At 55.3% G+C, this 119,199-nt stretch overlaps 5 protein-coding genes across 10 annotated transcripts; 2 read left to right on the top strand and 3 right to left on the bottom strand.

Moving 5' to 3' along the window:
- Positions 1-4,061: 4,061 nt before the first annotated feature.
- ASMTL (acetylserotonin O-methyltransferase like) lies at positions 4,062-25,213 on the top strand. The gene is made up of 13 exons (XM_072955887.1): positions 4,062-4,280; positions 5,972-6,103; positions 7,363-7,410; positions 9,387-9,451; positions 10,176-10,237; positions 11,598-11,706; positions 13,176-13,572; positions 15,139-15,301; positions 17,197-17,381; positions 18,617-18,734; positions 19,521-19,664; positions 21,558-21,680; positions 24,125-25,213. Exons 1-13 carry the CDS (start codon positions 4,188-4,190, stop codon positions 24,358-24,360), a joined length of 1,875 nt encoding a protein of 624 aa, XP_072811988.1. The 5' UTR covers positions 4,062-4,187; the 3' UTR covers positions 24,361-25,213.
- A 4,001-nt stretch (positions 25,214-29,214) lies between these two features.
- Positions 29,215-32,396, top strand: SLC25A6 (solute carrier family 25 member 6). The gene is made up of 4 exons (XM_072955908.1): positions 29,215-29,459; positions 30,130-30,616; positions 31,265-31,405; positions 31,843-32,396. Exons 1-4 carry the CDS (start codon positions 29,349-29,351, stop codon positions 31,998-32,000), a joined length of 897 nt encoding a protein of 298 aa, XP_072812009.1. The 5' UTR covers positions 29,215-29,348; the 3' UTR covers positions 32,001-32,396.
- A 1,499-nt stretch (positions 32,397-33,895) lies between these two features.
- On the bottom strand, positions 33,896-53,628 carry IL3RA (interleukin 3 receptor subunit alpha). Its single transcript, XM_031671270.2, has 13 exons — positions 53,578-53,628; positions 53,249-53,372; positions 51,292-51,402; positions 45,405-45,523; positions 43,093-43,207; positions 42,524-42,656; positions 42,259-42,437; positions 40,495-40,613; positions 38,084-38,107; positions 36,743-36,860; positions 35,486-35,582; positions 34,368-34,449; positions 33,896-34,127 (listed from the first exon to the last, which is right to left on the bottom strand). The coding sequence occupies exons 3-13, from the start codon at positions 51,371-51,373 to the stop codon at positions 34,059-34,061; spliced, it is 1,137 nt and encodes a 378-aa protein (XP_031527130.1). The 5' UTR covers positions 51,374-51,402; positions 53,249-53,372; positions 53,578-53,628; the 3' UTR covers positions 33,896-34,058.
- A 7,675-nt stretch (positions 53,629-61,303) lies between these two features.
- LOC107034152 (granulocyte-macrophage colony-stimulating factor receptor subunit alpha-like) lies at positions 61,304-86,410 on the bottom strand. Of its 3 annotated transcripts, XM_072955893.1 has the most exons (13): positions 86,132-86,410; positions 81,583-81,673; positions 80,968-81,090; positions 79,736-79,878; positions 71,203-71,329; positions 70,955-71,084; positions 70,316-70,500; positions 68,605-68,738; positions 68,243-68,266; positions 66,350-66,485; positions 64,926-65,028; positions 64,004-64,085; positions 61,304-62,096 (listed from the first exon to the last, which is right to left on the bottom strand). In XM_072955893.1, the coding sequence occupies exons 2-13, from the start codon at positions 81,650-81,652 to the stop codon at positions 61,926-61,928; spliced, it is 1,428 nt and encodes a 475-aa protein (XP_072811994.1). In that variant the 5' UTR covers positions 81,653-81,673; positions 86,132-86,410; the 3' UTR covers positions 61,304-61,925. The 3 variants fall into 3 exon arrangements, with proteins under 3 accessions (XP_072811994.1, XP_072811995.1, XP_072811996.1); XM_072955894.1 differs by lacking the exon at positions 80,968-81,090; XM_072955895.1 differs by lacking the exons at positions 80,968-81,090; positions 81,583-81,673.
- A 5,697-nt stretch (positions 86,411-92,107) lies between these two features.
- CSF2RA (colony stimulating factor 2 receptor subunit alpha) lies at positions 92,108-107,334 on the bottom strand. 4 transcript variants are annotated; one of them, XM_031671260.2, is made up of 12 exons: positions 107,258-107,334; positions 103,614-103,715; positions 102,967-103,109; positions 102,173-102,290; positions 99,144-99,273; positions 98,879-99,051; positions 96,346-96,479; positions 95,450-95,479; positions 94,753-94,888; positions 93,541-93,637; positions 92,610-92,691; positions 92,108-92,238 (listed from the first exon to the last, which is right to left on the bottom strand). In XM_031671260.2, the coding sequence occupies exons 1-12, from the start codon at positions 107,292-107,294 to the stop codon at positions 92,143-92,145; spliced, it is 1,278 nt and encodes a 425-aa protein (XP_031527120.2). In that variant the 5' UTR covers positions 107,295-107,334; the 3' UTR covers positions 92,108-92,142. The 4 variants fall into 4 exon arrangements, with proteins under 4 accessions (XP_031527120.2, XP_072812003.1, XP_031527121.2 ...); XM_072955902.1 differs by having other exon boundaries at positions 107,131-107,263; XM_031671261.2 differs by lacking the exon at positions 107,258-107,334 and adding an exon at positions 105,593-105,717.
- Between the last annotated feature and the right edge of the window lie 11,865 nt (positions 107,335-119,199).

Here is a 119,199-nt window from a genome sequence, read left to right as displayed (position 1 = left end):
CCCTGCGGCCATCCGGTCACGGGCCGCACGGCCCCGCAGGCCAAGGTGCGAGTTTTGCCACCACTATCAGCATTATTTGGTTGTGTGGCCAATCGGCCAGCCATTAGGTCTGCGTCCCGGGGGCCCCCAGTTCTGCTGAAGTGACTGGAGGGGTCCAACAGCATCTTTCGATTGCTGGGAATTTCCATGCGGAAGCGGGGTGACCATTAGTCTGTCCGAGGGGTCTGTCTGATAACCTGAAGATTCCAGGGCTGGACTTTTTGCTCCTGTTTCCATTTTAATAATGGGGTATGCGTGTGTGTGTGTTTTCTCCCCACACACTTGCTCAATGTGTTGACCAGGTAACTCCTGTAAGGATATGTGTGTACTTAAATAGAGATTAGAAAAATAAAAAGATGTGGGTGGTGTGATTTGGCTCTTGGAAGGGTGTGGGGAGAGGGCGCCATGAAGAGAAACATGTCCATGAGTTATTCCAGTGCGGAGGGCAAACGCCCTTCTCTCTCCAATTTCTGAGACCCCCCTCCCTTCCAAAGATGCCCCCCATCTCACGCCAGAACCACCAGCCCCCTGGAGCTTCAGTGACTGTGGAATCTGGCTGCTCTGAGCACCGGGCCGCGGAACGCGGGCGGGGGCGTGCGGTGGAATTGAGGATTTGTGGGGTGGGCGCTGTTAAACAGTCATCCCCCAGATGCTGAGGATGTGTGTAAAAATAGTCCCATGACGGCAAACGCTAGCTTTAACATGCAAGAGCAAATACACTCACACATACACACATACCCGTACATGCTTGCACACGCCTGTGTGTGTGCACACACTCAGGCATGTTTCCCACGCGTGTGTTTCATCATATCACTCTCTTCACGTCAGCCTATTTGAAAACACCCAGGCTGAAAACATGTGGTTCCTTGCAAATTGCCACATGAAGACATCAGTGTAGACAAAACCCGTCCCCCAAAGCTGGAAACGGTCCAGAACTGCTAAGTACGGAGGAAGCCAGTGTTCCCACTACAGCTGTTCTTTTGGGTTTTTTTTTCCCCACCCTTCCCGATTTTTTTTTAATTGTGGTAAAATATCTGTAACATAAAATTGACCATCTCCACCATTGTTAACTGCACAGTTCAGGGGTATTAAGTACATTCACATTATCGTGCAACCATCACCACCGTCCTCTCCAGGACTTTCTCATCTTCCCAAACTGAGCCTCTGTCCCCGCGAAACACTCACTCCCCAGCCCCTCCCAGCCCCCACCCTCCACTTTCTGTCTCTGTGAGTTTGACTCCCCCAGGGACCTCCTGGAAGTGCAGTCACACGGGATTTGTCCTTCTGTGATGGGTTGGTTTCACTGAGCATCATGTCCCCAAGGCTCATCACGTCACAGTTCAATTACAGCATTTTTTACAAACCACCCATCTTAACCGTACTGTTCGGCGACTTTCAGCACGTTTGTGGAGGTCCCGGAGCCAGCAACGTGCAGTCTTAGAACGTTATCATTGCCCCAGAAAGATGCCCAGTGCCCGTCAGCCCCAGACAAGCCCTCTCTGCCCTCTGCCCCTGCAGCTTCGTGCTTTCTGTTCACGTGAGGCGTGAGGTGCTTTCTGGAGGAGGTGGCCCGGGAAAGGCGCCCGGGACGTATTAAGAGCCCGGAGGGTCCTAAGCATTCGACCAAAGTAGTATTCAACACCTTCAACTTTTAACCTGCGTCGGCTCTTTTCCTTTTTCTTTTTCTCTTTTTTCAATTTCTGATCTGTCTTTGGAAACCTGTGTGATTCTATGGGACCAGTGACATTGTTTAGTGCTGTTAAAGTACCTCTAGGGTATGAATAAAAGTAATTCAAGACGCAGCGAGGGGGTTCCTACGGAGAATGAGATGTATGAGGAATGAGCTCTGGGGTGCACGGATAAACCCCAAACAGTGGCCCCGAGCTGGCGAGTGTGGGATCGGGGGGTCGACACCAGCACCCGCCCCAGATCCCCACCCGTCACCCGTGAGAATTCAGGTCGTTTGGCAGGAATGACCTCCCCCAGAATAAAATAAAGGAAATCTAATTACCTCCCCCCTCAAAAATATCTTTTTTAAAAAGGAAAGAATAAAATAAGTAATAAGGCAGTTCCCATCAAAAGAAAAACTTTAAAAGAAAAAGGTGCTCCCTGATTGGTTGAAGATTATGTTTCCCTGAAATGCCTCGAATTAGAAATAATAATAATTATTATTACAATATAATAATTTCTAACTCTAAACGTTGGAGGAATTGTAAAGTTCAGCCAATCCGGAAATGACTTCCCCTAAACATGGGAGGTCTTGGGACAGGGTGAGTCCACACGGAGCTTCAGAGCCCACTGTGGAGGGACTTGCTGGTGGGCTGGCCAAGAAGGGGTCAGGGTGGGATCTGGAGGGCTGGGTGGATGGGGACACGGACAGTGGAGGAGGGGGCCAGAACACCCACGTCCTGCCCTCTGGGTTCCCAGCCCCTCCGTGGGGAAAGCAGCAAAAGCAGAGGGGCAACGGGCCTTTATGATCCGCTCTGTCCCCGAAAGCTCGGTGGACAGGGGCCCATGGCTGCTGGGCCCCTGGCCCTCAGCTCCACGGAGGAGCCAGTGAGACCCACTGCTGAGTCTGGGTCCCCATATAGGTATCACGGTGCCATCGCAGGCATCGACACCTGGTTTACACGACCATCGGATGCTATGTGGCGAATCACCCAGCACGGAAGGTGAAGGGGGGAAAAACGGGACATGATACACGTTGATATATTACATACATCATAATATTCCATATGTACGCAGACACATGTGCATATACATGCACATAGATGTGCATTAGTTCATATGTGTGTGTATTAGTCAGGGGTCATTTTGGTGCTCAGCACGAGTTCGGGTAGTGGGGGCGCTCCAGGCATTGGTGGGTGCAGACCAGGGACGCAGCTCCACACCGCACAGTGCACAGGACGCCCCCATCAGAGTCCTCCAGCCCTGGGGTCAGTCCTGTGAGGCTGAGAAACTCGGTCTAGCACGAGAGACAATATCTATCTGTCTATCCATCTACCATGTATCTATCTACTGTCTGTGTGTCTGTATCCATCCATCCATCTAACCATCCATCCATCCATCCAACCATCCATCCATCCAACCATCCATCCATCCATCCATCCAACCATCCATCCATCCATTCATCCATCCATCCATCAAGCATCCACCCACCCACCCATCCACCCATCCGTCCACCCATCCATCATATCTGTCCATCATCTTTTCACCTTATCAACCTAGCATCTACCTATGGCCGTGGCACTGGGCGATTCTGCCCCCAGCGGACAGTGTCTGTAGTGTTCTGTTCGCACAACTTGGCGGGCAGCTACTGCCATCTAGTGGACAGAAATCAGAGCTCTGCTAAATACCCTGCAACCGCCCGGGGCAGCCCCACAAAGATGAATGATCCCGCCCCAAGTGTCACTAGAGCTGAGGCTGCGAAGCGCCGCACCCCATCCAGGCCTGGGGGACCCCCATGTCTACAGTCCCCAGCGCGCTCTGGGGACCCTCCCATCTCCACATCCCAACACCGCGCCCGCGGGGACCCCCATCCCCCCTCCCCACCGCGCCCGCGAGGGGCCCCCGCCTCTCCGCCCAGCACCGCACCCCGGGAACCCCTGCACCGATTCTCAAGGACGCCCCCATCACCCCGCCCGGCTCCGTGCTCCCAAGGTGCCCTGCGGTCTCCGGGCTCTAGAGACCGCCCGCAGCCCAGGTCCCCCCGCCCGCGCCCAGCTTGGGTCCCAACAGCCGGGAGGGGGCGAGGCGAGCGTCGGGGGCGGGGCCTCGTGGGAGGGGCGGGGCTTCGTTCGGAGCCCGGCGGGAAGCGGTGCAGCAGCAGGACCTTCCTTCGAGGCGGGGCTGGGGCCGGGGTGGGGCGAAGCTTCTTTGGGGGCGGGGCTCCAGGAGGCGGGGCCGGGACTCCGTGGGGCGGGGGCGGGGCTTCCGGGCGGGGTGGGGCTCCGTGGGGCGGGGCCTAGGAGGGGTTCCGGGGGCGGGGTTCCGGGGGCTGTGCTCCGTCTCGGCGGGGCTCCGTCGGGGGCGGAGCCCGTTGGGGGCGGGGCCTGGCCGCGGCTCCGAGTGCGCAGGGCTCCGCGCGCGGCGTAGGGAGGCGGGTTCCTGGCGCGGCCGCGCGCGCGGGTCGGGGTCGCGGCGGCGCCATGGTGCTGTGTCCGGTGATCGGGAAGCTGCTGCACAAACATGTGGTGTTGGCCAGCGCCTCCCCGCGCCGCCAGGAGATCCTCAGCAACGCGGTGAGCCGCCTGGGCCGGGCCTGGGCCGGGGTCCGCGGGGCCGGGGGCCGGGGCGGGCCCGGTTCCGCGGGCCTAGGGACCAGGGGCCCAGTGGCTGGGAGCCAGAGTCTGCAGGGCCGGAGCCTAGCAGATGGGGGTGTCTAGTGCTAGGGGCGGGTGTCCAGGGTCTGGTGGCCGCAGCTTACCGACCCCGGCGCCTAGTGACCCAGCTTGGTGGGGAAGGGAAGGGGCGGGTTGGGAGGGTGGGGACTGCAGGGCCTGGTGACAGGGGTTGTCCTAAGGAGGGTGGCCAGGGTCTGTTGGGGACCTGGTGGCCCAGCTTGGTGGGGAAGGGAGGGGTCGGAGTGGGAGGGGTCTGCTGAGCCAGCCGGGTTCTAGTGACTGGGGGGCCCAGGGGCCTAGTGGGGGTGGGGCTTACTAATGGGGCCTAGCGAAAGGGGCTGAGGTCCAGGGTCTCAGCCTAGAGGCCTCTAGTGACCGGGACGGGGCTCTGCAGGGCTGAGGCCTGAGGGGATGAGCGGGCAGGACCCGAGTGGCCAGAGTCCAGGTATGTGGCTCAGATGAAGGAGGAGTCTCTGTGACCTGCGGCCCAGGGTCTTCCGGCCAGGGCTGGGGACTTAGTGACCTGCTGGCTGGGGTGTGTGGAGCTCCCAAGCCCCTGAGCTCCGTCCGTCCTGGAGCTGAGAGGGAGGGAGGGGGCAGCGCCAAAGTGAAGGGGATGTGGTCCTAACGGGGAGGCCCTGTCTGGGGGCGGGGGTATACTAGAGTTGGTGGGAGGGACAGAGCCCAGGTGGCCCTGCCTGGGTCTGGGGAGTGGGCTGGGGTGGGGGTAGGTACAGTGTGAAGGGTGCTGTCTGTACCTCCAGCGGGAAGGCTGGCAGTGGGGAGTTGTGTCTGGTGGGGGAAGGGTGAGGGACAGGGGAGTCGAAGAGGCCCTGCCTGGACGAGGTGGGGGAGAGAGGGGGGTACAGAGTGAAGAGTGCTATCCGTACCTCCAGTGCGAGGCTGGGGGGTTCAGAACCCAGAGGGGCTCACAGCGCGGTCCAGGGGGAATTTGGATGCGGGAGGACCGTGATGGAGGGAGATGGGGGAAGGGCTAGTGTGCAGGGAAGGTAAGAGCCAGCTGGGTGCCCTGTAGGGGTGCCAGCCATGGGGATGGGCAGTTTTACCCATTCTTGTCCCCACCCGACTTTGGATGTTACTGTCTGTGACCCGCCTCCCGCAGGGGCTGCCTGTTTACATGTGTGGGGGACCTTAAAGCAGCTACATCTCCCCTCATGCAGCCATCGTTTGTGGCACTTTGGTGGCATTTCCTGCAAGTGCTGTGAGTTCAGTAGTTTGACCCCTGTGGGGGCCAGGTGCCGGCCTCTGGGACTCCCTGGGAGCCCTTTGACCTTTGGGGCTGCAGATCCCAGCGTTCCAATCAATACCGCCCTGCTGGCCTCCGTGTGGCTGCCGCCTGCGCAGGGGTCTTCCCGCCAGGGACCCCGGCCCTGGTTAGTCCCGCTCCCCCGCAGACCGGTTGGCACTGACCAGCTGGCACCTGGTCAGTGTCCAGTGCATAGACGAGGTAGGCGAGGGAGGCGGCTGGGCGTGGGCAAGGCCCCAATGACTGCAGACCTTGCGCGTGCTGGTCAGCGTTCTTGGGGGTCCTCCGACAAGCCCTCAAGACCCCTTTTGTCTTGTTCCAGGGCCTCAGGTTCGAGGTGGTCCCTTCCAGGTTCAAAGAGAAGCTGTGTAAGGCCTCATTCCCCACCCCCTCCGCATACGCCGTGGAAACAGCCAAGCAGAAGGCCCTGGAGGTGGCCAGGAGGATGCACCAGGCAAGGCTTCCCGCTTCGGATTCTCTCAGGCTCTGCTGCTGGGAGCACGTGTGCCGATTTTCAGTGTCCACGTTCTAAAGAAACGCCGCTTACAGCAGGCGGATAACGCAGCTTACCTGTGGCTGTGGTCCCCCGTCATTCACGTGACGCTGCCATCCATAGAACACAGTTTGTCTGTTGCTTTGCCAAGATGTCATATACCGTTGTGATTCATGTAATAATACCACTTACCGTACAAACAATTGGTGTGCTTTATCTGTTACTCTGTTACTGTGTGATTTGTACAAGAGCATCATGTGTGATGTGGAAGTCATGTAGTTTATCGCTACGTTTTACTATGTAGATGCTACCGTAATTAACGTAATAGCTTCATTTATGGTATAGAATTCATGCAGCTTTTCTGTTACTGAGTGTTAGGATGTGATGTACTGTTGCATTTAACGTAACAGCATCGTTCATGATCCAGAACTGTGGCCTCTGCATTACTATATAATGTACTGTTACAATTAATGTAACTGTATCATTTATGATGTAGAATTAAGGGACCTTAGCTATTACCAGGTGTTACTGTATAATATGCTATTGCAATGAATGTAACAGTATTATTTTTGATACAGAATTAGGGCACTTATCTCTTAGTGGGTGTTACATATAACATACTCTTGTGGCTAATGTAAACCATCATGTGCGATATAGAATTAAGGTACCTTATCCAGGGCTGTGTGTTCCTATATAATACATTCTTGTAATGAACAGAGTAGTGTCGTTTATAACAGAGAAGTTCATATATAACGCATGTGTGATTGCTACGCAACACGTTGTTGTATTGTGTCACCATAGGACATACGTTTGTAATAACATGGTAGTGCTACTTAAGGCATAGAATTAAGGCGGCTTGTTTATTCCTACGTGTTATAGTGGTACCCTGTTGCCATTAGCATAACATAACAAACACATGGTAGTCAATGCTATGAGAAGTATTGCTATAGATAAATGAACATTGCTGGACTGACTTTCAGCTGGCAAGGTTAGTACTGAAGGGCAGTCAGAGTTGAGGGTTGTGCGCACATTTCGCGTGAGCGTCGCGTGCTGAGGTTCTTCCTCGCTTGCTGTGCTGACACACCCAGATCTTGCTCTCCGAGCTGAGACTGCATTCGTCAGCGAGCAGTGATGCTGTTCCACACGGCTCGTGGGACGAAAATGTTTGTGTGAGACACCCAGGGACTTCCTTTCTAATGCTGAGTCTGCATTTCTTGCAGAAAGACCTACGGGCCCCCGACGTTGTTATCGGAGCAGACACCATCGTGGTAAGTCTGCTTTCCGACCTCTGGTGTGGCTGGCGTGTCCTCGGTGACTGAAACGAAGGCGTTGGCAAGGCCGGTTCCTTCTGAAAGGTGTAGGAGTGAATCTTTCCCAGGCCTCTCTCCCTGCTTCGGGACGTTTGCCAGGAATCGGGGCGTCCCTGGGCTTGTGGCCACATCACCCTGACTCTGCCGCCGTCTTCATGTGGCGTCTCTGTGTCCCAGTTTCCTTCTTCTTGTAAGGACCGCAATCCTAATGGATTAGGGCCTACCTGCTCCAGCGCGACCTCATTTTACATCTGTTACATCTGCAAAGACCCTACTTCCAAATAATGTCTTGTTCGTTAGGCTCGGGGGTCAGGACTGGGTGCATCTTTGGAGAGGACAGAGTTCTGTCCTGGACATGGCCTCCGGCCACTGCGAGTTGTTTTTTGATGGGAGGTCACGCTGGTCGGCAGCTCTGGTGACCGCCCTCCATCTGAGCCCCCTCCTGGCCTGATGGTGACCACCTCCCGGGGATGGCGGGCTTGGTTGCTAAGGTACCACCACCGTGTCCAGGTGAGGGACCACTCATTTGGACACTGAAAGAGCCCAGGCTTCCTGTCGAGCACAGGAAACTGTATTCAATATCTTGTAATAACCTATAATGGAAAAGGATAGGAAAAATAATATATACATATGTATATATGTATAACTGAACCACTTTGCTGTCCACCTGAAACTAACACCACATGGTAAATCAACTATAAGTTCAAACAAAAAAGAAAACAGAAAGGAAGAGTCCAGGGTTGGCAAACAGCAGATGGGGTGAGCCCGGGGTCTGCCTTGCCCTCATGTGACACCCGTTGCCCGGGCAGCCCGGGTGCACGGGACGTGCACGTGTGCGGCTGAGAACACAGACGCCACTCCTGGGTCACGGTTAAGGGCGTCTCTACAGGGAAATAACAAGTGAGCAGTGCAGGTTCTCCAAAATGTTAAGCAAAGAATTATCATATGACCCAGCAGTTCTACTGTGGACTGAAGTGTGTCCCCCCCAATTCATATGTTGACCTGCTGATCCGCAGGATCTCAGAATGGGGCTGTGTTTGGAGACGGGGTCTTTAAGGAGGTGATGGAGGTAAAATGGGGTCACTAGAATGGGTCCCGATCCCATAGGACTGGGCTTATAAGAAGAGGAGATGAGGACCTAGACACACACAGCGGGATGCCCATGTGAGGACACAGGGAGGAGACGGCCGTCCACACACCAAGGGGAGAGGGCTCAGGAGACACCAGCCCTGCTCACACCTTGTCTCAGATCCCAGCCTCCAGGCCTGGGGGACATGAAAGTGTGTTCTTTACGCCTCCTGTCTGTACTACTATGGGAGCCTGACCTAAGACACTTACCATTAGGTATATGCCCAAAATAATTGAAAACAGGTGTTCAAACAAAAGTTTGTACGTGAATATTCATAGCATTATTCACAATAGCCAAAAGGTGGAAGCAACCCAAATATCCACCCGTGGATGGATGGAGAAACAGAATGGGGTGCATGCACACAGGGGAATATTACTCAGCCAGGAAAAGGAGTGCAGCTCTGACATGGGCTGCAGTGTGGATGGACCCTACACATAGGATGGTCCGTGAGAGAAGGAGACACAGAAGGACACACAGGGTGTGATTCCATTTGCAGGAAACGCCCAGAACAGGCAAATCCACAGACACAGAAAGTGGGTTCATGGTTACCAGGGACTGGGCAGGGGGACAGGGAGTGACCATGCGTGGGGACAAGGTGTTCCAGATGATGAGAAAGTTCAGGTACTAGATCATGGTCATAGCTCAGCTCTGGGGACCTGCCACACGGTTCACTGTAAAATGGTGAACTTTATGTTACACGGATCTCAGCTAAATTTTAAAATGCAGAATCTGTCACGCGGATGGTGCAGTTTTCACAGACAATCTTAGGGGAGAAGTGACGCCGCCCCTCCCGTTTCTCCTGTAGACAATCGGGGGGCTGATCCTGGAGAAGCCGGTGGACAAACAGGACGCCTACCGCATGCTCTCAAGGTGGGTGGGGTCAGCCGTCCTCCTGGGAAACAGCTGTGCGGCAGAGAGAGGCTGGGCATCGTTGGGTCAGGGGAGGACTGTGTGTGACCTCCCCCGTCCCTCCCGCAGCCCCTGCTAGTTCAGATCAGAGGGCGGGACTGGTGCCCTTGAACGCATGCAGTGTTGGCTGCACCCTAACGGGGCTCGTGCCGGGGTCCACGTGTCCACGACCCACCTTCTGTGGTTCCCCCCATCGTCGTGCCTGCCTCCACCTGACTGCTTTCCCCAGGGGCCCCGGGAGTGCCTCTGAGCCCCTGTGATACGGAGGCGGGTCCTGTCCCTCTCAGCATCCTGGAACCTTGCCCACTGGGTGGACCACCCCCTTCCCCAACCTCAGGGTCTCTTACGGGGTCAGCCACACCCAGGCCACCAAACACAGAGTCCAGTCGAGAGCTGCCTGCATCTGAGTCGTCCCAGCACGGCCAGCCGCTCCCCATATCCCAGCTGGACCTCAGGTCCTGCAATAAGGCCCCCGGGGGTCCCCCACCCCAGCCCTGCCCCAGCTTCGATAGCAGTGACTGCATTCCTGTGGGAACCTGCACTGGTCACTGTGGGAAGGTTTCCTCGGAGACCCGGTGGCCTGAGTGATGGGGGCTGAGGCTGCGTGCTCGGTGGGGGGATGGGGGGGGACATGCTGTGTCACCAGACCTCAGACAGCTGTGCGCTGGCCCTGTGTGTCTTGCAGGCTGAACGGGAAAGAGCACAGCGTCTTCACGGGCGTGGTCATCGTCCACTGCAGCGACAGAGGTACCACGGCCAGTGCCATCCCCCTGCTCCCTGGGGGTGGGGCCACCGCGGGAGGAGACCAGGGTCCTCGGTGACCCAGGCCTTCGGGGCAGCTCTGCTCCCACACGAGTCCTTCCTCTTGTCCTGCCTGGGAAAGCCAGGGTCCGACGTGGAAGACTTGGGGTTCGCCCTGAGCATCCCGTGGGGGCTGGGGTGGGGCGGTCATGAACCCCCGTCCAGTGCAGTCTGTCCAGATGCTTCCTCTGAGGTGCTTTGGTCTGGAAGGTGCAGGAACTGGGCCCACCTTGGCGTGAATCTACAAGGCCCTGATGAAAGGTGTTTAAAAAATGCACCAAAACCCTGAGGAATGATTTTCAAGGCTGCTGACAAGAGGTTTTAAGTCCAGAAAGGACCCTGAGGCTGAGTCTGAGCTCCTGGCCTCGGGGCCCCCGACCACGTCCCACGATGACCGACGGGCGGCTGAGCGTCTGTTTGCTGGCTGTCTGGTTACCTTTACCCTCTCGGTCCACCGTCCTGGACTTCAGCCTGGGCTCTTGGGGGAGGAAGCACTTGCTGGAGATTCTTTCCTCGGGTGGTGTAAAACCACAGGCATCTATCCTCCCCCGTCCTGGAGACCAGACGTCTGAGGTCAAGGTGTCCCAGGGCCGCGCTCCCTCCCGAGGCTCCAGGGGAGGGTCCCTCCTGCCTCTTCCAGCTTCTGGGGGCTCCAGGCGTCCATCCTGGGCTGGTGGCCGCCTCCCTCCCGTCTCTGCCTCCGTCTCCACGTGGCTTCTCCTTTATGTCTGTGTGTCTCCTTTTCTGAGGACACTGTCCTTGGATGCAGGGCCACCTCCTCCAGGAGGACCTCCTCTCCGGTCCTTCACGTCATCCCATCTGCAGAGACCCTGTTTCCAAAAAACTTCCCCGCCTGAGGTTTTGAGAGGACATGACGTTTGAGGGGTAGCCCTCACTGCAGGACAGCTGGGGTGGGGACCCCTCCCAGCGCGCCGTACGCGGAGCCACCGTGCCATGTGCTTGGGGCGTCTGCAGCCCCGCAGCTGCCCAGCGGAAAGCCTCGTGCAGACCCGGACTGGCTCTGTGATAGCTCCGCTCCACGAACTGTCGCACAAACCCAGCGGCCCTGTCTCGCCCGGGTCTGCAGGCTCCGAGTTCCTCTCCTGTTTGGCGACGTTGTGGGCTTGGTTCCTTTTTCTCTCTCTTTCTCCCTTGTCTAAAGTGAAAACCCTGCCCCTATGAACGTTCCGGGCCTGAATCACACGTAAAGCTCAGGCAGGTTCCCCCCAAATGCAGCGGCTCAGCCCCGGGGACCGGGGCCCCAGCGCCGGGCGTGGACCCTCACCCGCGGGCCCTGTCCTTGCAGACGGCCGGCTGCACACCGAGGTCCTGGACTTCTACGAGGAGACCACAGTGAAGTTCTCGGAGCTGTCGGAGGAGCTGCTGTGGGAATACATCGACAGCGGGGAGCCCATGTGAGTGTCCGTCGGCAGCTGCGGGCGGGGACGCGCCGGGGACGTGGCTCGGCCTGCGCCCCGGGGCTGTGCTCCCAACGCTGTGACCGGTGCCCCAACGCAGTAGTGAAGGATGCTTTCCGGGGGGCCCCCGTCCCGCAGGTGGCCCTCCCTGTGGGGTGTAGACAGGGCAGCCGGCCACTCTGGCGGGATGGCCGGCTCTCTCTCTAGAAGGCAGAGGTCATCATGAAATGTCACACTGACCACCCCAAGCGTGCCGGCTCCAGGCAGCAGTCTTGTCAAGGTCACCGTGTGGGGTGACCGGCTTTTTTGGGCTCGGCCCGTCCATTCTCCATCCTCACTGGGTCCACTCCCCACCCCCACTGGGGGCTGGCCCTTGGCTGGTGGCCTCGCCCACGGGTCTGACGGTGCCTCGGGGACCAGCCTCCTATGTGTCCTCGTGCAGGGCCCTCACGGGGGGCCGGGCACCCACAGCAGCGCGGAGGTGGGCACAGGTACCCCTGGGCTCCCGGGGCCGAGGGTCAGAGCGTGTGCTGTGCTGGTTGAAGCCCCCAGCTCCTAACGTCCTCCCACCAGGGGTTAGGACTCCACGTAGGAGTTGTGGGGGGCACAAGCACTCGGTCTGCCAGGCGGTGTCTTGTTCTATTTACCACGAGGGGGCCGGGCTCAGACGGGCGGTGCAGGGACCCAGGTCTCCGTGCTGGGGAAGGGCCAGCGGGGGCTGGGCTCTAGGCGGTGCCAGGAGGGTGGTGGGTCATGAACTGAGCTGAACTGTTGGGGGAATCTGATCGGGACAACAAACCAAAACAAGGGATGGGGTTGGCCCCAGCACCTCTGCCACCGTAGCAGGACCCAGGGCCAAACCAGGGGACACGCGGGCTCCCCCGTCCCGTCTTCCCCCAGGACACGGTGCAGGTGCAGACGTGGGGGCCGTGGGGGGTCTCACTGCCTGGGGACCCCAGGTACCAGCTGGGGAGAGGGAGAGGTGGGGGGCCGGGCTGGAGAAGTTCAGGGTGGTCAGTTGGGGTGCAGGGAGGGTGCAGGGAGGGTCCTCCCAGGCCGCTCCTCCCACTCTGTTCCTCAGCAGAGGTTCCCCGGGAAGACCTGGGCCAGGGCCTCCGTGAAGAGGCCTCTGAGTGGGGCTCGGAGCCAGGAATCCAGGTGGCAGGAGGGCACGGCTGGGGCCTGGGTCCTTGACGGCAGCCCCCTCACCCCAGAGAGACTACGGTGCGCCAGGCCTGCTGGGGATGGGGGTGGGCACCTTCCCCAAGGGGCCCCCAGTGCCCCTCCCTCGTGCTGGCCGGTGGTTGGGATCACATAGGATCTGGGCCTGGAGCCAGACTCGTCAGCCTGCAGCCACCCAGGTTGGAGGAGACTGGGGTCCCTGCAGGGGGCCTGTCGCCCCGGCTGTAGGTCCGGGGACCGAGGAATGCCGACATCCCCTGTCTTCTCCCCCACCTCCCCGGCAGGGACAAGGCGGGGGGCTACGGCATCCAGGCCCTGGGCGGCATGCTGGTGGAGCACGTCCGCGGGGACTTCCTCAACGTGGTGGGCTTCCCGCTGAACCACTTCTGCAAGAAGCTGGCGCAGCTGTACTGCCCGCCCTGCCCCGGGGACGCGTGGGGGGCCGAGCGCGACTCCATCCCCGCCGTTGACACCTTCGAAGACCTGAGTGACGTGGAGGGCGGCGGGGGCTCGGACCCAGCTTGGGGCGACCGGGGCAGCTGTGGGGGCGAGGAGGCGGGCGCAGCCCCACCCCCGGCCCCGGGCCCTCGGGACACGGATCTTAACGGGGCGGTGGAGGAGAAACGGCCCCCGTTCCCCACCGGCCTCCTGGAGCTGATGGAGGGCTTCAAAGCATCAAAGGTACGTGTAAGTGTCGGGGTGGGGAAAGGGGGCTGGAACACGGGACCCCAAGATGGGGGCTGAGAGCCACAGGAATTCATCGTCCCCCGTCCTGGAGACTGGACGTCTGAGGTCATTTGTCTGTCTGTCCCTCTGTCTGTCCGTCAGCTACTCACCTATCATGTCCTGCATCCATCACCTGCTTCTCTGTTATCATCACTCTGTGTCCATCCGTGCATCCATGTACCCGACATACACGTCTGTCGTTGGTCGGTATATACTGTTGCTACCTGTCTATGCACCTGTCACCTGTCCACCCATGAATCTGTAATCTGTGTCTTCCATCCCTCTTAATATCTGTCCCCTACCTGTATCTGTCTGCGGTCCATCCGTTCATGCCTCCATTTCTTTTATCTGTCTACAGATCTGTCAGTTGTTTGTCTGTCTGTCATCTCTTGGCTGTATCCAGCGTCTCTGTCATTATTGATCTGTCTTGTATCCATCTGTCTGCGTATTTAGCGATCGTGTATCTATCTGTATCTGTCTGTCAGCTGTGTGTGTTGTCAGCGTATGTACGTTGTTACCGTCAGTCTGCGTGGGTGTTATATGTCTACCCATCCGTCCGCCTACCCGTCTGTCGTCCGTACTAACCATGTCTATATCCGTCTGTTATTATTAGCACCTCTCTCGTCTCCATCCCTTCATCCATCCGTCTCTGTCATTTGTGTCTCCCTCTGTCTGTCTGTCATCCGTCTGTCCATCAGCCATTTGTCTGTCATCTCCTGAATCCGTCCCCTGTCCCTGCTTCTCTGTTACCATCACTGTGTCCATCTGTCTGTCCATCCATCCGTCATCTGCATCTCTGTGTGTCACCTGTGTCTCCATTTCTACGTGATCATTTATCTCTCATCTTCTGTCCATCCACCCTCTCACGCATTCATCTGTCTGTCTGTCCGTCACGTGTAGCTACATCTCCCTCTTTTATCATCTGTGTGGGCATCTGCTGTCCACGCATCTGTGCATCCACCCGGCTAGGACCGAGCTCTGCTTAGCAAGCTCTCCCAATGTCCGGGCGTGCCGCCCAGGCCGGGGGCTGTCGGGGGCCTAGGAGCACGTGTCACCCCCAGCAGGCCGGTCACGGTCGTTGTCGATGCAGCTCCGGTCGGGCCCTTTCCCAGACGGCCTCACCTGTCATGGCAGGTTCCTGCGTTACGAGGTTACAGGTGTCACGCGAGGGCAGCGTGGAGAATCCATGCCCCGGAAGAGGCCCTGTCCCCACACACGGTCTCATGCTGAGGTCCTGGCATTCGGGGCCTCAGCACAGGAATCCTGGGGACACAGACCCCACGCCGCCCGTGACAGCAGGGTTTGTGTTCCAGCCCTCAGCTCAGTAGTCATCACTTTGGTCCCACCTTGAGCCAACCCTGTGCAGGCCGCAGCCCGCACCACTGTGCTCTGCAGACGACGATTCGGTCCACGAGGGCCAGGCTGGGGACAGCGCTCACCGCCCGCTCCTGAGTCCGTGGCAGGGAAGCGTACCCGGTGAGTCACGCCACACATCTGACTGTAGTCCTTGCTCACGGACAGGCGCTGTTCACGGCATGCAAGCTCAACGTGTTTGACGTGTTGAGAGACCAGGGGCCCCTGAAGGCCGTGGATATCGCCCGCAAGATCAACGCCTCCGTGCGCGGGACCGGGCGGCTGCTGGAAGCCTGCGCGGCCCTGGGCTTACTGCACAAGACGGATGCAGGTGAGGGGACCTCCTGGAGGGGCCTGGCCAGGCATCTCTGCAGGTGGACCCAAGGCACCGAGGGGCGGTGGCCTCCGGGTGCAGGCCGGGAGGGCAGACTGTCTGTCCCTCTGCCCCAGGAGCGTGGCTTTCCCCTAGAAGGTGACAAGCAGAGGATGGACAGAAGGGAGGAGACAGACGGCTGTGTGTGTGTGCGTGTGCCTGTGTGTGTGTGTGTGTGTGGAGAGAGATTTCTCTACAGGCCCTGGGCTCAGGGGGCGGTGTCAGTCCGGGTTCTGCAAGGACACAACTGGTAGGTACATACGTGTGTGCAAAGGAGATAGCTGTGTCCTCTTCCTTATTTGTCTGGACAGACAGATGGGGCAAATGGATGGATAGATACAGACTGATAATAGGGATGGTAGATGATGGATGGATGAATAGATGGGTGGGTGGGTGGATGGATGGATGGATGGGTGGGTGGATGGATGGGTGAGTGGATGGGTTGATGGACGGTTAAGTGGGTGGGTGGATGGATGGGTGAGTGGATGGATGGATGGATGGGTGGGTGGGTGAGTGGATGGGTTGATGGACGGTTAAGTGGGTGGGTGGATGGATGGATAGATGGATACAAAGACAGACAGACAGAAGTAGAGGACAGGTGGGGAAAGCGGACAGATGGAGGGAGACACTGTGCGTTCCCTGAGTCGCACGGAACTCTTGAGCGGGCTCTCGGAGCTCTCGGGTGCTGTGGGTGGTCCCTGAGCAGATGGACAGGTTCACGGGCTCTGAAGACCCCAGAGCGGGAGAGACAGCTTTGCTTCTGTGCTAAGGAAAGCGGGGTGCTGGTAGAGGCCCCCCAAAGCTGCCCTTCATACAAGAAGCATATGTATACGTGCTTAGGGTTTGGGGTAAAGGGGCTTCCTCCCCGGCCAGCGCATTTTAGCAACATTCTCCTCGACTGAAAAATAATGACTGAACGTGCAGAGGGGCGCCCACGCCCAGACTTCCAGTCCCCGGGGCCTGGGGAACATCCCGGAGCTGGTTGTGGCCGATGCCCTCCCTCCCCGCACGGCCCCCGCCTGGCCTGGAAGCTGTCCCTGCTCGTCCTCACGGAGGGAGGTGGGGGTGCTGCTGCTGTCGGAGACCCCAGTGTCAGAAGGAAGGACACTTCATTGTTAGAATCGGCACCGTCCTGTGCTTTCCATCTTTTGTGGATGCAGAGGGGGTCCAGCGGGGTCCCCTTGACCTCCAGCCTCCGAGTCTGTAGGTGGTGGCCTCCCGGAAGGGCCCCCAGGGGTGCCAGCCCTAATGACGAGCCCCTGTGGGCGTGAAGTGCATGGAGGGGCACCCATCAGGGCTCTCCGGAGAAGCAGAACCTACCGGGTTTGGACTGGATTTGTTGCGAGAAATTGTCATCTGTGCCACTGCGGAGCTGGCGCGTCTGAAACCAGAGGCCGGAACCTCAGCCGGTGCCCCGGCGGCAGCCTTGACGCAGGACCCCGTCTCTGCTGTGAGGGCCTTCAACTGATCGGACGAGGCCCACCCACACTACCTGGGGTCACCTCCTTTACCCACAGTCTGCAGGTGCCAACCACGTTGACGAACCCTCACCCACACCCCCCGGTGGGGACACCTAGCCTGGTGTCTGACTGAACCCGTGGGGGCTGTAGCTGGGCCAACTGACCATCCCACAGGCCTTGGCCGGATTGCCTCTGGGAAGAGCGCCCTCTTTGTGTCATCGATGGGCCATCTCCCCAGGGAGCTGCCCCCGGGCGTATAGTTGGCACTAGTCAGATAGATGGTGTTCACGGTGATGTCCGGGTGACGCTGGGCAGTTGCTCCCCTCCCATTTCCGACGTCAGGTGAGCTCAGGCGTCCCCGTCAGGAGGCCACAGGACGCCCCGTCTTTTCAGGTTACAGCAACACGGAGGCGGCAGACCTGCACCTGGTCTCCGACGGCGCACACTCTCTCCACGGCCTCGCCGTGTACAATGACAGTCACGTCTGGGACCTCTTCACTCACTTGGACCTGGCCGCCCGGGACGGAGCGGAGCAGGCCCGCGGGGCTGCGGGGATGAAGGCGGATCGCCTGTTTCAGGTAGTGTAACCCTGGCGTCCCTGCTCACGGCCCGTCTGTCCTGCTGAAGGACTGGGGGTGAGGGGTCTCTGGCCGGGGATCGCGGGCACTGGTTTGGGAACAGCTGAGTGTCTGCCTCCTTGACGCCTGGGTGCTGCCTGGAGGCCGTGGACGGCCGGCTCGTGCAGGGGGTGGCGTGGGGGCGGCTGGCTGGTCCCAGCTCCTGACAGAGGCTTTTTCTGGGAAGGGATTGCCTTGAGTCGATGCACCGTTTCCCCTGCATCGTTACATGCAACAGACTCTCGCTTCTGAGCGCTGGGTTTGCAAAGGGCTTCGCTCCCCTCCCTCCAGCGAGAACCTTCCGGGTTGACCTGCAAGACTGTGTGTGTCCCGTCAGGCGCTGTTCAGGCGGCAGGGCGGGGTCTGCCAGGGTGGGCGCAACCCTCGGCCCCCTTGGTCCCTGGCAGGCCTTTGCTGCGGCCAGAGCACATGTGCAGCTGGAGTCAGGCTGTGTGTCTGATGCAGGAGGAAGCCTGACACGGCACGGGGCCCAGAGCATGTGTGGGGGACAGACAGACACAGGGAGACAGAGAGACAGGCAAAGAGAGACATATGAAACAGAGAGACAGAGACGAAAGGGGGAGACGGAGACACAGAGACAGAGACAGAGACGAAAGGGGGAGACGGAGACACAGAGACAGAGAGAGACTCTGTTCCGACGGACCAAATACCCTAAACTGGGGATTTAGAAACACCAGGTGCAACCCGTCCCCCAGCCCCTCAGCCCCCCCAGCAGCTGCGACACAGGGACCTGGTGGTCATGAATAGTCAGTGTAGACCCTCGGGCCACACACAACATACATCATTTTAAGACACACACACTTACACTTCTTCAAGAGGCTTTTTTTCCTTTTTCAAGTGGGTGATTGTGTATATACATATATATGTAAATAACATATATATAAGAGACACTTTTTTTTAATCAGCGTAAAATTCACGTAACTTAAAATTTACCATTGTGAACCCCTTTAAGGTGTACAGTTCAAGAGCACTGAGGACATTTTCACAGCGTTTTACAACCACCACGTCTGTCTGGTCCCACGTCATTCCCCTGCTCTGTTGCCACCCACCCCGCGACCCCTGCCGAGCCCCCACCCGCCGCGGCGCCGGGTGGCTCCTCACCCGGGGTGCAGGGCCGCCTGGGCCCCCCGTGGCTCTCCTCAGACCCTGTCCCGTTTTGGGAATCCCACCAGCAGAGCGCGGAGACGACACTGCTGTTCATGAGGGCCATGCACGGCCTCAGCAAGCTGACCGCACGTGACGTGGCCACGGCCTTCGACCTGTCCCGATTCACCTCCGCCTGCGACCTGGGAGGTGAGTTCAGCCCCGTCGGGAGTCAGCTAGAAGCACCTCCATGCGTGTCTTTTCCTGTTAAGCTGCCGGCACCTTACCTGCTGATAAGACTTGCACAATGGGTTTATCTCTGCAAACTGCCTGATGACCCGTATTTGTCTAGAGTGGGCTCAGGGGCTTGAGCAGGTGTTCCCAAGTGCTAGGAGGTCCTGGGAAGGCCAGGACCCCAGTAGAGGTTACAGGACCCGTTCTGGTGGCTGCCTGGTAGGGGACGGGCCCATGTGCCCCATCTCATCAGATCTGATTAGGCCACACACACCCTCTACCTCATCTCAGCCAGTCCTCACCCCAGGACAAAGGAGGAGCAGACGCCTGCCCAGGGTGTGTAGTGGCACTGGGGTCCTAGGATGACTGAGCTGCCAGCATGCATTTCCCCATCCTCTGCCCTCTGTTCCTCCTGGTGGTCCTGACTGGCTGCTGTGGCACCAGCCATCACGTCTGTATTCATGCAGCAGAAAGGAGAAGGGAAGAGTACAGCTCCCCCAGAGCTTTGCTGTAAGGATTCCTCGGGGAGTCTGCATCCACCCCACTCCTGTGCTCTGGGCCAGCACCAGCTCTGACACCAGCTCACGCGGCCCTGACTTGGAGACACCAGTGATCTCCCCACCAGCTGAGTTGACTTCACGGCACAGGCCTCGGGCCGTGTCCTGGAGCATCATTCTCGTTTAGCCAGAGCTGAACTTTGGAGACCCACCAAGGCTTTTGTACACACCGGCAGGGTCCAGAGTCCACGTTTGCTTCCCACAGGCTGCACGGGCGCCCTGGCCCACGAGCTTGCCCGGGAGTACCCGCGTCTGCAGGTGACCGTGTTCGACCTCCCGGACATCATTGAGCACGCCAGGGCCTTTCAGCCCGACGGACAGCGGACGGAGCACATCCGCTTCGTGCCAGGTCAGCACAGCTCTGCGTCGGCTGGGTGTCAGCGCTTGGGTGACCTTACTTATTGCTTGTTCAGAGCGTGTGTGTGTGCCTCTGTATCTGTATGTATCTGTTTGTGCGTGTGTCTGTGTGTCTGCGTGTCCGTGCACGTCTGCACACACACAGGTGCACATCTCCAAATCCCAAGAACAGGAGTTTGAGGTTATCTGGGTGGGGAGTGGCCGGGCGGGAGGGCAGGTGGGGATGGCACTGGCGTCGGCAGGTGTCTAACCACTGACTGAGGCCACAGCAGCCAGTGACAGGGGAGCTACAGCAGGAGGGCCTTGGGGTAGACGTGAGAAAGGACTTCCCGGCAGGACCGGATTGAAAGGAAACTTGGCTTCCTGTGACTCATGCGCACTGCAGCCTGGCCCGAGGAGGGATGTGCTCGTGGAACCTCTACCCCACGACTTCTTGATACTGGTCTAGTTTAGAAAAGAGCCAGTCAGCCTGCTGCGCACTGAATTGTGTCCCCAGATTCATATGTTGAAGCCCCACCCCCCTGCAGTGTGAGTCTATCTGGAGGTAATTAAGGGTGAAGGAAGTCATGAGGGTGGAGTCCTACGCCAGTAAGACTGTGTCCTTAGGAGACGAGACGTCAGGGACATCTGTCTAGCTGTCATTTATCTATTATCTGTCTATCTACCGATCTATCAATTACCTCAGTCATCTGTATCTACCATCTAATCATCTGTCTATCCGTCCACACATTTATCTGTTCTATCTATCTATGTATCTATCTTTCTATCCATCCATCCATCTAATCAATCTATCATCAGTCTATCAGTCCATCCATCCACTCATCCATCTTATCTATGTGTGTCTCTCTCTCTCTCTGTCTTTCTGTCCCCCTGCTGTGAGGACACCACAAGTCAGCCACCCTCTACAAGCCAGGAAGAGAGTTCTCACCACGAACTGACCCTTCTGACACCTTGATCTTGGACGTCCAGCCTCCAGACTGGGAGACACAGTTGAACCGCCACCTCCCCAAGTCTGTGGGATTTTCTTGCAGCCCCCCCGAGCTGACGGAGACACATCCTAAAGCTTCAAATCTAGGCGCGGCTTGATGGAAGCCACCGCGCTGTTGACTCACCGTATATAGGAAAACAGACACCGAAGCAGGAAACAAAGCCAGGGCACTGTGGCCCCGTTCTCCACGCAGTCAGGACCGCCGCCTGGGGACTTGTCTGCAACCCCGTGTAAACTCTCCCTTCACGCCAGTTTGCAACGCTGTCCTTCTTTGCTTTGTTCTGTGTGTGTGTCCGCGAGCTACGGCTCATCCTTTGTGGAATGAAGCATGGGGGTGGGAGTGACAAACAGCAGATGAGCATTTGGCAGATGTCTGAGTGTCCGGGGGTGAGGAGGGGGCGGCTGGAGCAACTGACCCCCCAAACGGGGGAGCTTAAAACCACAGGCATCCACCCTCCCCGGTCCTGGAGACCAGACGTCTGAGGTCAAGGTGTCCCAGGGCCACTCTCCCTCCCGAGGCTCCAGGGGAGGGTCCCTCCTGCCTCTTCCAGCTTCTGGGAGCTCCGGGCGTCCATCCCTGGGCTGGTGGCCGCCTCCCTCCCGTCTCTGCCTCCGTCTCCACGTGCCTTCTCCTCTGTGTCTGTCTCTCTCCTCTTCTGAGGACACTGTCCTTGGATGCAGGGCCACCTCCTCCCGGAGGACTGTCTCTCAGGTCCTTCACTTCATCCCATCTGCGGACACCCTGTTTGCAGATAAGGTCCTGTTCTGAGGTTTCAGGTGGGCGTGAGTTTTGGGGGACACGAGGTTCCCCACGGCAGGCAGTGTCTCTTTCTGGAGATGGAGGACCAGTGCTTCTGTCCCTGACGGTTGGTTCAATCCCGTTTCTTTTCGAACCAGGCGACTTTTTCACAGACGCCCTCCCGAGAGCACAGCTGTACGTCCTTTCCAGAGTCCTGCACGACTGGCCGGACGACAGGGTCCACCACCTACTGACCCGGATCTCCAGCTGCTGCGAACCAGGTGAGACCACGTCATTTACCTTTTTTTTTTTAATCACATAAAGAGAGTTTCTTGACTTTTAAGAAAAGAGTAAACTTTTCTCCGAAGACTAACCCACGCTGTCCACCCAGCCCGCCTCCGTGCATAGTTCCCCGTCGCCCAGGGGACGACTGCGTTCTGGGGTGGAGGAAAGTGTTTCTGAACTTTTCAGCGACCACATCTGGGGCCTCAGGCTCCACTGCGTCCTCCTGGAAGGGCCCCGCGGGGCCGTGTCCCTCCCCGCGTCCCCGCTGGGCTCAGGCTCTACCTCTCGGACAGTTTCCGTCTGCGCCGTGTCCCCTGGCCGTGTCCACGGCGCTCGGGGCTGATGTGGGTCACTGGGCCCCTCCCCAGGCTCCCGCGTCCCCGCAGCAGAACGCACGTGTGTCCTGCGGGCCACGCGTTTCCCAAGGCGCCCCCGCTGGCTCTTCTGGGCGGTTATGAACCTTGAGCCGAGTAGCGGTCCTGGGGTCATCTTCAGTGCCGCCCCCATTTTCTGTCTCTTGAGGAGACGACCCCCATCCTTGGCCTCCTATTTTGGACAAACACCAGAGCAAGGGTAAAGTCCATCCCAGGGGCTGGGAGGGGGGTCTTTCCAGGAACTGACCCTGCGGTGGATGTCCCGGGCTCCCGCCTCCCAGGACTTGTGTGGTTCAGCGTCATGGTGGCCCCTCCCCGGGGCTCTGGGCACCCACAGGCTGGACCAGGCATCTCCGTCCCGGGTGCCCACGGCTGCCAGCTCGGGCACAGGCCCGGGCGGGGGGCGCAGGGGGACGTTTCCTCTGCCGCCCCCTTTCCTGTGTCTTCGCCCACAGCATCCACGTGCCCCCTGTTCTGTGTCCTCCCAGCTCCCAGAGGAAAGCCCGTCCCCCTTGCCAACTCTCGGGGGCGTCCCCCCGCTCTCAGACTCCCGGATGGATTTGTGTGGTTTTAAGGTTTTGTTCTGGCCACCCCAGGTTTTCACGTGGTCATGGCAACGTCACCTGGACATCTGGGCTACCCTCCCCGAGAAGGTGGCCCCCGGAGGGCAGGTTCTGTTTGCTCCCTGCTGTGTCCGCAGCTCCAGAACAGAGCTCAGCACAGTGGACATAACACAGTTCAGGAGGGAGGAGTTACAGAACTGTTTTTCCTGGGGGTGGGGCAGGGTCCGGGGGAGATGTGTGAGAGCCGGACGCTCACCCACCTTTCTTCCTTCTTTGCTTCCTTCCTTCCTTCCTTCCTTGTTATTTTATTGAGTTGTAGTCAGTTTACGGGGACAGTTGGTTCTAAGTAGCATTTACACTGTGAAGGATTCAGGGGCGGGGCTGAGCACGGGGGTGTGGTAGCTCTGACCTGCCGGCAGGAACCTCTTGTGAAAGTTTCGGGAGTCCTGTCCGCCCACTCAGGCCAAGCTGGCCACTTGAAACTGGCCGTGGACGGACTACCTAGAGCTCAGAAATCGGCAGGCACTGGGAGCCATGGCTGGGACTTCAGGGAGCCATAGCTGGGACTTCAGGTTGCCTGCACCCTGGGGACAGTGGGGTCACAGATAAGTGACCTCCTTAATAGAAGTCTCTTGGAGCCAGTTGAGTTAACTCTGTGTACGTATTACTTTGAAAAACATAAAAATTGATAGAAACCAGAGCGCACACATGCCATGATCCCAGTTTTTTTTTTTTTTTTAGTTGAGGTGTAGTTGCTGTACAAGTTACAGGTGTACAACGTCGCGATTCACCATGTTTAAGGGTTATACCCTGCTGATAGTGATTATAAAATATTGGCTGTTTTCCCCGTGCTGGACACCACATCCTTGCAGCTTGTTTTATGCACCATAAGTTTTATAGCTATGATCTCAGTTTTGTTAACTGCATGTTCACTGAGATGCCTAGAACCCACATCAGATTTTGCACCAAAAGTCTCCGTGTTCGCCCAAACCAAGGGGAGAAGGCTGCCGTGAGCTACCTCGTCCTGCCGCTCCACTTTGTACCCTGGCTTAGCTTCTCCATCCTTCACAGACGTTTCTGAAAACAACTGTCATAGGGAGGTGGACAGGTACGGGTGTGCGTATACAGACGCACGCGTGCGCATGCTTGCTGCTTCTCAAAGCTGTTCACAGAGGTTTTCTGCACCAACAGCCCAGTTCTGGGCGCCAGCGTGACTGGTGCAAACTCGGATCCAAGAAGGTCTGGCCCTGATCATCCGGTTTCCAGACTTAACTGCGGGGTCCCTGCTGGCACCGCGGTCAGAACTCCTCCCAGATGTCCCGGCAGTGAGTGCCTTCACGGAGCCCTTGGGGCGCCCTGCCCCTCCCCCCCCCACCCCTTCTCTGTCTCCGGCTCGGTCTCTCTGGCCCCCAGGCTGCGCCCCTGTCTTCAGCCCCTCACCTGTAACTGGATCCCTGGGCCCCACGAGTGTTGGGCGCGACCCCAGCCGGCTTCTCCCCGCAGGCGGCGGCGTCCTGGTGGCGGAAGCGGCGGCGATGGAGGAGGAGGAGGCGGCGGCGGCGGCGGCGGCGCGGAGGCGAGGGCTGCAACCCCTGGGCGCGCTGCTGCTGGGCGCGGGGCGGCCCCGGAGCGCCCGCGAGCTCGGGCAGCTGCTGCGGCGACACGGCTTCCGGGACGTGCGGGTGGCGCCCGCGGGGGACCTGCTGCGCGTGGTCCTGGGCACCCGGGCCGCGCCCTGAGGCGGCGGGGTCGTCCCGGGAGCCCCGCGGACCCCGGTCCGGGCGGGAAGGCTCCCCGCAGCGCGGGCGTCCCGGACGGATTAAAGGGGGCCGCAAGGAAGCCCCGAGGTCTCCGCGCGTCCTCCGTGCGTCGCCGCGCGCGCAGCCTCGTTGGCACTGCGGGCCCGAGCGCCCGGGACCCCAGCTGCTGCCAGCGCCCCGCTGCTGCCCTCGCTCCGTCTCAGCCTGTGCGGACGCCTCGGTGCGTCTGGACCCCCCTTGCCCATCTTTCACCCCTATTCCTGTCCGCTTTGTGCCCGCGGCTGCCGCGTGGGCACGGTGCAGCGGGTCCCGCCGCTTACCCTCAGGAACCCTGGACCGCGGGGCCGCCGCCCCGGTCGACGGTTAAACCTTATCCACGAGCGCAGGCGAGTGGCGGTTTACGGGGTTGAGATGATTGTTCCCAGCGAATGTCCCCAACGTTCCCATCTGAGGCTAAGTCGGCTTTGTATTCAGTAACAGATCTGTTTCCGCAAAGAGGAGACCAGTACGAAACCTTTTTCCTATGTTAGGCAGTAGTAAGTTGGTTGCAACTTCTACACTGACAGCTTGTACGTTATTGTTAGGAAAAACATCCCGTCAATGGTGTGCCTTCGAATCGGCCCCCTTTGCGTGTGGACATACCCGGTGTCCTTTCAACTAAAACCACCAGAGACTGTTAGATACAGAGACAGACCCCTTCGAAGAACAGAGATGTTTATATGTTAATTTTCTCTGTATAGGAATGTATTTTATAAGCTATGTATGTGAATAGCTACATGTTTATAAGTTACACAGTACTACACACACACACAAATATATAATTTTGGATGGACTCCAATTTTTTTTTTTTTAATCACAAATTCTGTCTCCGTGGGAGGCAGGGATACGGGAGGAAAGAAAATTAGAGACGATTATATTGGGGGCCGTGCGGCCCCCCCGTTTGGTGTCCCGAGCGCTCCCGGTGAGACGGACAAAGGAGAAGGGTCGAGGCCCCTCCTATCCGTGTGACCCGGTGGGGACCTGCAGCCTCAGTGAGACAGCAGTCGGCGTCAGGGGACGGCAGAGCGCTCCGCCCGCCGCGGGTCCCTCCCCACCAGCTCCCCATCCCCCCGAAGTCCTGCCCCTCACGTGCCGGCAGGGCCACACCCTCCGCGCGCCAGACCCGGCCGGGCGCAGCTGGGGTGACGCCGACCGGGTCACCTTGGGCCACTCCCGTCAGTCAGCCTCCTTCCCATCCTGGGAGGAGAGCTGAGTTCCTGCGGGGGCCCCTGCCTCACCCAAGGGCACCTTGTCTCCACCGGCTGAGCGGTAGCGACCTGCAGTGTCCCCGATAACAAGTGACGGCATACGGCGCGCGCCCTCTAGCCCCTCGGCCCTCCAGATGCCAGGCTTGCGGGAAGAAACCGCGCTTCTTACCAGAGGGGCCCTGGCGCCCGTCCTGGGGCACCCGACCCCGTCGGTCCCGGCTTTGGGGAGCCCAGCGGGCTGGGGCCTAGGACCTCCCCCCTCACTGCCCCCGAGTTCCCACACCGCGCCCTTAATACAAGGGCCCGCCCAGGGGACACCCCCAGGCCACGTGTGGAAGCGGTGATGGCCCACGGGTTTCTTTATATGTCTTTCCCTTTTGTGTGTTGGAACTTTTTGATTAAAAGATTTTTAAGATGAGATGAAATAAGACTTACACAGAACCTCTCTCCCTTTATTAGAAATGTGTGCAAAACACAGTATCTTTAGGGGAGTTAGAGTAAGACTGTGCAGGTGTGGGTGCACACCCAGGCCCGTGTCCATTATTTGTGGATCAGTGGGGATTTCTAGGCTGGAATTCCGCACCTGAGCTGACCCCCGCCCTCCAGGTGGCATTCATTCATTCATTCTCCAGCACATGTCCGAGTGCCTACTGCCTTCCGGGACTGTTTGGACGCATCACTGGCTAACATCTTTCCTCTGCACAGGCCAGAGGTGGAGGGGGTAGGGAGAGGGACCATAAGCCACCAGCATGCGCTCCCCAACCTACATTCCCTTGCAGGGTCCCAACCCAGTCGCCCGATGGTGTCACGTAAGGGCAGGGCTGGGTGCCTGGTGGAATCTTGGGCTGAGTCCCAAGACTGACTCACACAGGGCCTAGCTGTGGGCACATGCCTGCACCCCCACCCTGTCCCCCGGATGCCAACCTCATCCCTTCCATGAGTTGCTTGGAGTCATCAGCTAAAACCTCGTATCTTTTAAAGCACCTCCTGTTTCTTTTAATGAATAAATCTGTTTTTCAGACACTCTAGGGGTACAGATTCAAAGTATCTTGCAGGCCAGCAGGGAGTTTATCTGTAACACCAAGTCCTCATTAAACCTTGGGATGGAGCTGAGGAAGGCAGGACAGGCCTCAGTCTCCCCAGCCCAGCCCTGGGGGTCTTGGAGTGTCACCTCTCCCTCCCCCCATGCCCATCCTCTCTCCCTTTCCAAAGCCAGCTGTGCCTTCTACCTGGACCCTCTTTTCCCAGGTACAAGGTATTCTGGGTTCTTGATGTGTGCGGTCCAAATGCTCTCCTGGGTCGGGGAGTATGGGGGCCATGCCAGCCCCCCAACACACACGCACACACAAGCGCGCGGGGCAGATGGATGGGTCTAAGACTCACCTGAAATGCTCTTTAGGAAAAAGCATGTTCTGAACCCCATTTAGTGATGGGGTCACAGTCATCCATTTGTTCCAGGCGCGTTTGCCCAGCAGTCTGGGTGCTGGGCCCAGGCAAAAGGGGACCATCAAAGGAACCAACAGATAGTGTAGTGCTGACCCCTGGGGTGGGGTGGAATACAGGTAGAGCACAGGGAGGGGCGTCCCCGGGGAAGGAGAGGGGTTAGCCGCCCCCATCGGCCAGAGAGGAAGGTTCTGCTCTCCCCAGCAGGCTGTCAGGCAGAGGCACCTACACCCGGGGCCTCACAGCCTGATCCTGACTGACCAGCTTTGGCTGGTTGGCCCCTGTGGACCCAGAGGGCAGTGATAACCATCACCAGGGTCCCTACTCGCCCAGACAGGTTGATCCTGTGAACAAATGAGGTCAGAGGCGAGATGCTTTCTGCATCTGGGAGTACCCAGAGATGGCCCCCTGAGCAAATGCCCAGTTCCTGCCCAGAATCCACGGCCGCCCTGTCCTCTACTCCAGAGCCCTCTGGCCGCCGCAGGACCAGCCCCCCAAGTCCGTTCTCTATTCCCCAGTCCTGATGCCTCAGAATGTGCCAGAGCATCAATGCCCTTACCCACAGTCATCTGTCACCCTGTAAGTGACTGGAGCTGCCCCCACGGCCCTGGAGCTGGTCCAACCTCAGTCTCCACCCCTTACCTGCCTCTCCGGGGAGGTCAAGAGGACAGAGGAAGATGGAGAAATGGCCGGTTCAGGGTGCCCCAGGCTTGAGCATTCTTGTTGGCATGCATCCATTCAGTGTCACCTGCTGGAGGGGATGCAGGGACCCCCCCCCCCAGTAAAAAACAGAGATAAAAAAAGAGGAAGGACACGAGAAAGAGAAAACGAGAAGAAATAGAGGCAGGGAACTAAGAAACAAAAAAAGAATCCTTGCGCCTGGGTTGTTACAGAGGCCCTCGTGGGTGTTGATACACCACCGTATTCAGTTTGTGAAAATCCAGTGATTCACTTGGGGCTTGGGCCACTGAGCTGCGGTTCAATAAAAAGTGCACATTTCAAAACATCTAGGTCTGATTTCCTTGGGGGGTGAGAAGTGCGCCTGTGTGTGCAGCTGTGTGCACATACGTGCGCATGTGCGAAGATGTGCATCTGTGAGCGTGTGTGCCTGATGCACGCGAGTCCGTGTGTGCATGTGTCTGTGCATGTGAGTCCCTGTGTGCAGGTGTGCGTTTCGGAGCGCCTGTGAGCATGGGAGTGAGCGTGCGATGACACACACGTGCTCCAGTCCCTCCTGGAGCCCCATGTCGCAGCGCGCGGCCCGGTGGGGGGACCCCGAGTCCAACGCCATCTGGGCCCTGGGAGTGGGAGCCCCGGGCCACCCCACCCGATGCCCTGCGCGCCGAGTGCACCCGGAGTCTCGGGGTCAGGGCTGGGGTACCCCATGGTGGGGCAGGGCGGTCGGAGGGCTGGGGGGCACTCTGGCGGGCGGACACTGGCCGAGCTGGGGTCTCCGGGGCAGGGGGCGAGCAAGCCCTTGAGAAGCCCGGCCTTGGGATAAGCAAGTGTAGGGACTTGGGCGCCCTGGCAAGTGTAGGGAACCGGTACGGCCTCCGGTTCCGGGCCTGAACCCGCGAAAGACGCTCCTCCCACGGGACTCACGGGTCTGCGGGACGCGACCGGGACTCGCCTGGGGGTCATCAGGGCGGGTTAGCGGGGGTCGCAGCTGGGACTCAGGGCTGCGGGGCGAATTCGTGAGTCAGCGGGGTGAACCTGGAGGCTCGCAGCGGGGCCTGGGGCGTCACCAGGGCGAGCCTAGGGATCCGAACGGCCGCGGCTGGAAGAAGAACGGGCGTGGGACTCGGCGATCCCCCGCCTTCCACCTCCGCCGCCGCCGCCGCCGCCCGTCGCTTCTGGGGCCCGCCCGCCGTGACCTTGACAAGGTCAAAGCTGCCGCCGCGCCCGCCGGTCCACTAGGCGCATGGGCGGGGCTCGGCTCCCTACATGCCCCGGGGCACGGCGCGCGGGAAGGGGCGGGACGTGGGCGGCGGCGCAGCCAATGGGCGCGGCGCTCGGGGGCGCGGGGCGCGGCGCGGCGCGGCTCCCGGCAGCCCGCGGGGGCGCGGCGCGCGGGAAGGGGCGTGGCGTGGGCGGTGGCGCAGCCAATGGGCGCGGCGAGCGGGGGCGCGGGGCGGGGCGTGGGCTCCTTAGCGGCTGCGCGCTGGCCGCCCCGTCCTTTTGGTCCCGGCGGCGGCAGGGCTGACCAGCGGCAACCACCTTTACGCTTTCCGCGCCTCCGTTCCGCTCTCCGCCCGCTGCGCTGCCCGCTTCGCCACCATGACGGAACAGGCCATCTCCTTCGCCAAGGACTTCCTGGCCGGAGGCATCGCCGCCGCCATCTCCAAGACGGCCGTGGCCCCGATCGAGCGGGTCAAGCTGCTGCTGCAGGTAGGAGCGGGCTGCGCTCGCGCGGGCGCCCGGGCGAGTGGCCAGCGGCCAGTGTGGGTGGTCAGCGGACTGGGAGAGCCGCGTGCAGCGGGGCCGGAAGCGGGAGCCCGCGCCGCTTTGTCCGCGCGCGGCGGGCTTCCGGCTGCGGCCCGGGCGCGCGTCACGTGTGCGCTGCCGCATGGGCAGAAGTGGGGCCGCGGGCGCGCACGCGCTGTCAGAGGACCGGCAGCGGCGTCGGCGCTTGCGCACTGAGCCCGGCGACGCCGGCCGGGGGCGGCGCATGCGCGGGGGCTGCCGCGTGGACAAACCCACGCAGCGCGCGGGCGGTGACCTTGGGCGGGTGGCAGTGGGCGAGCTAATACCCTTCGTCGGACTTGGGCGGTTTGACTCCTTTTGTACTTGTCTGTGTGGCTCTCAACCGGAATAAACTGCGTTACTTTCTTGCAGAAGTGTTACAAATGTAGTCGTAATAGGAACATTGTTGCCAGGTAGTTGCTTTAGAACACTTGCAGGGACAGTGGGTTCCCAAAAAGGAACGGGTTTCTACACATGATGTTTGGGCAGGTTTAAGGCCTGGTAGGCGAGTTACCCTATTTTAAGGCCAGGCTTTTCGTTGGAGGGGGCGATAATTGCGGGCGTCTCGGGTAAAGCCCTCCCCGTCCACCCTCAGGTGCAACATGCCAGTAAGCAAATCGCGGCCGACAAGCAGTACAAAGGCATCGTGGACTGCATCGTGCGCATCCCCAAGGAGCAGGGCGTGCTGTCCTTCTGGAGGGGCAACCTGGCCAACGTCATCCGCTACTTCCCCACGCAAGCCCTCAACTTCGCCTTTAAGGACAAGTACAAGCAGATCTTCCTGGGGGGCGTGGACAAGCACACGCAATTCTGGAGGTATTTCGCTGGCAATCTGGCCTCTGGAGGCGCGGCCGGAGCCACCTCCCTCTGCTTCGTCTACCCGCTGGATTTCGCCAGAACCCGCCTGGCAGCCGACGTGGGGAAGTCCGGCAAGGAGCGGGAATTCAAAGGCCTTGGAGACTGTCTGGTGAAGATCACCAAGTCTGATGGCGTCCGAGGCCTGTACCAGGGCTTCAACGTCTCCGTGCAGGGCATCATTATCTACCGGGCCGCCTACTTCGGCGTGTATGACACCGCCAAAGGTGAGTGCGCCCTCCTCCCGGGGCTGCGCATTAACCTGTCCAGCGGGTGGGGCTGGTGGAGGGGGCTTCGGGACCAGACACTTGGGGTCTCCCAGTCCTGGGGGCTGGAAGCCCGAGATCAGGGTGTCAGCACGGCTGGTTCCTTTTGCGGCCTCTCTCAGTGTGTAGACCGCTGCCTCCGTGTGTCCTCGAGGGGTGGTCACTGTGTGTCTTTGCCCTAATCTCTTAGGTGAAGGCACCAGTCCTTTTATTACAATCTTTTATGGTCTTTTATATTTGTCATCCTTTTTAAGATTTCATGCCTTATTGTAGTCGGTTTGAGGTCCTGGGCTTTAGGGCTTCATCGTGATTTGTGGGGGCACCCAGTTCAGACCCTGAAAGTAAGCCACTCCAGAGGTCACGGCGAACGCCTGCTGGCAACTCAGCTGCAGAATTGGTGTGGAAGTGTCCGCTCCCCGAGGCCCTCCTCCGTCCTGCCTTGGAGACCACTCCCAGGCAGTGGGGGCTTCCCCCTCTCCAGGCCCCTAGGGCCCCTGTCACCTCCCGAGCATCACTTGGTCCTGGGATCTCTACGTGGTGCTGGGGGTGGGGGGGTCCTGTTCCCGGGCAGCCATGTGTGGCGCTGGGCCTCATGCGATGGCTCCACAGGCATGCTCCCCGACCCCAAGAACACCCACATCGTGGTGAGCTGGATGATCGCGCAGACGGTGACGGCCGTGGCCGGCGTGGTCTCCTACCCCTTCGACACCGTGCGCCGGCGGATGATGATGCAGTCGGGCCGCAAAGGAGGTACCTGTCTCAGCTCTGCTCCACGGTTCATGCTGGGAGGGTGTGGGGGGTCCCCGACTGGGCACGGGGCCGTCACGAGAGGTGCTTCCCCGGGGCATTTGGGGCAGCGCTTTGGCCCAGGGTGAAGTGGTCTGGCTCGATGGGGGAGGCGGGGCAGTGGTCTCAGGGGCCCTGTGTGGGGGTCTCTCCACGCCGGTGCCCTTGACTCTGGGGTGTCCACGGGCCCTGGCAGCTGGGGGCTCAAGTTCTGGGTCTGATCCCTCTTCGCGGTGGGCCCGGCAGCGGCCAGCAGCTGGGGCTCTGTCAGTCCGTCCCGAGCTTCCTTTTCCCTGCAGTCAACTCTGAGTAGCTCGGGGGCGGCCGGGGCTCCGTGTCCTGGGACTTGGCTCTGTGCTGTGCCGCGGCCCCGCCCGTGACCCCCGCCCCTCTCCCCGCAGCCGACATCATGTACAGGGGCACCCTGGACTGCTGGCGCAAGATCTTCAGAGACGAAGGGGGCAAAGCCTTCTTCAAGGGCGCCTGGTCCAACGTCCTGCGCGGCATGGGCGGCGCCTTCGTGCTGGTCCTGTACGACGAACTGAAGAAGGTCATCTAGGCGCCGCGGGCCCGGGCCCGCAGGGCCCCGGAGAGTGATACTGACACCTAACTGTTACGGACCACTGACCTTCGAGAAATTCCAGGCCTTGCGGAGGGCCGGGCAGCTCCGGCCGAGGGCGCGTTGTCAGCGCGGCCGTCGGCACCGTGGGTCCATGCGTTGATTGGGGGGAGGGGAATCATGGTGTCTTCGTGGGTCCACAGGTGAGGCAGCTCCGCCAAGGCAGACCTAGACTCCAGGTGCTTGTAGGACCAACCCGTGTTTAAGTATTTATTTAAAACAAATCATGTCTCCCATTTGTACTTAAGCACTATTCTCTTTTGCACAGCCGAATACTTGCAATTACGTTGTACGTTGGGCATTCCGCTACAGAATAAAACCGGGACTCAAGACGCAGTTGTGTTTGTGATTTGCGCGGACTTGTACGAGGGGCGGGGTGGTCTCCAGCTGCCTCCAGGAGAGGTGGCTGTGGGGACAGCCAGGCATGTCATGGGGTCCGCCCTTGGGGGGTGAGGGGTACTTGGGATTTCCGAGCTTCCCTGCCGCTCACCATCCCAGCCCACACTGCAGCTGGAGTCGAACCACAGGAGCCCTGGAGCGGCAGGCACTGTTCACCTGATAGCCTCCCCCGTGTCGTGGGCCTGCCCCTCCACCTGGCGTGCCGGGGCCCCCAGCCCCAGGCATGTTGGCTTCCTTCATCCCCCAGAGCCGTTTCTGCACAAATTCTCAAGGTCACTGCAGGGACAGAACTTGTCGGCAGCTTCCACCAGGTGGACTCTGGATCCTGGTATCTCACGTTGGGGATCAGCTCCCCTGGTGCCCGTGGAAGTCAGGGAGCATCCCCGGTGTGTGCCCTGCACTCGGCCGCCCAGGCGAGAGCTGTCCCCTGGCTCCTAGGACCAGGCGACATTGAGGGGGTTAGTACAGGAGCTGGAGGCGGGGACAGTCCCAGAGGCCAGCTTAGTCCCCTGGAAGGCAGATCTCGCGCTACACCTCGAGACCACAGTGACGTCAGGTTAGAAACGTTAGCAGGCTTCCCCAAGGTCAGCTGCAGGTAACCAGGTCGGTTACCTGCAGGACAAGACCGGTCGGCACTCACACCTGCCCCGCGCTGGAGCCCTGCCTTCTGAGCCTCAGCACGGGCGGTGCAGTGACTTCAAACCCGGACACCATCTGGAACTGCTGAAGCGTGCTAAGTTCTGGATTCGGAGTTGTGCAGTTCAGCTCACTGGAGAACCGTCCGTTTAAGGGCTTGTTCAAGCAGCAACTTGAAACGGAGCCCCCGCAGGGCTTTGCGCTAAATCGGCAGCAGCAGTGACCTCAATCTGCGCAAGTCTGCATTTGTGATTCAGGGTGAATTCTTCATGCACAAACTGGCGATGCTGACACGTAACGGAGGTTGAGGGATGAGGTCACTCCTGGGAAGCCCTGCTGCGTGGAGACCTGCTTTCCCGTGGGGTGTCTCCTGGGCGCCTGCCTGTGGGTGTCCTTCAGGGTGGCAGACACCTGGGCTCCCCGGCTTCCCCCTCCCCCGCCCAATCTCTGGACGCAAGGCCGCCCCTCTGCGTCTGCCCCCCTCTACAGGAAACGCTGTCCTGACACCCCCTTGTCTGCTGCCCCAACCCGTGGTCTGTGTGCCGTCCCTGGGGTCGCCTCCCTTGCACGGGATCTAAGGGGCTTCAAAGGGGACTTGCTGCAAGAAAACAAAATACAGTTAAAGATGGAGAAACCAGACCAGCAAAGGCCGCTCAGGACTCAGGAAGGAGCCAGTCCAGTGGACGTGGAAGCAGATGCAGCCAGTTCCAGGAGGCTGGAAAGTGCGTCCTGGTGGCCTTGGGGTGACCCCCCACCTCCAGGACCAAGTAAGGGGATGAAAAAGCCCTTTGAGAAATAATCGCAACAGAAATTTTATTTTCTTCTGGGAGATAACCCTGTGTAAACTGCATTGGGCTCCCCACCACCCGCCCTCACAAACGCCCAATCGTCCAACCACCGCCAGGCTGTGCGCCTCCACCCAGCCCCCTCCTCCCTGCAGAGAGCGAGGGCTGTGCACCAGTTTCACTTTTCCCCCAAAATCTGCACCTCCGCCACTGGGCACTCCTGCTGCTTCTCTTCCTCCCAGGCCATCTGTGGGGTGAGGAAGTCGGGGTGAGCGGCGGGGCTGCGGGCGAGCAAGCGTGCCCTCGAATGCCTGGCCAGGGCAGGACCAGCCTTGGCACGAGGCTCCCAGGGCCCCACCTGCCCCAGGGAGCACCCCGGGGTAACCACCCCGTGTCACAGGCTGGGAGACAGATCACGGCACCTGGCAACCTTTCCTGGCCACCCCTCGTGGCCAACAGACCCACGCACCGCAGGACCACCACGTACCATCCTCTCGTTCTGAAGGTGGTCACTGATGGGGTCTTTCACATGAGGGATGGGCGGGAACAGCTGCTGCATCACCGCGTACCTGGCAGGAGAGAGAAATTCACCCGCTCGGAAACCCGCACCAACCGGCGTGTCACCGGGGAGACGCAAGTCCGCTAGAGGGCCTCGGCGAGGCCACGGTGGATCCGGACTCCAGTCTCCTTTGGGAGGGGTCTCTGTTCCCCGCCCCCAATCCGGAGACGAGCGGGAACGAGAAATCCGAGTCTTTGCAGAGGCGCACTTCCCCAGCTCACCCCGCCCCTGCACCTCACCAGAGACCTGTAAAGATGGAGGCGGCCCTAGGATCCTATCACCATGGCAACCTCCCTCACCCGACAGCTCCCGCCCGCAGCAGGTTGTCCCCTCCCTGCGACACTGGCCCATCCACTCCAAAACCGAGCCTCCGGGCAGGGCGGCTCAGCCTGAACCGCCTGGGGGGGGGGGGGTGAGAGGGACGCCAGGACAGAGACGGGACCGGAGCTAGAGGCTGGAGGAACAGCTCTCCCCGGACCAGGCAGGGCAGGTCCTGTGCCCGGGTCGCTAATTAGGCTGCACGCGCAGGTCTCCAAAAGGGACCTCCGTCGCGGGGAAAGGCGATGATAACCGGGCCGCCCACCTGCTGCTCGCTGGGTTGGGGAGCGGTCCCAGAACCACGTCCTGAGGTGGCTGGGGGCGGGGGGGCATGTGGGCATGGTGTGAGGGAGCAAACAGTGGGGGTATGTGGGGACAAGCGGGAGTGGGTCTGGCTGCAGACCCCTCCCCCACGTGTGCTGGGGGTCTCGGGAGGGACAGGCCCCAAGATGTTGCACTGGGGACCCAGCTCCTTGGGTTCTGCGGGCGGCAGGGACCAGATGGCGGAAACCAGGGTTCTGTTGGAGAAAGACCGTTGGGACGACTGGAGGAGGGGTGGTACGCCTGCGACGGGCGGGCGCGCGTTCCGCAGCCACGACGCGGGCGCACGGGTGGACGGGGTGGAGACGCGGGCGCGGCGGACCGGGCAGGGCCGGCTGCGTGGGAAGTGCGCTGCGCAGTCGGCTCCAGGAAACGACCCCGCAAAGCCCGGGGCGGCGGGCGCTCACCTTCTGCAAAGCAGGAGCACCAGCCCCAGCGCGAGCAGCGTCCCCAGCGCGATCAGCAAGGAGGTCAGCCACACAGGGAGGGGCGCGCGGCCACACACTAGGGAGAGGGGCGGAGGGGACGCGTCGGGCCGGTCCTGGGGGCTCCCGGGACGGTGCTTCCCCGGGGGATCCGGGAGGAGGTGGCCGGCACGTGTCCAGGAGCGCCGTCCACCTGGCGACCGCGGCCGCCTGCGCACCGGGCCGGTCCCCCCGCGGGAATCCCTCCCACGTCGCCAGAATCCCGTTGCCTCCCGACCACCGACGGACACTCGGAGTGGAGGGCTGGTAGCGCCGACCACTGGGGGGTCCCTCGGGGCTGCCCACTGCGCGGGACGCCCGGCCGCGCCAGGGTTTTCAGAGAGCTCGGCTTTCGCGGCTTCTCCGTGTGCCCTGGGCGCGTCCGCCGGCGCGGCCGAGGGGGCAACCACGCCCAGCCGGAGGGCCCGCGCCGGGGCCGGTTCTGCCGGGGGGGGGGGGGGGGGGAGGCGGTAATGCCATGTTCCTCCCTCCCGCACTGCGTCCTGGGTGCGCACTGCCTCAGTGCTTGACTTTGACATATGATCATCATGGATTTTTTTCGCGTCGATTTTCATTTAAAAAAAAACTGCATTAAAAGGTTTATCTTGTGACTGAGACAGGAGGGAGGCCGCGGCAAGCCCAGGGACCCTGGAGTCCCCAGAAGCTGGAAGAGACAGGAAAGGGTCTCCCCTGGAGCCTCCAAAGGGAGGCTCTGATCTCAGACATCTGGTCCCCAGGACTGGGAGAGGATGAATTTCTGTTGTGTAAGCCCCCTTTGTGGTCATCTGCTACAGCCGCCGCAGGGCTCAGGGGCACGGCCTCAGTTTCCTGCTATTCCAGGTTCTGAGTGCCAGGTTCTGGGGCCTGGGAGGAGGGTCTGGTTTCAAAACAGCTCTGGGAGAAACGCTTCCAATCAGACTGGGAAGCCAGTACCCAGGGCGACTTCGGATGGGACACGAAGGCCCCACTGCCGGCGACTGCTCCATTATTGCAAGACCCCAGGGGGAAGGGGAGAGGGACCGTCTGGTCCCCTCTCACCATCTGTGGGGTCACCTGTCATCCTCAGAGAGGCATGTGGAACGCCAGCCCCTTCTCTGGACACCTCCTCCTCTGCACAGGGTGTCCGTCAGGCTGGTCGCCAGCTGTCTGTGCCTCCTTGAGCCCCACCCCGCAGGGGAAGGGAGAGGGCGCCCTACTCACCAAAGCGCTCCTGGGCACTCCATTCGCCCCACGAGGGGGCCAGCATGGCCGTGTGCCTGGCTCTTATTCTCACGGTGTAGGTTCCAGGATTGCTCAGCTTCAGGAAGTTGTCCTCAGTCTGCAGGTGAAAGGAAAGTAAAGGAGAAAGTCTGTCCCTGGTCCATGGGGAGGGAATGGGGCCTCCACTCGGGTTGCGTGGGTCCTCCCCAAATTCACATGTTGAGGTCCTAACCCTCAGCATCTCAGACCTAATCTGGAAATAGGGTCCATGCAGATGTAATTAGCCAAGAGAAGGTCGGGGTGGAGCATGGGGGACCCCGTATGGATATGACTGGTGTCCTTATAAAAAGGGGGAATTTGGAGACAGGCACACCCAGATGGGGAGTCCGCCATGTGGAATCGGGAGGGACGCCTGGAGCCCCCAGATGTGGGAAGGACCCTCCCCTGGAGCCTCTGCAGGGAGCACGACCCTGACCCTGCCCACACCTGGATCTCACCATTCTGGGCTTCAGGACTGAGAGAGGGTGGTTTTAAGCCACCCACTTCATGGTCCTTTTCATGACCGACTCAGGGAACTAAGACAGGCCCCCACGAGAGAAACCGGCCAGACCCCTCAGGGAGACAGGAAGATGTCTGGTGCTCAGAGGGGCCCGGGGCCTGAGAGCCACTTTCCCATCTCAGCCCAGGTGCTTGGAGTCCAAACAAAATTGTTGATAATCATTAGAAGGTCAATAACCACGGCCACCACCAGTGAGGCCAAGACGAGCATTGCCGTCTGCAGGTGCCAGGTGGTGAGATGTGTCCCCTAAGAAGGACACATCCCCCCAGAACCTGGGACTGAGACCGGGGTCTCTGCAGATGGGATGACGTGAAGGACCTGAGAGGAGGTCCTCCTGGAGGAGGTGGCCCTGCATCCAAGGACAGTGACCTTAGAAGAGACAGAGGAGGAGAGACACAGACACTGAGGAGAAGCCACATGGAGACGGAGGCAGAGACGGGAGGGGAGGCAGAGACAGAGGGAGGAGAGATGGGGGGGTATGGGGTCTGCAGCCGGCAGTTACAGGATATTTGTCTAACGCAGGGGGCACCGGTATGGGAGCACCCACCTCTGCTCTTGAGAGGGAGTTAACTACGTTCGTTAATTACAGCGTGGTGGCTCTCCCACCACATCCTGAGTGACTCAGAGGTGAAGGGCAGGTGGGCCTCCTTGGACAACACCAGGCAGGCGACGGCGTCTGGTCTATGGGCCCGGGAGCTTCACCTCGGAGTCCCCGGGCAGTAATGGGAATACGGAGCTGGCACTTGGCGATGCCGGGCTTGGTGAGGGCAGGGAACACCCACCTGTTTGTGTTCGAGGTGCGCGCCCTGGAAGAGAGAAGCAGAGTGTGGGGGCCTGAGCCCGCCCCTAAGAAGGGCCCTCATTTCTTGCGGCAGAAAAATCGAGTATCAAATGCGCGGTCATTGGGGATGAATAATAGAAACAGCACTTCTTCACACACAGATAATTACTAGAGGGAACTAGTCTAACGTATCAATGGACTAAAACACTACCTGGTCTTTAAAGAAAATAAAAGTAAGGGACTTGATCTTTTCTTTGAGCAGTTTTGGGTTAACAGGAAAACTGGGCATAATCACTGAGTGTAAATAATAAATATACAATAATAGATAAATCAGGAAAGAAAAATCATGAATGCAAGAAAATCATGGAGGGTAACCTACCAACTACGTCCAAAATATTTGGTCTTTTTTTCTTTTTGCAATCAATAGAGTTGATGTTTTTTGAGTAGTTTACAGAGAAACTAAATCTAAGCAGGAATTGAGTATAAACAACCCTCATATAAATAAGTAGACATAATGAATAAATATACTAATTGAGTGTAAAAATACCAAAAGGATCTCTAAAGTGCTGTCATTTCCTTTTAGTTTATAGACTGATTTTTTGAGCAGTTTTAGGTTTCTAGAAATATTGAGTATGAAATAGTAATTAAGTGTAATAATGAACAAATAAGATATACAAATAGGTGAATCCAAATAATGGATAAATGTAAGTAAGTAATTGAGTATAAAACACTGATTTAATTGACTCGGAAACATTTTTTTCTTTAAATTAGCAGGTTTTTGGAGAGTTTTTAGAGTTATTGGACAATTAAATATAAGCAGTAATTGAATATAGATATTAAATAGACATAATAAATGTAAGTACGTAACTGAGTACAACATGCTGATTAACTCAAGATATTCAGTCTTTTTGTTTTCATTAGTAGATTCTTTTCAGTACCTTTGGGTTTACAGAAAAGTTAACTATAAATAAATACAGTAAATAAACAGCAACGAACTAGAAGTGAGCAATTAAGTGTAAAATACCACCTAGTTAAGAAATACTGGATGCTTTTAATCTATAGGCTTAAAAATTTTTTTGAGCAGTTTTAGGCTTATGAAAAATTCAGTCAGTGTCCCACAATGAAAGTGTTAAAAAAAAAAAAAACAAAGGAATCAGTAATCAGTAGACGTTAACATGGCACATAAGTAAATAAACATCAGACAAATAGATAGACTAAAAATGCCGGTAATTATAAACCAGGTCCTACTGTATCGCACAGGAAACTATATTCAACGTTTTGTAATAAAGCAACTGGAGAAGACTGTATACATATGCACACATTGTCACCGAACCATTCTGCTGTACACCAGAAACTAATGCAACATTGTAAATCCACTCTACTTCAGTTTAAAAAAATTAAAATTTAAAAAGACTACAGAGCACGGGGAACTATATTCCATTTCTTGTAATAACATATAATGGAAAAGAATTTAAAAAAATATATGTATAACTGAATCGCTTTGCTGTACACCTGAAATTAACACTGTCAACCAATGACACTTTAACAAATTTTTTTTTCAAATTAAAAAAGAAAAAAATGTCAGTAATTGAGTAGAGAATACTGGAAGCTCTGGCCATTTTCATGGAGGACTGTTTTCAAACATACCTGCACATTTTCTCTAATACTTTTTTCCGGCATGCTGTGCATGGAGCAGCCCACACCTTCAAAGCATAAAATCTGCTGGCCTTTGACAAACGTGTGCATGAAACCGGCACATCACTCAAGGTAGGGAGCATTTCCGTCACCCGCCCAATGCCCTCCAGCCCTCCCCAGACGCCTTCCTCCCCGCACCCCGTGCCCCAGACCTCAGGCCTGTCCCTGTAGCACATTCTCAATTTTCCTTCACAATTCTTTTCTTTTAGAACACGTTCAGGTGCACCCACGGGACCATCCAGGCTGGTCCTGGCTCACGAGGGGGAGGAGGGTGCCACTGCACGGCTATATTTTATTCCCCCCTCCCTGGGGTTGAAACTGGGGACCACTATTGTACACAGAGATGCTACAGATATTCACATGCCATCTTTGGGGGGCTGCTGATTTCATGTGACTGGGGTGCAGACCTCACAGGGACTTCATGTCACTGGGAATCCCCAGGTGGCCGGTGAAGCCCTTCGCGCTTTTTCTGTGGGGCTGTTCGTCTGGAGTGCTGACGCGCAAGCGTTCCACCTGCGACGCGCCTGCCGACGCGTCGGGAACCCACCCGAGGAATGTCCTTCCGAAGGCATTCTGACTTCCCGACCGGCGTCAGCCGACGCTTTTGGTTTGGGTGAAGCTAATTTACTGTTCTCTTTCGCACGTTTTCTGCCCCCGCGAAGCCCCAGAGCCCCGGGCATCAGAGCAGCAGCGATGCTCAGGGCGGACGCCGTTTACCTGCTGCATTTCCAGTTCATACTCGAAGTCCTCCCTGAAGTGGCTGCGCACCTGCCACTGGACGATGGAGTAGGTCTGGTTGCACCAGGCGCTCGTGATGGTGGGCGCGGTCAGTCTCTCTAGGGTGGGGCCGGGGGGGGGAGAAAAACACACACACACACACTTTTATGAGTGAAACACATCAAAGGGAAAAGAAAAGTTCTCCCTGGAGATACTTTTAAAATCGACCTACAAACTCAGGCTTCCAGAGGTGTCTTCAGGCCCTGCACCCGGCCTCCCTGAGAAAAGCCCTATTGTTTCTCCTCTTGGCCCGTCCAGTCCCCGGACGGAGAAGACTCTGGTCCAGCTGCCCTGTCCCTCCCTCCCTCCGTCCCTCCATCCTCCGTCCACCTCGACCAACTCTGCTCAGCCCCGACCCCCCGGCAGCCTGGCCTGCTCCCGCCCTGTCCAGGGCCAAGCCCTCTCCCACGACCTTGGCCGGCCAGCTCCGCTCCCAAAACGTCACGTGGCAGCTTCTGCCCCAGCCCCGGACTCGGACTGGGACACACCTGCCCCAGACCCCCCTCCAGGGGGGCCCAGCGCTACCCAGGACCCGCCTGCCCCTTCTGTGGGCTGTCCCAGCCCTGTGTCTGCTCAGCATCGCACCTGGACCCGGGCAGGAGGTCCAGGCTCACTGGGGGATGGTCCCCGGGTCTGCTTCCTCCACTCACGTGCGCTCACGTCTCCTGCCACCGCGTCCCCGCCTTCCTGCCGGGCTCTCAGACACCCTCTGCCCCCGCCCCAGGGGCTGCCTGCCGTCACCCCTCAGCCCCTACTGGGAACTGCTCCATGGATGCCCCACGTGGACGGCGGGGCTGGGCAGGGGACGCCCTGAGTCCCAGGCGGAGCCGGACCTGTGGGTCTGCACCTGCTGGGGACAGCTTCGTGTCGGAGAGGCCACAGCTTCAAAGGCACGTCACCTCAAGAGGTGGCAGAGCAGCAAGAGGCCCCCACCTCCTCCCCTTTTGCACCAGCCTCTCAATTTGTGGAGGTGGAGCCGGACCCTTCGCGGGCCTCCCTGCCTCGCGGGGACGGGCTGGTGGGGATGCCGGTTTGAGGTTGGGGGGGTTCTAGTTTCAGGAGAAGGACACCGACATAGCTTTGCTAAGATGGCCCTTGTGTCCCCAAAACCAGTTGGCGTCCTCACGCAGGGCCTGGAGAGGGGCTGTGAGCCTGAGCCCTCCCTTTCCCCCAGCCTCGCGGTGAATCCGGCCCACCCCCCCCACCCCCCCCCCCGGGTCCGGTCCGCAGAGCCATGTGTGCCGTGTGTTCTGGAAGTGCCTCCTCTGGCCCAGTGAACACGTCACAGCTGCTGTGGGCTGAATGTCCGCGCCTCCCCCTGCGCCAAGGCCCTGACCCCCAGGGGGATGGTCTGGGAGGCGGGAACTTCAGGAGGTGGGTAGGGTCAGGTGCGGTCGTGAGGGTGGGGCCCGCAGGGTGGGATTACTGCCCTCAGAAGAGGAGGAAGAGACACAGAGCCGTCCCTCCATCGTGTGAGGACGTGGGGAGGAGGCGGCCTCCGTGAGCCAGGAAGCGAGCCCCACCGGGACCTAACCTGCCCCACCCCGGATCTCGGCCCCCACCTCCAGCGCTGGGAGAAATGAGTGAGTTGTTGAAGCCCCCTCCGCCCCAGTTTGGGGTTTTTTGTCACAGCCACCCCAGCTGACACAGGAGCATCTCAAAGCCGAGGGCGGCCCGTGCAGGACGTGTCTCATCCTTACTCACCAATTTCGTGTAATGTTTTTGTGATTTCAGAGCAGGGGATCGGGGACTCTTGGCTGCTGCCATTGACCGAGAAACGGTTCAGCTCCGGGGACAATACAGAGAGGTCGTCGAACCGACACTCGACGTTTGTCCCCCACTCGTCCCGTCTGTACTGGGAGCACGGCCACTTCTGGAAGGAACTGGGGCGAGGAAGGCAGGGTCACTGCGGCCCTGCGACCGCCCCGGTGCCCGGGAGAGCCCGCGGGGCGCCCGGGCCACACCCTACTGTAGGTTCTCCAGGTACAGGTGGTACTGCGCGTCCCGCGGGGCCTCCCTGCCCACCGCCCAGCTGCACGTCAGCAAGTCCACGTCGTGAACCCAGCAGGTCAGGTTCTCTGCCGCCGCCCTGGCCTTCCCTTCTGGGCTTGCAAAGAAGAGAGGGGAGAAAAAACGGAGTCCCCTTTGAGATCCCTGTGAATTCTCACGCAGTCGTAAGAAACCAGACAGACACGTCTGCGTACTGATTTTACTGTGACGGTTGCATGTCCCCGTAAACATGCAGACGCTTGACACACAGGACCGCTCCATCCCAGCAAGCATTCCCCGCCTGGCCCTTCACACCTTCCTCCAAGCCCGCCGGCCCCCGCCACCAACACAGCCCCCGCCACCACTGCTCTGCTCTGCATTTCTGCACGTGGGCCCCTCTAAGCAGGGGCTGTCCCTGAAGTCACACTGCTACGTCCCAGGAGACCCATCCAAGTTACGAGCCGTCACTCTGATAGTCAGGACACCGAAGGAGGACGGAAAGCCAGCCCCCCGCCCTCCCCCCGCCACCAAACAGCGGTTTCCCCTCACCCAGCTTAGGGTACTGAATCCACCCGGAGAACGGTGGCCCCTGGGTCACACTCACGCTGTAGTTGGTCGCTTGGCACGGGATGTGAGCAAATTTGCAGTAAGTGTTGTTTTGTGCCTAAGACAGAAGGGGGCCATTTATTAAAAAGTGCAGGGGCGGGGCTGTAGGTCGGGGGTAGAGTGCGTGCTTAGCATGCACGGGGTCCTGGCTTCCGTCCCCAGCACCTTCATTTAAAATAACTAACTAAATAAATAATCCTAATTACCATCCCCCCAAAAAGTAGCATAGAGGTGATGTGGGCAATTAATAACTAAGAATATTTGTTGCTTTTAGGAAGAGGGCATAGCTCAGCGGTAGAGCGTGTGCTGAGCATGCACGAGGTCCTGGGTTCCATCCCCAGCACCTCCATTAAAAGAAAATTGATAATAAACAGATCTAATGACCTCCTCCTCCCCAAAAAATATTAAGGGAGGACTTAGAGTATGCAGTACTGAGTCTTCATGTTGTTTCCATTTTGTGAAATGGTATTTGATGCATGAATAATTTACGCAGTTGGAATTTGTGTGAATCGGCTTTTTCTTGAGTTGGCCTCTGCGGTTCAGTTCAGGGTGAATTTTTATGAGGATCATAACCCAGCCTCTTTCCACCTGGACTTCTCTCATACCCTTGGCTCTGACCTCAGGCACGACCTTTGTGGTTTTTGTTTTTTTCTTTCACCTTCTTTTCTGTTTGTTTGTTTTTTAATGTTAAATTTTTTTTTGGATTTTGTTGTTTGTTTGTTTGTGGGTTTTTTTTTGGTTTTTTTTTTTAGTTTTTTAAGGGGAGGTAATTAGGTTTATTTGTTCAGCTAGTTCTTTTAGACGGAGGTCCTGGGGCTGGAACCCAGGACCTCATGCGTGCTGGCCATGCATTCTACCACCTGGGCCAGCCCCTCCCCCTCGGTTCTCGTCCACTCTCACTGGCTTCTCCACGATTTTCTCTAAGAATCATCTGCACATAGATACAGTTTTACTTCTCTTTTCTGATAGGTGTTTTTGATAAAAACCGTCTACTTTTAAAAATGTTTCCCTAATTGGTCTGGCTAGACCCACCAGGACAGCGTTGAGTGTCAGTGGGAAGACAGACATCTTTCCCTTGTCCTTTTGTTTTAACTGAAGTCTGGTTGATTTACAGTGTGGTGCTAGTTTCGGGCATACAGCAGAGTGATTCAGGTACATATATATCTTTTTTCTCAGATCCTTTTCCATCATATGTTATTACAAGATACTGGCTATAATTCCCTGTGCTCTGTGGTAGGTCCCTGTTGTTTATCCACTTTATATAAAGTTGTGTGTCTCTGTTAATCCCAAACTCCCAATTTGTCCGTCAAGATTGGTTGCTGCAGGTACAATTAAGGGTTAATTTTCTAAGCTCCATTAAGATCCCACTGAGGTTTGTTATGAGTTCACTTTTGTCCCCCTGAAAACTCATATATTGAAATCCAACCCCCTACTGGGACTGTCTTTGGAGAAGGACCCTTGAAGGAGGTAATTAAGGCAGGTGAGGTCACAGGGCTTGGGTCCTGGTCCCAGAGGACTGGGGTCCTTGTAAGAAGAGGAGATGAGGACCCAGACACACGCAGAGACACGCCCACGGGAGGACGCAGGGAGGAGCTGGCCGTCCACATACCAAGGGGAGAGGGCGCAGGAGACACCAGCCCTGCTCACACCCTGACCTCAGACTCCAGCGTCCAGGACCGGGAGAGAGAAATTAGTCTACTCTTGAAGTCCCCACCCCATCCCTCCCTTGGTCTGTGGTTCTTTGTTACAACAGCCTGACCAGATGAACACAGGACTGTGGTTTGCACTGTATTTCACGAAGAGCAATTTGAAGATACCAAGGCTCTTGTCAGGGAAGCTGACAGGTGCTTCCTTCTCAGGAAACACTTTCAGTGGCCGGAATCCTCCCTGCGGCTCCTGTCCTGGTTCTCACACCCCGTGAAACCTCCGATACCCTAGGGGGCCTGAGTGGGGCAGGCGCTGGCGGGAGTGGTGGGGCCAGTGTTTGCCAGCGGGGCTGGGTTCTCTACCCCGATGTCTCAGGTCCTGTCACCCCTGCCCTCTCCAGTGGGTACCACCTCAGACATCTTCCAAATAAGGAGCCTTCAGCCATGGTGCGTATAAAAGACCCCACAAAAATTCCACAGCTGAGCCCGGTACTAGAACCCAGGTCTCTGTGACTCTGGACATGCACGTGGCCTTCAGGCTTTGCTGGTCTCAGGTCCCTGGAATTGGTGGCCGCGTCTGGTGTGCAAACTCCGGGGAAGATGATTTACCTTATGGACACGTCTTGAATTCACAAAGCACCAAATTTGGGAAACATTTCCGTGGAGGTCCCAGCTCATCCTTTTCCTCTCTGGATCCATCCTTAAGTTCTTAATCACTGGGTGTGGATCTGAAATGTTGATAAGGTTTGTGTTAGGAAAGATACACACGGTGCTTAAGGCAGGGTCCCCACGGGAACCTCTTTTCCCGCCGAGTTAGCCGGCGCCCGGGGCAAGTCCAGTTCTCCACGGACAAGTGGTTGCCAGCAGCTGCCGGAGGGCAGGAATCCATCGCAACTTCTTGATCACACCAGCTCTGCCTCCCAAGGATGGCAGCAATCAGAGGAGCCGCTCACTTGTACTGCCCCTGTCGGTGTGAGGTTTACCATTTTCACTGAGAACCAATTCAGGCTTAAAGAGGTGACTCAAAATCTCCTCCACAGTCTGAGATGTTGCCGTGGTTTGCCAGTCGCAACAGAACGTATGCATTTATACAATATATAAATATATATGAATCACTATCTATAATAGAATACGTATTTTCATAAATTATGAGGCACGCTCGTTACACGGCGATATTCATGTTCTAACATAGCTCACACATTATTTGGCCGGTTCTCAGATTGTCGGGGAAAAGTCACCGGAGGGCGTGCATCTAAATACATTGTGAAGCGTAACCCGAGCAGCTGTCGGTGGGGAAGGAGGTTGGCCTTCACGGACCAAAGGATTCAACGTCTTGGATCAGTGACTGTCCTCACGAAGGAGAAAGAGCTACTTAGTCATGTCGTGGCCAGTAACTTGAAGCTTTCAAGCTCTGTCAGACACTTCAGGTTTTATCTGTCAACCCTCATTTGGACGATTAAGGGAAATGACTGCTTATAAGCCATAAGCACTGTGATCCGTTAAGACCAACAAGGTTACTTTGATTAAGCAAGACCGAACCACAGGGTTGTCTTCATTCCCGGCATCACTTCCTCCCCACCTAGAAAGATAATTTTTTCCTCAAAAAGTAATTCAGCTAGGGAAACCTCTTAGAAGTGAAAATAGAATTTTTAATGGATGCTTATGCCTCAAAATGTATAGTCTCTTCTTCCAAAACAACAGTAAGTATCATTAAAACAGATCTGACAGATGCCGTAGGAAATATTAGCTTCAGCAGAGTTTTATTACATTTTACTTTATTTTTAATTTTTATAAATTTATAATTTTGTTTTAAATTCTTAATTGCTTTGAATGTTAACAAATTTTAAATAATTTGATCACTTAATATAAATTATAGATCATTATATACTACAGCTATATAGTATAATATATAATTATTGATTATGTATTATGATTATACGTGTAAATATGTATGCAGGTAAATGACAGAACAAGAGAGTTTTCTGTCACTAATTATTCCGTGAAGTCTACCTATGTTCTTTCAGATTGGTCACTTTCCAGCCAATTACAGTCATGCTCACAAATAAAAAACTTTACTGGAAAAAAAAAAGAAAAGAAAAGGCAAATCTGTAAAGACAAAATGCAACAAAATGAAAGCCAGTACACATAAGCGTGTTTACTGCGATGTACTCATGACCCACCCGTATTCTAACAGAATGTGGGGGTGGTGTTCTCAACCTGAGAGCTTTTAAAAGTCTACAGATGCTGGGACGTACTCTTGTAGTCATGATAAAGTCACGATTCTCAGATTTACCTCTCACCATAAGCACCTAAAAAACTGGGCAAAATACATAAATCAACTATTTCCAGACATTGGATAAGAGGCAACACAAGATTCCATAAAGAAGAAAAAAAAAAAAAGACTGGAAAGAAGCTACTTTGGAGCTGCAAACGGGGCAATTCTGAGGGTTTATCTGGAGGTGGGGGGACATTCAAGGTCCACACAGACAAGGTAGAGACTCAACACCCAGAGCAGGTAGCAAAGACCCCAGAAGGACCACAGCTTTGTCATCAGGGAGGAAAGACATAAAGGTGACTCAGCCTGCAAAACATCAAAACAAGATGACCCATCGATAAAGTAACGGCCTGCTGAAACAAAACTCACCGTCTTTAAAGAAGCCCTCAACGGCAGACACTCCGCAACACATCATTTACAATAATCAGCACCCAATAAAAAAAATCACCAGATACCCAGAGAAGCAGGAAGATACTGCCTGTGACCAGAAGACCTATCAGGGCACAGACATCATCCCCAAAATGACAGGTGATGAAATGAACAGAGACGTCTGTTCAAACAGCCATTATAAAATCTGTCCGAAGATTTAAAGGAAAACATGAAAACTATGCACTGAGGAATGGCAGCTCTAGCAGAAGAAGTGAACAGAACTTCCAGAGGTAGAACCTACAATGTCTGGATTGCAGAACCACACGGATAAACACACAGAAACTCTAAGCAACGTCATAGTCAAATGGCTAAAAAAAAAAAAAAAAAAAAAGTGGTATCAAGAAGATCTTAAGAACCAACGGAAAAAGATACAACTATCAGAGGACAAAGATAAGAATTTCTGTTGATTTCTCTTTGCAACCAGTGGGACCCAGAAGATAAGAGAATGAGTTCTCTAAATGCTGGAAGAAAACAAAAAACACCGCCGGCAACGTAGAATAGGAACAGGTAAATCTTAGCGATGAATGGACGGGGAACTCGAGACTCTTTATAGTCACAAAAAGTGAAAGAATTTTTTTTTTCCCCAGAAGACTGGGTCTACAAAAAAAGTTAAAGGAAGGGAAAACACACCAACGGAAACTCAGATCCACATGAAGGAATGTGGAGGCAGTTCTGGAGTCACACCATAAGCAGACCAGCACTAGTAAAAACTCAGGCAAAGATATGAATCAGTCTCGTTTTTAATGTCTTAAAAAGAAAATTGTTTAAAGCAACAATGGGAAAGGGTACAGCTCTAGTGGTAGATGCATGCCTGATGTGCACAAGGTCCTGGGTTCAATCCCCAGTACCTGCTGAAAAGAGTAAAATTTAAAAAAAGTTTAAAGTGAACAAATAGCAAAGCGGCAGAATGAAACTCAGTCGTATTAATAATTGCATCACATGCAAATGGTCTAAACGCTCCAAGGAAAAGGAGAGTTTGTCCGACTAGATTAACAGAACTACAAGAAAGATACTTTATCGTTTTTTTGGGGGGGGGAGTGGGAAATTAGGTTTATTTATTTACTTTTTTTAAATGGAGGGACTGGGGATGGAACCCAGGACCTCGTGCATGCTGAGCACATGCTCTGCCGCTGAGCTGCACCCTCCCTGGAAAGATACTTTATTTAAATAGGGTTTAAATGTTACTAATAGGAAAGCATGTTTTATGCAGACTCTGGTCTTACAAAATCTGAGATTGCTTATGTTAATAACATACAAACAATACTTCAGGACGAGGCATATTTCCAAGGGCAAGAAAGGACCGTTTTAAGTGACAAAGTGGCCAATTCGCCCTAATGATATGCTCCCCAAGATGAGTTTCAGAACACGGGACCCCAGCATCACCGCCACCCGCCTCCATCCCCGCTTACTGACAAAGCAAATACTTAGAAAACCTGCCAGCGCTGTAGGACCTGAACAAAAACATCCATGATTTGACCTAACTGACACTGTTGGGACGTTCTAACCAGTAACGGGAGGATGGGCATTTTTAGCAAGTACGAATGGATGGTTCACCAAAATAGACGGTGTCCTGGCGCGTGAAGGGTCAGTGCATTTAAGAAGAATTGCACCGAACTTCCCAAACCTAGAGAAGGAATCAGATCTCCAGGTACACGAAGCACAGAGGGTTCCCCAGCAAGATGAACCCAAACAGACCCACACCAAGACATGCTATCATTAAGATGGCCGAAGTTAAAGGTAAAGAGATGGTTCTAAAGGCAGCAAGGGAAGAGCAAAGCGTTAGTTACAGGGGAACCCCCTTTAAGGCCCTGGGACACCTTGATCTCAGACGTCTGGTCTCCACGATTCAGAGAGGATGACGGTCTTTGCTTTCAGCTCCCTGGTTTGTGGTCCTTCATTCCTGCCGCCCCCAGGAAACCACCTCAATTCCCAGGCCTTTAACGTGTGCATTTGGGGGACATCATTCAGCCCAGAACCTGCCAAGGGAACCTTATTGGAAACAGGGTCTCTGCAGATAGGATGACGTGAAGGGTCTGAGAGGAGGTCTTCCTGGAGGAGGTGGCCCTGCATCCAAGGACAGTGACCTCAGAAGAGACAGAAGAGGAGAGACACAGACACAGAGGAGACGCCACGTGGAGATGGAGGCCGAGACGGGAGGGAGGCGGCCACCAGCCCGGGGATGGACGCCTGGAGCCCCCAGAAGCTGGAAGAGGCAGGAGGGACCCTCTCCTGGAGACTCGGGAGGGAGCGCGGCCCTGGGACACCTTGACCTCAGGCGTCTGGTCTCCAGGGCTGGGGGAAATAAATAGCTTTCACGTCAGCCCCCAGACAATGCCATTTTGTTAACCAGCCCAAGGAACCTAAGCCAGCAATCCGAGGAGACTGACACCCCCCCCCGCCCCCGCCCACCGGCACCCCGTCTGAATTCCCCTGCCATTTGAGGAAGGAGCAGGCCTCTCACGGGTTATGCAACGCTGTGGCGGTTACTGCGGCTCATGTCGGCCCACCTGCTGTGGTCCCCAGACATCCGTGGTGACGGGGTGGGGGGACCAGTTCCGGTCCTGCTGCAGAACCAGGCAGCCCTGGTGCCCAGAGCCTGGCCCACATCGCACGGTCTGGCAATCGGAGGCGAGGCCGAGGTGGGCAGTGTTCAGGGGGCCCCTCTCCAGGGTCTGCTGGCCAGCCAGGGATCCCTGACGGCACTGGGCTTCCCTGTGGACCCTCCCCGGGGCCGCCCGCCCGCCCAGTGGGCGCCGTATCTCCCCTCAGCACCCGGGCCTTTCCGCCTGGTGGGGGGTCCGTTCACTGCTGGGCGCCGCGCAACGTGTGAGCTCTGTACCTGCAGAGCCGAGGGCGTGGCCTCCCCTCCAGGGTACCGGGGAGCAGCTGGCTGGTCTCCCAACCCCGTCCCTGCCTGGGATAGTCTCTGCCGGCCGCACCTGTCACCCGAGGTCGGCCGGACACTGACAGTCAGAGGTGGGCACAGTCCGCTGGGGAGTGTTCACTGGTACCCGTCTGCCTCCGTATCCGGCGATCTGTCACTTATGGAATCCTTTCCTGTCCACCATCATTATGACTGCGTATCGTGTGAACCTCCCAGACCCCAGGGAGGCCCTGGTGTGTCCCCTCCATAAAGCTCCGTCACTGAAGTGAGAAAAAACAGGATGTATGCTCCCACTGGAGAGCCTCTCCAGCTCCCGGGGGTCGCCCCACGCCCTAGGCACCCTCGACCTGTGGCTGCGTCGCCCCAGTCTCCCCTCTGTCATTACACGGCTTCTCCCTGTGCCCAGGTTTCTCCTCTTTAGAAGGACACTGTCATTCTGCTTTAGGACCCACCCGCATGACCTCATTCCAGCCCGAGGACGTATGCAAAGCACACTATTTCCAAAGAAGTCCCATTGGCAGCTTCTCGAGGTTAGGAGGTGAGCACGTGAGTCTGGTGGGGACCCAGCTCAGCCCCGTCACCCCGGTCTTCCCGCCGTCCTCCCCCGACCCAGGAACAGGATGGTGATAAAGCAAGATGAGTGAGGGCTCCCGGCACCCGGGCTCCCCCAGCAGCTCTTCACGTAGCCCCCCGGTTCTGGTGACCGACCCCCCGGCTCTGAGATTGCACCAGTATCGGAAGACCAGCCCGCCGGGTGGGGGCGGCAGAGCGAGGCGAGGGCCACAAGGGAAGCCTCTGCGTCGTCTGCGACGACGAGGCGCGGGATTCTACAGTGACCGCAAGGTGAGCAGTGTGACAGCCGAGGGGCCCACAGACCCCCACGTGGCTTTCCCTCCGGCTTTTCCTACCTTGGTCCGTCTGCAGCAGACAGGAGACGGGCGTCAGGCACACCGCCAGCCAGAGGAAGGCCATGGCGAAGGCAGCTCCCATGGGAGGGCCGGCGGGCAGGCGGGTGGGGTCTGGAAGAGAAGAGAGAGTTACCAGTGGGCGCGGCCATGGGGATGGACAGGGGAGGCGGGAAGGGGGCCGAGCCCTCCAGGGCACGTCGTGCTCGGAAGGCAGGGAGCTGCTTCCAGGAGGGGAGCCCCCTGTACATGTGTGTGCATGTGTACGTACACATGTGCACATATGACACGCATTTATGCCTGTACACTGCATGCATGTGTGTCCACATGCATGTATATGCAAATATTACAAATGCATTTCTGTGTCTGTGTGCACGTGCATGCCTGCCTGCGTGTGCATGCGTGTATCCGGGGGTGTGTGCACACATATGACACGTGTATTGTGTGTCTGTATGTGCACTGCATGTCTGTGTGCACCCGTGTGTGTGCACACGTCACACACGGTTGTGCCTGCATGTCTGTGAGTGCATGTGTGCACATATGTGTGCATGTGTGTGTCTGTGTGCACTTGTGTGTGTGTCAGCCTGTCTCTAAAGAGCCCCAACCCTGGGATCTGAGCACACCCTTGGCCTCAGTCCCATTGTGACCCGGAAAGCACGCTCCACGCAGGGCGCCAGGAAACGCTGGGGTCACAAAGCAGGGGAAGGAAGTCCAATTAGAACCATGAAATCAATGCAGACTGAGTTTCCTGAGTGGACAGGATACGGGAACTGAGCTCTGCTGTCTCAGCGTCCCGGCCAGTCTTTCCCCAGGGTCCCCATGGCGCCCCCTCCGCAGGCCAGCTGTCCGGGACCCTCACCTGGCGGGGGGCCACCTTCTGCACCCTCAGAGCTCCAGGCACGGGGTCTCCTGATGGACCCCACCTTTTCCTCCCCAGCCACCTGAGTGGTGTCATGCAAATGCCGTCCACACCTGGGGGCCAGCTCCGGGCTGCCACGCACACAGATCCCACCGCAGCGCCTCGGATGCTCACCTGCCTCGGGGGCCACCCTCTCTGTAGGACCCATGAAAATCGCCCCAAACTGCCCATGCTGGGCCATCTTGCCTGACGCTGGGGAGGGGACGGAGGCTCTCCCTGCCTCATTCAGGGCATTCCCAGCCCCCATCAGGAGTCCCCACCCAGATGGAGCCTCGCCTGCTCCCTCGTCCCATCCCAGAGCTCCCAGGAGATTTCCCAGGACTGACACGATCCCCAGTGAGTGCCAACTTTCCCACCAATCTGACACCAAAGGCTGACACCCAGGGTACTTCTGGCTGAACCGGGGGTCAGGCCCGAGAGACCCTTTTCCTAAAGTCCAGGACTGCCTACCCGTGCGAAGCGTCCAGGGACGGATGTCTTGTGGTCCATTTGTAATACAGGGATTGGAGAAAAAGATCAGAATCGTGCAAAGAGCGGATGAGAGCGGCCTAGCGCTTGTCCTTAATGCACGCAGACAGGCCGGGCGGGCGTCCCGGGGGGCGCGGCTGTGCGTTCCCGGCCCCGCAGGCACGGACGGCTCCAGCGTCCTGACTAGCGCTCACTGCACCCCTAAGGCACCGCTCCTCACGTGCGAGGCTCACGTCCTCTGAAGAACCGGAGCGCATCAGGGCCGTCGTGATATCACACTGCCCCCAGATTATGAAGGGACAGGGGGCGTCTGGACAGAGTCGAGCCCCCAGGGGCTGAGGCTGGGGCTGGGGTCAGCAGAGTAGGGGCGAGCCCAGGGGAATGCCTTCTTGGGCATGAGGACTTCGAGGTCGGCGTGTGTTGCCCCGGACGGCACGTCACAGCGGCCGTGAGCCGCGTTCAAATCCGGGGTGCCCCCCTCTCCGTCCTGGGGCTGGCGGTCAGTACCCCGTCTGCAGGGACAGCAGCCCCGGCCACCTGCCTTCTCCCCCTCCACCCGTCCCGGCTTCTTACCGGGGATGCAGGGCAAAGTCCAGCGGGACAGAGGTGGCCCCCTCCTGGCTCTGGTCCAGCTGGGCTGGGAGTGGACCCCGGGCTCCTCACCCCCTTGCTTGACTGGCTGAGCGGCAGGCAGGCTCTTGAAAGACAAAGAAGCTAGTTTTTCCCTATTAGTGTTTTTATAGCTCCAGCTGCAGCCCCACCCCTGAACTTCACACCCAATGAGGGTGGGACGCGGTGTGTGACCTGGTCAGGGAGTCCTCCACGCCCCCGCCCCCGACTTCGTCCTCGCAGCGCGGGACTAGAATGTGCGGCCACCAGCACGACAGCCACTCCGGGCTCACCCTGCAGGGAGCAGTTTCTCTCGAACGATTCCTCTCCTGTTCTCGCTTCTGTTTGCGGGCCGCTCTTTGCCCCGGTCTTAATGACTGCCCGCGTTTCAGGCAGGCTTGAGCAATTTCCTGGAAAGGTGTTGTGGGTTAATGGGTGGGGTGGCGGTAGGGGTGGGGTGAGCGTGAATGGCCGGGGCCCTGGCCGCCTTCTTCCGAGGTCGGGAAGACCCCCCTCGTGTCCTCGGGGACCGGCAGGTGACCCCGGGTCCCCAATTCGCTGGCTGCCCGGGGCTCACTCAGTCAAGTCCAACCCTCAGCCTTCCCAGCGGCTGTCTGTGACGTCCCCATGCCCGGCCCCTCCAGGGCTCCCTCTGCCCTCCCTCTGCACCCACCCCCTCCCATCCTGCCGCTGCCCACTCTCCCATAGGTACCCCCATCCTCTTCTCTCCTGCAATGTTTTGAGGGCTCCCTCTGCCCTCCCTCTGCACCCACCGCCCCCCGAAATGCATGTCCACCTGGAACCTCTGAACGCGAATTTCTTTACTAACGGGGCTGTCGCAGGTGTAAGGGATTGAGGCACAACTGAGCCCTGCTGGAACAGCCTGGCCCTGACGTCCCAGGGGACTGCTGTCCTTATGAGAAGGTGGCTAAGGACATACAGGGACACAGGGAGGAGACGCCACGTGGAGATGGAGGCAGAGATGGGCGGGAGGCGGCCACCAGCCCAGGGATGGATGCCTGGGGCCCCCAGAAGCTGGAAGAGGCAGGAGGGACCCTCCCCTGGAGCCTCGGGAGGGAGCGCGGCCCTGGGACGACTTGACCTCAGGCATCTGGTCTCCAGGACGCGGGGAGGGTAAGTTTCTGTGGTTTTAAGCCGCCCAGCTTCGGGTCGTTTGTTACGGTCACCCACCTGCCACGGACCACGTGTCTTGGTGGCCGACCAGCCCCACTGGGAGATTAACGCCGTCTCCCCCCACAGGAAGGACCAGACCCCCCTCCCCTCATCCGTCCTCAGGGGTGATGCGCCTGTTACAAAGAATGGACACCTGTCTCCTCCTGGTCCCTTTTAGTCTGGGACGGAAGCAGGGCATTGGTGGGGGGCATCTAGGCGGATCAGAGCCGGGGGCGTGGGGATGGATGACAGAGCTGAGCGATGACAGTCCAGAATGGACTTCGCCCGCGGGGCTGCAGACGGCTGTCCAGCTGGGCCCCAGAAAGCGGACCACTTTCCCCAGGCAATTTCCGCAGAAATGGGGCCTTTTGAGAGATAAGAAGGCTAAGCTGACCCCAGAGGTCGCCCCGCTGTTACAACATGCACCCGCTTTCCTGCAACTCAGGGCTCTAATTAGGAAGGTGTGGAGAAGTGAGTCAGATGGAGCCGCGGGTATAGACATGAGCTTGCCGGGGTTCCCCAACATTAGCTCCATGTGGGGAGGGGGCTTCTGGTTCCTCCCTCCATCCCTCCCTTCTTCCCTTCCTTCCTTCCTTCCTCTTTCTTTTTTCTCCTAAAAGCCCAAAATCCTAATAAAAAAGGAACAGACAACAGAAAAGCAGCAGGTAGCCCCCCTGCCCTGCCCCGCCGGCCACAGGACAGGTGCCGGTCAGCTCAGCAGGCCCAAGGAAGCTGAGCCCTGACTGTCACTGGGCAGAGGCAGCAGAAGTGCCCCAGTGGGTGCAGCACACTTCCCTGCTGACCAGGAGACCTCGGGTGTCTGCACGTGGGGTGACAGCAAGACAAAAGGGGGTCGCTGGTCACAGGGGCCTACTTCATGAAGGCTCTGCCCCCTCCTGCAGCCCCGCCAGCGTCCCTGAACCCCGGGGGGGAAGACGAGGTTTTGTGTCGGGGGTCTCTGGACGGTGGAGGGACCCCGATGAGGCAGAGGATGGTGGCATCGCCCAGAACAGGTGACTGAGGCCCCCGGGCACGTGAATGCTGAGGTCCCTCCCTCCACAGGGTGCAGGACCCTCTCCCTCCTGACCCGTCCCCGTCGCCGGGAGAACGGGCTCCATCCCCACCTGTTTCCTCCAAGCTTCCCCGTCACCTGTTTGGTGCTGGAACATGATCAGACAACCAGAGGACCAGGTTTCAGAAAACCAGGCAGACAACCGGGGAGCCGGGGTGGGACGGCTTCCGCGGTGCGCCCAGAACCCGGGCCCCCAAGGGCAGGGCGCGTACGTGCGGGGAGGGGGCCACGAGGAACAGAAAATGGGGAAACGGGAACGGGGAATGGGTGAGGCCTGCACACGTGCAGCTGAGCCCGGGGGGGGGGAACCGCAGTAACTGACCCTGGACCCGGCGCCCCCCGCACCTGTCGCACAGCCCCTGGGCGGCACGGCCAGCTCGGCCAGTGGGGCAGGCCGGCAGATCCTTCCCCCGCCCCCGGAAGCCCTGGGCCCCCCAGAGGGCAGGGGACAGCTGTTCTGTCACCTAACGGTGCTGCTGCCTGCGGTCAAACAACCTGAGTCCTGCCCCACAGCAGTCGAGGGCTGGGATTGGGACGAATCTTTACGGAACCCATCACACAGTCGTGGAGACCGGTCCCCTTTCCAGGGATGTGAGGGGGTCCCGGGTGCCAGGCGTGTTAGATGCAACCACCGCACGCATCCTCACCCGCAGCCCCCCTCCCCGCAGTCCTCCCTGCTGTGCCCGGCGGAGCACCCCCCGCCCCGCCGGCACGACTGCACTCCTGCCTCTACGCCAGACCCCAGTCTCACTGGGAGCTGGCGCCCCTGTGTCCCAGCCACCTCGGGGGTCCTCCCGGGCCTTGGGACCCCCGGGCTCTGTGACAGCAGTGAGAAGTTGCACCCCTGCTGCCAGCATATGCGGTCGGGCCCAGGCCTTGTGCGGGTCTTCTGGGGCGGCCCTAACAAACCCCATAGGCTGGGGGCTTCAAACCACAGGAACCCACCCTCCCCGAGTCCTGGAGACCAGACGTCGGAGGTCAAGGTGTCCCAGGGCCGCGCTCCCTCCCAAGGCCCCAGGGGAGGGTCCTCCCTGCCTCTTACAGCTTCTGGGGGCTCCAGGCGTCCGTCCCTGGGCTGGTGGCCGCCTCCCTCCCGTCTCTGCCTCCGCCTCCACGTGGCGTCTCCTCTGTGTCTGTGTGTCTCCTCTTCTGTCTCTTCTGAGGACGCTGTCCTTGGATGCAGGGCCCCCTCCTCCAGGAGGCCCTCCTCTCAGGTCCTTCACTTGTGCAGAGAACTTATTTCCAAATACGGTCCCCTTCTGGGGCTCCAAGGCACACAAATGTGGAGGACACCACTCAGAGAAGACAGTTACTGACAGCTGCAGGAAGGATGTCCACCCTCCAGTGACCTGGTGAAGAGTCAGTAAGTGCCTGGTGCCTGGAGGCAGCAGCTGTGTGGCCCAGTCTGCGGTTCCCGGAGGAGCCAGAGGGCTCGCCTCACCCGCAGCGCGGCCAGACTGCTGGGCATCTCAGAGCCAGCTCCCCCCGGGGGGACGCGGGTGGGCAGGACGCCCGGCCACCAGGGCCGGAAGCGTCTTTGCCGGGAAAGTTCGTCAGGGAAGCCCCTTATCTCCGGGGAACCCCGCGGGCGACTGTCAGGGTCACCAGGCCCACCTGACCCCGAGGGCAAGGGCAGTCGTGTGCCCGGGGCTGGCCCTGAAGGCCCCAGGGGTGCCTGGGGTCAGCACGGCTGCATCGCCGCTGACCTCAGAGCCCAGGGGCCATCTCGGCCCACGGATTTCACATCTTGCTTTTGCCTTGGGCTCTGGGATGGATGCGACTGTGGGTCCTTCCTACCAGCCCTGGGTCGGGGGAAAGAAAGGACCCCTGGGTGCTGGCTCCTGTGTCCACCGGTGCCTGCAGTCCCGAGGGCAGGGCTGTGGTACCCGGGACTTGCAGGTTGGACTTGCTTCCCTCTGAGATGCACAGATAGTAAACAAGGGGGCACATTTGCAGGGTGGGGTGGGGGCGCTGACTCCATCCCGTTTAATCCATCACAAGACGGCGAAGTCCAGCTGAGGAGTTGGGGGTGGGAGGGGCGGTGGTCAGCTCAGTAATGTTCCCCCACCTTGTCCAAAGCCTAGGAGAAAGGTACCTTCAGGACCAGGGGATGAAGTGAAGGATGAGACGAGGTCCTCCTGGAGGAGGTGGCCCTGCATCCAAGGACAGTGACCTCAGAAGAGACAGAGGAGGAGGGACACAGACACACAGGAGCAGCCACGTGGAGACGGAGGCAGAGACGGGAGGGAGGCGGCCACCAGCCCAGGGATGGACGCCTGGAGCCCCCAGAAGCTGGAAGAGGCAGGAGGGACCCTCCCCTGGAGCCTCTGGAGGGAGCGCGGCCCTGGGACACCTTGACCTCTGACGTCTGGTCTCCAGGACAGGGGAGAATGGATGCCTGTGGTTTTAAACCAGTGCTTTGTGGTTGGTTCAGCTGCCCGGGACTCTCATATAATGCTCTTACGAATACTCCTTCTCTTTCCCTCCTGACACTCCCCACTCACCCCTGCCCCCTCCCTCTGGCCGCCAGAGTCCTGCCCTGGGTCCCCGCCCCCATCCCAGGGAACGAGGCTCAGCCATCCCTCGGGGTCCCCACCCCCCTGGTGTACAGGTGACCCGTCCATCCTGGAACCTACCGGTGGCCGGCACGGGCTTCGGCTAAGCTCCCAGGTTCCGATTTGTAATTGAGACCCACGCATGTCGATCAGAGGACCCCGGGGCCAAGCACACCCAGAGGAGCCGGAGCTGCTGTTCGCAGAGAAGCCCGCCTTCCCGGGCCCAGGCTCTCCCTGGCCGAGCCGGACGCCTTCCCCGAATCTCGGCGGCATCCGCCCTTCCCAGTTATTGGTGGCACCACCCTGACGAGGAGGGGGTTACGACACGACACGGGGTCGCCTTGGGGACACAGGCCCCACAGGCACGGCCACAGCGGGTGTTTTCTTCCCTTTAACAAAATTGTCTTTCCCAATTTTCTCTAAACACCACAAGTCTTTCAAAAGAGGCTTAGCTCTGCCCCAGCCGCGAAAGCAGACGTTTTGAAACTAAGATCTCCCTTATCAGCAGCCACCGAGGCTTGTGAAACGCCCATTTTCTTGTTGTTCTGACGTGGATGGCGTCACGTCCCGGGTCACCACAGGGGCACCTCTCCACCGTGTCCGTGGGAGCGTCTCTTTCACCCCTTCCGGGCACAGCCCCAGGGAGCCTGGCCTGGGAGACCTCCCTCCTCTTGGCTGCAACATTAAGTCTGTGGTCATAGAGAAATGCAGAGAAACAGGCTCACCCTTGTGCGCTCTCTTTTCTCCTTGCATCCTTCTGTGCAGGACCGAAACGTGGGCGGGGAAAGCTGGCATCTGTCATTCCTATTGAGGTATGGGAGTGCCTGACGTCAGCCACCTTGGGAGGCAGATTGTGAATTTTCCTCAGTCCCTTTGCCCACCCTTAAATCTCTACGAGAGAGAGAGATGGTGTGAACAACCCAAACGTCCATCGAAGGATGGATGGACAGAGAAACAGAATGAGGTCCATGCACACAGCGGAATATTACTTGGCCAGGAAAAAGGAGTGTGGATGGACCTTGAACACAGGATGCTCCGTGAGAGAAGCAGACACAGAAGGACACACAGGGTGTGATTCTGTTTACAGGAAACGCCCAGAACAGGCAACTCCACAGACATAGAAAATGGGTTCCTGGTGCCAGGGGCTGGGGTCTGGAGGATGGGGAGTGACTGCTTATGGGGACTGGGTCTCCTTTTGGAGGGATGAAAATGTTCTAGAATTCTGGTTTTATTCTAGCACAAAACTAGAGGTAATGGTTGCACAACACTGTACGTGCTAAATGCCACCCATGGTAAATGTCATATTATATACATTTTGCCGAGAGAAGGAGAGAGAGAGTAAGGAAGAAAGGAAGGGAGAAAAAAACAAAGGAAAAAAGAAAGACCAGAATCATAAGCAAATCATTTTTTTCCTCACATTATTTTCCACACCCGGATCCTGTGGGTCTCATGGCGGGGGATAATGACTCTGTAAATACACGTATTAACTCCATCTCTGTCTCTCTCTGTCTGGAAAATGTAGAGAATGTCCCCAGGATGATCTGATGTCTTCAGAGCATCTGTATTGTGTTCTGATGACTCTGGAGTCACCTTCTACCCCTCCCTGCCGTCAACAAAGTTGGGGAGCCTCCGGCAAACCTCCTGGAAACAGAAGGCACGGTTTCTGAAAAACCTGTTCTCTGAGCTTCTGAGTTGTCTCAGAGGACACCTTTGAGAGGCTCGTGGGGCCAGCCTGAAGGAAGGGCATCTCCAGGGATTGGGGCTGGAACCCCTGCTCCATCCAACAACGACCTGCCCTTCCATGGCTTTTTTATAAATAGCTTTTCCTTTTTCAAGGCTGTGTAGTATTCCATCCTAGGGCTGTGTAGTTGTTTGTGGGGTTGACAATAAATATTGCACAATAAATGCAGCTCGGTGGCTGTTTTGTGGCTGGACTTTCCAAAAGACTCACTGAGTGTATTTGTCTCCTGGGAGCGGGTCCCAGTGTCCCAACACCCGCCCGGTAGGGATCAGGCTGGGTGTCCCAGCCTGGGCCACTCGGGGCAGTGGGAACAGGCTACACAGTCCAGCTATGTGCCAAGGGGACGCCAGTGTAGACGGCTGGTGTAGATGGCCAGATGGAGGGCTGGAAGGAAGGGCAGGCGGTCTGGGGAGGGGGCCTGACTGGAGACGTCCACTGGGCGTCCTCCTGCCCCTCCCCTAGGGCCTGCCTGGCCCCTGAGCCCTGAGAAGGAAGGGGGCGTGGGGGGTTCCGGCTGAGCTCACCCTCCTTGTCATCATCTGAGTGGATCCCTGGACGGTGGGGAAGCGCAGAGCTCCACGGGGATGGACACACCTGCTTCTCTGGGGCTCGGGTGTGCCCTCGGCTCCTGGGACCTCGCCTCCCAGCTACAAATTCAAGGTGGCTGAGGACACTGGCACGAAGGACCGGAGCCCCATCCGCTCCCTGGACCCCACCAGTCAGGCCTCTTCGTGGCCCAGGTAGGCCCACCCCCTCCCCACTTTCTCTTGCCTGCTTCTGACAATGACTTCCCTTCCCCTGGCTGAGAATTTCTCAGTGTGGACAGCAGGTGGTCCAGGATCTCTTCAAGGAGAACAACTCTTGGGATGACATTTACTTAACACCAGTAGGGTCCACCCCAAATCACCGAGAACGGGAGAATTTCACGTTGAGTCCAGAACATTCAGAAAAATCGGAGAAGCACGGAGCAGATGAGATATTCCCCCAAACACCCCAAACCAAGAGAAAATCGCACCTTTTCCTTCGAACACATGTTTGTTTTTCTTTTTCTCCCCCAAATGTACCAGTTTATTTTCATTGTAAAAGTGGGGTTTTTTGAGTCAAAAAAAAAAAAACATAAAAAAAGGATACAGACCCTCCTGAAGTTTGAAGATAGCCACGCGCAGCATCGGTGTTCCCACGAGGATGTGTGTGCGCACACGCACACGCGTGGACCCCAGCCCGCGTGCAGGATGGTCAATTCTGAATTTTACTGCAGACACACTGTGACTGTCTTTCCTGACCAGCAGAGACAAGCTCACATTGCCTCTTGCAACGTCGACGTAGCCCTGGCCACCGTGTTCAAACAAATCTAGGAATAAACACCCAGATTTTTTGTCTTCTTATTGCAAACGCTGCTGCATGAACAGGGCTGTGTGCACGCCTCTCCGCGGCCCGTGGGAGTCTATCGGATGGACCAATTCGTAGAGGCAAGTAGATGACGGTAGCATCTGATAATTAGGTTTATTTATTTTGATGGAGGTACAGGGGACTGAACCCAGGACCTCGTACATGCGAGGCGTGCACTCCACCACTGAGCTACGTCCTCCCCACCCCGAGCCAGGATTTTATAATCACAATGTGTGGAGTAGAACCTCTGGAAATTGTGAATCACTGCACCGAACACATGGAACTTCTAATATTGCATAGCAAGTATACTTCAATTTAAAAAAAAAAAAGTATGGTGGAAGAAAAACAAAAAAGCAAGGCAAATCCACAGAAATAACCCGGGCGGATGGGCTCTGCATAGCGCAGAGGCATTTCCGTCGGGAAAGACCTTCCTCATTTCCCCCGAAACTCTCCGCAGCGGCTGGTCCTCCGCGTGGCCGGCGCCCTTGGGAGGCAAACCTGCCTGGCGCATCTCCGCGCGGACAGCCCGGGCCGCGGCGCGCGCCGACTTCTGCGCGCACCCTCATCCGTCAGCGCAGCCGGCCGGGTCCCTCCTGCAGGCGGCACGCGGCGGGGACGCGCGGGGGTCGGCGGCCGGCGGGCTGGGCGCACCGGACAGGGGACAGCGCCGGACAGGGTGGGATGGAGAGCAGAAAGGCGCGGCCGGGGACGTTACTGCCCCAGCCGACCACGCACAGCAGTGATGTTTTCATAAGGGTTCAGGGCTGGGGCTGGACCCACCATCTCCGCTTCTCCGCCCACAAACAACTTCATTTCCTCCACCGTGAGGAAGTCCTCGGGTTCCTGGGAGCCCGCTGAGGGGTTGTCCCCGTCCCAGGCCATCTAGGAGAGAGGACAGAGAGCCCGCAGCTCAGACCAGCCACGTGAGTCTCTGGTTCTCCCATGGATAAGACATCGGTATTCACGGCAGACAGAAGGTGGAAACAGCCCAAGGGAACATCCGTGGATGCACGGATAACAGAATAGGGGCCGTGCATACAGGGGAATATTACTCAGCCAGGAAAAGGAGTGCAGCTCTGACACAGGCGACAGCATAGATGGACCTTGAACGCAGGTTGCTCCGTGAGAGAAGCCGACACAGAAGGATACACAGGGTGTGATTCCATTTACAGGAGATACCCAGAACAGGCAAATCCAGAGACACAGAAAGTGGGTTCAAGGTGCCAGGGGCTGGGGGACGGGGAGGGGATTGACGGGTCATGGGGACGGGGTCTCCTTTGGGGGGTGAGAAGGTTCTGGAACCAGACGGAAATGGCTGCACTGCATCGTGGATGTGCTCAGTGCCCCAGAATTGTACACTTTAATGGGCAAACTGTACGGCATGTGAATTATATTTCGATAAAGCTGTTTTTATATACAAGGAAAGGGCAAACGTGTCATTGGCATATTCAGCTCTGAGATGCCTGGAATCCAGGCGGAGGGATGGGCTGTCACGTCCCCCGGGGACAGACAGACGGGCCCCATCTTTCCTCTGACGCTGCCGTCTGGGGACCTCGGACTTGGCTGCTCCCAGTGTCCACACGAACGACCAGCCCGTCCGCCCCGGCCCCCGCCTCCGGGCCCCCCCGCAGGCCGCCAGCCGCCAGGCGCAGAGCTGACCAGCGCGAGCAGAGCCGGGCCGAGAGAAGTCTCTCTCGGAGGACGGCGGCTCTGCGCACCCTGCGTGGAGGCGGCCGGGGAGGTGGCCAGTGGGAGCAGTGGTCTGACCGTGGGGAGTCAACTGGGTGGCTGCCTCGAGACTCGGGAAGGCCCCCCCGCTGAAGTAGGGGGTGACCCCAGCCCGCCTGAGGCTGGGAGTCAGGGCTGCGTGGTGGGTCCACGTGTCCACCTGGGCGCGCACGGGGGCTCCGTTCAGTGCCCAGCGAGGACCCTGACACCCGCCCGCCGGCGCTTCCGAAAGGGCATGTCCTGGACCCCGCGTCTGACGGGCTGGGGGCTGCCTGTGCGATGCCCGGTGTGGCGTCTTGCGAAGTTCGCGTGGTTGGGCTGTGGCTTCATCTTTTTAACTCAGCGTTACTAAGCACCCCCCCTTGCACCCGCAGCAAGCCATAGCTGGGCCCCGCATTTACCCAGGAGCCCTAAACTCCGCTTGCAGGGTGCTGGACTCTGTGGCAGCCGCGGGGTCAGCTGAGGGAGGGGCGGTCAGAGACGGGGGGGGGCTTCCCGAAGAAGTGGCGTCCAGCTCAGAATGCAGCCCCTGCTTTGGGGGCACTTCTGCCCTGTCACAGGATGGGGGACACTTGCGGCTGATGGGAAGGTGAGGTTGGGGGGGCAGGGGCGACCGTGGCTGCCCCCAGGTAACCGGCTGCTGTGAGTCGAAAGGCCGCCCCCTCCCACCCCCCTAAAAAAGTTCACACTTGCCCTGAGCCACACAGAGGGGACCTCGTGTGCAAGCAGGGTCTTTACAGACGTGATCCGTGGAGGGGCCTGGGATGAAGTCTCCACAGAGACCCCGGAAAGAGAAAACCCAACTTGAGCCCCAGCCCGGGGTCCCCACCACGGAAGCAGGTCCCACTGGCGCCGATGCACCCTGAGGGCGGTTTCTCGGCTCTGCTGCCTGTTTCGGTGCACTTTTTCGGTGAGGGCCGGGATGCAAGGGATTTTACGGGGCTGCAGGCAGCCGGACAGCTGCCTCCCCTTCCCTCCCTCTGCCCCCCGCCCCCAGCCCTCTCCGCTTACCGCCACGCCAGGGGCCAGACCCCAGGAGGGGCCCGGGTGGGAGCACTCACCTCCTGGGTGGGCGTAAACGAGCCAGCCAGTTCCCGTTTCACCTGCGGGATGGGAGGGAACAGCTTTTGCTTCAGGGAGAACCTGGCCAGGAAAGACAAAATGCGGAAAAGAAAAAGGACGCTTGGAAACCCAGCGCCCACGTTCCTCGGCAAGGCCGGGGTTGCAAACGTTGAGGCCGGCGGCGGGGGTGTGTTTCCTGCTCGGGGTTGTCGGGGGAGGGACGGGGTTGCCGGAAGCAGGTTCCCCGCATCCGCATCGCCAGGTGTGCTGAGGACCCAGTGCGCGCAGGACGGCTTCTCCAGGGTTGATGAAACACCTGGGGTCTACCCCTTGGGTCAGGGACCACCCCTCTGTGCCTGAGAAACTGAGAAATTGGGGCCGGGAAACGGCCAGTGGCGCTCACTGCTGCCCCCGTGTGTTGGCTGTGACCATCTCCACCTCCATCACCATCCCTGCTGTACCCAGCCGATCCCACCCCCGGCTCCCGGGAAAAGTATCCAGATTGTTCCCCCAAAAGCCACTGCCTTTACCCCCGCGACGTCCTCAGAGCCCATCTCCCGGACACTCTTTGCATCTTCTTGGAAACCGCATATTAAAGTTCTTTCTTCCGGGCACAAAATCATGACTGCGTTTTGCAGTTAAGGGTGCAGCCCGCAAACACACAGGCAAGTCAGATTCTCCAGGAGAGTGACCCGGCCACCGGGAGAGAAGCAGTGTGGTTGTGTGGCCACGTGTGGGGCTCAGGCAGCAGAAACCCCGTCCCGCTAGTGGTCACCCCTGTTCCCCTGCCTCTGCCCTAAGCAACCTCGAATCTGCTTTCTGAGTCTGGGTTTCTGGTCGGTCCGGGTGGGTGGGGTCACATGCTGCGTGCCCTTGTGGGTGTGGCACGCGGTTTTTGAGTTTTTTTTCCAGGGGGCTTACCTCTTACAGAGGAACATCAGGCCCATGCTGGATAAAGCCACTGCCCCCACCACTAGCCCGATCAGGACCACAAGGAATCCAGTGAAATTCTTCTCCGGGAAACCTGGAAGGGTAAGATGAACAGAGTCAGGAGTGACTACGGGGTGGGGGCCGGGGTTGGGGAAGCAGGGCTGGAGCCGAGGAGGAGAGAACTTCCAGACACAGGGACTCCAGGGACAGGGGAACACTGGCTGTGAAGAATCTATTCTTCCTTGGGTCCTGTGCCCACCCACCTCAGCCCCTTCTCACTGTCCCCATCTTCCCCCTCCACCCCCCCAAGAGATAACCCACCAAATACATTTCCACGAGAGCACAACTGATACCGCACGATGTCTTCCTTCCCAATAGATATTTACTTTCAACACTGTACTACATAGCCAAAGGAATGAATGCGTAAGTGTGAAATGTCAAGGATGGAAGAGAGGTTGATTTATTTACTTTTAATTGCAGGGGACGCTTTTCTGCGGGAATTCTGATTTGACTTGTGTAACGAGAACCCCTTCTGTGAACCATGAACCCACTGCTTACAGGGAAGGAGGCTTATGCATGGATTTCATGGCTTGTCTGTGGGGTGGAGGTGGGGAACCCTGTATGGCTTTCAGGCATTCAGTAGGTGCCTACTTAGAGCTCATGCCCTGTTTGCCCCCAGTGGATCTTGAGGGACCCCGAGTGGGTTTTCTGCTGGTCCTACAGAGCAGACATTCAGGAAGGCTGCATAGCGGGTACTTGGGGGTCCACAAAACTTGAGTTCATGGAGCCAACCCTTGGCATATCCTGCCAGGGCCAAGCCAGCCCTTCTGGGTGATGGTAACCATCACGTTTTCAGGCCACTCAGTTTATGACAGCCCCCATGTCCCCATGAAGGTGGGGGGCACCCTGGAGGGCAGACAGAGCCCCCCTATGTGGGTAGAGAACTGGAAACACCCTGGCCGACCACCGAGGGGTGGGTGACATCCCTGGTTTGGGCACCCGGGGCCTTAGAGACACCCCAGTGAAGTTGAGGAGTCGAGGCAAGGGTGATTCAGAGTGTCTGGGAGGGCACCTTCCCACAGGGTGACCCCAGAAACACAGGAGGGGGTACAGGAAAGCAGGACACACTGTGGACAGTGTGTTGAATCAGAGAGCCTGCAGGAGCCGCCCGGGGACCCCAAAAAAGATATGTGTCCATCTTAAACCCTGGGAACGGGACCTCATTTGGAAGTAGGGTCTTTGCAGGTAGGATGAAGTGAAGGACCTGAGGGGAGGTCCTCCTGGAGGAGGTGGCCCTGCATCCAAGGACAGCACTCTTAGAAGAGACAGAAGAGGAAAGTCGGGCAGAATTCAGAGGAAGGGTCCCTCCGTCCCCGGTCACGTGTCAGCGTCCACGGGTCCTCCCGGGAGCTCACCGAAGGGCTGCGCGGGGCCCCAGTCACTCCAGGCGTCCCCGTACACGTGCCTCACTCGGACCCGGACGGTGTGCACGCCCGTCACGGCGGAACTCGGCATCAGGTACTCGTTTCTATTTTCCCCTCTTTGGAAAACCTTCAGAAGAAAAGAGGACCGTGTGACAGGTGTTGGTGACAAACACTGGACTGGGGATGGGGAGAAGGCGGGGGATGTGACGGTGTCAGAAAGAGGCCTGACACCGGGCAGGCGGGCCAGCGGGCGCTCTGGTCCCGCCTCCTGCGTTCCATCCCTGGGCCAGAAGGGGCTCTGCCATCTGCAGGGGGGCCCCCGCTCCGTGTCTGGGGCTCACACCTCTCCGTCTGCGTCCACATCCCGGGCAGGGTCCCCCACGCCCTTGGGAAGTGGGGTTGGGGTTCCTCTGATTCGACACAGAGGATGCCGGGGTGGGGGTCGGGGTGGGCAGGAACCCCGCCAGGCTGCACAGCTGGACGGTGAATGCAGTCCCGTGGACGCCCCTCGTTGCGGGTTGGGCCCCGGAGGGCTGCCTTCTGCTCCTGCTTTGGGCAGGTCAGAGGTGTCCTCTTAGACCGCGGCCACCGCTCCGTCCACAGCGGGGCCGTGCACCCCCGTGTCCCGGGACGTGCACGTCTGGAGAGGCCGGGAAGAGCGACACGGAGACAGGGACTGGAGGTTGGAGAGACATGGCCTGGGCGGGGAACTTCAGGGGAAGGACCCGGGTGCCTGCCAAGATCGGGGCTCTCTCCTGAGACAGTCCGGCCACCCTCACACAGCGTCTGCCTCGTGCAAACTCCCATCTCATGCACGCATGTCGCTGGATACCTGCTACGGGCCGGGCTCTCCTACAGGGACAGTCTCTCCCATGTGCATGGCTGAGGCCTCTTGCTTTTATCAGCTGTGTTTCTCCGTTGAGACTTCGTGGACCCCACGCTGCCTCCCACCCAAGCCACACCAGCCCTGGGTCCACAGCCGAAGAGCAGATGAAGACGGACACTAAGGATGATCCCAGAGGTCCCCGGCCCTGAAGGAGAACCCCCGGGCAGCGAGGAGCCACGCGTGCTGGCTGTATGATGGGTCCCAGACGTCATCTGAGTGACAGGTAAGGTCCGGAGAGGACATGTACGTCCCCAGTGTGGCCCCCACAATGCCTTCAGGATGTCGCTAATCCCTGCCCCACTTCTCTGGGCCATTGCGAGGGTGGTCCCTGGGGCAGCATCTCAGTAGTTCCACTGGCATCACCTGGAAGCAGGTGAGACCTGCAGGACCCCAGGAGATGGATGCACTTGGCCGCGCTCCCCCGGAGGCTCCAGGGGAGGGTCCCTCCTGCCTCTTCCAGCTTCTGGGGGCTCCAGGCGTCCATCCCTGAGCTGGTGGCCACCTCGCTCCCGTCTCTGCCTCCGTCTCCACGCGGCTTCTCCTCTGTGTCTGTGTCTCTCTTCCTTTGTCTCTTCTGAGGTCACTGTCCTTGGATGCAGGGCCACCTCCTCCAGGAGGACCTCCTCTCAGGTCCTTCTTGCATCCCATCTGCAAAGACTGTGTTTCCAAACAAGGTCCTGTCCTGAGGTCTCAGGTGGACATAAGTTTGGGGGGACGCTTTCAACTCACTCCCCCGTGCTCTGAGAAAGGTCCAAGGAGCTGCGTTTGGAAGAAGGGCGTTGCTTTGTCCACGAGGAGGGTGACAACCAGCTACTTGAGCTGCGTCAGAAGCGTTAGAGACATCACAGCTTCTCAGTCGGAGGCAAAGCCGGATGGCCGACCGCCGGGCGTGCGGCCGGGTGCACAGCGGCGCTGAGCCGGGCTGCACGTGGGGGGCTCGGACTCTGAGCAGCTATGACCCGAGCACGGGTGTTGGAGAGGAAGGAAGACGTACTTACGGGGTCTCTCTTGGAGAAGCTGCCCTGTACGGAGAGAGCAAAGGGTGAAACAAAGCGTCAATGACAAAAAAAGAAAGAAAGAAAGAAAGAAAGAAAGAAAGAAAGAAAGAAAGAAAGAAAGAAAGAAAGAAAGAAAGAAAGAAAGAAAGAAAGAAAGAAAGAAAGAAAGAAAGAAAGAGAACTTAATGGCAAAAAAGGAATCAGTGTTGCCTTTAGGACAGAGAGGAACTAACCCAGAACACATTTCTTCAGCAAAGGCTTAATCTTCTTGTTAGTGAGGATTCGACCCCAAAAGGGAGAAGACGGGGGGCGTGGGGGCAGGAGAAAGTGTGTGGCTCCTCACAGAGCTCTGGGGTCCTCACCTTCCTCTGGATGTCCAGCTCATAGTACAAGACGTGACTCGAAATGTTGAATCTGGTGACGGGGTTGTCCCACTGGATCACGTAATAGGACCCGTTGTTACGAGCCGTGAGGTTTGCTGGCGGGTTGTACTTTTCTGAGAAGAAACGCAAGCAGGCAATGGGTTAGGAGTCCATCAAGAGGGACTTAGCGGGAGCCTCTTTCTTTTTTCTTGCATGAAAGAGAGAGAGAGGAGAAAAAAAAAAGCCAGTAGCCTGGGACCTGAGACCTCAGGTCAGCAGAGCATGCATCTCAGGCTGTCCCCTCCGTGGTGCATGCAGCGGTCCCTCAGTTCTCAAAGACCCCAGGGTCACCCCATGAACAAAACCACTCCCTGGGCACCAGGACCCTCCCCCTCCTCATATAGGGTGGACCCGGCTCAGCTGGGAAGAGGTGCCTTTGCTCCCCAGGACGTGTTGTTTATTCACAGGTCCCAAATTTGCAAGTCCACCGCTCCCTAAAACTTATCAGGAACCCCCAGACCCACATCTGCTATGGTTTCCAAGTTATTTGCCAAAATGTGGCCAGAAATGTGAGTCACCCGACAGGTGTGTTCTAAGCTGAGGTTCAGCAACGCTCAGATTGCAAGCAGGTGCCTCTCTTGGGGGTCTACAGACTGCTGCGTGCTTTGCACTTTTACGCTCGGCGTGACCCACGCCACTGTTTAAACGGCCCCCCGGCACAGTGCTGGATGCTGTCTGGGGTTCCTGAAAGGGGTCAGAATGTCACCCCCAAATGTGACCCTGGCATGGACTCCTATTTAGACCCGAAGGCAACAAAGAATCAACAGATGCAGAAAGAAGTGATTCCATAGGTCGCCTTATCTGACCATCTCAGAATTGAGCACTTCTATGAATCCCTCTGGGGGGAAGTTTCATGGAAAATCAGCACTGAGAGGCTTCTGCATAAACCTTCCTGAAATAACCCTTATCTTTCGTTAGTCTCCACATATATTTACCACCTCAGCAAGATCAAACTCCGTTTCTTTGTATAGTCATGTCTCCACGATTTAACACTCTTTACGAAAATGGTATATGTGTTTCTCAGTCTAACCGCTTCTCTGGGTGGGGGGAGTTCATTTCTATGGCACTCCCTGGTGCATGTAAAAATTAAAATTAAATTGATATGCTTGTTTTCGGTTGATCAATTGCCCATTTAATTTGCACATCTCTGGAACAGGACCTAAGAGGGTGGAGGAAAAGGTTTTTTTTTTTTTTTTTAACTTTCCGCGCCCCTTGCAGGCCTAAGCATGAGAAAGACTGTGATGTGCCTTATGGAGAAAAATACATGTAAAAATATGAGCAGAGGCTAACCCTGTTTTTCCCCTAGGAGCCATAATTCAGTATTTGCTCATTTAGGGTTTGCAGAGAATTTCCAGACCACAAATGATGAGCATCCTCTGTCTTCGGCATATTTCATGCATGACTCAAATCTGTGAATCCCACCCCAAGGGAGAGTTATGACACCCCTGCCTCCGTCTCTGGGGAGATATTTCCCTGGCCTCGAATCTAGATCCAACATCTTGCTCAGACAAGTCTGGGACCCAATGCCTGGTCCCACACAGCCTTGGTACCACAAAAAAAAAAAAAAAAAAAAAGAAAGAAAAAAAAAGAAAAAAATAAGAAAAAGGAATGAATCGGATGGCTCACAGAGGAACAGAGAAAATGGTCTTACCGATTTCAGTGGCTACAAAGGGAGTGAAGTCCAAAAACTGGATGTCCGTTTCATTGCTGGTTCCGTTCACCAGGAAGAAGTAATTGTCCGTCGTCTGGGGTTCGCCGAGCTGATCAAAATGGCAGCCCACCCGTGTCCCCGTTGGGTCAAGGACGTACTGGGCACACTCGGACACATTCCCGTGCCTGCAGTTCCCAAGAGGGCAGCGAGGAAAGGCCGGAGGAGTGTGTAGCCTCCTGGGGAGGCATTATCAAAGACAAACTGTCCCTCCAGCCCAGAAAACCCTTCTGGAAAGGAGACAGTTTTATCCTTGACTCAGCGCAGAACCAGAGGGCAGTTGGAGAGACTGCAGATGGGGAGAAGTCGTGCTCTCAAGAGAGAATTGCTGTTTTCCCGACACTTTCGGGACGGGAGGCGGGTGTACCTTTTGGAGCCAGGAGCCAGCTGATGCAGACTGGGAGATGGGCGTTTTTTTTTTTTTTTTTTTTCCCCTGGATGTTTGGACATTTTACAAAGATTGCCCTCCACCAACCCCAAACCGGGTGCAGGAGGAAGCCTTTCTGGTCCCCAGGTTATTGAACACTGACCCCCATCAAGACCTCCCAGCTGGCTCCCAGGCCCCCGAGGCGACCAGCTTACAGGGAGGCCCACATGTAGAGGTGATACCGCACGTCTGCAGGGGCGGCCGGGCCCCGCGCCCAGCTGCAGTTCAGGAAGCGCACGTCGTAGATGAGGCAGGAGAAGTTCACGGCACCAGACCCTTCCTTGCCTGGGGAGACACGCACCCCCGTCCTCACCGTCTGCACCGCCGCCACCAGCGCCCCGCTGGCGACAAGGACGCCGCTCACTGTGCAGACACGGGAGGGAGCCGGCTGAGGCGGCATCACCTGAGTTACAGAAGGTCAGGGTGCCCTGGAACTCGCGGCCCTCGGAGGTGACGTTCACGGTCAGGGTGGCCCCCCGGTGCAGCACGGAGTTTGAAAACGTACAGAAGTAGGTGCCATCCTCAGCTACCTGAAAGAGACAGCGTCCAAAACAGCGTGCCGCGGGCCCCTGGGAACTGGCAACCCCCCGACGGTTCCACGAGGTGGAGGGAGGGGGCCCTGACCGCGACCCCCTTCTTTTTATTGAAGTAGAGTCAATGGACACTATTATGTAACTTATAGGTGCACAATACCACGATCCACAATTTTTAAAGGTTATTATAAAATATTGGCTGCATCCCCCGTGTTGTACAGTGCATCGTTATTTATTTTATACCTAATAATTTGTTCCTCTGACTCCCCCTCCCCCATCTTGCCCCTCCCCCCCCCGCACTGGTCACCCACTAGTCTGTTCTCTGTATCTATTGTAATTAGTGCTGCCATGAACACTGAGGGACATGTATCTTTTCAAATGACTGAGTTTTGTGGATATATACTCGAGAGTGGGATTGCGGGGGTCTGAGATCAAGATGCTGGCTGATTCAGTGCCTGGTGAGGGAGGGGCCACGTCCTGGTTCATAGACCCCCGTGTGTCCTCCCGTGGCTGTAGGAAGGGTTGTGGGAGCTCTCTGGGGTCTCCTTTCTAAGTAACTTAATCCCATTTACCTGTCAGTTGTCAGTTTAATTTGCATGCCCCCAGGACAAAACCTAAGAGTGTTCATGACTGCCGTCCTGATCCAGTCACCATCCCAGAGGCCCCATTCCCTAACACCGTCACATTGGAGGTTAGGTTTTCTTGATGAAAAATTGATCAGTCGATCTAAGAAAGAGGTGGAAAATTTCATTCGAGGCAGATTTGGGGATTATAACCCAGGAAAAGCATCTCACAAAGGTCTGAGATCTGTTCCACCCATTAGAAATCAAGGCTCAGTTATATAATTTTTTTTGACACAGAGGGCTGTGCTTCAAATGACGTATTATTGACAGTTTACAGAACCCAGGTCTAAGCGTCGTCCTGGTGGGTCCTGTGACCCCTTACAAGCTCCAGAAGGAACGCTCTCTTTAAGTAGCTGTCTTGTTGATGCTGGGAGAAGGTCGCTCTTGAGGGCTGAGCAGGGGTTCCTGCCTACGGGGGAGGTCTGGTTAATGCATAATTTTAAATTGTGTGGAAAATTTTGTTTAAATTATTTTTGTCTTGCCATAAAATATGAATTTTATCTCATAGTTTCAAGATAGGAATTTTGGGGGGACACAGACATTTGGGCGGAGAGCAGGTCCCATCTGTACCATGAGGGATGAACTAGACTCTGGTCACCTCTGCCTTCTCCCCAAAACGCCTCACAACAGCCCCAGATAGAAGCCCCGCTTGGCCCTGGGTGTCCTTAATCTCACCCTGGACCTCTCTCACCTCCAGGCTGCCTGGATGGACAGCTCTGCATGGTGTAAGACCAAATACTAAACGAACTGCTGACCAGTGCCACCACTCAGGCACGAGCCCTCCAGGACCTGGGGGCATTCCTGGTTCTCCAGGGCCTGGGGGCATCCCATGGAACCAGGGCCGGGAAGGAAGATGAGGCCTCATCTCCAACGGGGTGGTCCAGGAGGAGGTGTGCCTGACCTCAGCTGTACCCTGATTCATTGCAGATTGGACCTCCCATCGTGAAGATACAAGAAAGCTAACAGTGACTTTATCCTGGAACAGGAAAGCAAGGGTTGTGTTCACGTAGTTATAGAAAAGGGTACCAGTTTTTCTATCTGTGCAATCTCTTAGCCAAATGCCTGGGGTGGACGTCCTGTTGAACCTGAGCAGGACCCTGCTTGCTCCTTGTTCAAAAGCCTTTCTGCATCCCCGATTCTTGTTTGTAGGAAAAAGGTTTCAGCCTCCTGGACATTCCCTGAGTTCCAAAAGGACAGATTCAAACAGTGATTAACCAGGGAAGGGAGGGTACGCAGAAACAAAGGAAGGTCATTCAAGGAACAAGAGTGCAGCCTTGGGGAGGGTCCTGCTTCCCCTCAAGGCACATCCAGAACAATGCGGCCGAGTTCTCCTGCAGGAACTGAGGACGGCGCCTCCAGGCTGAGCCCAGGATTCCTGGAGCCCCGTCCTGGTGCCTCCCCACCGGCCCATCAGAAGACAGTCACATGCCTGCAGCCCCCACCCCACATTTTGCCTATTAGAAATGTCTCCCCCCAAACCATGGGGCGTCTGGGGCTTTTAAGCAAGAGCCACCCCTTCCCCAGGCGGGGTCCTGCCATAAACCTTTCTCTGCTCCAGACTCTGACGTTTCCATTTGTTTGGCCTCACTGTACCGTTTGGCACAGGAACTTGGGTTCAGTGACAAAAACAACCCCTTGTCGACAATAACCAGCCTAGAAGGTCAGCCTGCCCCAGACGCTCACAGGAAGCCAGGTTGCTATGACGACCCAGGAGGTTAACAGTAACTCCTGTAACAATCAGCCCCTAACGGGCAGGACTTAATTACCAACCGATATGGTCTCTAAATGTGTCCCGCCTTCAACTTGACAGAAGGATTACTCTTAGCTAGAAGCTACTGAGAATCAACCGATGCAGAAAGAAGCTTTTGGAGCTCCTATCATCTGAGTGAAAAGAGACTTCTGAGAAATCAAGACTGCCATGAATCCCCTCTCCGGGGAAGTGGTATGACCACAGAGAAGACAGAGTCAGCACCGAAATGGACCTCCACAGGCACCCTTGTCTTCCGTGACTTTCTCTCACATGTTTCCTTCCCACAATTTGTTGCCCTTGGAAGCAGAACAACCACCCCTCCCGACCCCAGCAAACAGCTGCTTCCTTTGCCTTAATCTCCCCATTTATTGCTCTTTCTTAAAAATTGTATATGAACTCTAAGGCCTTCCTGCTTCTCTGAGGGTATTTTCTTCTCTGTATGAAGCCCCCTATCCCATGCCATGTAAAATATCTAAACACATATAAAATTCGTCTGCCTTTTCTCCAGTTAGTCTGTCTTTTGTCAGTCTTAATTTGCAGGGCCCTGATGACTGTACCTTAGAGTATAGATGGAAAGTGTTTTACCTCTGCTGCACCACTAGGAGGCGTTCCTAGTCCTCCATCTGCCTAGGAGGCTCTGCCAAACACAAGCGATGGTGGCCAACCCATTGTGAGAGCAAGCTTTCAATAACCAGCCTCTGCCTCTCCTCATTTGGGTGGTCTTTGTTTATTTCCACAGGTTTAAGGCACCCTTAGTAACAACAGCTTCCTAGCTCTTGCAGCTTTGTGGAGGGATTTCGTGGCTTGGTAGGGCGTTCTATTTTGCCAACAATGCCGAAGACCAATGTGGGATGGGGACAGTGGGGGAGACAAGTTTTGTGGCGTCCAGCCCCGCCTGTACTCAGGAAACTGCCCTCCAGCGTCACTTCTGGAGGGGGATTCTGGAAGCTCCCAGTAATGAGGGGAAAATCACAGCTTCCCATAGTATCCCAGCCACTTGGAAATAATCCAGTTGTGGAAATGAATGGGGAATTTGTTTTTCCCTAGAGATAGATCACATTCTCTTTCCATTTCTATAGAAACATTCTTGTGAAAAAAGGATTTGCTCCAGGAAAAAAAAAACCCACACAAAAAACAAACTGTTGCTGGGAAATCCTGAAAGAAAAGAAAACTGCCATTTTGAAACAAGGATATTATGAAGCAGGAAACGGCGGAGTTAGCTGGAAGGAAGCTCTTGCTAAAAGGGAAACTTTGAGAGTTACACAGAAAACAACAAAGACTCCCTTAGATTCAGGCAGGAAAATCTGTGATTTACATAAAAATCGGGTTGATGGATGGCCCTAAAGCACGCAGCAGGAGCCAGCCCTGGGGCAACCCATGGAGGTTTTTTAGGGGAAACTTTCAAAACAGGGTCTAATGAAGCCCCAGCTGGGCGTGTTCCTGACCGAGACCTTGTGAGGCCAGCAAGGACTCACAGAAACATCCCACCTGTGCGTTAAAAGGGTGAAGACAAAACTTAAAAAAAAAATTTAAATTAAATTTTCCTAGGGAAAAAAAAAAAAACCCTCCCTGTTTCCTTTAGCATTTGCTTTAGAAAACTGACAAGCGTACAGCCTCCCTGGGGAGTGGCTGAATCTCTAAAAGCTGAAGGGACCCTCCCAGCACCTCCCCGGCCCCGTCAGTGCCTGTATCCCGAGAGGGTCCGCCTGAGGGGCCCCCAAGACCCTCTTCGCTAAATGTACGTGAGGAAGGGGGCGGGGAGGTCCAGCCTCCTGTCTCCGTGGGAGTTTGGCTCCACGATGTAACTTCCTGCTCCCTGAGAAGATGCTCGAATTTGTATTTGTCCTTTGGGTGCAGACAACCGACACGTGCGTGTGCTTGTGTGTGTGTGCGCGCGCGCACACTGGGTTCTGTCTGCCCGGCCCTACCAAGGAGGGTAGTCTCTGAAATCTCTTAGGCTGGTTCAGTGATACAACTGTCTGCTGGGTTGGCAGGTGATTTTATTTAATGAATGTATTTGCATATTTATCTGTATTTTGCTCTGTGCTTTAGTGCCCCCCCAAATTGTTTAATTTTTATTGTGTGTGTCCCTCTGTGTCTGCTTCTCTCTCACGGAGCATCCTGTGTTCAAGGTCCATCCACCTGTGCAGGGCTTCCCTGAAGGGCACATTTTATTTTACACTATATTATCTCTCCTGAAAATTCCTCCTTGGACTGGGATGAAATGAGGAACCAGAAAAGGGGGGTCCCGGCAGGGATGTGAGGAACACTGACAGCCCCCAATCCAACGCCACGTGCCAGATACTGACCGTGCACTTGGTAACACAGCCGGGGACAGACGTTCTGAAACGACTCAAGAGGAAAAATATGGAACCCCATTCTTATCGGGAAGACCAGGGTTGGAAGGGAGCTCCTGGGTGGAGACAGGGAGCTCTTCACTCCGAGGGCATCAACGGAGCCCCTTTGCAGGGGACCAAGGGAACTTCTCAGCCCCATGCCCCCTCCTCCCCTTCTCTGCCCTGTGATCCTGCTTCTGTATTTTCTGCAGCTCCCTGTCCACTCATGGTGACCAGAGGGGCACCTCTGAGACCACTCAGGGAAGCGGCCACTTCAAAAGTCTTGGCCAGCAAGACCACCTCTCCGCCATGTCAGCCATCTAGCAGGAAGGGGCCTCCCCGGGACGGACGCGGGGCTGAGGGGGGTCCCGGTGGGCGGGGACAGGAGAGGAGGCTGAACATCACTTAAGGGACAATGAGGTCACCTTGGGAATTTGGACATCTTTCTCTAAGAAGCTGATTTTAAGCAGATAAATAATATATTCATGTTTTTTTCATAAATACAATGGTTTTTTTTAATCTCATTTTTCTTTTAAAAGCACAGGTGCGTTGTGACCCACCGCTAAGTCTCCCAGAGCCCTCTCCCCGCACGTGATAGCGCTGATTCCTGCCTCTTCCTCTTTGGGGTCATAAAACACCACGTGGTTCTTGCATGGTTCCCCATATGGACCATGGGAGAGGCAGCAGGATTGTTTAGAGTTGAAGGCCATTAAGAAAACACACGGGGCAGGGGGAGGGTATAGCTTAGGGGTAGAGTGCGTGCTTAGCATGCACGAGGTCCTGGGTTCAATCCCCAGTCCTTCCACTAAATAAATAAACCTATTTGCCAGCCCCCCAAATAAAACCCTCAAAATTAAGTTCACCTTAAAAAAAATAAAAGAAAAGGAAAAATGCAAGAAATGCTCCCTGCCTTCCCCCATTTGCCTAGAAGGAGTGTGAAGGAAAAGCCCGGCTGGGCTAACAAGCTAACTCACAAATCTAAGTGTAACAAGTGTCGGATTACTGATCTGAGGTCTGCTGGGCTAACTTGTAAATCTGAGTTAATTATTGTTGGTTTGCTGATTCCCTGTTCATGTTTTTTTTTGCTAGCCAGCTGGACTTTCAAAGAGACATATCTGGCCTTGAAATGTTGGTTTCCTGCCTCCCTGCCTCCACTTTTGTGGTAATGATGTTGCTAAAGCTGTTCCATGCCTATTGGCCAAATACCCAAGCTTGTAATTAACCCTATAAAACCTCATGCACACGTCTTGGAGGTGCTCAGAACTTTGGAGCAGAAGCCCCTCTGAGCCCGCCGGCGTAATAAATCTGAGTACTCCAACCCTCCGAGTGGTGCTTGTTTCTTGGCTGGCCTGTCATTTCCGTAAAAGGAGGACACACATTTGCAAAGGGGATCCCCCCCTACATAAGTTCATCTCCAGAGAAAATCAGCCTAGACATTTCCCACCCCTAAAACCTCAAAGTCGTTTTCTTTCATCCTGACATCTCTCTACAGAGTCCTCGTCCTCCTGTTAGGATTTTAAACATGTCCGTGCTTAACCAGCCCTTTCCTTGGGGTGACTCACGTCTGAGTGCTCCTGCCCGTGCACCTGTTAACAAACATTCTTTTGGTTTTCCTTGTGTTACTCTGTCTTTTGTTAACGTGCAGGGCCCCAACCAGGAAACCCAAGATGTGTAGACGGTGGGGAGAAAAGGCTGTTTCCTTCCCCTACAGAGGCTTGTCTGCCAGAGCTGTTCTCGGGACCTCGAAGCGAGCAAAATCAGAAAAAATGCATCTGTGTGGGGGGTTCATGAACACAGCCCACAGTTTGATTCTGTCCTATGACCTTTTCCTAGGGATGTTTGAGTCTCCACATTGTGGCATTGACCAGTTTGAAGCACCACCCAATAGGGGTCTCTCAGAGTCCTCATTTCCACGGTGGGAACTGTGGGATGAGGGGCTAAAAGCGCCCCAGCGGGGGGAGGAGGGGCAGGATTCTTACCCGTGCTATTCTGCAGACACTGATGGATCCCCCTGCCCAGGGCATCACCCACCTCCTGTGCAGACCCACTGGGAACCCCAGAATTGGTGTCAAAATTATCTGAAGCTGGGACAGGATAGAGCTGAAGTGGTAGAGAGCATGCTTAGCATGCACGAGGTCCTGGGTTCGATCCCCAGTACCTCCTGTAAGAATAAATAAATAAATAAACCTAATTACCCCCCCCCAAAAAAGATTAAAATTATCTTAAACTGAAACTATTTGGATTCAACAGGTGCAGAAGGAAGCCTCCTGGACCTTTTCTTATCTGCCTAAAAGCAGAAACTTCTGGAAAATGAGACAGCCATAAATCTCTTTGGTGTGGCTTTTATCCCATGAAGGAGACTGAGGGTGAACCTACCATAAATCTCCTCTTGGGGGCACTTTGATGGCCATGAAGAAGAATGAAAGTCCACTCACATCTCCATGAACAAACATTCTCACAAGATTTCTTAGCTCCCGTTCATTTCAGTCTTCTAGAAACTCATTTTCTTCCCATGTAGACCTAGTCTCCCTCCTCCCTTTTCCCTCCTAGTTAGATTTAGAAGTCCCTAACTTCAACCATTTATCAAGCAACTTCTTTTGTAAGCTTCCAGATGCATAAGGACACACTTTTTGTGCCCCCTCCTCCTGTGAATCTTTGATTAGTTTAATTCGCAGGCCCCCAGGAGGAGAACACAACAGTATAGAGGACAAGTCTTTCCTCCTTGACATCCTCAAAACCAAACAAGAGAAGCAGAAGTATGTGAACTAGGTGATGAGTGAATGCATGGAGCCCAATGAGACAGGACGAATCCAGGAAACTGTTTTAAAGTTGAAGGAGGGGGAAGTCCATTTAATTTGGCAAATTCACATCCTTCCCCATCCTCCCTTCTGGAAGGCGAGAAATCAAAATAAAATCAGGTGCAGAAAAGACAGCCATTGTATTCGTTCTCATACAAAAGAGTTAATGTGCAAATTTTACCTGCCTTCCCTACCCCCCCCCAACCCGGGTCTACAGAAGTAGAATGAAGAGGACCACCCCATACTTGGATTTGTGACCCTAAAAGATGGCACTTTGCATAAGGATTATTTTGAGGTGAAGGCAGTTGAGGGGCAGAAAGAGTTCTTGCCCTCCCCTGACCTGCTCAAAAGCAGGCACTGATTCCCCTTTGTGAAGGTGGCACAAACACTCCCTCTCTCCTGTGTCAGATTGAGGAGAGTGACCTTTACCGCTGAGGTGGAGAACCGGTCCCGAGATGAGGCTGCCTACACAGAGCTTATAAAATAACCTTTATTTTCCATCAATTCCCCATATATTCCTAGTCGTGTCCCCACAAATCTATCAGCCTCCGAAGCCCAAATCTCCTCTCTTTTGTCTAATCACTTCTCCACAATTTGTTAAAAGGGCACATAAATTTCCCAGTCTGACCCCCTCTTTGGGTTTTTACTTCTTTCCTGTGAAGCTTTGTGTACATAAAAATTAAAAATATGAACAACACCAGATGCTTTTTCTCCTGTTAATCTGGCTTTTGCCTACTTAATTTGCATGTCCCTTCCACAGCACCTAAGAAGATGGAGGGAATTTTTTTTCCCTCTCCAACAGGAATAGTCAGAGAGGGAAACTCAGGAGGCATTTTGCAGGGAAATTCAAGAGTTACAAAGAGCAAAATCACAGGGCAGGAGCCGTGAGCACTCACCTGTGGGGTTTGGCTGATGGGAGGGTCAAGTGGGGCGTCTATTGTACATTCTTGCCAAGTCACGTTTCTCCTGGAATTCCAGGTTAACATTTTTTTCCTTGAATCTAGCTTCAGGTTTATAATAGGAGATACCTTCTCCTGTGCTGTAATTTAAAAAACAAGAAACAAAAACCAAACAGTTAGCAAGAATTGGAACACCTTCCCCCCACCGCCAGTGACATTATAGTTACAGTCGAGGGGAGACATTTTGCAGGCATCCGGGGTGGGTGGGTCGCTGTGGGGTTTTTTTGTTTGTTTTGTTTTTACTTTTTCTTTATCAAGGCCAGATTAGCATAACATAGAATTAGCCGTTTAATTTAATTTAGTTTAATTTTTAATTGAAGTATAGTTGTCCAATATCATGTAAGTCTCAGGTGTACAATACAGTGGCTCACAGGTTTTAAAGGTTATGCTCCATTTATGGTTATTGTAAAATGTGGGCTGCATTCCCCGTGTCGTACAATGCGTCCTTGTAGCTTATTTATTTTACACATTTAGTTTGTACCTCTTAGCCCCTTCCCCCAATCTTGCCCCTCCCCCTTCCCTCCCCCAACTGGTCACCATTTGTTTGTTCTCTGTATCTGTCAGTCTGTTTCTGGTTTGGAATATTCACTAGTTTGTTGGTTTTTTTTAGGTTCCACATGTAAGCGATATTATACAGTATTTGTCTTTCTCTGGAAGTAGCTATTTCCCCCTGAACAACTCAGTGGCATTTATGAGCCCGGGAAAAGATGGTCATTAGAAAAAGGCGAATCTAAACCTCGATGAGATGCCACTTCATCCCAGTGAGGCTACCTACAACAATAATTATATATAAAAAAAACAAAAACAGAAGATAATTGTTGGAGAGGATGTGGACAAACTGGAACCCTGTGTGTGTGGCTGGCGGGGAGGCAAGGCGGGGCATTCTGTGTTGGTTTAACTGAGCAGCTTCAGTTAATTGAGCATCTTTCCAGGCACTCAGGATGGGGGAGGGGACCGCTGAAGGGTCTCTGCCGAGGTGTCCCCTCTGAGCTGGGGTCGCTAGTGGTGGACGTGATTCAGGGCACCCACCTACGTGACCTACCTCGCCTGTCAGGACATGCCTGCCACCACCCACCTCACCTTTTCTCCTTTCTTTCATTTTCTCTCTGTGTCCTTTTCAAGTGTATACACATCCTTTAAATGCCTACTAAGCGTCTGGCCAGGCTCACCATCCAGAATGTTTCCTCCAGGACTTGGAGCATCTCTGAAGTGTGACCATCCAAGAAGGGAATGCCCGTCTCCCACTCTCCTGGGAGGAAAGGGCCCAGAGGCATCTGGACTCTGGCTCCGAACTGCAAACACACCAGAGGTAACGGGTTGGACCCACTTCGCTCCGTTACCAGGCGAGAGTGCTTTCTGTCTGTGCAACCTCTTTACCGGGCTGTGTGTGACGCACATCTCGCCTGTGCTCATTCCACACAGCTATTTTCTTTCTCTTCCACCATCACAGACAGGTTTCCTGGGTCATCGGGAGATTTTGTTCTCGATGACTTTCCCCTGATACAGGCTGCAGCTCTGACACCCACCCTAGCTGGGTTTGGGGTTTGGGGTTTGGGGTTTGGGGCTGGGGTGGGAGGACCTCTTCTCACCTTTGATCCCCTGATTCTGCTGGAGGAGAAACTCATCTGCTTCTGGTCTGATTTGCAAGGAGATCCCTTCCCCTTGCGGGGTGGGGGGGAGGGCGGTGCCCCAGGTCACAGGAGCTTTTGTCCCTTCAAGTGTTAGGGGAACAGCAGCCACACCATGTCATGGACCCCAGCGTTGGAGGACTTGCTGGCACTTACCTGGGTCTGTGAAGCATGCTGGGTTCAGAGGTACCAGGAGGAGGCTTATGAAAACTAACAGGACTGCCATGCTGCTGCCCCGCAGCTGGACCTAAACTTCCAAGGGGGAAACACCAGCTCAGAAGTCAGTCCAACCAAGGCAGGAGCACTTCTTTCTTAGCACAACCCCCAGGGAGTCACCAGGACTCAGGATCGACCTGCTGGGGCCTTTGTGAGTAGAGGAAAATGGCAGGCCTGAGGCACTTGCCTCAGGACTAGAGTTGTTGCCTCATATGTCAAAGTGGCTGCTGTGGACCAGCATCCTCACCACACATCCTTTCTTCTTTTCACTGAAAGCCTCACTTTTCTTCTAATAGCTTCATGACTCTATTACTTTTCAATTAAAATTTTTAAGTGAAGTACAGTTGATTTACAAACTTCTGCTAGTTTCAGATGTATAGCAAATTAATTCAGATATATATATATAAGAATATATATATATATTCTTATATATATATATATATTCTTATATATATATATATATATATATAAGAATATATATATACATATATATATATATGTTCTTTTTCAGATTCTTTTCCATCTTAGGTTATTACAAGATATTGAACATAGTTCCCTGTGCTGTATAGCAGGATCACCTTTTAAATTCTGCTTGAAACTCCCTCCAAAGCGTCCATCAACTTTACGCACATTTATAATGACAACTTTCACCAAACTGCAATTGAAGAAACAGTTTCTGGCTCCTCCCTGCGTGTTACTTCCACAGGCCATCAGTGGTCCACATTCTCAATGCTGAGAGGCGCATGTAGGGACCCACTTAGAACCCAGAGTTGGTATTAAGATTACTTAAAATTGGTCTTCTCCTAAGTGATCATTGAGGGCAGGAAAGGTGAGGCCCTCAATGAAAAGAAAAAGGGATGTGTGATGAGCACACTGGTCCACTGCAGCTACTTTGGAGTATGAGGCAACTCTGCCTGGCCATGAGCCAAGCACTTTGCTTCTGTCATTTTCTTCTACTCACAAATGCCCCTGCAGGTAGGGACACCCCCAGGCATCAACCTAGGGGAAGAACCACAGCTTAGGGAGGTCCTCTTTCTCAGTGCCCATGGAACAGAGTCCTGGGAACCATCTGAGAGCTGGAGAGCCAGCTGAGCTGCAGAAGCTGAGGGGAAGGGAGCCTTGTGAGGTGAGGCTTCCACCTGGATGAAGCCACTGGGAGGCCAGGTGCAGGAAGAGCTGGGAGGCTCCATGGAGGTCTGGACGGAGGTCATGTGTGACCTTGGCACAGAGACTTTTGGTGGACAGTGTGGCCAAGGACAGTCCGTAGTGTTTGGGGTGTAGACCACTGGATCTCAACATCAAGAACTGGCCATGGGACTAACTCCAATTCTCAGGGACCCAGGGAAGCCAGCATTCCCTCTGTCCTCCCAGCATGGAAGATGACTGCACTGCCCTGGACAGACCCTGCCCGGGGTTGAAGGTCAGGGGATCAGGTTCCTGCTGTTCACCCCTATCTGACTGGGCGGGAGTCCTGCCTTGCACGGAACAGAGGCTGCTGCTTCCAGATCTGGAGGCAGGACGTGCACCTCTCTCTCTCCCTGAGAAGTGGCCGAGGCCCCCACTCTGTTTCTGCCTGGTGTTTCATTGCAAGAAGCTGGATCCCAGAGTCAACTGACTCCCAGACCCTTTGAGAAAACTATTCCTCTAACCAGGGCAGCAAAAAAGAAAAAAAAAAGCATAAAAGAATCTGAAATATTCTAGTGGAATCTCTTTTTGTGTTTGGTGATTGGAGGGCAAGATTTTGTACATTTGAGCAGATTTTTTTTTTTCTAATAGCTTCATGACTCTTCAGATCAGCAAGGGCTGAACACAGAGAGAGGGGGACAAACTGGGCTGGCTGCACCGTCCCTGGAGGTGAGGCTGCAGGCAACCTGGATGAGGATGGAATCCCTTTTTTGGGAGGAGCTGACAGCACGCGGGGGCCACTGACAATGTGGGGTGCCAGGACCCTCAGCATTTCAGCCTTTGTGCTCCTTTTGGGAGACAATGGCCAACCTCTTGTGATCAGAATCAAATTGCTTCCTTCCTGGGGGGAACCAGGTAGCCTCCTTTTTGCTCTGTGTCTCATTAGTGAGCAGGAAGTCTTCCCTGGTGCGACAGGAGGCTGGGGAAAGGGAGAATTGGAGAGTAGAGCTTGTAGGGCAGGGGAAAAAAATCTTTCCATCTTCTACCCTCTTAGATTCGGTGCCTGGTGCATGCAAATTAAACTGATAACAAAGACAGATTAGCAGAAAAGCCAGCTTTAGTTACATATGGACGCATGGGCGTTTGCAAAGGAAAAATGTAGTTCAAGGAGGTGGCCAGATAGTTGAGGCTAATATTTCCTCTTAAGCTCAACAAAGGAAAAGGGGTTTGGGACTTCTGGGTGGGGGAAGCCACTTTTGGGAAGATGACTCCGGGATCCTTCTAGGATTCTCAAGCGTCAGAGCTCCCACAGATTGCTGAAACCTTTCCCAACCGTGTTGGGGCAACACAGGGAAGTCCTGAGCTCTGTTTTAAAGAAGTAAGTTCATAGCATGCAATGCAGCAAATACGGCCTGCCAGGCCGAGGACAGGGAACCCCGTGGGGCCCCAAAGGAAGCCCCAAAAGGTCACAAAAGGTTTGGAGAAAGATAGAGGGAACCAAGGCATGAATCCCTGCCCAGTGATGAAGTTTCTAACGAAATTTCTGAGGAACCAGCCCTGCTCACACCTTGACCTCAGATTCCTGCCTCCAGGACTGGGAGGGAATAAATGTGTGATGTTTAAGCACCCCCCCGCCGCCCCCCGTCTGGGGGCCTTTATTCTGTGCAGCATCTGATTCATGCAGCAGAGCAGTCAGGAAAACAACGGAAGATGCTGTGTGAGTGTCCAAGACCCCCCCCCACCTCCAAATCACCCCCATCCCCGTTATGAGTCCTGAGAGCGAATGACACACACTGGTATCCGGTGTCTGAGGGAACCAGGGTGCGGATTTCTGCCTGGTCCCTGGAGGTGGGAGCTGGCAGGGAGGGGAGGGAAACTCAGGACGGGGGTCAGATGGACCCCGGCTCTTGGGAGAGGCCAGAGTGTGGAACGCAGCCCAGCCGGGGGAGCACAGGACGCCCCCTCTCTTCCCCCCACTACCTCAGGGCAGTGTGGACAGAATCAGAGCTCCCCATCCTGCTGTCAAGACCCCAGGAGACATGCTGGAGATCCCCCGCCTCTTCTGCAAACCCTGTTTAACCCCTAACTGGCTGCGTTTTTTCAATTGCTTCATCTCGGACTGTTTGCCCACATCAGAGGGACAGATTGCTTGAGCCGTGGATGGACGGGGACGGAGTGCCGGCGTGGAAGTCAGGGGGCTTCTTGTGTGCTTCTCTAGGAGGGCTAGGGCTGTGCCCGTTTTAACAGATTCCATCTGACCGCCTTCTCAGGGTGCCTCCGACCGCACGACGTGTCCAGTGACCCTTCATTCTCTCTCCACCAGGGGTGCACGTCTTTTCCCTTGTGGTCCACGTGCCCACGGCCACTCGTTTCCGAGAAAGCGCTCGTCCCCGAATCCCGGGCAACGTCCCGGGGTCTGGCACCGTGTTGGTGGCCCTTTCAGGGGCATGTGGGGCGGTGGGTCTGCTGTATTCTCTCTGACCACCATCACCTCACCTGCAGTCTCTTCCCCGCATCCCCGCCCACTCTCCTCCATCCTCTGCCGTTTCAGCAAACCTGCCCCACCGATTCATCGGCACGTATCTCCGTCTGTATGTCTAAGCCACGACGGTGCTTTGAAACGTACCCTGCGTCCTCACTGCACCAAAAACAAGGACATCTCAAGGAGAGGGCTTCTGCTGATGGGCTCTTAATCTGACACCTGTGTCCTCTCCTTCTTACGGTCCCCAAAGACATGTCCCCACGCTTCCGGAATCTCCAACTGTCCGGCCGCCGGCCACGGACGGCACCCTGGCGCTGTCTAGCGAAGGCTGCGAACGTGTCCTGGGTTCTGAGCCCAAGTTTACATCCCTTGCCGCGTTCGCTGGTTTCTCCAGGATGGAGTGAAGGCGGCATCACGTCTGTCCTTCCCAGGGGAGACCCACACGCTTTCTGGGCGTCCCCCGGAGCCGAGGAAAAGGCCTGTGGGTCAGAGCCGTGTCCCCACCTGGCCCCAGGGCGGGGATGAGGGCTCTGTATGTGCATGTCGCTGTCTGAGCCCAACGCTCGATGGCTCTGCTGCTTAAAGACACCCCAAAGGAACCATTTCAGGCGTAGATGAGAGCGCACGGCGCCACGCACGCAATGTGGGCCTCGGCCAGACACCCCTTAACCACCTGGGCCTTCGCTGAGCAGCAGTGAAACCGCGACTTCCACTGATGCCACTTCCCCATCGTCCCCGGTCCCCCGGGCCGTGACTTCCCGTCCCTTCTGCTGCCGTCCCCGGAGCGATGCGCCCACCCGGTCCCGCTGCCCCTCCCACCGCAGGCCCACGTTGCCGCCGGATCCTGTGTCCTCCCTGAAGGTGGGGGGAAAGGCAACCTACCGGTCAGGCGACTTCGTGGGTCCTTCTGGACTCTTTCCGGGACCCCTTGAAGGCCGGTGCGTGGGGTGGGCGGCGGTCACCTCTGTAGGGCGATGGCAGGGAGCAGGGGTCCGCCGGGGGCCCACTGTCTCCCCGGAGGCCGGACTTCGGCAGCGAGAATGAGAAAGCCCGACAGTCTGTCCCTCCGCACTCTGTCGGTCTGCGTGTGCCCTTGTGTAAGCGGCGTCTCGAGAAATAATCTATCAGCGCGTCTCCCTCTGCACCGCGTGGCCAGCTGGCTGTTATCATCGCGGGGGACAGGAAGCGTTCCAACCCAGCCCGCTGGCCGTCTCGAGCACGGACCCTTCCCCTTGGGGTTTTCTTATCAACCTCCTGAGGTTCCTCTTTTTGTAGCAGGATCTCTCAGGCTATCTCCCCCTCCCTGCTCCCCATGGAGAGGCCTCGCTGCCATGTCCTGTGTCCCTGGGGGACAGGACGCCCGCTCAGGCGACCTGCTGACCCCAGAGCTCCCGGGCACCCTCTGGGGTGAGACTCCCTCAGAGTCCAGATGGAGAAGCATTTCTGGGACCCTGCGTGGAGCGGGGTCCTTGGGTCCCTCTGGCTGGGACCGCTGGCCCTGTCTCACCATGCGTCCTCCTGGGGCCAGAGCCCCCAGGTCGCCGGCCACAGCTGTCTGCTTTCCTGCAGGACCTGGCTTCCCCGGGAGGGTGGTGAGTGTGTGTCCCCAGCACGTCCAGGCGGGGGTCGGTCCTGACGTCGGGGCAGGACAGACACACCTTATTTTATTGCGCTCTGCAGAAACTGCCTTTTGGTTTTTTTGTTTTTAACTAATCGAAGGTTTGTGACAATCTTGCATCGAGCAAGTGTTTCGGAGCCATTTCTCCAATATTTTGTCACTTTGTGTCACTGTGTCACATGCTGGTCATTCTCGCCTGTTTCAAGCGTTCTCATTATTATCGTGGTTTTGAGGACGATCTGTGATCGGAGGTCTGTGATGTTATGAGTCACTGCAGCCTCAGAGGGCGGTTAGCACTTTTTTTTTAGCAACAAAGTATTTTTAAACTCAGGTTTGTACACTGTTTCTTTTTTTCCTTAAAATTTCTTTAATCATATTTTTGTATACAATTCGAAGCACAAATATATTCATTATGTTCTCCCTTCTGAAAATATTTTTTGAATGGCTGCTGTAGAAAACAGAGTAACAATCATTGTAAATTAACTATACTTCAATTTAAAAGATGCTTAAAAACACATGTTCAGGAAAACTGTGTTACTTACAGTTTGGAAAAATGGCATATTTCTTAATCTTTAAAAATGAGAGTCATGGCTCTGTGTGATGTATGCAAATGTATCAGTAATTTGGAAGTAAATACTGTACGTATGTGTGGCTTTAGTTAGAGTGATTTTGGGCTCGAGGACAGAGCAGGGCCACTCCCCACTCTCTCTGGCCCACAATTAAGGGGTCTCACAATCAGGGGAGCGGTCTCTGCAGAGATCAGTCAGACAGAGAGAGAAGGTATGTGAGGGATTCTGACCCTCCGAATGAGTACCTCACTGGCAGGTCTTCCTTAGGGCGTTATTTCATGGCCACTGAACATGTCTCTTGAACAACAATATTATCTCCAACCCCTCCTACGTCTGAGTTGAAATTCCTTTAATGGGGAACAAAACTGTCAGCATGTATGCCTAAGAATAAAACACAAGCCGTCTGGGACCGTTCTTGCAAATTCATACTAAAGTGTTAATGACTAATATCTGATCGGGTCCTATTTAGATGCAGGAAGTCGATACTTAATAGATGCTAAGGGTCAGATGGGAGGAAGGCATGGGAGGCAGAATGGGGAAGAAAGGGGGAATAGAAAGTGCCAACCCTAAAAATAAAATATCTCCATTTCACTGTGTCATCTGCTTGGTCCTGCACCCGCTGTTTGCTGTTGGGTAGCTGTTACCAGAATTTTTTTTTTTTCCATTCACAGAATTTTCCCCCCGCCATCTGGACAAAATGTCGAAGTGGAAGGAATGTGCTGTTGGTACTGCCGAGTTCCTTTCTCCCTCTCGCCCCTCTGTGTGCTTCCGGTGCTTCCAGTTACACCCCACCCCGTGGGTATCCCCTCCTGCACTCTCTCAGCCTCCGATGGGCAGACATGTGGTCACCGGGGAGGGCAGCTTGGTCCCTCAGGCTTCCGGGTGGTTTTCACTTTCTAACGACGTCTTGACCTGAAGGAATGGGGTGCGACTGGAGGCCCCAGGAGGGAACAGGGTGCAATTGGAGGCCCCAGGAGTTGTAGGAGGTGATGGGGAGGTGGGTTTCCTGGGTCACATTTTGCGAATGGACAGGTGGATGGGAATGACAGGAGTGCTTACTGAATTGGTGATGCAGGTGGGGCCACTGAGGACCGACTCTGGGGGCCACCGCGATCACCAGGAGATGTGGGGGGGTATTGTGTCAAATCTTTGGTAGCTGCATGTCAGTGACACTGAGAATGTTTACACCACGGGAATCCACAGTTCTACAAATCAGGATTTTTTTTTCCTTCTGGAGGGCCAGTTTAGGGGAACTTCATGCCTCTGAAGTCGAGACCAGGAGCTGAGAGGTCACTTCAGGCCCTGGACATACAATTTGGTTCCCTCAAGTTTCGTCAGCTGGAAATGCAGAACAAGTGAGCTATGATAAGAGCCCCCCCCCACTCCCCTGCCAAGCAGAGCTGTGTCATCAGAGAGCAGCCTGAGGGGAGGGACAGATGCCAGGGGCACAGTCGCTGGGGGCAGATGCCCATCGCCCTGGGAGGTATGCCCGAGGAAAAGCGCAGGCACCCACTGGAGGCTGCATGGACGGCCCCATGGGAGGACACATCTCAGTGTATCAGTACATATGTCCATACATCCAGGTGAGTCTCCGTTATTCAAACGCTTACCTGTGGAGAGGAGCATGGCTAGGAAGGTATTTTGTAGGTGTGACTCAAGTCCACAACCAACTAACCTGAAGTAAAGAGAAGACACGCCGTGTGTGGTGGGCCTCGTCCGATCAGGCGAAGGTCTTAAGCGCAAACGCTCAGGTTTCCCAGAGAAGGAGGAACTCTGCCTCCAGGGGGCAGTGTCGGCTCCCAGCTGAGACTGCAGCCTGCCCACCAGCCCTACAGACTTCAGACTCACCAGCCCTACAACTGCAGGAGGCAATTCCCTGAAATAAATCTCTCTCCATATTTATACCTGTCACCATATATATATATTTCTCCAAATAGATATCTCCACATACATATGCACATATGTGTCTCTTTCTGTGTATAGACATACACCCACAGACAACTCTCCATAGGTATACAGCTGGCCGTCCATATTTGTGGCTTCTGCATCTAAGCATACAGGGAGCCAACTGTATAACTAACTCTTCCTCTCTCTCTATATATATGTATTTATTTGAATATCTCTATATCTCTCCTTCTGTAAGTCCGTATGTCTCCACATCTGTTTCTAATCTGTAGCCTGTCTCTCAAACCTGTACCTAATGATCTATCAATCATCTATTACCTATCCGTCCATCCATCCAACCATCCATCCATCCATCCAACCATCCATCCATCCATCCATCCATCCATCCATCCATCCAACCATCCATCCAACCAACCATCCATCCATCCATCCATCCATCCATCCATCCATCCATCCAACTATCTATCTATCTATCTATCTATCTATCTATCTATCTATCTATCTATCTATCTGCTGTCTTTCTATCTGTCATATCTGACTCTATCTACCTCGCTATCTCTGTATCAGTCATTTCTCTGTCCATCATCAATGTATCCATCTAATAAAAATCCCCACCCTGTTGGTTTTGTCTGTCTGGAGAACCTTGACTGCTACAGTTTCAAAGTAGCTTTCAGTTCTCTAAACATTCTTAGAAACAAGGAGTGGTACCTGTATGTACACTTAAAAACATATGTGCAGTATACTGTGTATATGTATTTGCATGCAATATAGTGTATGTGTGCAGTCAAATCATAACAATTCTACCTAATAAAACTGAAAAATGAAAAAAAAAGTAGCTCACAAGGGTCCCTTCCTTTCAGCTTCTCGGCTGGCTCTTGAGCTCCTCTGGGACACCCCCAGATGGTTCCCAGGACACTGTTCCATGGACGCTGAGGTAGTGGATCTCCCTAAGGCATGGCTCTTCCCCTAGGTTGATGGCTTCCCAGCAAGGCTGTGCTGAGCCTTCGAAAGTGGCGAACTGCTCTGAGCATCACGGGGTCCAGCTGCTCCCAGGGAAGAGACATGCAAAGTCCAGAAGAGGCAGAGGCAGGAGATAAAACAGCAGGACATAAGTAGCCCCACAGCAGGACATAAGATCACCGACAGGTGTGCAGACCCCCGCGTGCTCCCGGACACGTAAGCGCACGGGGATCGTGGGGCATTACCCTCGGGAGACTCGGGTTAGAAATAACCCGAGCACCCAGCTCCAGGGAGGTCAGCTCCTTCCGCGAGTGACTGTTCCCATGGCTGCACACGACTCAAGCCATCAGCCCAAACCTGGCTACTTCCTCACACCGACGGCAAGAGAATAAACTTCCAGGGCAGGGAGTGAAAATATACAGATCAAAGAGGTTTGCGGTGCATGAACCAAACACGTCCACGTGCCACGTGTGGACCCCTGGATCCTGGTGCAAACTGACTAGCTGTAAAAAGATGACTCGGGGGGTCGATAAAGACACAGCCCTGAGGCATTTGCACGAAGGTGACAAGGAATTGGGGGTGACGGCTGATCCTTGCTTGAGAAGGACGGGCGTGTGGTTGTGCTGAAGCCCTTCCTCTCCCGGAGCCACGCGGACAGGCTTCACGCTGAAGTGTGGTCATCGCTGGGACTCGCTTCGAGTTCCCGGCAGCCCACGGCCCAGCCCCCGGGCCCCCGCGGCTCCCCTCAGATGCAGGGTTTCCCAGGACCTTTTTCGAACGGCCCGTCCAGAATCACATGCGCCCCGTCTCCCCTCCCGCCCTCGGAGCGCGTCACCCACACGCCGCCCACTTCCTCCTTCGACCGGCGGTCGGCCTCCTCCCTGGGAAGGCAGCTCCATCGGGGTGGGGAGTTTTTCTCTGTCCCCCCACCCAGTGTCCCCGAGGCACCCTCCGAGCATAAAACAGAGCCCGGTGGGTGCACAAACTGGTGTCCAGTAAGTGTCTGCTGACCAGGTGCGTCCTCTGTTTAGGGACGGGACTGACACCAGCTGCAAAGTTGCCCTGACAGAGGTCCGTCCACGGGAGAGGACGCGGGGAGATGGCTGCTCCCCCTGGGCCTGCATTGCACACCCTGTGGGGCAACGCCGCGGTCAGCCAGTCCCGAAACTGCTCCTGCCATCGCTGATTCCCTGCGGGAGCCCAAGGCCGCCGCGGCGCAGCCCACGATGTCAGCCCGAGCCTCTCGGCCGGCAGAGGCGGGATGGCGGGCCGGGTCCCTGCAGCCTGGGCGCCCCGCGGGGCTGTCCAGCGGGCGTCACCGCCCGGAGCGGGGCCGGGGGAGGGTGGAACAGGGCGCAGGGGCCGGTCAGCACTGCGGCCACGGAGGGTTACGGGTCCCGAGTGCCCACGGGCGGCCCGGGAAAGAGCTCATTCATCTCGATGTGTTAACTTCCACGCAGCAAGACGCCCAGCCGCTCTGTGCGCAGTTTCATGCTTTTGCACGTGGGTGTGCGTGGCCTTCCGGGCCATTTTCCAAGTCCAACAACCGGCTCTGCAATTCCCCAGACCCTACTGCCTTCAGACCCCCGTTGGGAGTCCCGGGCCGCTCGGACTGCTGGCCCACTGGCTATAAATCAGGGCTCCCACCACCCCTCCTTGGGCTTGCAAAACATACCTATTATTTTTTAGAGCAAAAAAAAAAAAAAGCTATAAAAAAAGGCTCAAAACAATCGAAGAAAACCAACATTAAAAATATTAAACAAAATATATTTTTAATTAGAAAAAGTTTTAAAAAACCAACAATTGCCAGGAAGTCCCGGGGGCGGAAGCCTCAGCGAAGTTCATGGGCTTGCTGGGGCTTCTGCGACCTCCGTCACGGTTAAGATCTCTTCCTTGTCACCCATTTCTGCATCGCAGGTGAACTTCTCCGAGAGTACCTGATGGGGAGAAGGGTGGGGGTGTCAGGTCCTCAGGGGCCCTGGGAGCGGCAGCCATAGGGGGTGTACGACAGAGAACTGCGCGGGCTCCGAGTGGGAGCGTGTAGCCGGCGGGCGCAGGACAGCCTGGGAGACGGACATCTGAGCGATGGGTCGGCAGAAGGTGGGACAGCACGGAGTTGGAGGCGGTGGGGGGGACGTGGCTCGTCCTGGCCCCGTGAGGTGGGCGGGACCCTGGAGGTCCCGGGGAACTGGCCGGTGAGCAGGACACGGGACACTCCAGCCACATCCTGTGGTCCCCTTTGTGTGAATACGGACGAGATTACCGGGTCGCTGTTCCACCTCCGTCTCCATCCCAACCCCGTACGTACCTGGTGGTCAATCTGATGGTCATCTTTCAGTTTGTCTCTGATCCTTGGAATTGGTGGGAATAAACTGTGCGACCCCAGGAACCTAGTGAGACAAAGAGTGGGTCAAGAAAAAAGACCGAGATGGCCAAGCCCCTTTTGCAGCCGATGGGGACATGCCATCCTGCTCCGTGCAGACACACCACCTGGGCTCATTTCTTCGGAAAAACATCGTTTAGGAATCACAGAAGGACCGACTCTGATCTTAGGTCACGGAGAAACCAGGAGACACCGTGAATCTACTTAGTGATGCCCAGGATAGTCTTTCTAGAACCTTCCCTCCGTCCCTGGGGTGCAGGGATGGGAGTGGGGGCCGTGTCCGGTCGCGGGCCGCTTGGAGGAGCCACACGCGGGAAAAGCCGCGGGAGACGCCTGCGCAGGTGCCCGTGGCGGGGCTGGCTGCCAGCCCAGGGCCGGGATGACTCGCCTGGGGGAGAGGAAAGCCGGGGAGGGGGGAGGAGGGGGGACATTCCGGGAGGCCCAGCGGCTCCGAGAGGCTGAAGGCAGGGCTGTGAGCACAGCGGAGCCGAGCCGCCCAGTGTCCGGCGGGCGTGGGGGCTGGACGGGTGTGCCAGGCCTGGCCGCTCTGAAAATACCGGGGGACGCGCGTCCCTTTGGGGGCGGGGTGGGAGCCTCGCTGGTCACCAGCTGGAGCAGCTCGGACGGCGCAGCGTCCGCGGGCTTTGTGAGCGGCCTCAGAGCCCCTCGCTGCTGGTTCTCCATCTCTCCGACATCCTCTCCGTTTCCCAGACACCCGGAAAGCCCACACACCCGACCGTGGTTGGACCACTTGGGGTTTCAGCCGGTTCTCTGTGAGACGAACGGGCTGGCTCTGGAGCAAGCACCGTCCCCCGCCCGCTGAGCAGAGACGCCCCCCGTGGACGGCCGGGGTTACCTTTTGAAAAGGCAGCCGCAGGCCAGGCCGCCCGCGAGGGTCCCCAGCACCACCAGCACGTACACAAGCACCAGGCTGGATTCCGGCTCTTCAGAGCCTGGAGGGGAGAGAGCGAGGTGGGGACGTGACAGGTTCCCCTGGGCCGAGCGCTCGGTCGTCCCATGGCCCGCGAGCTCGTGTCCTCAGGTGCTCCCGGGGGCGGAACCGTGCAGGCGCAGGAGGGAACCGCGGACAAGGGACCCCAGCCTGGAACTTCCCCAGAAACACGTTCGTGACCCACTGACCCCAGGAGCCCGCAGACCCAAAACACCATTTTGAAAGTGTCCTTTGCTGCACAAGACTTTTTACTCTTAATTCCTTTTAAAATTGTTTGCTTGTTTATTTTGCGGGGAGGTAATTCGGTTTATTTACTTATTGTTTTTAATGGCAGTGCTGGGGACTGAACCCAAGGCGTCCTTCATTCTAAGCATGACCTCTGCCCCTGAGCAGGGTTTTTTTTTTTCAGTGAAGTCCGATGTACACTTCTTTTTTTTTTTCCTGCTTCTATCATTCCTGGTTTTGCTGTCATAGCTACGAATCCACTGCTAAATCCAAGACTGCAAATCGATTCCGTATTGTACTCAGCCACCGCTTTCAACTTGTAAAATATTGCCGAATACATGTTTCCTACCAATTCTGCAGTGGCAGGGATAAAATGCATTGATCTTGGACCAGTGTATGGGGGGAAACCCCAAACAAACAGCTGTATGTGCACAGCACATGTTAAAATGCTGCACTTTTTTGCGAGCTGCGAGGTGAGGGAAGTTGGATTCCTAACCACCAGAATGGCTTGAGGTGCAAACCTTTAAATTCTTGCCAATAAATAGAAGTTAGAAGGAGGAAGTTGGTAAAATCGTCACTAATTCAGGTCCTGGAACTGCCCCCTCTGGGTTAGAGGGAAACGGACCCAGTTTGGACGTAACCTGTATCCTGACCAGGGTTGCGGAGCCATGGCTCCCGGAAGCGACCAGGACGGATGGACGTTCCCTGGTCGGGCGGGGGCTGAGGGAGGCTTTCCGTGATGATTAAGGGGCCCCTCTCATTAGCTGTTTCTGAAACCAGGGGGACAAAGGCGCAGGCAGAGGCTTGTGGACAGGACCCCCTCCTGGAACGACAGCGCGGAGATGAATTCAGGATGCCCGACCTCTCCGGGGGTGCCCTGGGGACACGTACCGAACTGAACGGGCTGGCTCCAGTCGCCCCAGTGGGCTCTCCGGGCATCTGCCGTTCGAATCTTCACCATCTGTGTGCCTCTGGGCTCCGGGCTCGGAAAGTTGTATCGATTTTCTGAGTCGCCAGACACCACGATCTTTAGGGGAAACGGACAGTGAGAGCGAGTTGGCGCTGGTGTTGAGAAAAGGAGCGAGGATGTCTTGAAAGGCGGTTAACTGAAACAGATCAAAGATTCCAGGGCACGCCCTCCCCACCTGGGCGTGAACGTTCGCCTCCTCTTTGGGACAGAAGAAGATACTGAGGTCAGAGTGGCAGTGGAACTTAGAAAAGATTAACAAAAGGTCTTTGATCCTCTGCCTTTAGAGGGGTTTTGAAGGAAGCAATCATGTCCTAAACACTCCAAGGAATATTTTATTTTCTTTCTTCTTCTTTTTTTTTTTTTTTGCCTGTTTCAGTTTTTCCAAGGAATCTTTCTTCACTGCCATGGAAAAGAGAGGGAGACCCCAGCCTGCGAGGCTACTGGAACTGCCCCTAATCACTGGCTGGACACAGCTCTCAGGAACCTCCACCCTCTGCTCTTCAGCCCAGCCCCATCCTGGCCACTGCTGGGCCAAGTTTTCACCTGGCCTGTGTCCACTGACAAACACTGGACTGTTAAGCCACAAGGGTGATATTTTGGATCAGAGTCATAACTCACCAGTTGATTTTCACTGTGTCCAGAATTACTCTAGGAAAAAAAAAAGGATAGAATGTTTAGCAGAGGCCCCTCCCTGTCTACACTGGGTCCAGGTGGACTTGGAGCAGAGGCCCCTCCCTGTCTACACTGGGCCCAGGTGGGCTTGGAGCAGCGGCCCCTCCCTGTCTACACTGGGCCCAGGTGGGCTTGGAGCAGCGGCCCCTCCCTGTCTACACTGGGCCCAGGTGGGCTTGGAGCAGCGGCCCCTCCCTGTCTACACTGGGCCCAGGTGGGCTTGGAGCAGCGGCCCCTCCCTGTCTACACTGGGCCCAGGTGGGCTTGGAGCAGCGGCCCCTCCCTGTCTACACTGGGCCCAGGTGGGCTTGGAGCAGCGGCCCCTCCCTGTCTACACTGGGCCCAGGTGGGCTTGGAGCAGCGGCCCCTCCCTGTCTACACTGGGCCCAGGTGGGCTTGGAGCAGCGGCCCCTCCCTGTGTACACTGGGCCCAGGTGGGCTTGGAGCAGAGGCCCCTCCCTGTCTACACTGGGCCCAGGTGGGCTTGGAGCAGCGGCCCCTCCCTGTGTACACTGGGCCCAGGTGGGCTTGGAGCAGAGGCCCCTCCCTGTCTACACTGGGCCCAGGTGGGCTTGGAGCAGAGGCCCCTCCCTGTCTACACTGGGCCCAGGTGGGCTTGGAGCAGCGGCCCCTCCCTGTCTACACTGGGCCCAGGTGGGCTTGGAGCAGGGGCCCCTCCCTGTCTACACTGGCTCCAGCTGGCCACAGGGCAGACCCTGAGTTTTCCCAGCTGTTCCCCCACTCTGAGCCCACCTCTCGTGCCCCAGGTCTTCGCGGTGGCCACGGGGCGGCCGCCATGCCTCCTGCGGCGCGGTGCCCTGCTCAGAGCAGAGCCCACTCACTTGTCTCCAGATGTCCAGCTGGTACTGAAACTCCCTGTTGGACCAGTTTTTCCGGGTCCTGGGCTTTTCCCACCGGACGAGGCAGTGTGACTCGTTGCAGTTTACGGTGATATTGTGGGGTGGACTGTATCTCTCTGTAATGAGAAGCCGGCAGACACCTCTGATCTGGAGTGCTTCCCCCGGGCCACAGAGGGGGACCCCGGTCTGCCATCCCGACCGTGACGGGAGCGCCCCGAAGTCACCAGGAGGCAGGGGTGGGTCTGAGTGTTGTCTCTTGGGGAAGATGGCCATCAGACCACCGTGTGCAGAAGGGAGGAAGTTAGCGTTCATGGAGGCCCTGGGAGGGAGGTGGTGATGGGTTTGGAAGGGCGGGAGAGAGGCTGCTTTGAGACGTCTGTAGCTTTAACAGGCCTGGAACACGCCCTGGGATCAGCGAGCCTGCAGGTAGAAACACGGGGTTGCTTTTGCAAGAGAAGGCGTAGGTTGGCATATGGGACTGTCTTCAAGAGGCCAGCCTGGAGCAGAGCTCTGGAGAGAAGGAAAAGAGCTGGTTAAAAAAAAAAAAAGTGAATTCCCAGTGGTCCAGGATGGGCGGAGGAGGTCAGACTACCTGGGAGGTGTCCAGATTCTAAGGGGAGACAGGAGCTGGCATCTGCCTCGGTACGATCGAGTAAACACCTGTTGGTGCAGGAGGTTTGGGGGTCACGCTGACCCCCAAAGTGAGGGAAGGAGGGAAAGATGGGGGCTTGGAGGAACTGGGTCCTCCTGGAGCTAACAAAGTCATGGTTGCCACCTGCTGGAGTTGATGCATGTCTGAAAAGACCAAGGAACTCCAGCGTCCTTCAACAGCGATCGGATACCCGAACAGTGACCCCACTACGGTGGCTTCCGGCCACCAGCAGGTTGGGAGCTGTGTGTCTGATTCCACTTTGACTGGTATCCGTCCCAGTCTAAAAGCCGATGACTCGATTCCGTTATTGGAACCTGGAGAAGGTACGTTCGGGCAACTCGGCCGTGTGCCCTTTCTTTTGTGCCTGTGCATCTCATGGACTCCACGTCCAACGAGTACATCTGATCACCTTCAGCTTTCCAGGCGCGGCGTGTTATCGCCAGGAAACGCACGCTGGGTTTTCCCAGCTCAGAGCAAAGCAAGAGACAGGACGTCTCTGGCTGGTCGCTGTGATCTGAATTTGGGCTTCCCCACCCAGTTCTGATGTGGTAGGACTTCTTACCCCGGACCCCACCGAGCAATTCTCGGACACAGCTCAGCTCGATTCTGCCACAATCTACCTGGAGAGAGCGTCAGATTCCACAGCCGCACAAGACAGCCCCCACTTCAGATGCTGATCCCGCCGCGTCACGGCATCCCCTGTGCTTCCGACTCACCAGCTGTAGATCAAAGGCTCCCCTGACCTCCTCCTTGGGTCCAGTTAATTTTCTAAAGCAGAGTTGCTCACAGAACTCAGGAAACATTTTGCTCACGAGATCAGTGGCTTATTACAATAACTCAGAAACAGCCAGAAGGAAGAAACGCGTAGAGCAGGCCGTGGGGAAGGGACACTGAGCTTACGCACCTCTTCTTCTAGGGTAACAGTCTCTCACGTTTAGGGACTCATTTGATGGAGTCCCCTAAAAAGGCAAGAGAAATCTGCGTCTGCTACCGCGTGGGGGAGGCCCACGAATGGGCCAGCATTCCCCACCTCGTGGTCTGAATGGCCACCCTTTTGTGCTGTAGGAACTTTGCTGTTGGCTGCAGGCAAAACTCGTGCATGTCCAGGCTGAGCCAGGACCAGGACCGGGGGCCGTGGGGGCGTCGGAACGGCCCTCGCTTCCTCGGGGGTAGAGGAGGCCCGCTAGCAGCGCAGGTGTATCCTGTTACTGCGTTTGATTCAGAGTGAAAGGATGGAGGAGCGCCTTTTAGTTGGCCTCTGTTTTGGGGGAATGGCCATATTTTCCCACAAGATTAAGAGAAACGAACAAACGAAAAGAAAGAATCCATGACCTTGGCAAGCCCTAGAGTAAGTAGATCCTATAATTACGCTTGTACTAGTTTGTTGGGTGTTCCTCCCAAATTCATGTCCACCTGGGACCTCACGATGGGACTCTGGAAGTAAGATCAGATGTAATGAAGGATCTTGAGAGGAGGTCAATCTGGGTGGGGATAGGCCCTAAATCCAATGACTAATGTTCCTATAAGAGGAAGGAGAAGGGAGGCTTGAGACACACAGGGAAGACGGACATGTGAAGACACAGACAGAGGCTGGGGAGATGTGTCTATAGTCCAAGGATTCCTAGCCATCACCAGCAGCTAGGAGAAAGGCATGGGGAAAGATGTTCTTTCAGACACACCCTGCCAACCCCTTGCTTTTGGATTTTTGGCCTCCATAATCGTGACAGAGTACGTTTCCATTGTGTGCAGCCTCCCTCTTTGTGGCCATCTTGTCACAGCATCTCCAGGGGACTTAGGTAGATTTCAACGCAAACTCTGTCGGACCTACTAAGCTGTCATTAAGTTACAGGTGGTTGTTCTCACCTATTTCCTTTAACAACAGGATCGAGTCAAAGAACTGGATTCCTGTCTCTCGGCTGGTACCGTTGACGAGGAAGTAGTTGTACGAAGTTAATCCCGACAGGTCTTGGAGGTGGCATCCCACGTTTGTTCCCGCGTCTGTTAGGTAATGAGGACATTCTCTCTCACTTTTTCTCCTGTAAGATTCCAAAGCGTTCAGAGAACAATCAGGGCGTTTTTCTTTCTTCGCTGTATTTCTCAGGGTTGTCTCTATGTGGCCAACACTTACGTCGAGTTTCGTATATACAAAAAATACTGGACGTCATCGGGGGCGGCGTGGCCCTTTGCCCAGGTGCAGTTCAGGAAATCCGCATTGTAGACAAGACAGGAGAAGTTTTGGGCAGCTGTGCCCTCCTTGCCTGGGAAGAGGCAGAAACGAAATCATTTGTACATGAGCTTTAAAGGGGGATGGGCCAGATGGCTTCATGGTTTGAATGTCTACCCAACATTCAAAGAATCAATACAGATCTTTCTCAAACTCTTCTCAAAAACAGGAGAAAAGGGAACCCTTTTAAAATCATTTTACGAGGACAGCATCACCCTGATATCAAAGCCAGACAAAAACACAAGAAAAGAAAATTACAGGCCAATATCTCTAGTAAACATAGGTGTAAAAATCCCCAACAGAAAGCTAACAGACCATATCTAACAGCATGTTAAAAGGATTCCAGGACATCACCAAGTGGAACTTAGCCCTCGGACGTAAGAATGACTCAACATATGCAAATCAATTAATGTGAGACACTGCATTGATAGAGTCCAAAAGGAAAAACCACATCATTTTCTCAGTAGATGCAGAAAGAGTGTTTGACAAAATGCAACATTCACTCATGATAAAGAAAACCTTCCACTTACGTCAGCACAATAATGGTCGAACATGAAAAGCCCACATCTGAGCTTTTTCACAGCAATGAAAAACTGAAGGCTTTTTCTCTAAGATCCTGTGCAAGACAAGGATGCCCAATCTTACCACTCATTCAACATAGTACTAGTACATAGGAATCCTAGCCTGAGCAATTAGACAAGAAAAATAAATAAAGTCATCAAAGTCAGAAAAGAAGCAGTCAAATCATCGGCTTGCAGATGATAGGATCATATACATAGAAAATCCTAGACTAAATCAAAAAAAAAATTAAGACTAATATATCTAGTGAAGTTGCAGGATACAAAATCAGCACAGAAAAATCAGGGGCGTTTCCATACAGTCACAATGACCTATCCGAAAAGGAAGTTAAGAAAACCATCTCCTTTACAACAGCCACGAAAAGAATTAAGGACTTAGGCATGTACTTAACCAAGGAGGTGAAAGGCTTGTGCTTTGAATAGTGTAAACCATGGATGCAGGAAATGAAAAAAGATGCAGATAAATGGAAAATGGAAAGACACCTTGTGTTAATGGATTGAAAGAATCAATAATGTTAAAATGTCCACACTCACCAAAGTGACCAATAGATCAAGGCAATGCCTATCAAAATCTCAATGATGTCCTTTAAGGAAATAGAAAAAAAAAATCCTGGAATTCATATAGAACCACAAGACTCCAAATGGCCAAAGAAATCTTCTGTAAGAAGAACAAAGCTAGGAACAGCCCATGTCCTGATCCCAGGATATATGACAAAGCTACAGGAACTAAAACTGTACTACGCTGGCATTAAAATAGACGTATCGATGAATGAAACCTGTTAGACAGCCCAGAAATAAATTCAGACACTCACAGTCTACTGGTCTTTGAAAAGCCTGCCAAGAGCACACAGGAGAGACAGGATGAGTCTCTTCACTAAAGGATAATAAGAAAACTATATATCCACACGCAGAAGAATGAAATTGGAGCCGTATCTCACACCATATACAGAAATCGAGTCAAAATGGATTGAAGAGTTAAACAGAAGACCGGAAACTGTAAAACTCCTGGAGGAAGACATAAGGAAAACGCTTCTTGACATTGCTCCTGGCAATGATTTTTTCTTTTTTTTTGGATTTAACATGAAAAACACAGGCAAAGGAAGCAAAAATAGGAAACTAGGCTTGAAGCAAACTAAAAACACAGCAAATGAAAGAACCAAGAGTGAAAACTATGGAGTGGGAGAAAATATTTGCAAACCGGGTTATCTGATAAGGAATTAAGATCCAAAATATATAAGGAATTCAAACAACTCAATGGCAAAAAACACATTTTTAAAAAAACAAATAATATGATTAAAAAAAACAGGCAAAAGACTTGAAGAGACTTTTTTTTTTCCCCAAAAAGGACATACAGATGGTGCACAGGTACACAAAAAAGATGCTCAGCATTGCTCATCATCAGGGAAATGCAAATCAAAGCCACCACGAGACAGGACCTCACACCTGTCAGAATGGCCATCATCAAAAAGACAAGAAATAATAAGTGTTGGTGGGGACGTGGAGAAAAAGGGAACCACTGTGCACTGTTGGTGGGATGGTCAATGGGTGCAGCCACTGTGGAAAACAGTATGGAGGTTCCTCAAAAAAAAAAATAATAGAATTACCAGAGGATCCAGCAATGCCTTTTCTGAGTGTACATCTAAAGGAATCAGAACCTGGATCTCAAAGAGATAGCTGTATCCTCATGTTCATTGCAGCATTATTCACAGTAGCCAAGATATGGAAACAAATTAAGTGTCCATGCATGGGTGAAGGGATTAAGAAGATGTCACAAACATACACACACAGACAGACACAGACACAGACACAGAGGAATATTATGCAGCTGTAAAAGGAAGGCCGTTCCACCATTTGCAACAACATGGATGGACCTGGAAGGTATTATGCTAGATAAAAGACATAGTACTGTTTAATAGCACCATGTACAGAATCTAAAGAAAACTCATAGAAACAGAGAGCAGAATGGGGCTTACCAGGGGCAGGGGAGGGTGCGAGAAGTGGGAAGATATTGGTCAAATGGTACAAACTTCCACTTATGAGATGAATAACTTCTGGGGATCTAATTCATAGCATAGTGACTATAGTTAATGATTCTGTATCGTTCACTCAAAATTCAGTGGAAGTAGATCTCAAGTGTTCTCACGACATACGAAGAAACTACGTGACAGGACGGACACGTTAATAGCGCGACTGTGGTGATCTTTTCACAAGGTCTACGTGTATTACAACATCAAATGGACACCATAATTATACACAATTCCTATGTGCCAGTTATGTCTCCATAAAGCTGAAGAAAGAGGGGAGGTCTATTCTGATGTTAGTGGGGTGCACAAAGATCAGTCACGGTTTCCCTACCTGGATTAGTGTAGACCAGTGTTTCTGAAATTGGCCTTTGGTTGACATATACTTCAACCGTGAGCGTGACTCCCCCATGGAGAGAATTGTCTTGAAAGGTGCACTGACATCGTTTCATCTGAAAAGATGCAACCAGCCAGCGGGTTAGGACGCAGGATGTTTACTCCTGCATCCACCCCATGGTGCCGTCCACCTCCTTCTGTGACGTCTCCCCCAGGGACCTTCTTTTGGAAGAGGTCAGCTAGCAGCATTCAGAGGTTCGGAATAGCGCGCACCTTTTAATGTGCCGTCAGTCACCGGGGATCTTGTGAAAATGCAGATGCTGGTTCTGTGAGTCCCAGGTGGCGCCTGGGACTCTGCACTTCTCACAAGCTCCCAAGGGATGCGGATGGACCACAATGTGAGTAGTGAGAGCCCTCGTCACTTTAAACTTTACGGAGACTCACGGTCTCTTTTATGGGATTGAGTTTTCTCATCCTATTACTTTGTATTCATTCAACAGGGAGAGCTGATCAGGGTGAAGTCTGCCCTGTGGACCAACCAAGCAGAAGGCTGGCGTGCCTAGCAGCCAGGAGCCCCCAGGCCAGTTGGAAAAGGGATGCCCGAAGAGGGAGTGGGGTCTCCCAGGGAATCAGCCCACTGGACACGAGCCCGCACCTCCCTCGTGCACCTGGTACCGTGACTCCCAGACACGTCCCAATGTCGCTCGTGTGTTTTTCATTCGTACCTGCTGTTGTCCTGCTTGATGAGAGGTGGACAAAGGACAGTGGCTGAGTGCATCCAACCCATCGTACCTGTTTCTTAATCTGTCCTTTCTCCTTGTGAGTCATCACACAGTGCCCGCTGGTAGCGTTTTCCTTGCAGTCCCAAGTTAATTGCATTTTCTTGGGGTCGAATTTCACATTTAGACTGGAGTTTGGTTCCACGCTTGGAAGATCTGAAAGATGTAGCCACTGGATTCAGAAAATGACTGTTCCGTTGCCCCTCAACGGACACGGCCCAAGGCTTGTCAGAGCACAGGGGGGTTGGGACTTGATGTCCCCCACCCCTGTCACCCAGGCAGCCCCGAGACATCCTCACCGTCTCCTCCCTTTTCCATCCCTCCTTCTTGTCTGGATGTCCTGGCCCTTTCTCCAAGCCCTTGCCCTTACTCCATCTCCATGGAAATCCATGAAGACTGACCAAGGGAGAAGGAGCGAAGGCCGTTTATTCAGATTTTGCCATAGTAAGGGTTGGCCACTGTCCCCTGTGTCTGCAGAGTGGCTGGAAGAGCATTCCCATCACGAGGAAGGGGGGGGGCAAGACAGGACGTGTTATGTGGGTGGACCGTCACGTATGGAGATAAAATGAGATCAGATCCAGGCATTAGGATGCATCCCCAGAAGCCAGGGTTGTGGGAACAGGGGCTGCAGAAGGAGGTCAAGCACATTTGTGGACTTACCCTGGTGCCCCTGGGTCAGGAGGAATGCGGGGTCCAGCAGCAGGGACAGCAGAATGGTGATCACCAGGAGACACGTGGGGCTGCCCACAGGACGTGGAAGCACTGGAGGGAAAGAAAACCATGGGGCATTGACACGGAGACCTGCGATGCTCCCCTGGGAAGATGGTCGAGGGAAAAAGACACAGGACCCCCTCCAGGGTGATGGTCAGCACGGTGACCTGGCCAGCCTGGGTCACTGTTGCCTACAGAGGGTTTAAAGGCTGAAATCAGCCTCACAGGTGGCCCCAGAACCGAGAGCCTGTCCTGAGTCTTGGGGACCGGATCCAGCATTCCCTGTCACCCTCTGCATCACTTTGGGTGAGTCACTCACACTGTCTGGCTTCATGCTGGTCTGTAACCCGAGGGGAACTTCTCCCAGGTCAAAGGCAATGAGATACCACGTACCATGCCTGTGGGCGGGGGTCTCTCTGTGCAGTCCCTTTGGGGAGACCTGACTCAAATATCCTTTCTCAAGAACCCATGACGGGGGTCCCTCCATGCAGTGTATTTGGGGAGACCTGACTTCCACATCCTTTCTCCAGAGCCCATGGGATGGAGGGATCTCTCTCGGTAATGTATTTGGGGAAGCCCAAACTTTGTATGACACAGTGATGGGTGATACACATCATTATTCATTTGTCCAAACTGATAGAATGTCCAACATCAAGAGTGACCCCTAATGCAAGCTATGAGCTTTTGTCAAGAATAATGTGTCAGACTTGGCCCATCCATTGTCCGGGATGTACCAAACGGGTTCCCCATCAAGGGGAACTATGTGCAGGGGAAGTGGATCCAGGGAATCCCCTGTACTTTCCACCCAGTGTTTTTGTAAACTGAAAACTGCCCAAACAAATAAAGTCAATTAACATTAAAAAAAAAAAACAGTGCTGCAAAAGCACCATGCTCTACTGGGATAAAGCCGCACTACACATGAAACACCTGATCATCGCCTTGGGTTCAGGGTGACATCTGAGGGTCTGCCCAACATTTCCCCAAAAGCATTTTTGGTTGTGGTGATTCTTTTCATCCGTCCATCCATCCAACTACCCATTCATCCATCCTCCATCCATCCATCTTTCCATCCACCCATCCAACCATCCATCTATGTATCCATCCATCCATCCATCCATCCATCCATTCATCCATCCATCTAACCACCCATCCATCCAGCCAGCCAGCCAGCCATCCATCTATTCACCCACCCATCCATCCACTCATCAACCCACCCACCCATCCCTTCATTTCTTTCCTATCCCATCCTGTCCTGTTTCTCGGTTTTGGAGGTCCTGCCCATCACGCCCACCTCTCCTACCCCTCCATCTCCTCATCCTCATATCCCCCTCCTGTCTTCAGAGACTCTCTTCTTCTGCTGGGCTCAGCTGAAGCTCTGCTCCCACCCGAGGACACGGTGTCTCCCTATCATGCAGTCCCACTTCAGTGCGTTTCGGCTCCAGCCTCGCCAAGAGGGCTCCCTCGCCCTCTGTCAAGGCCTCCTGCCCACCTACAGGACCCACCATCAGCTGACCACTGGCCTGCATTCTCTGTGGAATTCCGCCTGGATCGCCCTGGGTGACGTGACGTCTACAAGGTCAACTCCCATGAGCCATCTCCCCTGGCAAAGACCCTCCCCTTCACCCCAGCTGTCCTGGTACCTCCAACCCCCCAGAACGTCAGCACCTGGGCCACCCCCTGTCGGAGACCAGGTCACTGCGGTCCCAGTCTGCTGACCCTCCACGAGCCCCAGGACACCCTCTCCTCACACCCCACACTGTCTCTTCCAAGAAGTCGCCTGCACCTCCTTCATTGAATTCCCTACTGTTTCCGTGAACCGGCGTCCTTTCCCAACCTCCCTGAGTGCCCCCCGGGCCCCCCAGGGAAACTCACTTGCTACCAGGGAGGAAATAAAAGCCAGAGACCAGACCTGAGTCCAACCTCCCCACCTGGTTCGCATCGCATGTCTCCGGGGAATGGAGAAGCAGCGAACTTCCTCCACCTGCGAGCTGGACACGGCCACACCCAGCCTTCCTCCGCGTCTTGTCCCCGACGCTCTGCGCTGTGTGGGACGAGGGGCCCCCACCCTGCACCCCCCGAGGCCCTGGGGGAGGTCCTTCCTTGGGCTGGTCCGCTCTGCTCCTCCGTCCCCTCGGGGCCACTGCCTTAATTTTCACATCTGCACTTTGTGCAATGCCCTTGTGGTTTGAGCTGAGCGGCCCTTAGTCAGGAGGGGGACGGGCAGCGGGCGGGGCGGGGAGGGCCACATTCTGAGGCGTCCTCGCGCTCTCTGGTTGTAGCTGCTGCGTTTTCCACCACCTGTCCCTCCGCCCTTCAGCGTCTTGGGTCCACTTTTCTCCTGAGAGTCTCCCGCTGCACCTGCCCCGGGGGGCGGGCGTGCAGCTGGCGCCCATGGGCATGTTCGCTCTCAGGTTCACAGACACTCCGCAGGATGGTTCCCCATCCAGCTTCCTCTGAGCTCAACTTTGCCTTTTCTTGCTCATTGTGATGGAGTAAAATAAGAAACTTCTGCAAACTTGACTTGAAGAAAAAAAAAAAAACTGAGTTCTCAGGTACCACAAAGGGACACAGAAATCCACGCGGAAGTTGCCGATTTAAATAATGGGCTCATTGTAGCCTACGGCTCTAGGTCAAGGAGGCTGAGAAAATCCCCCGGGGGAATTCAGGCGCAGCAGGAAGTAACCAGCCCCTGGGAGTTATCAGGGTGCCCGTCCTGTGCCGCCGGTCCCTGGATTAACTCTCACTCCCACCGCACGAGGCAGCTCCTGGTACCCGCTCCAATGTGGAGATCTGGTTTTATTTTATTTTTCTGCCTCCATTTAAAAAAAAAATGAGGCAAAATTCACACTGAGTACAATTGTAATCAGTCACTCCCTCCCCCAGCCCCTCGGAACCCCCGTGTGCCTTGTCTTGATGAACTTGTCCACTCCGAGCGTTTCCCTAAAACGCAGCCACGCCGTCTCTTTTGGGTTTTGTAACTGCTTTCCCTTCTTCTTTTGGTTTTCATCAGACTGGGTTTTCTTTCCGCTTTTACAGATGGCAGCCTCCCCTCCATGTCGGCGGGGATGAAGGCTCTGAGACCATCTCTCAGACGCCTGCCAGCTTCAGCGCACCCAGGACGCACCTGGCGGGGGAGGCGGGGGCGCGGGCACCCTGGGAGAAGCTTGCATTTCGAGCTCTGGGGCAGCGCAAGGAAAATGCCACGGTCCCCACCGACACCGCACGTCGCTTCTGAACACACCCACCAGAGCTGGAGGAAATCCAAACCAGGTTCCAATGCACACAGGCGCGGCTTTGCCCCGGGGAGCTCCGCAAGCTCCCGCTGCCCGCCGGCGGACTCGGGCCCGAACACACAGCGCCTACGCGCGGTCCGGTCACCGGTCCCCGGTCCCCCGTCGCCCTCCTGACCTCGGTGCCCTTTATCCAGCAGCTTTTATCCCCACCCCCCGCCCAGGTTCTCACCGACCTGGGGCGCCAGCTGCCAGCAGCAGCAGAAGCAGGAATCGGTCCCCTAGTGACGTGACCCTTGCGAGGACCCCAGGGTCCAGGGGACCGGCTTACCCCACCGCACCAGACGCGAGGCCTCTGCCAACCTGAGCTCCTCTGCGCTGATCCCCGACGTGCCTGCATCTGGCCGTGCTGCCTGACAGCTCTCCAAAGCTCGCGTGGCAATTGCATGACAAGGACATTTCAACCCAATCTCTTCCCTTTTTTTTTTTTTCTCCTTAATTTCCTCCCCAATCTTTGTCATCACAGGGAATTGGGAACCTTACACGTCATCTGCCTGGTCTCAGACAGTCCCGTTGGATAGGTCCTGAGTCACACACACACACACACCCCCTAGGAGGTGCTGAGAAAAGCCAAGCCCTGGAGATACGTGTGGACACTCAAACCGTTGTGTCTGTGCAGAAGCAGAGGGGGACATCCTCAAAGGACTGACGCTGACCTTGGAACTTTCCAAGGTGCAAGGCAGCCGGACAGAACACGCCTTCGTGGTGGCGCTGCCCCCTTCACCATCGGTACAGAGAAGGAGGTCATCTTCCCCAACGTTCAACCAGGGGGCTCACAGGTCTGCTCTCAGCAGGCACCGAGGTAGGTCCTCTGGTCTCCCTGCCCACTCAGAGCATCCCTGTTGAAAAGGACCTCCTCCCAAGAGTTGGACCAAATAAATAAATCAATAGATGATAAATAAATCAACACAGAACCATGAATGTAACAAGGTTCTGTGGTCTCTAGGACCCCGGCACACTACCTGTTTAGACCCTGCAGGTGCTGGCTCCGGCCAAGAGGGTGCACAAAAACTCATGGTCTGCACAAGTGGCGTGCTGTTTCTTGGGACCCTTTTCTCTCTCTTTTTTTTTTTTAATTGAAGTACAGTAGACTTACAATGTTGCATTCATTTCTGCTACACAGTGTAGTGATTCATTTATATATATATATATATATATATATATATATATATATATATATATATATATATATTGTTTTTCATATTCTTTTTCATTAAGGTTGTTACAAGGTACTGAATATAGTTCCCTGTGCTACACGGCAGGTCCTTGCTGTTTATCTATTTTATATACAGTAGTGTGTGTCTGCTAATTCACCCATTCTGCTTTCGCCCTGACTTTTTCAGATCCGCTCCGAGGTCCACCAGGCTGTGTGCAAGGGGCACGGGAGTAAAGGAGACCCTGCCTGGCCTAGGGTGGCTTGCAAGGGCCCTTCTGTGGCTGCCTGGGGAGGGCGTGGAGGAACGGGCTGGGGGGCCAGTACAAGGCTGCTGGTAACTGGACATTCTGTCACTTTAACAGAAGGCACAATGTATTCTCATTTTTACTTTCTCTCTTTGGGGTTTGAGTTTTTTTTTTTTTTTTCCTGACACCATATGTCTTAACCTTGATGAAAGGTCAGGTGTAACCTTTGTCACGGGTCACACTGTGATACTGAGTATGGAAGGAAGTGGCACACGAGGAGCGAAAGGTTACGTGATTCCCTGCAGCTCCAACCCTCCGCTCCACTGCTGCTGCCGGCAGGTGGGTGGGTGGGTTGGAGGTGCCCTGGGGTGGGTGACAGGTCACCAAGGCTTGGGTTGGTGGATGAAAAGGGGAATCACCACCCATCCCTCACTCCAAGGAAGCGGGACTCCTCCATCCTCGATCCTCTCAAGATTGTTTTGGGGTATTCTGAATCTCTTGCATTTCTGTATGAATTTTAGGAACAACTTGTCAATTTCTGGGGGGGGGGGGAAAGGCAGTCAGAATGGCCATCATTCAAAGGTCCACAAGCGATAAATGCTGGAGAGGGTGTGAAGAAAAGGGAACCCTCCTTCACTGCTGGTGGGAATGCAGTTTGGTGCAGCCACTGTGGAAAACAGTATGGAGGATCTTTAAAAAAACTAAAAATAGACTTATCATATGATCCAGCAATCCCATTCTTGGGCATATATCTGGAGGGAACTCTAATTAAAAAAGACACCTGCACCCCAATGTTCACAGCAGCGCTGTTTACAACAGCCAAGACATGGAAACAGCCTAAATGTCCATCGACAGATGACTGGATAAAGAAGCTGTGGTATATTTATACAACGGAATACTACTCAGCCATGAAAAATAATAAAATCATGCCATTTGCAGCAACATGGATGGACCTAGAGATTTTCATTCTAAGTGAAGTAAGCCAGAAAGAGAAAGAAAAATACCACATGATATCATTCATATGTGGACTCTAAAAAAAAAAAGAGAAAAAAGAGGACACTATGAACTCATCTACAAAACAGAAACAGACTTGTAGACATAGTAAACAATCTTATGGTTACCAGGCAAAGTGGGTGGGAAGGGGTACATTTGGGAGTTTGAGTTTTGCAAATATTAACCACTGTGTAGACAAAATCAAATTTCTTCTGTAGAGCACAGGGAACTATATTCAATACCTTCCTGGTCATTCGAGATCCTGGATCATTTCGAACCCTTCCTGAGGCTGCCTGCCTCCTCACTTCCCTCCACAGCAAGGAAAACTCTCCTCTTGTATATAATTTGTTTCTGAAAACTTAGCTGCAACGCCGATGCTCCGGTGGCCCAGGCCCAGGGGTGGGGAAGTTCGGTTGTAGCCTGAGTGGCTGGAATGAGGGCACATGTTGTACGCAGTATCTATTGGCTGAATGAATGAATGCAGGAAAACGAAGAATGAATTAATGAATGAAGAAAAGAAACAGGGCAACTGAGTAACGTTCGTGAAATCCCACGACTCCTGCCTTATTTTCCTCGTCATTTCTCTTATTCGAAAATTTCTAAATGTAGATGAAAAAAAAATTAAACATTCTCTTCTTAATGTTTTTTTTTCCCTGATGAGAAACAGGTTCTGTCTTTCTGGGTGTGTCACCATCGGAAAACAAAAAAACAAAAAAACAAGATGCCCATTCATTTTAAGGGCTGTCCTGATTGGGGCGGAAACAAAATAAAAGCATATTCAAGAAAGTCAGCGGGACCACTGACGAGCTGTCCCATTGCCATGAGACAGAAAAACAGGAGTGCACTTTGGTGAGGATTGAATCGTTTTCAAAAGGTGGCTTTTTCTAAAGCAGGTCTGGGGCAGCCAATCGGAGAGTCACAGCCTAGTAAGAAATGGTGAGGAGGCGCTGGGTGTCTGCGTCGGGGCAGATTTTACTGAACTCAGATGCTGGAGCCGTGGGTCTGACGCCAGGCGCTAAATAGGGAAGTGGGGGCGGCTCCAGGCTGTGTAGACAATCCCGCCCACAGCCGGGCTGAGATCCCCCAGCCCGCCTTCCCCTGAGCTCGCAAAGAGCCACGTCTAAGGCCCCGCCGGTGACACACGGAGCTGGAGAGCCCGGTGGTACCAGCCGAGCGGTCAGCGTCCATGCACCACTTTCCTCATCCACACCAGACCCGCCTTCTCGCAGATTCAATTCAGCTTCAGCGCTACTTCACACCAGACCTGCCGCCCTGTCCCAGCCTCCCAGAGGTGGGTTTGCTGAAATGCCCTCCAGCAGGCGTTTCCAGCTGGGGGAGATTTTGCTCTCCTCCCCACAGGGGACACTTGGTGATGCCCGGGGACATTAGGGTGGGGAGTGCTTCCAGAATCTGGAGGGCGGAGACCAGGGGTGCAGCTCCACACTCCGCAGTGCACAGGACGTCCCCCATCAGAGAGCCGTCCCGCCCCAGGGCCCCCAGCACTGATCTGAGAAGCCAGCTCTAGGCGCTTGGTGGACATACTCCTTTGCCCCAGACTCACACCCTCCCTCCCTCTGCGCCCTCCCTCCGAACTCTCCTCCAGGTCCCAGAAGAAAGAGGGGGGCAGGCACAGCTGCTCTTCCAGAGAGAGACAGAGGTGGGGGCCGGCCGCCTCTCAGAGGCAGGACCTCAGCGAGCTTTCCGGGGAGGGTGCAGGCCGGCAAGTTGCAACATCTCTTTCCCCAGAAATGGAAGCAGATGCTTTGAGACATATTTCCAAATGGCCTCAGCCGGAATTTCTCAACTTCCTGACTAAGCCAGCCTCTGCACTTCCCGGGGGGACGGTTGGGGCCCCATCCTGTCTCAGCTCAGCGTCTGGAGGGGGCACCTTCAGGCAACGCGAAGCCTGGGCTGGGTTGGGTTGGGTTTCTTCCTTCCTTCATTCCTTCCTTCCTTCCTTCCTTCCTTCCTTCCTTCCTTCCTTCCTTCCTTTCTCTTTCTTTCTTTCTTTCTTTTCTTTCTTTCTTTCTTTCTTTCTTTCTTTCTTTCTTTCTTTCTTTCTTTCTTTCTTTCTTCCTTCCTTCCTTCCTTCCTTCCTTCCTTCCTTCCTTTCTTTCTTTCTTTCTTTCTTTCTTTCTTTCTTTCTTTCTTTCTTTCTTTCTTTCTTTCTTTTCTTTCTCTTCTGTCTTTCTTCCTTCCTTCTTTCTTTCCTAGCATTTTGTTTTTTAAACTTTTCTTCTATTTTTATTTCTTTTATCATTTTAAATGGCAGTAGAGTGGATTAACAACATTGTGCTAGTTTCAGGTGTACAGAACAGTGGTTCAGCTATATATATATTTATTTTATTTCAGATTCTTTTCCTTCAGAGGTTATTACAAGACATTGAAATATAGTTCCCTGTGCTGTACAGTAGGACTGAAAACCTTTTTTTTTCAGTTTCCAGTCATCACCAGCTCCTCTAGGGTGTGAATATTTTGAACAAGTAGTTTAGCAGCTGGTCCATGAGGTGAATTTGAAAGCCACATACAGAGACCTTGTTTTTTCTTAGCTTCAACATAGATACATTTATTGCAGTTTTTTCATTTCACAAACCTCGTTAATCAACAAATAACTTATCTTTCCAATCCATTTTAGTGTCTGCTTTGGGAGAAGGCCTCAACAAGCCATTATGGAGGACAGTATGGAGGTTCCTTAAAAAAACTAAACATAGACTTACCATGGGATCCGCAGCCCCACTCCTCGGCATATACCTGGAAAAAAAGAAAATTAAAAAAGACACCTGCACCCCAGGGTTCACAGAAGCACTGTTTACAATAGCCAAGACATGGAAACATCCCAAACATCCATCAAAAGTTGACTGGATAAAGAAGAGGTGGTATATTTATACAATGGAATACTACTCAGCCATAAAAAAGAATAAAATAATGCCATTTACGGCAACATGGGTGGACCTGGAGATGATCATTCCAAGTGAAATAAGTCAGAAAGAGAAAGAGAAAGACCATATGAGATCTCTTATGTGTGGAATCTAAAATAAATAAATAAATAAAATAAATAAGGACACAACTGAATTAGTCATTATTTATAACTCAGATGACTGATTTGTTGAATATGTGTCAGCCGATTTATGACTGGATGACCGCATTCTTTTGATTCTTATTTTGGGGCTGGCTTGATTCTTTGACAACTATGTGAGTTTAAAAAGCTGAAGCTCTAAATTGTTCTTAGAGACAATGCACAGCACACATATGTAAAGTAAAAAAATATGTGCAGTACACCGTGCACATGTATTTACATGCAGTGTAATGTGTGTGTGCAGTCGAACTGTAACAATTCTACCCAATAAAACTGAAAAAGGGAAAAAAAAAGGAGGTATCAACATTCTCAAGTCTTGCATTAAATGTCTTGTTCTGAAATTCACTTCTATGAAGATGAGAATTTGTTCCTTATTTTCCCACTGGCCCTTGCAGACCGGGCCTGGGACGCGGTCTCTCTCTCTTCCTCCTCCGTGTCCTCTGCTACTTTGCTCGGCTTGGCAGGCGGCTTGGGAACTTTTTCGGTTCTTTTTAGCTTTTTCGCCTGACCCGCCGGGACTCCACGCCGTCTGCTCCTGGTCCTATTTTTAGTTTTTTGAGGAATCACCAGGCTGTTCTCCGTAGCGGCTGCAGCAGTCTGCCTTTGCGCGCACAGTGTAGGAGGTTCCCTTCCCCCTGCACCGTCTCCAGGAGCTGGCTTTCTTGGAAGTCAGAGGTGGGACAGCATTTCGTCCTCAGAAAATTTACACAGCAGAGCGAGACTCCTAGTTGAAGGCCTCACTGATGCAGGAAACATCTGGGGCAGGAGAGGATGGCCGTGTCCCAGGTGCCAGGTAGGTCCCTGGGATGCGCCCTGCCACGTGTGGGTCCTTCACTCTGTGCAGGAAAGACTTCAAGAGCGAGCCACACTTGAGTAAAAGTGGATTTATTCAGAGAGATGCACGCGCCCTAGACTGAGTGCGGCCGCCCCAGGTGGCCGGAGAGGCCGCGAGGTGCCGGGCTGGGCGCTCCCTTTAAAGTAAAAGCAGACACACGCTCCGCAGACAGAGTGCGGCCATCTCACAAGGCAAGAGAAAGGCCACGAGCTGTGGGCTTCTTCGCTTTTATGGGCCTGGTTATCTCACATGCTGACAAGCGGGCGGATTCTTCCAACTGCTTTGCGGAAGGGGCGGGCATTCCCAGGGACTGGACCACCGCCCACTCTCTGACCTCTGAGGGTCAGCCTGGGACAGGCACGGCGCCTGTGGGGGCGCCACTGGCCCTGCTGATGCGTTACAAGGAGTGTAGCCTCGCTCAAGGCCTGCAGGAGGGCAAAGCGCCCGCCATCCTGCGCCTCCAGGTCCAGTGGGAGTTGACTTCTGTGCCAGCTTGGTGCTAATTCCTGTGTCACTCCTTTCAAGGCTGTGCCCTGCCCCCTTCCCTCCTGTCTCAGCCCCCCTGTGGTTCTTGAAGAAGCCGGTGTGTGTGGGTGTCTGCAAGACCCTCTTCCTCCCTGGGGACCCCATGCTCTCAGGCTGCCCTGGGTCCTGGCCCGTCCCTCCACCCCACCTCCTCCCAGGCGTTCAGACCTGTCACCTGAGTCAACTCCCCTGACTCTGCCCTTCAGGGTAAAACCAAGCAGGACTCTCCCTTCCCCACACTTCCCGTTTCTTGTTAGCGGGACATAGACTTCCTTCAGCGTCCTGGGCCTTCCCTGAGTTCCAAAGGACAGAGTCAAAACAGTAGCTAATCAGGGAAGGGAGGGGATGCAGACAACAAGGGAACAACCTTCAAGAAACAAGAGTGCAGCCTTGGGGAGGGTCCTGCTTCCCCACCAAGGCACATCCAGAGCAATGCGGCCGAGTTCTCCTGCAGGAACTAGGCCCCCACCGGGGTGGAGGACGGCGCCTCCAGGCTGAGCCCAGGATTCCTGGAGCCCCGTCCTGGTGCCTCCGCACCGGCCCATCAGAAGACAAGTCACACCCCTGCAGCCCCCACCCCACATTTTGCCTATTAGAAATGTCTCCCCCCAAACCATGGGGAGTTTGGGGCCTTTAAGCAAGAGCCACCCCTTCCCCTGGCGGGGTCCTGCCATAAACCTTTCTTGGCTGCAAACTCCGACGTTTCCGTTTGTCCGGCGTCACTGTGCGTGGGGGACATGAGCGCGGCTTCGACCACAAGCCTGTGTCCGGCTCTGCCGAGCCCAGCATCGCTGTCAAGGTGCGATCTTGGAATGAGGTGGGTGGGCAGACTGAAAACCACAAGGGGGGCAGACGGAGTCCGTGACCTCCACTTCCAGGCTGCAGCCCGAGGGAGGGAGTCTTTACTAGCAAAACGCCTGACTGTCTGACGCACAGGTGAGGCCACACCCGTGTGGTCCCATGGGTGCGGAACGTCTCTGGAATTTGACATACCTGGAGCCTCAGGCAGAAGAAGGAACATATTTTTTTTTCCGCATAGACATATATATTGTCTTTTCATATTTTTTCCATTTAGGCTGTTACAAGATATAGTTCCCTGTGCCGTACAGTAGGACCTTCCTGTTTATCTATTTTACATACAGTCATGTGTATCTGCCCATCCCAGACTCCTGACTTATCCGTCCTGCCTCCTTTCCCCTTTAATAACCATAGTTTGTTTGCTATGTCCCTGAGTCCATTTTTGGTTTGTAAATAGAACTTACAGCATTTGAAAAAAAATTTCTTTCAGATCCCACGTACAAGTGATACCCTATATGTGTCTCTGTCTGACTTACTTCACTCAGCTGTGGACCATCCTGAAGCAGAAATTCTAGGAAGACGCTTTTCCGCGGTCTGTCTGCTGACAACGAATTTGGAGAATGTGGCCGCCAGACTGAAACAGGACCTGCCTACATGGTGCTAACAGGCACTCTTTCTTCGTGGATGCAGTGACCCGGCTTCTGGGCTGGTTTGGGATCACTCAGTGAGCCAGCCCAAGGAGGTCCCTGGGGTGTCCTGGTTAAAGACACAGGACACATTGGAATTCACTAAACTTCTGCAAAACAGAAAGGAATATAAATGAAAAAAAAAGGCACAGGGGTTCCTTGGAGGAGGCTGACAAGTGTCCTCCAATTTATGTCCACTGGAACCTCAGAATGGGACCCTATATGGAAACAGGGTCTCTGCAGATGGGATGGAGTGAAGGGTCTGAGAGGAGGTCCTCCTGGAGGAGGTGGCCCTACATCCAAGGACAGTATCCTCAGAAGAGACAGAAGAGGAGAGACAGACATAGAGGAGACAGAGCCAGAGACGGGAAGGAGGCAGCCACCAGCCCAGGGATGGACGCCTGGAGCCCCCAGAAGCTGGAAGAGGAAGGAGGGACCCTCTCCTGGAGCCTCGGGAGGGAGCGCGGCCCTGGGACACCTCATCTCAGACATCTGGTCTCCAGGACGGGGAAGGATGGATGCCTGCGGTTCTAAGCCCCCAGTTTGGGGTGCTTTGTCACAGCCGCCCCAGGACACTCCAAGGCAGATCTTCAAGGTGCTGGAGATGACTTGGGACTTGTTGGCTGCTGGGCTTGGAAGCAGGTGTAACAGCAAAGTCACCTGGGCTCCACGGACTGAGGGCAGAAGGAGAGGAGTCTGTCTGCTCCGTGGAACCTGATGTGTTGTCCGTCTTGGGTGCATTTTCCAGGCAGAGGAGGAGGCGTCTCTGGGCCGTCAGCCCACAAGGGCACAGAAGAGTCCTGGGTGACAGGGACATAGGTGCAGGAGACACAGGTGAGGCCCCAGGGATCCGAGACACCAGGGTTCCTGAGGGCACCCGCCTCTGGCACAGCCCTCCTCAGTCCTGGCGGGTCACAGTGGGGTGGAAGTGTCCAGAACATCCTCATCAGTGTCACTTTTGTGTCCATTATTTAGGAAGCCAAATAGATTGTGGGCGCCATGCCTGTTCCTTCAGCAAAGACCTCTCCTTGGGACTTACCCTACCATTTTATTTCTTCCAGGTAGAGCCAAGGTTCAGTGGGGAGACAGGTAAAGTCGGCATGTTCCTGAAGCCGGGTTAGTGATGAGCAGGTAGACTGTCTCTGCTTTTGGGATGTTTCGATTTACTTCCTAATGAAAAGAATTGCAAACGTTTAAGGTCAAGATGTACTCAGTGTTCACAGCAGCACTATTTACAGTAGCCAAGACATAGAAGCAGCCTAAGTCTGTCCATTGACAGATGACTGGATAAAGAAGATGTGGTGTATTTACAGAATGGAATACTACTCAGCCATGAAAAAGAACAAAATAATGCCATTGGCAGCAACATGGATGGACCTGGAGATCATCATTCTAAGTGAAGTAAGTCAGACAGAAAAAGACAAACGCTATATGATGTCACTTATATGTGGAATCTAAAAAAAAATGGTACAAACGACCTTATTTACAAAACAGAAATATATTCACAGACATAGACAAAAAACTGATGGTTACCAGAGGGGAGAGGTGGGGGGAGGGACAAATTCGAATTTGGGATGAGCAGATACACACGACTATATATAAAATAAATAAACCACAAGGACACAAGTAACTACAAGCACAGGGAACTCTATTCAATGTCTTGTAATAACCTACAATGGAAAATAATCTGAAAAAATATAAATGCATAAAGTTTAAGGTCAGGAGACATAAGTAAGACCCATTCTGCTAAAGGAAGAGGCTCTTCCCCTCCATTCTGCCCTATTTCAGAGAAAACCCAACTGTGGGAAGATAGTCAGACGAACACAGAGCATCGTTTGGGGAGAAGAAAGGTGGGTTGCAGAGGACAGCCTCCCCGGCCCAGCCCAAGATGAGGAACGTTGGGGAAACACGGTGAGAAATCCTGAAACAGAACCCGTGGGGACTCACCGCGTCCGAGACACCGAGTGGACAATGTGATCTCCTTGCGTTCTGTGCGGGACTGTCCGCTACGTGCGTCTCCAACTTCCCGTGTCCTGGGAGACAGAGAAGCACATGGCAGCTTTGGGCTGACTGTCACCTGGGTCCAGGAGACCGTCCTGGGGGGCGGCTGGGACAGAGGACAGGTGCTCCGGGTGCACGCCGAGCTGTCAGTGTGCTTTCCTGCAGCCCCTGCGCTGACTCCTCCGGGCCTCCGGGCCTCCGGGCCTCCGGGCGCCCCTCTGCTGAATGCCCTCCTGCGCCTGGGGACCCTCGGGGCGGGGTTGGGGAGTGCTCAGCCGGCCCCCCGCGCCCCGGGGCCTCCCGTCTTCCCCCCAAGCCGCCCGCTTCGAGTTTCAGTTTCTCTTTGCCGCCCAGCGCCCCGCGGCCGCGTTTGCAGAGGGAGCTACTGACCCCTAGTGACCGAAACTTCCAGATCGAGGCAGGCCCCCGAGACGGGAGGCCGGCCCCCCTCTCCCGCCTGCAGCTGGAAGAGCTCCTCCCGCAGGACCTTCGGGCCAGGGCTTTGCAGCGGCTCAGGACTTGCTGAGGCAGAGGGTGAAGGAGGGACCGAGGACGCTTTGGTGGCCGGATGGTGTCAGAGGTGCTCTGGCCAGGGTCCCCTGTTGTGGGTTTAACTGTCCCCCCCATGACAAAGATGCACTGAAATCTACCCCCTTAGTACCCGTGACTACGAACACATTTGGAAACGGAGATTTTGCCGGTGTGACCTATTCTGATGAAGACGTTAGGGGGGTGGGTCCTTCGCCCGATCTGTCCAACATCCTTATCAGAAGAGAGAAATTCAGGCAGTGACGCGTCTTCAGAGTCCCTGGGAGACAATGCTCTCCCTGGCGTCTCAGACCCACAGCAAAGCCCGGGGTCCCCTCTGCACCCCTCCCTTTGAGGCTGCACGGCTCAGCCCCCAGGCGGCCCCTCCACCCCGGTCTTTCTTGCCCAACTTTGTCTTTGCTGCTAGAGGTTTCTCTAACTTGGGGGGCAATGAAAATAGAGTTTTTTGTTTGCATCTTTTGAAATGCTTGTATCTCACCCCTGAGTTGTTCAGCCCGCACGTCCTCAAGGGGACACTCAGCACTGGACTCTTACTGGGAATTAATTTCCAACCATACCCTCCCACCGGGGACCGACGGTGGTCTCCTTGGAGTGAGCGATCAGGGCTTAAGGATGACCTTGGGGGCAGACCCTCCGGGCAGCACCGCCGGACACCGTGGGCCCCTCCTGGAGGGGGCTCTGCCCACCTGATCCCAGAGCCTCTCAACAAAGCCCCCCCGACTTGCACTGTTCATACTTAGGGTGCTCTTGGCCCCGAGAAACAGTAGATGTTGGAGGTCTGGCCAGATGAGTGCCGGATCCCTCCAAGTTGGTAGGGAGAAATTGCTGACCCCACCCCAGTTCTCTCCAAATGCTTTGGGGGTTCAGGTTGAGGGGGGAACACATGCTTCTCTGGGGCCTTTCTCTTTACAGGATTTTTGTGTCTTTGTTTGAAGTGCCTGTGGGTCACGGGGGCGTCCAGATACACTAGTCTTTGGCGCATTTTCTTATTTACCCAAATAGCTCTGTCTCAAGGCAAAACTCCAGCAGCCCAAGCGTTCTCCTCCCAGGGACTCCGCTGCCCCCTCCTGGCCATGCCTTGTGCTTGCGGGCGAGAGGCCCTGGAAAGCAAAGCCCCTGACTCAGTTTGGGGATTTTAGCTGTTTGCCGGGGGATTCCTGATCATTTCTTTCTCTGCCACGTTGTGGCATGATTGTAGGTGAGCCCTGGGGCGGCCGTAACAAATGACCACAAACCACGGACTTAAAACCACAGGCATCCACCCTCCCCCGTCCTGGAGACCAGACGTCTGAGGTCAAGGTGTCCCAGGGCTGTGCTCCCTCCCGAGGCCCCAGGGGAGGGTCCCTCCTGCCTCTTCCAGCTTCTGGGGGCTCCAGGTGTC

The sequence above is a fragment of the Vicugna pacos genome, chromosome X (genome assembly GCF_048564905.1).
Source record: "Vicugna pacos chromosome X, VicPac4, whole genome shotgun sequence".
In the NCBI taxonomy this organism is placed as follows: Eukaryota; Metazoa; Chordata; class Mammalia; order Artiodactyla; family Camelidae; genus Vicugna; species Vicugna pacos.
This window is presented reverse-complemented; position numbering and strand designations above follow the sequence as displayed.

Bases quoted from the DNA above. Each gene is read 5' to 3' on its own strand.
- IL3RA (XM_031671270.2), bottom strand. From the start codon at position 51,373: ATGGGAGCTGCCTTCGCCATGGCCTTCCTCTGGCTGGCGGTGTGCCTG. The intron at 45,524-51,291 runs GTAGGAAAAGCC...TCAACATTTCAG, and splicing joins TCTGCTGCAGACGGACCAAG to ATCCACACCCAGTGATTAAG. The intron at 42,657-43,092 runs GTGAGGGGAAAC...TTGCAAGCCCAG, and splicing joins GATTCAGTACCCTAAGCTGG to AAGGGAAGGCCAGGGCGGCG.
- CSF2RA (XM_072955901.1), bottom strand. From the start codon at position 105,603: ATGCGAACCAGGTGGGGAGGTTGGACTCAGGTCTGGTCTCTGGCTTTT. The intron at 102,291-102,966 runs GTACGATGGGTT...GCATCTTTTCAG, and splicing joins AAGGACAGATTAAGAAACAG to ATGAAACGATGTCAGTGCAC. The intron at 96,480-98,878 runs GTGAGAACAACC...TTCTCATTACAG, and splicing joins CCTGTTGTTAAAGGAAATAG to AGAGATACAGTCCACCCCAC.
- ASMTL (XM_072955887.1), top strand. From the start codon at position 4,188: ATGGTGCTGTGTCCGGTGATCGGGAAGCTGCTGCACAAACATGTGGTG. The intron at 6,104-7,362 runs GCAAGGCTTCCC...CATTTCTTGCAG, and splicing joins TGGCCAGGAGGATGCACCAG to AAAGACCTACGGGCCCCCGA. The intron at 11,707-13,175 runs GTGAGTGTCCGT...CCTCCCCGGCAG, and splicing joins ATCGACAGCGGGGAGCCCAT to GGACAAGGCGGGGGGCTACG.
- LOC107034152 (XM_072955893.1), bottom strand. From the start codon at position 81,652: ATGGCAGTCCTGTTAGTTTTCATAAGCCTCCTCCTGGTACCTCTGAAC. The intron at 71,330-79,735 runs GTGAGTGCTCAC...TGTCTCTTTCAG, and splicing joins CCATCAGCCAAACCCCACAG to GTAGCTGAGGATGGCACCTA. The intron at 66,486-68,242 runs GTAAGTACGTCT...TTTCTTCTGAAG, and splicing joins GCTTCTCCAAGAGAGACCCC to GTTTTCCAAAGAGGGGAAAA.
- SLC25A6 (XM_072955908.1), top strand. From the start codon at position 29,349: ATGACGGAACAGGCCATCTCCTTCGCCAAGGACTTCCTGGCCGGAGGC. The intron at 30,617-31,264 runs GTGAGTGCGCCC...ATGGCTCCACAG, and splicing joins CGTGTATGACACCGCCAAAG to GCATGCTCCCCGACCCCAAG. The intron at 31,406-31,842 runs GTACCTGTCTCA...CTCTCCCCGCAG, and splicing joins GCAGTCGGGCCGCAAAGGAG to CCGACATCATGTACAGGGGC.